This window comes from Cupressus sempervirens, chromosome 11 (assembly GCF_028749045.1).
Source record: "Cupressus sempervirens isolate cs-2001-9-10 chromosome 11, ASM2874904v1, whole genome shotgun sequence".
Taxonomy (NCBI): domain Eukaryota; kingdom Viridiplantae; phylum Streptophyta; class Pinopsida; order Cupressales; family Cupressaceae; genus Cupressus; species Cupressus sempervirens.
Genome location: NC_143128.1, coordinates 230,449,165 through 230,593,343, shown reverse-complemented (window position 1 = coordinate 230,593,343; position 144,179 = coordinate 230,449,165).

The window sequence follows — 144,179 nt, the reverse complement described above, 5'->3', positions numbered from 1 at the left end:
ATACATAGATCGATCAATGATCCAGTAGTTAGTCTGTGTGTATGAGAGGTACATCTGATCCTCCGTGTCATCCTACCACCTTTTGCTAGTGTCTACCCCCACCACTCTACCCCATCATAGGGAGCCCACTCAAACATGATGATCTCATCTATGCATCAACATCAAAACTCCACAGACTTCGTTGATGTATACTGGATAGGAGGCTGGTATCTATAGGCATATGGCTCCCCAGGCTACCTAGTCTCTTGCTGATTGATCATCCATGTGACTCTGATATGCTCCCATGACCAGACCATCAGTAGCATCAGTCCTAGTCCTACTGTGTGCTAGGTTTGATATGTACACATATAAAAATCATGATATAGCTCAACCAGGATAGTTTGTCCCCAGCAGTAGACTACTCCCTCCTCCTATAGTAGAGTGCTCAGCACTTGTGCCCACCTGATCGACCACCTGTGTCCTACGTGATCTGGCAACATCTGCCATATCAGTGAGGCTAGGTATATTGCCAGCCTCGGTAGCCTCTACTCTAGTGTACCCCTCCACAACAACCACGATCACTGGATGGGTAATCGTTGTCATCGTCTACAAAAGCACTCCCTCAAGAACAGATCTGAGCCCTCTAGTACATACTCTAGGTAGGCACCTCTGATTGATACTTGTAGGATCTGCCACACATCTAAGAGTGTGACTATAGTCTCCCCCATCGATAGATGGAAACTTCCAGTAGGCATGTGTCATCGCTCTATGATAGCCGATAGTTGCAGTGAATGGCCCCTCAAATCTAGCCACTTATAAATGTGCTCTAGCCCACATAGCCGTATGTGCTCCCGATCTACATCTATTAGCCTCTCTTGTATCATTATGGTCAGAGGATAATGCTTCCTCAACCTAAACACCACTATGTCCTCCTGCAGCATAGACATGCAAAGTGTCAATTTTGCTAGCTTGTGATGTCCCTTCAGTGGGGTATCCTCCTTTGCCTCCCCCTAATCTACCCTATTTGGCCTGGATGCTCTTTGGCATAGATGTTGATATGTATAGATGTTGATCAACAGAGACGTCAATCTTCATAGATGCTAGTCAGCAAAGATGTCAATTTGTGGAGTCGCTGATCGACGTAGATGCCAGTTCACCCTAGAAAATAATATTCTGTCATCTACAGAGATGATGACATATTCTTTATCATCTATGGAGATGACAATGTATTCTTCATCATATCTACTACCCTTTTTCATCCACAGAGATGATAGATTGAACCCTGTTGTCTTCGCGTACCTTTTCCCACTTTTGGCATCTATGTAGATGACAGGATGTATCCTGTCGTCTCTGCGGACGCCGAAGTTGTCACTTTGCCGTCTATGCAGACGACAGGGCAGAGACTATCATCTCCACCCAAAGATTTTTAAAAGTGCATTTATGACATAATATATGCGTTAGTCTAGCCTAACCTACCAAAACACGAAGAGGATCAGATGACTTACCAGTGGGCCCAACTCGACTACTCGTTGGTACTCCCAAATGCACTCACCAAGCTACAATCAATCAATGAGGTCCATAGCTGCTCTGGATGCTCTACTCGTGGTGTGACAATGACCTTCTTTGGGCCCCTCGAAGGCTTATATATGCCCCCTGTGGACACCATTTGAGCCTCGCTCTTCCCTAAGCCATATCTGTCCCCTGTTTACCCGCAAGTCATGCAAATGTTGTCATTTATTCTCATTTTCTCTTCTTTTTTTTCTTTCTTAAGAATTTTTCACAAAAAATGCCCAAAATTTTATTTTCTGTGCAATTTTCATGAGGGGGCACCCTCCTCCTTTGTCGTCACAATGAGACTCCCACTTTCTCTGGGGCAACCTATATTTTCTTTTCTTTGATATGATGTTATTTCAATATCACATCAAAGAGGGGCAACACGTAGACACCTAAAATTATCCCTAAAGACTATATTATTTTATTAATATTGCTCATGACATTGTAATTAATTATTGATTAATTAATTACATTGCTCACATTCTTTTACTTATTTAATTAAATAAGTTCATTCTCTTAAGTATTTAAAACTAATTTAAATACTCCAAGCCTTAATGTGTTAAATTAATTTAACACATGACCCTCCATATTCCTCTTTTTAAATAAATTTTATTTATTTAAATCCTCACATCCCATTAATTTCTCTAAACTCATGATTAAATTAAATTTCATTTAATTTAATCTTAAGCCTAACCTAGAGCCTAGCCTATACTCATCATTTTTATCCTCTTAAGTCTATTTCTTCTCTAATCCCACTTAATCATTCCTAATCATCTCCCTAATCCCCCTCATTAGCCTAAGAGTGTGCTCACACATGTGTGAGATGGCATGCCTACACACTCTTGTCTCCCACTCTTCTTCTCAAGTTTGCTCACACATGTGTGAGAAAACTTTGAATTCTTGACCATTTGCAAGGCTTGCATGTCACCTTATGTGGCATCTACATGGATGCCACCTCACCAAGCCCTCCCTCAAGCCTATAAATAAAGGGCTTGTCTCAAGCATTTTCATCTCCCATTATTGTATTGTTACCATGCCATTTTGAGTTTTGAGCTTTCCTACTTAGGGTTTTGCATTGTAGTTTGATTTTCATAGAGATTTCTAGGATCATACTAACAATTTGGTAGCTGATTTAGTTTACATCATGCATTGTTAACCTAGTTTCTACATGTATTTGTAGCTTCATTTTAGCTTGCATTTTTATCATAGTTTGCATATCTAGTTAGTTCTTTCATTGCATATCATCTTCATCCTTGAATGCCTTCAAGAATGGCTCTCTCCATAGCCATTTCTTGAGGTATTCTTCATCTCATTTAGTCTAGATTCATATCTTACTTGCATACTCACTTGCACTCACTCACTCAAGAGATTCATTTATTATTGTGTTTTGGAAAGCACATCAAACATACCTCCATCTTAACACACAACAAGGCCTCTGATGGGTGCCTTTGTTGAGCTATAGAGGTGGTTGAAAGGTTGGATTTGTTGGTTGCTTAGGGTTGGAAAACCCAAGCAAGCATTAGGTGATATTTATTCCTTGCATTTTGGTGAATGCTTGATGCATTTTGAAGGTTTTAAACTAGTGTTTGTTTGTTAACCTATGCTTCTTGCAGGTCTCATTTTCTAGCATACACGTGTTATGCTTACTTACATGTTTATCTTCCATATTTTGAGGTTTGCATGATCAGGTAGGAATAGATGTTAGTTGTTTAATTTTTATCCTCTTATTACATTTTTATGCAATACACCCATCCTTAAGAGTTACTCTTTGTGATATCCTATCAAATGAGGACTACAAAGTGGCCTATCTAGAGCAACTAGAACTATTAGAACATCAACATTAAACACATGAGCACCTCAAAGTGTATCAAAATAGGTTATAAGATATTACAACAAAAAGGTCAAACCCCATGTTTTTTAGATTGGTGACCTAGTCCTTTGAGAAAACCCTAAAAGTCAGGCTACTAGGGAAAAGAAAGGAAAATAAGAGGCCAATTGGATTGGTCCTTACATTTTCACAAAATATTTTGGGCTTGGTACTTACAAACTTTCAAATTCTAATGGAGAAGACCTAGTAGAGCCCATCAAAAAAATCCATCTCAAAAGGTTTTATGTCTACAAAATAAAAAAAAATTGGTACAAAAGAGATGAGAAATACCACCTTTTGTTTAAAAAGGAGCAAGAGATAACACCTTTGGACTTCCCTAAACAACACAAGTCCTTCAATACTAAAAGAAAACAAGGCATGACATAAGCAATTCTCTTTGAGACAAAGTTTTCTTGTTTGTAGCCTTCTCACAGTTGAGTTAATTTTACACATACCCAATTGAGAAATACTTGTCAGTTATAGTTCAATGTTTCTATGCATCATACATAGTTCACAACAGTAGAGATAGCTTGAAAAATAACAACAAGATTATATGAAACTTTGAAGAAACATGGAGTCTGATTATGTTCTAAGATATCACAAACATGAATTGCAAGAAAATTAGTGCACATCTCAGATATCCACCACGGCCCATAATTACCAATATCCATTTTAGCCTTCATATAATCCATTTGAAGTCCCAAAAATACTTTTTTGCCTCCATTATCTCACATATAGCTCTCCGAGCCCACTTTCACCTTTTGGCCCACTTCTAGTCTCCCTCACTTGTTGTGTGCTCCAACAAGGCTCTAGTAGATCCCTATTCCAACAAATCTCACTCACATCCTCCCTTTTCCAACCACTAGTCAAAAAAATTTCAACAATATTCAAAAATTGTCAAAAACATTCAAAAATTGTCAAAAACATTAAAAAATGGTCAAAATTTACCAAAAACATTCAAAACTAGGTAATAATTGCCAAACATAACCAAAAAATCCAAAAAAAAAAAGCCCAAAATTCAAATCACACATGGCCCACCTCAACTCAAATAGACTATTTACTTATGCATAAATTTTTTTTTAAATTTTTCAAACCAATGATCTATTGATTTCATGTCAAACTGGGGTCTGTCTATAATTGTTGCTCCTTTGGGATAGGTTTATGTACCTCGACTAATTTTATATGAAATCAATGGTGAGGCCCACTATATTGAAAAATATTTAAACATTTTATGGCATGTTTTATGGCTCTATTACCTCTAGAAAAACAATAAAGGTTACCTCAAAGGCATTAAGAAGTGGCATAGTTATGTCTTGAAATATCTTGTGGGGCTTTGGAAAATCTGGCACAATGCAAATAGCAAAAGAAGCTCTAATAGAGTCCCTTTTCTTTCCTCCAGCCAAGAAGAATGATTCTTGATGGATTATAAGTCTTATTTATGTTGTAGAGCCCATGATTAACCCAACAACCTTTCAACAAATATATCAATGCTATCCAGAAAGGCCTAGATATCTGTCAGACTCTTTCGTCATCCCCTAACAGGGGGCATAGAATAAGTAAGTGTAAGTTTGAGAGATTGTAGTGATATTCTTATCTTTTTTCAAGGCCCCCAAATGCCCTTTTAGGCTCAAAATGCCTTTTTCAAGGCTCCGTTTCACCTTTTTAGGTCCCTGAAGCACCTTTTTGGACCCTCAAGCACCTTTTTTTAGGCCCCCAAACACCTCGTTAGGCCTGAAACACCTTTTTCTAGGCCTTGTTTCACCTTTTTGGGCCCTCAAGCACCTTTTTAGGCCCAAATGCCTTTTTCAAGGCCCTATCTTGCCTTTTTAGGCCCCTAAAGTGACTTCTTAGGCCCTCGAACCCCATTTTCAGCCCCAGGCACCTTTTTCAAAGCTCAAGTGTCCTTCTTGGATCTCCAAGTACCTTTTTCAAGACCCCTTTTGGGCCTTTTTTGGCCATTAGTGCCTCCCATAAGCCCAAATGCCTTTTCACATGCCTCATGACCATCTATCTCAGTACACACCTAGAAAAAAATCCCAACTTTGGTCTTAAGCTTGTCTGTAAAGGCTATCAATATATATAGAATTGTGCCTTACAATTTGCGATTTAGCACCTCCTATTTTTCCATCTTAAACACCATGGATCTCCAAATGTTACAAAAGTTTGTACTCATCTTTCATTGAGATTCCCCACTGCTATTCAATTACCCCATATAAGTGAAGATCAATCTTCCTATGCCTACAGTGTTGCTCCCACTTTCATGAAAATTGCCAAGCTTCCAAATATTTGCAAAAAATCCAAAAACATTCAAATATTTATGAACACATCTAGAAATAGCCAAATATTTACCAAAAATTCCAAAAACATCCATATATACTCCTACAAACTTCAAAAACATCCAAATACATTCATAAAATATCAAAAATAGACACGACAATGTTTATCTGACACATTAACATCAACACCAATCTCCCTTTTTCTTGTCACAAAAATAAGCACACTTTTATTCTATTATGATGAAAACAACAAAATTACATTCAAATAATATTTGGTAGATCATTTATTCTAGCCTCCCTTGAGGAGGTGACAAGATCAGCTGTCTAATCAATGGTGTTTCTCTAGACCCAGTTCTAGAGGAAGAGGCCCCTAGTGTCAATCCTCTGTGTATCCACACCACATTCATAGGAATCAAAAATCTACCACCATGTAATTGTGTGTTCAACAATTGTGTAAATTCCCTATCACAAACTGTGTCTCCCTTCGATTCTCATTAGGGAATACTTGAATTAGGGAACATCTGATTTTAAAGTCCCATATAATAGGAATCTTCCCAAGCACCTTTTCCATCTATTACATATCTACAAACACATTCTCATCTAGCTTTTTTATTCCTAGTACAGTGATCACTCATTGGGCCACATCTCACTCTTGCTACATTTCATTAGTCGCCATTTGACAACACTCCACATCTACCTTTATCTCATTCAACTGTTGTTGCAACTATCTTACCTTTGACTTTCTCAATTCTAACTACACCTACAACTACAATGATAGGGTGTTTGATTTTGCAATTTCCTCCCTAAATGACTCAAACTATGATTTGCGGTAGCACCAACTCATTTTGTGCACTCTCTAAACCCACTTTCACCCTCTTTAGAGATTCTTGAAACCTCTATGCTCATGATCACTCTACATGCATTCCTACATCATTTCCCTCTACTCATGATTGCTCCACCCATAGTTTTGCTTCTAATGATTGTACCTGCACCCATTTCATATTCACCACTACTTGGAGCTGACTTAACTCTATTTTTCCTCCATCAACCCCAAAAAAAATGTGACTTCCTATTCTTCATTTTCTTCTTGGACTTTCTCTATAGCCAACACTCTTTGTAATTATTCCATGTCACTAGATGTTTAACCTTCACCCCTTGCTTCTAGTGGTGTCTCCTTTGCACTCATGTTGCTAGTTTCTCCTTTCATTGACCCTTGCCTTGGAATCCTAAGACTAGTCAACTGATGTGATCTACTCATCACCTCACCCACACTAACATCTTCCACCTCTCTCTAAGCTTTTCTCATAAACTTTTTAGGAGAGTCCATCACCCATACCTCCATTGTTGCTTCTGACATGTTTTTCACCACCTCAAGAAGGCTATTCTCTGCCTCCATCATTAGTTCAGTATCCAATACCACCTACAACACTTTTTGTGCTACACTCCTTCACAATATCATTAACACTAACAATGGTGTTTCTTCCACCTTACTTTTTGAACCCTCTAACTATGCTTGCACCATTCTTAAATGACTTGATTCACTTTGCTTATATACTAAGGCTTGAATTTCATACTAATACACCAGTTCCCTAGAGCTCTAGCGACTGCATTTTTCCCTTCGTCCTTGCCTCACCCATCCTCCCTAGCTAGCATTACCCTCTTGTTGAAATTGATCTCATGAGCCTGACATACTTTCACTTACACATTGCCTCAGACCTCTTAATAAACTCAACAACTACACTATGCCCTTGACCATGCTTTATTTTGTCTACATATTATCCACCTATTTATGGTTTTCACTTGCCACACCTCACACTTCACTAGTCTTTCCACACATTTTCTCTCTACATCCCACCTCACCATTACCAGTTACACCTGCTACCCAACTCTAACATTTAGACACCTTGATCCCCATCGACACATATCTTCTATCAAATTCTACTACTAAATTGCCAGTGACACATACCATGCTTTGTTACTAGACTTCTACAATAGTTGCATCTAAAAAGAATTGGACAAACTTGACACTATTACACACAACTACTAGAACTACTAGTCTGTAAATAATGATTTTTCTACTATTATGAACTTCTAGTACCTTGAAGATGTACTTGACTAGAGGTACTGAGATGAAGTCATGATATTTTATTTTCCTTTGGTTTTCCACTGTTTAGCTATAGTGATCCTCTAATTTTATGCATTATTAGTTTCCACTTATAAGTGCCTCCTCTTGTCTGGAAGGCCATGTGTACTTTGCATGATATCATAGGTGAGGTTCCTTATCTCACATGTGACTATTTGCATGCCTTTTTTCACTTACTGCTGCTATAGTTTCTATTTTTAATGGTTTTCCTATCTTTCGTGTACATTATTTTTTCTTATAATTCTTGGTGTGATATGATATTTATATCACCATAGTTGAGTTAGTGGTCACTGTACTATTTCACTTTTATTTAGAGCTCTATGATGGTAATTAATTTGTATCTCTTTAAAAAAAAAATTTAAAATTTTAAAAAGTGACAGTAAGTTGCATTCATTTAGTTTGCATTTTCATCTTGGGTTCCTTGAAAACAAATGGTTGGTACATCAATTAGGATTACACAAACAAGCCTAAACAACATCATTTAACAAATCAACAACACAAGTCAAGGCTAGTTACCAAATAAATGACAGAGTGGGCTTTTAACACTCAACTATTGTCGACTTTTTCTCAATGCATCACACTTCATTATCTCATAATATTCATTCCACCTATGGCATTGTGTGACCTTCAAATATCAAACAATTCTGGTCATTATTTCCCCTTATCACATTTCATTCCCTCACTATGCCACATCCCTCCTTTTGTCCATTGCACTATGTGACCTTTGAATCTCAAACAATTTTATTTCATTTCATCACACTGCATTTATGCATTTCAATGCATCAATATCTACAACTATCATATTAATCACACAAATGCATCTATCCATAACATTAGACATATAAAGTCCATGATACAATAAGTGCACAAGTCAAAACATCAAAAAGCCCAAATCTCTCATATATCAAGCTGTCATCAACACCAACATCAAAAAGTCAAAAGGGCATCATAAATGTTACACATGATAAGCCAATTAAAGTGTAGTACAAAATGATACACAATTCAACCTTGTCTCTCACCTCCTACATCCTCTATTTGTGCCTAATCCAGAAGTCCCTTCTCATTGGGGGCACTCATTCCCTTTGCAAAAATCTAAGAACCTGCATCTATCAAATCACCTATCAATCGGTCACCAATAATATGTCAATACTTTCCAATGGCCCCAGGTACAATCCCTAAACCATGAGCTTCCACCTACATACCTATTTTATCAATAAATTGAACAATGCCATCTATTTTTATCACAAGTGGTCATCCTACATCAATCAAATATCAACCTCTAAATATTTAGCTAATGGGTCTATTTTGAACTTGTTATCTATCCTACTTTGTATCTTGAGTTGGACATGTTGTTATCTGTACTTTGTATCTTGGGGGGCATTGTTTTCTATTTATCCAACATCACCAAATTGATTTTACACATCACTTTCTTGAAACACATTGTAGAACTAGTTATTTGTCCTACTTTGTATCCTGAGATGGACCTGTTAGTTTTCCCTACTCTGTATCTTAAAGGGGGGAACTTTTTCATTCTACTCAATGTCATCTAACTCTACTCCATTGTACCATCATTTTTTCTCATCAATATTTTCAAAAATAAAATTGGAATATCAATATTTATTTTGAACATCATTTTTTACAATTTCATTTATGAGGGGGTAGTATATCCATATCAAACTAGGGCATCAAAAATCTTCAAATATCAATTAGCAAAAATTTAATCATCAAATGAAACTAGGACATCTAATCAAGTTATCCTAAATTAAGGATTTTAAAACATCAACATTAAATCAAACATCAAATCATCAATGACCAGACATCAAGTCATCAACAATAAGAAATCATATCAATCTTGAGACATCAAAACATCATCGATCAGACACTCAATTATCAGAATTTGATTTAAAATCAGAAAATTAGATAGTCTTTGAACTAATACTATTCACATATTAGCTCAAAGAGGGGCATTTGGAGATAGCCAAAATTTGGCAAAGACCTAAACAACACAATTTTGATCAATCGATGCAAATTAAGGATTAAATAAGAGGAACACAATAGACTTTCAAATCAATCATTACATCAAGTCATTAATCAATCAATCAAGTATCAAATCAAAAGGAATTAAATCACTTTAAAAGGAGGAAAAACAATTCATAAATCATAAAATGAAATTTAAAAATAAAAATAAAAAGGAAAAGACAAAAATTTCAAAATAAATGGAACAATAAATAAATCAATTTAATCCATTCATCCCTCAAAAGTGAAAATCTTCCTTTTTACAGTTAAAAGAATTAAAAGATCTTCTTTTATCCTCACAAACTAAGTTTATTGGACTTTTTCTCTTGGTGCCTTATGAGATATTTATAGTTTCACCATTACCCCTAGTCAAAAGCGAAATCCTTATCTTTACCCCAACCCCTTCCAAAATTCTATAAATAGGAGAGAAATTCAAGAGCTAAGGGACCCAAGTTTTGGGCATCTGTGCTATAGGTACATTTAGAGTTATCACCTTTTAGCATTTTTTAGAGCAATTTCATGTCATTTTGATAGAATTTTAGCATATTTTTAGTCTATTTCATGCTAATATCATATCATTCTAGGGTTAATACTCATATAATCTACATTATCACATAGATCTTGCATACATCTTCATAGATCTCCATTCATGGCATACTCTCATTCTAGAACTATCATTGAGATGTTGGTCTAAGAGAAATCTTAGCGGTTGTAGTTAGGGAAACATGGGATGTTCATAGAGTTTCTATTTGACAATGTTTTCTTGGGTTTAGATTAATTGTTATTCTATTTGCACTATACTCTAACGTCTCATGAATACATGAATCTATCATGTGCAATACCAACAATGCCAATGTGTCAAGGGAATGTCAAATATTAATTAATAGAAAAGAGAAGCTATGTTGGTATTGCATTTATTGCATGTGAAAAAGTTGGTACAAAATTATAAGCTTTACCAATATCTTGCACAATAAGATACCATTTTGTAGAAAGGAAAATACATATTATATAGTTCATAGAGATAATAACTAAAATGTGTGAATATTTTCTTTGACCGAGAGGAGAAGACAACCTAAAAACAAACATTGAAAGACATTTATCAAAAAAATTCTATTGTGAAAAATAATTCAAGATAATTAGTGAATTCATAATTAATATACCTAGGTTAGTTGAATCTTCTAAATTAGATAGTCCAAAGTATAAGATACATATGAAGAAATTAAAAGTAAAGGATCATATGGGTGCCCTATTTTGTGTGCCTTATAGATTTTTTCATACACAAGACATAAATTTATACATATACTATAAATTAAAAAGTATTAGAACATTTTCAATCTACAATCCATTTGACAAGTTATGTAGTGAGGATAATTTGACCCTAACGGAGGAACATAAAAGAATCACCAGTAAATGTTTCAATCATTTGGTAGAATTTCCATATGAATTCAAGAAGGACCAGTTTTAGCTTTTCCTAAGTAGATTTCATAGTCAATACATATTGTTGGAACAACCTCATGAAATCATAAAGTAATTGTTCATAAGGTAACTAGTCTTAGTGTAACCAGTGAGGTACCATTTAAAAACAATACATATAAGGTAGAATTGGCAAGACTGACTAAACTAAAATGGGATGGAGATGGCATGACTATAAATGACATTGAAGATGAAATGGTTAGATCTGCTTCAATGACTATTGGATATAAGATTTTTCATTCTAGAAGCAAGGAAAAAGGTATACCAGTGGGTGCAATTCACATTTCTTATTTGATGATAACGAAAAATTATTATGGTCTAGTAGATGCATTTAGAGTACAATTGATGAAGAATATAGAAAATATGAAAAGGAACAAAAGGAAAATATTCCAATTTAGATAACTGATTATGTGTCTATTCTTATATGTTAACAATATTTTTCCTAGAACATATAATATTGGTTGGTCCAAGAATGATCCAACCTAGATTCAGATTAGGAGTTGCATAAGTGATTTGAGAAGTAATTTTACAAGTACCTTTTAGGGATACCTAAAGGAATTCCACAAGAGAATGCATGCTAGATGGAAGAACCCCAAAGATAAAACCAATGGGTTATGAAGTTGAGAGTGAGGAATTGACACTTCAAATTGAGTACCCATTATCTATGCCAAAAGAACCTAAACCACATATATTATGAAAAAATTTCAAGAGGAGGCTTATGCTAGTAACATAAGAGAAAGAAGAGAAGGATTAAAAAAAAGGTCATATGTCAAGAGATTTGCGGATTGTAGAAAAAGGGAAGGAGAAGAAAAAGGTAAAGATTGAAGGGTAAGTGCACAAAGTCATGGTACCAAGAAGATGCCACTTTTATTTCCAATCTAAGGCATAGTGAAATCATCTAATAACATGATTTCAGTATAGGAAGATCCTACTATGGGTTGGATAGCTTGAGCAACAAGCTCAGAAAATTGAAAATTTAGCATGGTTTCCCTATAGTGCATAAACACTATGAAAATTACCTAAATAAATACAATTCCTTTAAAATTCATAACTAAAGTCCAACATGCCTTGCAAGATTAATTTCAACAATGGGATCATATACATAAAATGTAACATTTAAGTAAAATTTTATATTTGAGTTACATTTTATGTATATACTTCTAGGATATTTGAGATTGGTTTTAGCTTAATCAAATTTAAGATAAAGATTCTATATTTTAAGGGTTTTAAAGAAATTTTAGACTTATTTAAATTTCAAGAATTCACACATTATTGTGAAAATGATTCCTAGTGGACTATGGATTGAAACCATAAGACCTTAACTTTTTAAAGATCATTTATCATTGTATTGATTATATTCTATTGTTAGTTTGGTAATTGACATATATGTTTAACCATGTTAAGGATTAGGAAGGGAGGGAGAGAGAGAGAGAGAGAGAGAGAGAGAGAGAGAGAGAGAGAGAGAGAGAGAGAGAGAGAGAGAGAGAGAGAGAGAGGTGGGTGGAGTGATGTGGAGGCTTGGAATGACAAAACATATTAAGTATTATACTTGAAACTAATGTTTTCTAATGTGTTGTAATATATTTAATTTTTCCTAAGGGGTTTCAATGGGTCTTAAGTGGCCATAAGAACCTTAGGACTAATTGTGAGCCTTTGGAACCCATTCATACCCATTAACACACAAAATGAACCCTTATAACACATTAATCATTATATGATACACTTTAGTGTTCTAATAAGTTTGGATCAACCCTAAATTTTCATAAGGTGATTTAGTAGCTCTTACATGATTCTAGTTACCCTTACGGTTCATTAAAACCTCCTAGGATCCATTACAACCCATTACAAAATGTGAGGACACCTTAGAGCATGTATCAATCATTATATGACACACTGTTGGGATCTTATGTTCCCTAATGATTTTGAATGTGTAATAAGGGGACATTAAGGGAAGATTAGGGACTCATTAGGATCCATTATGAAAAATTTAGTACCATTAGGAAACATTAGGAACCATTAGAGACCATTAGCACACATTAGGGCTCATTAGGACATAACATAACCCATTACGATCTCTTCCAACACATTGACCATTGTAGAACATAATAATGTGTCTTAATATCTCATAAGGAGGCATAAATGGTCCTAACTAGTTTGATGACTCTTTAGTACCTGTTAATACCCCTTAAGAAGCATTAGGAACACATTAAAACCTATTGATACAACTTAGACCACCTTCAGGGGCTTGGGACACATGAATGGGTTATAATGTGTCCTAATTGGTCGTAATGTGTCCTAAGGGGCTCAAATTTTAACTAAGTGATCCTATGACCTCTTATGGACCATTAAAACCCCTTAGGATACATTAGGAGTTATTGTGACACATAAGAACCAATTACAACCCTTTAGAACACATTAACCATCTTAAGACACACTAATTTGGCCTAAGAGGTTCTAATGTGTCCTAAATGGTTCTAATTAGTCCTAATGTTCCATATTTGGTTTTAATGGTTAGTAATGTATCATAAGGGATCATAATGGGTCATAAATGTTTAGGTGGGAATCCTTCTAACATGTTAACAATTGTAGGATACATTAATAGGATGTTGAGTGATTCCAATGTATCATAAGGGGTCATAATGGATTGTAAGTAGCCCTAGGACCTATTATGGCCCATTAAAAACACTTATGACACATTAGGATCCATTAGAACACATTATAACCAATTAATTCCCCATAGAAAATGTTAAAGGTTACATGAAACACTAGTATAAATTTATGTTTTCTAGTATATGGTAATGTGTCTAAAGGAGTTGTAAGAGGTATTAGAATACATTAATATGTTCTAGGATCCCTACTAAACCATTAGGACCCATTACCATATTTATTATGGTTATAAAAGGTCTCAAGGGGTCATAAGGTATCCTAGGGCCTATTACCATACACTAATGTATCCATTAAGGGGTCATAAGGTTTTTTAAAACACATTAATGCATCATATAGCTCTCTAATACCCCTTATAAACCATTAAAATCCTTTAGTAGATAGGAGGGGTTCCTAAGGGATATTAAGTGGTCCTACAACATAATAATGTGTTTAGAAACCCCTTATATCCCTTGAGGACCATATATCATACAATACTACATGGTAAGTGGTCTTAATCGATTGTATGTTAGATTTATTAGAATAACTTGGGGGGGTGAATCAGTTATCCTTAGGTCCATATGTACCAATTCAACTTTTAAAAACATCAAGAAAAATAGAAAACTCATAAATCCACTTGGCCAAAATAATAATTCATCAATATTCCAACTTATTCATCCAACACTTAGCTCTTTGTCTGGTATATTTTGAATAATAGAAATAAATAATAGTAAATAGCATGAATCATGAAAAAAAAATTACACAAGTATGAAACCAGTATTTAACATGGAAACCCAATTTGAGAAAAATCACCAAGTAACATACTACCAATTTTCATTCTTTTGAAGTGAGCTAGGTGAAGAGCCAACCCTAGTAAAGGTTACTAAATAGACTATTAGATGTGGCCCTACTAAAGGATTTAATAACCCTATTAGGAGTGACCTTGTTAGAGGTCATTAGATCATTCTGTTATAATGTCACCTTGATTAAAGGATTTACAATAGGATTGTTAGGTCAACCTTGATTAGAGGATTTTATTGTCACAATGGTTAGAAAGTAACAACTAGGTTGATATGATAAAACACAACTTAATTTTCAAATTAAGATCTTCATTCATCTCATTCCTAGTTCATTGACTCATTTTCCTCACATTCTCTATCTTTGATTTAGCAACTCTTCAAGCAATAACACTTCACTAACTTCTCACTTTTCTTGTACTACTTTGTTCTTCACTAGTTCCTCACAAATTCACCAATCAACAATTTTACTCACCCAAGAAATGATCATCTAGATTATTATCCCCCTTTTAGGATTTTTTCATAATTTATCTATCTCTTATTCTTGATCAAATCATCATAAATCTATTTATTCGATTATAACCTATGCTTTGACCATCTTATACTAAGTCTCTTATTTAATTCAAAGAACTTTCTCCCCTTTAATTAAATAAAAATCCCCACTTCCCACTTATCCTTAGTGTGTACACATAATGAATTATTCCTATTTTAGAAATAAAAGAAAAATCTTTATGTCTCACATGAGGTGCACACTTTCTAAGGTGGGTGGAATTTTCATTCTCCTCCACACATCTCTCACCTTTTTGAACTCAACCATTGATCTTGATTAGGTGAGATTATTGGGCACATGGATCACTCAAGATGCATTCTCCTCTCTTGATTATGCATCTTTTGCCTCTTAATCCCTACTGTCCATTTATCTTTAAAAGGAGGGCTCTCTCCTCATTCTCTCATCTTAGACTCTCATACTGACATTATGTTGTAGCTTTTCTTTGAGACTTTGGAGCATTCTTTCACTTGCACTCTTATATTTTATTTCTCATTGCTTGCATCATGGCATTTTAGCATAGTCTTTCTTTTATGCTCATAGCTTAGATCCCATAACTTAACTATGAGGATATTGTAACTCTTTTAAAGCTTGCATCTCATTTAGAACAACTTTCATTTTTATTGTATTTCATTGTGATTCTTGGATACTAGTATTCTTTCTCTCATCTTTGGATCTCTCATTCTATGGTGCACGTTGCAAGGGTTGCATAGCTTTGGTACATTTGAGAGCCATCATTTCACTTCTTTCACATTTGAACATCATAGATAGAAAGTTATAAGACACCTCTTGAGGTACTCTCTTTCATAGGTATTATAGAGAATAATTATTTATAGAAGTGTGACACATTTTTAGCACACATTTTTGGGTATTTCTTGCATTTATTTATTCTTAGTATCTTGATTTTCTTGCATTCTAGTTGCATTTCTCATTTATGGTTTTTTACATCCACTTATTGTATCTAATCAAGTGGTTTTGCAAGGTTTTCATTTTTTTTTTTAAGGCTAACCCTTGTTTAGGTTGAGTTGAAGGCCAAAACTCTAGGTTTTGAAAGATTTGATCATATCTTCCAAATGGCTTGAGCTTTGGATTTGAACATTGTTTTGCATATGTACAATGGATTAGAGATGAATCAGTCCAAAATTCAGATTTTTTGAGCTTATTTGCACAAGTTATGAATTAAAATTGACATTTTTGTAAAGGTCTAAAAATTATAATGGGGGTTTGTTCTTTTGGTTTTGAATTTTGATTTCATATTAGGGCTCAATAACTCAATTTGAAGAAAACTAGTCTATTTTGAGAAAATAAGTCTGTAGGGCACAAATTAAGAGATATCCCTAAAATTATTCTATTTTTGGAAATATATTTAATTTTCACTATAGGTATCTTCTTTTCATTTTCAATTTTGAGGTTGAAATCATGACATACAAACCTAATCTTGTTAATTAGATCAAAAGGCCAAAAATAAAAAAAAGGGTGCATTTGATGATTAGCTTGTGCTTTATTCGCACATAGTTTAATGCATGATATGAGTTGTCATTTTATATGGAATAAATTGGTTCAATATATTTCATTTTAATTTTTCATATTTTTTCATTTTTTCATGCACTTGATTGAAGCTTGTGAAGGAAACTTGAAGGTCAAAGGAGCACAAAATGGAAAGTGTGAAATCAAGGTGCACTCATTCCAAACCATTTTGTTTGAATTTTGAAAAGTGATTAGTGTCTTATTTTTCATTGTAAAATAATTTCTTTCTTTTTGTCAACTTTTTTGGTATCTTTTCCCAACATTGAAAAAGGGTGTAAATGAATTATTCATATTTGGATTTGGGCTTAAAATGAACCCCTTTGTCTTTTAATCCACAAGGTTTATTTATTTATGTTTTCTTCTTGCATCCTTGTTAAGAAGATTGATGGCAACATAACTAAGTGATCTTCCTTTTTATTTTAGGGGCCCTTTCTAAAGAAGTGATCACTCTAGGGGACAACCTCAACTCTTGTGTTCTGATGGAGTATAAATAGTGTGTCTTGAATATAAAGAAAAGCCTCTTAGAAGTAGAATATTATCAATCTTGGCTAATCCCCAAAGACCTTTATATCTTTTGGAAGTGAAGGTGGAGATTGGGTTACCTTTTCCTCTCAGTTGTTTGGCAATATTCTCTTTCATCTACAAATTTGGGCCTCACGTACCTTGTGTATATCGAGGACATCCCTTGCTTGAGCTTGTGCATCCTTGTAGAAACCTAAATACGTTGTTAGTGCATTTTATGTACTTGAATGTTTAAAACTTCCCCACTTGGAAAAAAAGGGGACACATCCATCAAACTGATCCTTAGTAATTTTTCCTTTTTGTATGCTTTCATTGTGTGTTTTCATTCAAAAAAATCCCAAAAAATATAAAACTTAAAAAATACAAAAAAAAAAACACTTTAAAAAAACATTTTTCTCCAAATCTAAACATTTTTATTAAGTTTCTTATAGGGGGAGGGGGTTCATCATTTGACTTTCCTTAGCTATGTCTCTAGTGCTTGAACTTTCTTAAAATGGCTCTTTGGCATTACCACTCTTGGACTTTTCTACCTTCCTGGTCTATGTCAGCATACTAGGACCCTCTTTTTCTAAAAGGTTACCTTGATCTCTTGACTACACTCTTTGATTGGGAGAGTTTTGTACTTGTCATCTCACTTTCTCTATCTACTTGGCTACTGGACTTCTTGCATAGCTCTTGACTTGAGTCACTAGTGTCGTAAGTTGCTTGGACACTTTTCTTGACAAGTCATTCTTTCATTTCTACCTCTCTTGGAAAGTGAACACTATAACTCTCTAGTTTGGACATCAAGCTATCTTGTGTCACCTTATTAACTTCTTCTAGTCTTCTTTATGCTCTATTTTCCATCTGCCACCATGAGCTTCAAACCTTGTGCCACCAAACCTCAACCACTTCTAGATGATCCTAAGTTGATTTCTCTCACTAGGAAATTACAATACCTATACACTCAATACAACAAATTAGAAGAGACCTATGGAATCATTTACCTTAATCTCACTAAGGACATGATAAGAACATACTCTCAATTTGAAGAAATGGTGGAAGAGAGATTGAAATTCACACATAAATATTTTTTTAAAGTAATCCTCTCTAAGGTCGTCATCTTCTTCAAGGTCTACATGTTCTACTCCAAGACATCAATTGTCCAAAGACCCTTTGAGAGAGAAAGAAAGTAATACCTCATTTGATCTATTGTGGTTCCACAATGCATGCCCCATTTCCATTAAGGAAATAAGGACCCCTACTTTTTCTAGATTCGGGCCAATTTTGAGGCCCTAAGTTCGCATTGTCAAATGGTAAAAAGTGAAAAATTGAAAAGACCAAAAAAATTTGAAAAATTGGGAAAAGTCATAGAAAGGTCAAAAAATTGAAAATTAAAAAAAAATTTAAAATTGAATTGCACACCCATGCACCCAACATGGTGCACAGGGGGTGCACCATCCTTGGTGGTGTACAGTGTGCACCTGCGCACTTGTGCAAGGGTGCACCATTGCACCCTGAGGATGGTGGGGGCTATATAAGCCTCAACCCCCTCAAACCCTTTACTATTTTTATTATTCTCCATTTGCACCATGATTCGACCTCTAGACTCTGAACTCTCACACCCTCTACATCAGAATTAGTGCTCCCTTCTACTCCACACCTCCACTAAGGTGTGAAAAGTGCATAAAACATGAATATGAAAACACCATGTGTGCAACTCACCACACTCAAACCTATACCCCACACTATGCATGCACCTAGCCATAGTCAAACTTGTACCCTACATTGTGCATGCACCATCACACTGTGTTGCATGCATCCTATGCCGCATGTACCACCATGCTACATCATGCACCATGCATGCACCACACTTCACCTTTGTACTACATGCACTTTTGAGTTGTCCATCCTTACATCACCACCTACATTGTGCATCTACATGCACAACTTGTGCCATGCATTCACTCGCACTGTGCACCTCACTGTGTTCCACATGTTGTGTTCATTACAAACCATGCACCCACATTGTGCACCACCATGCCATGCACCATGTTGCACACCATCCGCTGTTGCACTTTCTTTCACATGCTTCAAATACTTTTTTGCTGCACATACATCACCATGGTCTATGCCCACTATCATACACTCTCATCTTGCTTCCATACATTTTCATCATCATGCGCCCGTTGTCGTGCACACTGCCCTTATGCACCCGTAACCTTTGCAAAACCCCCCATAAACCCTAACTAAAATCAAACCCTCTGAAACCCATAGACTTAACCCTTAATGCAAAAACCCTTAATACACATTACAAATGCACCTTGTATGTTAAAATTCATTTTAAGGAAATATTGGGTGTTTTTTGTATATTTAACTTTTGGGGTTTTGTTTTGAGTAAGATTCACATTTTTGTAATCTTGTCACTCTAAACTAATAAACATTTTTCTTTGTGCAGATACAATGGCATCTATATCTGGCAAGAAGATGGAATCTAATCCCATGGTTTTCAAGTTCCAAGGGGTCCCATTCAAGTCAAGGTTAAAGATACTAATTTGGGAAACACCAATTTGGGAGAGTTCCTTAGAATCTGCAACAAACTCATGGAGAGATTTATTCTAGTATCCACTTTATGGTGAGCACAACTTTGCATCCAACGTCAGTGTGATCAATTGAGTTGATTATGATAATACCTCAACACTTTGTTCCTAAGGAAAGGGTGGTGAAGAGTGTGATAGGGGAAGTTGTATTGGACCTTTGACTCGACAACATTGAAAGGGTCTTCCATCTCCTGAGGGTAGATCAATTCATTTGTCTCTCTTATGAGGTAATGGAGAGGTGTTATAAGGAACACATAAAGGAGGTGACAAGTATCATTCAATCCTCCTATCTCATTGAGAAGACCCCTATGGGAAGGATAACAGAAAAAGTGGACATGACTAGGGGATACATGAAAGAGGATATTGGCTATTCTATCATTCTTCTAAGCAGATTCATGGGTCTACTAGCAACAAGAAATTTGAATGTTTTTATGGTGAACTTTAATGAAACTATCAAAATGTCAAAGATGCCATTGAATTGGGTCACCACACTAAGTGAAAACTTGTGTGAGCAATTGGGGGTAGTCAAGGACAAGAGGAAGTTCTATATGACCTCTTACATGGTATATCTATTAGCAGCAAGAGCAACAAACTACCCTAGTTTGTACAAAAGAGGCAGCATGTAGGATCCCAATACTTTTCCTTACATTGTCTATCCACAACTAGTAAGGAAGAATCTCTTGGCACAAAGCAAGGAATACAGAATCATGAATGACACATTCATTTTTGTGGTCATTTGATTCATAGATGAAGGTTATGCAAATAGGTTATCTGATTAGCAATAGCACAGATAATAGCTCTCGGGGCCTATTACATCCAATTTAAGAAATTCATGTATCTACAAGTAGTTGGTGCCTCTATCAACCCTAAGAAGCTCCCTAGGTATCCAAGTGATAAACTAGTGTTATTGGAGATTAAATGGTAGATTGAATCTATGTATGATAGGATGAGGAAACAACCCTTTTGGAAATGACACCTAGTCATAAGACCATACGAGGTGAAATAGAAACAAGATATTCTATCCTTTGAGTGGGAGTGGGAACATTTTCCCCTACATGAATACAACTCTCCCCAGCCCTATTTTGATAATATTGGGAAGGTTGAGAGTTTGGATGGCAAAGAATTCCATCATGAGGAGGCCATTGAAGACCATTGGATGAATTCAACAACCGACTATGATGTTCGTATAAGGGACTATTGTAGGATGACTTTGTATTTGGTGGGGAATGCTCTCAAAATAAACATTTTGGAGGAAATAAGGTAGAAAGATTCCAAGGAGCTACTACACCCCCTGTTCAACTCAGACAAAAGTGGAGAGAGACACATCATGAATGTCAAGGTTGACAAAGAGGAGGGTAATGACATTAATCATCAGGTGTGGCATGTTGTTAAAATGACAAAGGATTGGATTAAGAAGCCTTTTCAACTTGATCCAATACTTGATATTGTGATAATTCATGGTTAAGCCTACCCAAAGTAAGGTAGAGGGAAGAAAGTTACAGTTCCTACCTTTGCAACTAAGTCTCCCATCAAGCTAGAGACAATATACCAACTTGACCACTCAGTTGGATACTATCACCCTCTAGATAGGAAAGGAAAGAATAATAGAAAAAGGAGCTCTCCTCGAAAGGTTAATATACAAGAGGGTGAAGTGCAAGCACCTCCCTAGTAGTAGAAAGAAAGCATACAAGGGTTTAAGGATACTGGAGCTGCTCAAGTCTAGGATGACCCTCAATTGCCTCCCTTTGTGCCCAGCCAGTCAAAAGAGGGAGAGAGTTAGTAGGTTTCCATTCATCCTCCACAAGGGGAGCTAGCAATGACTTCTACCTCTACAAAACAAAAGAGGATTAAGATATGAATGAATAAGAGGCAAAGGATGAAAAAAAGAATGGTGCCTTTCCCATATGTCCCTGAAACCATTCTAGAGGGAGAAGAAGAGGAAGATGAAGAGGAACAAGTGCCACTATAGAGAAAAACCTAGCTAGCTAGAGTCGTAGAGAATGAAAGGAGAAGGAGTACTATGGTGACATCACCATCCACCCAAGGAAGACCCTTGGAAGTATCTTCTTCATAAGATGAAGTACAATAGAGGGTGGATGAGTAGAGTGAATAGGCCAATGATATTTTCAAAATGTCAAATTTTCATTTTATGCCTATGGGGATAGAGTTGGTTGGGGACAAGATCAAGGATACCCCTGCAAGTGAAATCCAACAAGAAGACTAGACACAAATGTTGCCAAATTCATAGGGTCCCATTCTTACTCCCCCATTTCCACCATAAGTCATGATAGTAGATAAAGGCTCAGTTACTCCTCTGCCTCAAAGTTTAGAAGAAGAATAGGTTTAGAAGGAACCATCACAAGAGGAGGAACTTGAACAAATGGCAATTGATGAAGTGTCAAAGGAGGGACAAATGGTATAATATTCTTGACCACCTTCCCAAGACACTAAGGTGTAAGTTGTAGGGTCAAATGAGATAGAGACCATAGAAGGGGAGCCCTCACAAAGGGAAACAACTTTGAGGAGGAGTAAGAAGGGGAAGGAGGTGGCAAAGCATACTCCTTCATCCTTGAGAGGTAGGTCTTTAGCTGAGAACATCCCAAGATGGCTCCAAAAAGAAATAATGAGTACCAAACCTCAATTCTGTGCTAATGGGGAAGACATTTTTGAGGTTGGTAAGATTTTGAACAACCTAAGTCTCTATTACATGAGACAAGACCATTTCCATTCGTCAACAATACACGAAACTAGGATTTTTTTGCTCAAGTGTCTATTCCTCCTAAAAATATAGATATAGAAAGCCTTGGTCCTCAAGATTATAAAATCAAAGAGGTTATGCTTGGGAGGCCTACATAGGATAAAACCTGATTCAAAGTGACCATGGGGATCAAGGAAGTTTTCAAGAGCATGGAGTAGGAAGAGGTCAAACTTTGAACACTTTGAAGGCACAACAAGATCTTGTAGGGATATTTTGCCAAAGTGGTTGGTCCTCTAGATCCTAAACACCCTGAGGAGACATTGAACACCATACTCAAAGAAGGGGGAGTGCTACATGTAGACCCATTTTTGAAAGCCTATCAATAGTGGTGAGAGAGTTTTGGAGGTAAGGGAATTTTGATTATCTAGGGGAACCTAAAGTTACTACATACTACACAAGAGAATGTGAATAAAATGGTAGTGATTTTGAAGCAAAACTTTAGTATTATGGATGAGGTAAGAGCTTGGAGTAAGGACTTACAAATTTTTCAAGCAATAAAGGGGCAAAGATACAAAATTTTGATAGATATTTATATAGTGGAGGAATTAGATTTAATTGATGATTGGATAGAAAAGATCGCTGATAGTAATAAAGTAATGGAAACATTACATGCAGAGATCCATAGGCTCAAAGACCAAGCCCAAGAGTGAATTTTGGAAGAAAAGAAACATTACAACGATGTTTTCTTAAGGATTTTTGAAGATGAAGAATGGGAGAAGTTGTTACCTATAGAGTTAGTAATAGAGAGTTTTTAGAAGATTTTTGAAGAAGCTGTTGCTAACAAAGATATAGAGCAAGCCTTTAGAATTGAAGAAGCCTTGTTAGAATTGGATACCAAACTCGTAGATTTTGTTGACACTTGAATTGAGGTAGAAAATTACAAGAAAAGGGTCAAGAAAAAATGTGAAGCTTTAGATTTATCAAATGCAGCTAAAATCACTAAGATTATAGATAAATTCAAGAGAAAACATCCAAATGTAGCTTTGGGATGAAGGGGAACAAAACCTAGATGCCAGAATTACAATTTTGACACTTAGTAAAATTTTAAAATTTTGGACCATTTTGAGGTGTACAACTCCATAGGTCTACAAGTATACATTTCAGAAGCTCTACTAATAGTCAACTGCCAGTTCCTAAAATAGAGCTTTCCATGCATCAGAAACACATTCTAATGGTATTTTAACTCTGAAAAATGCCAAGTGAAGGATCAGATTTCATTTTGAGTGCTTCCAGACACTTTTAATTCGACTCTAAGCTTTCTCATTCTTTCTTCTCTCATAATTCTTTTTTTTTTAACATATAAAGGCTCATGCATCAAATTAATGAATAAAAAATGGATGGAGTCCTACTTAGCACCAGTTAGATTGTTAGTTTGTATATAATTAGTTTACTTTATTAAATTAAATCCATATTATTGCATGAAGATATCTCTCACTCTCAACACAAATTGAGGAGACAATTTCTTATAAATACTCCATTGTAATATGTAATGGGGGCCACCATTATTTTGCAATAAAATTATACTTTTGGTGCTCGCATTTTGAGTGTAGTAATTCTTGCCTGAATGTGTCATTTTTTGTGAATTTACATTCATGGAATTGTGATTGAGCCAAAGGTTTATTGCTTCATTTTTGGTTGTGCAATTCATTGGTTCTAGTGTTTGTTATGGTGTTGACAAATTTTGCTACGTAACTAGCTTGAGAAGAAATCATCGAATTGTGCCTACATAACATTTCATCTCACATGAGTGAACTTTCTATGGCCTTGCAATTTGATGAAGGGTGAAACATCATATGATCATTAAGTTTCTCACTAATGATTGCATCAGTGGAATCAAGGAAGCACTACTCCTTTCATTGGTTATTTATCGATCTCCTTGAAAGCTTAATTCAAAATTGTGTCATCCTCCATAACTTATGTCCATTAGGAATTTCAATTTCATGTTATTTTCTTTTAAGTTTTTTTTTTTTTTTTTTTTAACCCCTTGTTAGAGTAGCAATTCATACTAGCTGCATTGTTAGATTGCATTCATAAAAAACATAAAAATTACATGTTTTATTTTGAACTAGTGTACAGATTCTTCACCTCATCCAAAATCAAAATGAACCAGCAAATGCCTCCTTATAAATAATAACATTTATCTTCTACTAAACAGATTCTAGTAGGTCACAAGATCAACCTGGAACCTTGGAGTTGATTCACAAAATTAGCTTTTCAAGAGAGGATTTTGCAAGAATTCCTTCTGTTTAGCATCATACATAATGACAGCTCAATAGAGTGGTGCTAGGAGGGACACACTTTTGATTCATGGAAGAGGAAGGAAAATTTTGCACTTATGCAAAATCTTGTATTTTCCACAAGTTTAGAAAATTTTCTAAGTTTTTTGGAAATTCAAATCCACAGGTCCACAGGTTTGTAGAACCATAGCTACGTAGGTGCTGAAAACTATGTGGTGCACCTAATTTGTGAGAAAGTGTACTTCTAAAGAGGTGCACTTTTTCCAAAATTGGTGCAAATTGGAGGGTTCTAATCTAGAATACTCATTTTAGTAAGCACTAAGATCTTCACCCAGGGCACACAAGTTTCTTGAGCTCACCCACTTCCATAAACCATGTAGTGATAAAGGGATTCCCTGAATTTAGCTACTTTCATTTGAAATTTCATCATCTGCTTCAACTCCATCTCCATTCCAACCACCTAGTGGACCACCACATACTCCTATAGTTCCACTTCCACAACAAACACCTTTAGGTCCACCAAATACTTCAATGGCCTTTTTCAAAAATTTTGTAGACTCACTGATAAATTTGAGAGGTGCACTCCATGACCTCCCTAAGAATCTCAAAAAGTTTTTCCCAAGGTTCATTTATAGAGAAACATGAACTGTTGAAAACCACATTAAATTATTCAAAGAAATTTGCAACCAAATGTAGATCGCCAATGAGGATGTGGTCCTACATTTATTCCCATACTCTTTGGGGGAAGTTACCTACAATTGGTATGTTAGTTTACCACCAGTGTGTATCAAAGATTGAGACACCTTCAAAAAATTGTTTCTAGAAAAATTTAAAACTTTTTTCAACCCAATAGTGATACATCAAGAATTCATATCAATTAAAAGGGATCTAGCTGAGATAGTTTCATGCTTCAATAATCACTTTCATATGGTGTATCATAGGTTGGAAACACCATACAAAATACCAGTTGAAGTGGCTATTCAGATTTATGTGAATGCTATGGACCCTCTTACTTCTATCTTTCTGAGAAGGCTTCCTCTAACAGATATTGATAGATTAGAAAAGGTCTTCATAGAAGCAATAATGTTTACTAAGCAAACCAATCCTAATAGAGGAGGATTGATGCTTCCAGCTCAATCTATTATAGAAATGCCAATATACCCAGTTGGAGCACCCTTGGTGCCTAGTCAATTCATACCTATGAACCCAATTCCACTACTATAGGCACCCACTCTATAGAATCCTCCACTAACATATCCAGGGTACAAGCCTCCTAAGACCACTTTCTTCGAAAAGAAGGCAACAGTTCCTATAGAAGTAGACAATAACTTTATTTCAAAATTTGATTAGATGAAAAAAACTATCACAAATGAACAAAAAATTGACTTGTCTTTGGTTGTCATAAGGAGAGAAAAACAATTTCCAAAGAAACAATGCTAGTCCTTACAACAACAATTATGGCCAAAATTACAACATAAACTTTAATGGAAATAACAACAATATAGGAAATAATAATGAGGGAAAAAACTTCAATCCTCCTAAATAATGGTTTTTAGAGATAAAACTAACAATGGAACACACGTCTAAACAATTGACGCATTCCTACTAACAACAACAACAACAACATTCAGTATGCAAATATCAATTAGTATGATGACGGTCACAATGCACCTAACAATTATGGCTTGTATTGTAATAGAAATCAAGAAATGAATCAAGGCTCACAAGTAAATGATAATACTCCTCCTGTGAATTCAACACTATGATGTTGGAATCTTATGACCCCATGCAAAAGCCACAAGTAGAACAATTAGCCGATGAAGAATTCTCATTTCCCTTTAACCAAGAACCTGACCTTTAGCAAGAAGAGATGTTTGCCTTTCGCAATGAAGATCGAAATACATACAACTTGAGAAGTAGAAAGGAACCTCTAATAGATGGAATTCCTCTAGCACTACAAACAACCTCTCCTAATCCAAGAGTGAGTAAAAATCTAGCACTAGTTAAACCACCATTTGGAGGACAAAAAAATCAAAATCAAGTGAATGTGCTGACAATATTGAAAAATCTTGCTTCATCTATTGAAAGATACAATGTAGTGGAGGACTTGAAATGAACAAAGGCCAATATGTCTATCTTCAACATGTTGCAAAACTACCCACAACAATGAGAGGTGCTCATAAAGACCTTGGACCATACAAAGACTTCCCACAATGCAAATACTACCCCTCAAAAGATGCTGTCACAACAAGTTAACTCTGCATAGGCATTACACACTATGTTTAATGATAAGGTAGAGCTTCCCCCATTTTTTCTTAGTATTAGAATATATGGGAAGAATCTTCACAATTTCCTTATTTATTCAAGAGCTTTGTGCAATGTCATGTCATTATCCATAGCACAAAAGTTAGGGGTCACCCCTCAACGTACCAACTGGATAGTGATACAGTTGGACAAAACAGAGGTGAGAGTCATAGGTGTATTGAATGATGTATAGATATAGTTAATAGTCGACCCCCAAATTCAAGACATCATTGATATACATGTGGTTGATATCCTAGAGACATACAGATTACTCCTCAGTAGAGAATGGATGAAGTGTCTAAGGGGATGGTTTTCCACATATTTTACTCAGCTTTGGTTACCATGGAAAGGTCTGAACAATCAAATAAAGATAGATGTGGAGCCCAAGTTAAAAAAGATGTTCACAAATTACAATGTGCCTAATGAAATAACCTTCTTCCAAACAGATTTCGGCTCCTACAAGGTGATGATTTTTTATTCAATGTCAACTAGAAAACCAAATGATCAAGATATGGACTCCATAATTTCAGCCTTGAAAGATGAGGTCATAACACAATTCATAGACCATATAATGGCTAATCAACAATGTCTAGGAGAGGAAGTTGATCCCAATATTCTCCCCCTTTAGAGATTTTGTCGATTGCATAAAGTTAGCCATTCAAGTTTGAATGTTCATCATGTCAAGAAGCAGTTGCTAAGGTGTTGACACAAATGGTCAAAGTAAAGAAAGTTGATGACCCACAAAATGGACCTATAGAAAACCAAAGTCCTACAAACACATCTAATGTTGTTGAGGACATTGAAGGGAAAACTGAAGACTTGAATGCATCATATAGTGATACCTCTTCAGATGGTGGAGGATTGTCTTCTCTTCCACCTAGAATGGTCAAAGTACAAAGAAGGATATGGGACATAAAAGGTTAGGGATGGAATTTTGTGGACGTTTTTCCTCTACCAAAAGTTGAATAAATTTAAGAATTGATAGGGGAAATTCAAGAAAAACATGCACCTCCCCTGTCAGGTATTCACAATGGAGAATCATCAAATCTACCTCCTAGAAAATTACAATGGGTTCCTAAGAAACAATCCTTTAAAGCTCAGATAAAAGAGAAATTGAGAACAAACAAGCATAAGGTTAGAAAACCCAAAGGAAGCCCAATTTGGAAGCTTTTCTTCGATAGTTCCAAATGCAAATTAGGAGTTGGTGCAGGTATTAAACTAGTTGGTCCAAAAATGTAAATCTTTCTATGCTGCATATTGATTGCAATTTAGATGCACTAACAATGTTGAATAATACGAAGCATTGATTAAATGACTTCTCTTTGCACTTGAGAAAGGAGTTACAGCTCTCATTGTCAAAGGATATTCTCAATTGGTTATTTGACAAGTAAAATCATTGTACTCTTGTAATGATAAGAGATTTCTATCCTATAGGAAAAGGATTTGGGATCTCCTAGATGATTTCAAAGCTCTAACATAAAGTCTATTCCAAAGAGGAAGAACATGGTAGTAGATGCCCTTGCTATTTTGGCAAGTGCATTGTAGCCAATTAAAGGAACAAAGTTGAAATGATTTTTAGTTGAATTGGTTGTTACTCCATCTATTCTAGACAATATCACAAACTTCTAGGTTTTTTCAAATGATCAACATATACTAGATTTTATTATGTGTAGTGGTCATTTTAAGGGACAAGAGATAGATGAAACCCTAGATGACGAACCTAAAGATACCACAATTCAAGATAAAGATGGAATCTTGAACTTGAAAACCAATACTATTCCAAAAGGAATGGTTGAATTAGAATGCATCTTTGATTGTAATGAATTAGTAATCAGTAAAAGAATTCCTAAAGAAAAGGGGACCAACAAATGCAGTTCATACAATTTAGGAATGGAAGATGATCCCAAGATGGTAAGGATTAGGAAAGCATGTAGTTTGTAGGAAAGGGAAGACATGCTCAAATTTCTCAAAGAATACAAAGATTCCATCACTTGGAGCTATGAGGATCTAAAGACATATGATCCTGAGATCATAACACATGATATTCCACTCAAATCCAACACCAAACCTTTCCAACAAAGGCAAAGACCAGTCAATCCCATCCTTGAGCCTCTGATAATGAAGGGAGTCAATAAATTGTTGGATACAAAGATTATCTTCCCTTTGCAACACTCTACATGGGTAGCTAATCTAGTTCTTGTATGAAAGAAGACTGGAGAGATTCAACTTTGCGTAGATTTTTGCAATTTGCACTTTTCTTCTTAGAAGGACAATTACCCATTGCCCTTACTAGATAAAGTCCTACAAATTGTAAATGGTTTGAAAATGATGTCCTTCTTGGATGGATATTCTAGGTACAATCAAGTAATGGTAGAAGAAGAAGAAATTCTAAAGACTACCTTTATGACCAAATGGGGGACCTTCGCATACAAGAGGATGCCATTCAGATTGATTAATGTGGGGGATAAAGAATTTAAGGGATTGATTAATAGATGTATAGTTATCTATATGGATGTCTTGACTATCTTTTCAAAGGATTGAACTACTCACATTGTTGATCTAAGATAGGTGTTCAATAGGTGTCATAAATATAGCATATCTCTCAATCCTAAGAACTATTCATTTGGGGTCACTAAAGGCAAGCTCCTAGGTGATATCATTTTTGAAGCTAGCATATCCATAGATCCTAATAGATTTGAAGCCATTTTGAAGTTATCACCCCTAAATAGTCAGAAGGAACTCAAATCTTTCTTCAAAAAGATTAATTTTTTTTGAAAATTCATAAGTAGATTTGCAAAGATTGTGCATCCTCTTAATAATTTTCTCAAGAAGGGAGGTAAAATGGAATGGGTTCTTGAAGTAAATAAGTCATTCAGGGATATTAAGGTAGCAATTTCCATGGCTCTGGTATTGGTAAGTCTTGATTACAACCTTCCCTTCAAGATATATTCCTTCACTTCAAAGAATTTGTGAGTAGGGGTCTTAACTCAGAAGAAGGAGAAGGAAGATGAAAGACCTATTGCTTTTATGAGTTGCCTACTAAGAAATGTTGAGTTGAATTATTCCAACCTCAACAAACCCTTTTGCCTTAGTTAAAGTGGTAAAGAAATTCTACCATTACATACTAAGAAGTAAGGTGTACGTCATCATACATGACCTAGCAGTGAATATGTTGATGCAAAATGAACTTGGTGAAAGGCAAGGTAAATAGATGGTGATACTTCAAGAGTTTGACCTTGAGATCCAACCCATGAAATTATTTAGAGGTCAAGGATTGTCAAGGATGATAGTGGATAACTAGATTAGTGATGAAAAGAAATTTGAGTTTGAGAGAAATTAGTGATGAAGATCAGAAGAAAATTATATCTCAAGTTGACATTGGCCAAGGTGTAGTGACAGATGTCTGGTACCAGGATATTGTTTATTATCTCCTACAAAATTGATGCCCTAGTTGGATGAATAGTTTGCAACGCAAACGACTTAAAATGAAGTGTGAGTCCTATATGTTGCAAGACAATAAGTTGTACAAAATGAACTATGAAGGGATCTACTTAAAGTGCCCAGGACACAAAGAAGTGAAGGAAGTCCTAGAGCAATTTCGCAACAAGTATGGTACAAGGCATGGTTCAATGGAGATGATGGCTCATATGATTTTGAGATCGAGTTATTTTTGGCCCATGTTATTCAAGGACACTTTTGAGCATGTGTGCTCTTGTCATGCCTATCAAACAAATGCTAACCAAGAAAGACACTTAGTGATGCCACTACAACCTGTATATTAAGTATTCCCTTTTGAAAAGTGGGGGCTAGATTTTATTGGTCCAATTAACCCACCATCATCGACCAAACACACCTACATTCTTATGGACACTAATTATTGTACAAGATGGACAAAAGAAAAACTTATAGGAATTGCACCACCAAGGTGGTGACAGACTTCTTGGAGGAAAACATTGTTACTAGATTTGGAATGCCATTCACCCTTGTGTGCGATAACAAATCTACTTTTGCATCAATATTTTTGACTCAATGGGAATTCAAGATTAAGGTTATTATCAAGTTCCCTTCAAATTACTACTTGCAAGAACTTGATCATGGTAATAAGATGATTGTTGAAGGAGAATCCTAGTGATTGGCATACACAACTAAAATATGCCCTATGGATAGATTGAGTAAGGGTCAAAAATGCTCTAGGGACTTCTCCATATTTTCTTGTCTATGGACAAGAACCAATATTTCTGCTCAACCTCAGAATTTCTATTTTGAAGTTCATGAGTCGATATGCTGAAGATGCTAGCAAAGTACAAATTAGATTGATGAATCTTTTAGAGATGGATGAAAAATGGACAACTACATTGGAAAATATGGTTAAACATCAAGCTGTCATAAAGAGGTGGTTTGACAAGAAAGCCATGATAAAATCCTTTAGGATTTCCAATCTTGTTCTACTTTAGGATAGGCAAAAGAAAAACTAGGTAGCCATACCAAGTTTCAACACTTGTGGACTGATCCTTATCAGATCATGGAAATCCTTGGAGAAAACACTTTTAGGATCAGTTCCTTATAGGGGGAATTTCTTCCCTTACCAATAAATGGGCAATTTTTGAAACATTATTTTGAGGCCTACAAATAAATTAAAAAACAAAAAAAAAAAAGAATTAGTTAGGTTTTATTTCTGAACTTAGTTAGATTTTACTTATGTAGTTAGTTAGGTTTTATTTTTATGCAAGTGTGTTTGTTTTTAGTTTTGTGTTTGTTTTCATTGGCATGTTTACTTTCTAAGTCATGTCAGTCCTAGGGGGTGAGGTTCATTTGAGATTTTATCCTAAGATATTTCGCTAACCCCTATTTGGTTCCAATTTTAGGAAGAGGTATTTCTTTGTCAAAATATTTGGATGGTTGGGTGTCTTATAAATTGAACAATGGACATTGCTTGCAAAAATAGGAAAACTTTTAGTCTTAAGTTTAGGGTTCTAAATCAACAAGCTCTCAACACTTTGCAAACTTAAGAATTGATCATCTTAGGTGTTGTCGAATTAAGGTTGAAAATAGAAAAGAATGATCTAAACCCCATTTGGTTCAAATAAAGGGGTCTTCTCAAAGGGTTGTTAAGATCATTGTTTGGCGTGAGAGTTTCTAAAAGTTCTAAAAGAGGGATGCAAGGGATGTTCACCAAAGATCAAGTCCAAGAAATGACATTAATGTCCTTGCTACATAGTCTACGTGTAGTCATGATATAGAATAAAGAAAATATATATATATAAGGAAAAGGATGGTGTTAAGACTGAAGGATTCTAGAGATCTAAAATGGTAGAAAGATATAGATACGATTTCAAATATTGCTTCATCAATATTGCTAAAATATTGCTTCATCAAGTAGTGATATTATAAGCTACATGGAGAAATTCTTCAAAATTTGCTAGAAAATTAAAAGAAGGTGGTAGTTGACTAAGAGCCCTCAAACTAATTCTCTCATCTAGTCAAGCAAGTGATCGGTAATCAACCTTTGTGAAGATTCTAAATGGATGATCCAGGTGTATATGAGCAATGTTAGTATTCTAATAGAAACCAAATTTAAATAAAGCTTCTACAAACTAAAAAAAATTCATAAACTTCAAGATAGACTAAGATGAGCTCTCAATTGAGAATATGAGCCATTAATGGACTCTCTCAATAAGAAGATCTCTTGTTGAGTAGCTTTATCTAAATGGATAGGATGTATGTTCAATATGCTTCCAAAGGCTTCAATGGATGATTGTGGATTTTTGGTGTGGATAGATGGCTTTAGTATGGATTTGGCTCTCAAAATAGCATTATAACTTTACTTCATGGATTGTGTTATTTTGCAAAGGGGAAGGATCCAATTTATAGGCAAGAGGCTTGAGGGATTGAGGGCTAAGATGCAAGGATGGGAAAAAGCTTATGGAGGGCTTAGATTGCATGAGAGGAGAGCACATGGATTGTGCTTCCTTATAGCCAATCAAGGAGTGACACATGTCACATGGTGAGAGGATGGAGGAAAGGGGAAGGATGAGTCAACAAAGGAGGCTCAAGGGATAAAATCTTCATAAAGACCCTCATAATGACTTGTAAGAGTCATAAAAGGGCTTGTAAGAGTCATTTATGACCTAGTGGACTTCATAAAGTTTTATGGTTGAGATATTTTGAGGGTGATGAGAGAAAATTTGACTTGGACTTGATTAGGAAGGTTTTAAGCTTGCTTAGGCTTGTGCAAATGATTAGAGGATGGATTAGGATGGTTTAGGATTAGCTTAGGGATAGGCAAGTGGATGGCATTTAATGAGGGTGGGTGAAGGAGGAGATATTTGTTAACTTTGGCTTGGGTTAGTAAGTTTTAACCCATGTTTAGGGAATGTGACAAGGTTAGGAGGGGATTAGGATTAGGTTTAAAGACATCTTCTAGAAGAGTCTAGACTTTGGATGAGGATAAGGACTTTCTAGAATAGTCTAGAATTTCCTAGGATGAGGATGAAGACTTTCTAGAAGAGTCTAAAACTTCTTAGGATGAGGATAAATTAGATTTTTAGGAAATAAGTAAAGCTTTATTTATTTCAAGGGTTTGGGTTGAGGAGATATTTATTAAAAAAAATTTAATAAACATGAGGATTAATATTTAATCTTAATTAAATATTTTGAATTGGGATTAGGGGTAGGAAATGATGGGATTAGCCTTTAATCAAAATTAAAGAAGGATTAGAAGATTTTGGAAGAGGTTATTGGTCATAAGGAAATTGGCCAAGTTTTGGGCAAAAAATAAATTTTTTATTTATTTTAGGATTTTTGGTCAATTTATTAATTAAATAATTAATAAATAAGGAAATAATGTTTAAATAAGATTTAAACATTTTTGGGAGGGATTCCTTAATTAAATATTTTTAATTAAGATAAAGGGATTTAATGGCATAAAAATTAATTAATTAATTAAATAATTAATTAATTAATAAATGATGATGTCATCAGGACTTTTTCAGAAAATAAAAATACTTTATTTTCTAAAGGATTTTTAGGTGTCTACATTTTGCCCCTCTTTGATGTGATGCCTCAAGTGGCATGACATCAAAGATAAGAAAATAAGATGCCCAAGGCTAGAGCAGAAGAGGAGAGAATGGACTGTGAGATGCCCCCTCAAGAAGGCAGCAGGGAGAGAAAGTGAGGCTCGATGGCTTCTTGAAATGTACAAAAATCTCGGATGAGCAAGGAAACTCAGATTGGCAAAGAGAAGGGGCTAAATTAGCTCAAACTCTCACTATGGGAGAATTATAAAGGAGAATCAGATGCACAAGAGGAAGCAAGCTTAAGACTTTAGGGAAGGTGGAGGATGAAGGAGCAGAGCGCTATAAAAAGGAATCCAGGATAGGGAGATGGATGAGGGGATTATAAAGCTGATGCAACAGGATTTCAAAGAGTCAGATTGGTGGAAGATGGGTTTCGGAGATCCCTAGGACTAGGATTGTGGATCTTGAAAGATGAGGCTTGGTGGATTGATTTGGATTGGTGGATCCCTAAGATTAGGAATTTGGATCCTTAAAGCTAAGAGTGATGAGTGATTCAAAGAGATACTGATGCATAAGCTGGGGTAGGAGAGATGGATGCTGGATATGGATGGGGGATAATGGAGATGAAGGAAAACCATTGAAGCTTTTTGAGTGAGGGGATACTTCAAAGAGAAGTACCACCATGTAGTTGAGCACTAGATTTGCTATAGGACTATTGGTTAATTGCCAAGGTTACCAAGAACATCAAGGCCTGTTCACCAACTGTCCAAAGGATTGACAAACTAACTCAAAACAAACACGCAAGGATTGCCCCAACATCACACATGAATCCTAGAGGAAGCAGCATGGAAATGACATTGGAGAACCCACAAGCAGAAAAGAAAAACAAACGAAAGACCTGATCAAGACCTTACGCTCTAATTGCCCCATTCGCAGCATACCATGATATGGAAGATCGTGGCAACCTTGAGGAGGGAACAAGGAGATTGCTTGTAAAAGATACTTCAAGACCCAAAAGGGAAGATCCCAAATCAAAAGAAAGTGAAAATCCAAAAGAGAGCCATTTGCCAACGAGATGGGTAGGACAAGGTACTAACGGACTAAGATCAGACATGAGGAAAGCTATATCCTGCAAGGACCTATCGGAGAGCACCAAAGCTGGTGGATTTGGATGAGTGATGCGTCTGGCAAGCTGAACTAAGAAAGATAACACTTTGGTGATAGGAAATCTAGCTAAAGGATGCGTTGGAATAGCTAACCAAGATGTGTGATGGGTGCAAGATGCTGATCAAGGACAAACTGACACGAACACTGGATAGATACAATGGTACTAAGCTAAAGAGGATGTACAAGTTGATAGACCAAGATATTTACAAGCGGGCTAATCAAGATATGGTACAAGTTTGTTCATGTTTTGGTTTTTGTGAGATGGAAATGTTTGTGAAGGATGGGATGTCTATAATAGGTGATAGGTGGATAGGTAGATGGTTTGCGAAAAGCTTAAGGAAAATGGAATTCTTTGGGTGCATGTGATAGGATACAAGCTAGGATACAAGATTATCTACAATTTGGAGTATGGTACAAGCTTTGGACAAGATTTGGATATACAAGGTATGGTACGAGATTTACAAGGTATAATACAAGCTTTGGTACAAGATTTTACAAGCTGTACAGGAGGTATTTACAAGCTTCATCAGATTTTGGATATTTGGTTGGAACATCAAGGGAACAAGCAAGTGTGTCTAATGGGATGGTGGGTGAATGGATGAGGGATAGGATAGTGATAGATAATGGATTAGTCTTTAGTACACAAGGTGCCTAAATTACCAAGTTTTCACCAAGGTACCTATCCAAGGCGCTTGAATTGCCAAGTTTTCACCATTGGACGCTTATTTCTCTTTACTATTTTTTTTTTTTTTTTGTATTTTTCAAAAGCTGGGTATACCAAGGATCTTCAAGCATAGAACTTCTTGAGATGAATGATGTTAGTAGGATCATTCAAGAGTTCTCCTTCTGGTGTAGATAGCTGATAAGCTCCGGAGCCAAAGGAAGCAGTGACAACATAAGGACCAAGCCATGTAGGTTCAAACTTGCCTTTCTTTTCTCGATCTGCTTGGACTTTCATGTTTTCTTTAAGGACCATGTCACCTGGCTGAAAGTTTCGTGGAAGCACCTTCTTGTTGAAATTCCTTTTGAGACGAGTTTGATAGACTGTGAGATGATCATAGGCTTGTTGTCGCTTCTCGTCTAAGAGATCTTGCTGGGTGAGTCGAGCTACTCTATATTCTTCATCTGATATTTGCCCTTGCAAAGATATGCGCAAGGAGGGAAGTTCAACCTCTATAGGTAGTACTGCTTCAGCACCATAGACTAGGGAGTATGGAGTTGTGCCTGTGGATGTACGGAAGGAAGTTTGATAGGCCCATAGGGCTGGCTTTATTTGTAGGTGCCAATCACGGCCAGAATCATTGACAACTTTCTTTAGAATTTTGAGGAGGGTTTTGTTAGTTGCCTTTGCCTGGCCGTTACTTTGTGGGAAATATGGGCTAGAAAAGCGGTGATGGATGCGGAGGGAAGTGCATAATTCTTCCATGTTGAGATTTTCAAAGTTACCTCTGTGGTCGGTGAAGATGGTGGATGGGATGCCGAAGCGGCAAACAATGTGGTACAAGATGAACTTGGAGACCTGAACTCCTGTAGCTGAGACTAGGGGGACTGCTTCCACCCATTTAGTGAAATAGTCTATAGCTATTATTATCCATTTATGTCCATCAGATGAGAGGGGTGTGATAGTTCCAACTAGATCAAGGCCCCAACAAGCGAAAGGCCAAGGTGGTGCAATAGGCTGTAGATCCTGTGCTGGAGCGTGCACAAGATTTGCATGCTGTTGACATGGGAGACACTTTTTGACAAAGTCACAGGAATCTTCTTCAATGGTAGGCCAATAGTAGCCTGCTCTAAGGATTTGTCGCGCTAGGACAATACCACTTGTGTGGGCACCGCAAAGTCCAGAGTGTACTTCCTTTAACACCATCGTGGCCTCATTTTGGTCTAAACATCGAGAGAGAGTATCATGATAACCCCAACGATATAGGGTATTGGCTATGATAACATAGCGGGATGATTTTTGAATGAGTTTCTGGCATTGGGTACGTGTGAGGTGAGGGGATATGATACCATCATTAAGGTAAGCGTGAATCTCATGGTACCAAGGGGATTGGGGACCAACCAAGATACAAACATGGTTTGAATCCTCATTCGCATAGGCAGGTGTGAGGAGCTACTCCACTAAAAACTCATACTATGTAGCTGCTTGGGGAATTTCCAAGAGTGAGCCTATAGTAGCCATAGCATCTGCTACTTTTTTCTGTATTCGAGGCACTTGTGTAAACTGAAGCTTTGTAAAATGTTGGGTTAGTTGATCAACTAGCTCTTTGTAGGGTAATAGCTTTTCATCTTTGGTTTGATATTCATTTAGGGCTTGCTTGATGATGAGCTGAGAATCGCCAAAGATTTGTAGCTCAACAATGTTCCATTCTGCAACTATCTTTAATCCTGCTATGAGGGCCTCATATTCAGCTATATTGTTGGTGCTAGGGAATTGTAGCTTGAAGGCTTTTGGAATGTAATCTCCTTGAGGTGTGACCAACAATATTCCTGCCCCTGATCCATGAGATGTGTATGAGCCATCAAAATAAAGTTTCCATGGGGGTTGTTCTTCAATTAGACAGATATGCTCATTTGGAAATTCTGTGATCAACGGATAAGCATCTATTAGAGGTGCATCAGCTAGGTGATCTGCTATAGCTTGCCCTTTGATTGCCTTTCTATCCACATACTGGATGTCAAATTCACTAAGGAGCATAACCCATTTGGCCAAACGACCTGTAAGTGCTGTTCTAGAGAGCATATACTTGAGAGGGTCAATCTTGGAGACTAGTTGGATGGTATGACTTAGCATGTAATGGCGAAGCTTTTGAGTTGAGAAGACAACTGCCAAACAAGCTTTTTCCATAGGAGTGTAATTGAGTTCATAACCAACTAGGGTTCTACTGATGTAGTAGATGGCTCTTTCTCTTTTGTAGTCATCAAGTTGTGCTAGAAGTGCCCCTAGAGTAGTAGGTGTTGCTGATATGTACAAAATTAGGGGATGACCAGGAATTGGTGGAACCAAGATAGGGGGATTGATGAGATACTGCTTGAGATGGTTGAAGCTGCGCTGACATAAAGGATCCCACTTGAAGTTCTCATCCTTCTTCAGTAAATGTGAAAATGGTGTACACTTATCTACAAGCTGGGAGATGAAGCGCCGAACAGATTGGAGCTTTCCTTGAAGAGAGCAAAGCTGTCACAGTGTCTGGGGAGGAGGCATGTCTAAGATAGCCTTGACCTTCCTGGGGTCGATCTCTATACCTCGTTTAGAAATTATGAAGCCTAGAAGCTTGCCAGATGTGACCCCAAAGACACATTTCTTGGGATTCAGCATGAGATGATATTTGGCTAACCTATCAAAGACTTTCTCCAAGTTAGCAAGATGATCCATGAAGGTATGAGACTTGACCAAGATATCATCCACATAATCCTCCAAAATGCTATGGATGAGATCATGAAAAATGGCTATCATAGCTCTTTGATAGGTAGCCCCAGCATTCTTTAGGCCAAAAGGCATCATGTTGTAGCAAAAGGTTCCCCAAGGGGTAGTGAATGCTATCTTATGCTGATCCTCTTCTGCAATCTTGATTTGATTATACCCAAAAAATCCATCCATGAGGGACAAAATTTCATGTCCAGCTGTAAGATCTACAATCATATCTATGTTGGGCAAGGGAAAATCATCTTTTGGACAAGCTTTGTTAAGATCTCTAAAATCAGTGTAGATTCTGATGTCACCGAAAAGTTTAGTGACAGGGACCATGTTGGAGATCCACTCTGAGTAGTCAATAGGTCGGATAACCTTAGCAGCTAACATTCTTTCTAATTCAGCTTTGACCAATAATGCCACCTTGGGGTGCATTTTTCTAAGCTTTTGTCTGACGGGCTTGATCTTTGGATCAACTGCAAGATGATGAACTACAAGCTTTGGATCAAGTCCTGGCATGTCCTGATATGACCATGCAAATTGGCCAATATTCTCTCTTAAGACCTCAAAGAGGAGGTCAGCTTTGTCTTGTGATAGGGATGCAGCAATGTGAAAAAGTCTGGGGATCTCTAAAGAACCAATGTTGACTTCTCAAGTATCCTCAATTAAAATAGAAGACACCTCTGGTCGATTATCTTGAGGAGGCAATGCTAAATCCTCATGTTCTTCTTGTGGCTCTGGATTTTCTTGCTGAGGGGTTCTCTTCGTTGCCTTAGCTAGTCTCAGATTCACCTTAGTTCCAGTGTTGGGTGTATCGGAGCTAGGTTGGGGATTTTCTCCAAAATACCCCTTGGGATCTAGCTTGTAGATATAGGTAGAATTTGGCTTTGTTTTCTTGTGAGGAGTTTCAGCTCCCATGAATCTTAGAAGTGCCTCCTCTGATGTGAACTCATTGATGTGTATGACACTTGGTTGGTCCCAATTTATGAGTTGTGGATGGGCGAGTGGTAGGTCAATGAGGTGGATGGATAGTTCTTGGAGAACAGAGTCTCCGAGGGAGATTTGGTCTAGGATATCGTCGTAGGCTCTCTTTTCAACTTCCTCAGGAATGTCTTCAATTTCGACAAGGTTGTGGTGAATGTTCAAAAAAGCGTGACCGTTCTCATTGGTGCCCCCAGTTGTGGGTATGCCAAAGCCAAGACCTGACTTCGATTCCCACTTGTGTGCGTCGATGGGGCACTGCATGCCTCTTTCTTCTGGTCCTAGACCACCACCTTGATAGTCCCATTTGTCAGTGATGAGCTTATGTTCTTGGGGATACTTTTGGCTGAAGTGATCAAGGCGTGCTTGATTTCTTTGAGGTGCATCCTTATGTAACCATTTGTTGATATCTGGAGTGAGCTCCTCATGAAGAGGGATTTTCGAGGATACAAAGGTTGTTGGGCCAAACTGTTTGTATCGAGGAGGTGGAATTTCCTTAGCTTTGTGATATGTCGGTCGTCCATGGGCATGTGGATCAAGTGGGAGTGCCCCGACAGCAAATGCATCTGACAGACTATACTCTCCACAACCTTTGTTATTGATCTTCACGGTAGACAGGGTAGAGGCAAGGATGGTTTCTGGGTCATTATAATTGTGGGATGAGCTGGCGATGGATTTACCGATATCAATTCTAGGGTAATGGTTTGTATATGAAGCTTCAACCGCATTGCAGTAAGCAAAGGGTTTTGGATCGGCATGGATGGTTACCTCAGTGCCTTGATGCAAAAATTTGATGCACTGATGGTAAGTGGATGGAATGGCTTTCATGGCATGAATCCATGGGCGACTGAGGAGGATGTTAAATGGTAGGTTTAGATCAATAACATGGCAGAGTGTCTCTTGGATGACTGGCCCAACCTTGATTGGCAGCAAAATAGTTCCTTCTGTGGTTCTTTCCAAGTTGTCATAAGCTTTGATGGTGATAACCTCACTGATGATATCTGCCTCAGTATACCCAGCTTGTTTTATGAATTTTAGGGTGCAAATATTCAAGGCTGATCCATTATCTATCATTACTCTTTTTATAGCAAAGTTGGATACCATGATGGCTATGAGAAGAGGAAGGGTGTGATCTGGGTCGACCACGGGTATGTCGGTGGATTTGAACGATAGGGCACATGAGGATGAGAGGTGTCCAACAAGATTACGAAAATCAGTAGCATTGATATCAGAAGGGACACGAGATTCTATGAGAGCACTGTCAAGGATGTTCTTATACACAAGACTAGTGCGAAGAAGGTCTAAAATGGAGATTTGGGCTGGCATGTTCCCAAGGTGTTCCAAGATATTGTACTGGCTTTTTGATGGAGCTGATGGTGTTGGTGTAACAGGTGGGCCTGCGATGTTAAATTTCGCTCTTCGAGTGGTGACTACACACTCATTATTTGGACCTTGGATATTGATAACATTGACAGAAGGCTCTTTCTCGGATATACAACCTATAAGGCTACCATAGTCTATATAGGATGAATTGTGGTCATTGTTCTTCCCATGTTGTTGGTTTGGCTGACGGTTGTTGGTGTTGTTGTTGTTGTTTTGGATAGGTGCTTTTCCAAGATTTTGGTTGTGGTGTGGAGGAAAAGCATTTTGATAGATCTGTAAGCCTGCATTGGGAGAGGTTTGGGCACCAACAGTGATTTCCTTCCGATCAATGAGGTCCTGCACATAGTCTTTCAGTTTCATGCATCTGAGGGTAGTGTGATCTTTTACCCTATGAAATTTGTAGTACTCATTATCTTTGTACCATGCAGCTTTAGATTGGCTTGGGTCAATTTGCTGGGTAGGAGGAAATTTGATGAGGTTTTCTTTGACTAATTTCTCAAAAATGACATCCAATGGCTCACCAAGGGGTGTATAGTTTCTAGGTGTAGGTTGGAATCTAGGCTTTTGTCCTGTAGCTACATTGATGGCATTAGCTTGATTGCTAGACCCTTGAAAGTTGGGTCTTGGAGTGTGGTTTTGATAGCTTTGGTTATTCTGTTGTTGGTAGTTGATAGCTTGTTGATTTTTTGGTTGATATGGTGGGTTGGACTGGTTGTGAGAAGGACCAACAATATTCACATGTCTGGTGTCAGTGATGCCATTTGTTGCAACGTGCTTGTTTTTGTTCCAATACCTAGACTTGTCATTGGAATGTGATTGATTTTGGTTAGCTTCCTTGTAAAGCTTGACCACACCATCTTTAATGAGTCCTTGCTCAAGGATCATTCCTTTCTCTTTGATATCTTTGTAGGTTTGCAAACAGTTCATGGTCATGTGGTGAGCCAAGCTAGGATGGGCATTATCAATAAACATTTTCACAACATGGCATTCTGGAAAGGTGCAGGATATGCGGGTGGTAAGGGTTTGCCATCTTTGTAGGTATTCGGCAAGGCTTTCTCCACCTTTTTGCTTGGTGTGGACAAGATCAACTATTGATAGCTCTGTTTCAACAAGATGGGCATATTGGGCTACAAATGCCTCAGATAATTCAGCAAAGTTTTTAATTGTACCATAGGGGATTCTATAAAACCATTCAAGAGCTGGTCCAGCTAAGCTTTTGGGAAAAAGGCGCAAGAGGAAGACATCATTGTATGCTACGTCCTGGCAGTGCATGTAAAATTCTTTGATATGTGTGACAGGGTCTCCTTTTCCTCTGAATTTGTCAAATTTGGGTACCTCAAAGTGTTTGGGAAATGGTGTCATGGTAATGCCTCTGTCAAATGGGTAAGGACACACATTCTCAAACTTGAATGTCTTCGGATCATTCCCTTCTTGGATGGCTTTCAGAGCTATCTTCATTTGCTCCCATTCTGAATTGATAGGTGATGGCTAGGGTGCCCCCAATGTAGGAGTGCCTTGAGGTAGGTATGTGCTGGATGGGTCCACTGAATATGGATGGCTATGAGGGATTTGCGGTTAGGGATTGTACATTGTTTGGGCAGCTGTATGGTGGATGACAGGTTGCTTAGGGGGAGGTGGCGCATATTGCTGCATGTGCTGCAAGGCTTGCTGTTGATATGGGATTTGAGGTTGGGATTGAGGAACATAAACTGGCTGTGGGATAAATGGATTGCTTTGTGGAGGTAAGGTATAAGATGGTTGAGAGGCTTGGGGAAAGGATCGGGGGGCTTGTGGGGTTTGACCAATATATGTGGGTTGTGCCCCCATTTGGGATGGTATCTGCAAATAATTGGTGGTTGGCTGGGGTGGTGGATTACCTCCTAGAAGTAGCATTGAAAAGTAGTTGGTAATTGGAGGTAATGGATTAGTTGGTGGTGGAGGTGGTGGGAATTGAAAGCTTGGGAATGGAACTGATGGGGTTTGATAGCTTTGTGGTTGGATTTGGAAGCTTGGTAGAGTGGTGGCAGGGGCTGGGGTCACTTGGGAGCTTGGTAGAAAATTAGTAGTAGCTTGTGGGATTTGATAGCTTTGTGGAGTGAGGGTAGTAGCTTGTAGATTTGTGGCTAATGGTATTGAGCTCCCAAGACCTAATGGAAATGATGGGATTGTGTGTTGGGCTGCAGTGAACAAGCTGGGGGTGATGAAAGGTTGATTACTTGGCCCCATGGGTGGCATCCCTGTTGTATATTGCTGAGGTTGGCCAAAGATGCTAGCACTGATTTTGGAGATGGGTGGATTTGGAAGGCTGGGTTGGAGAGCAGCAGCAGCAATAGTGAAGGGGGTGAACGGTGAGCTGTTTTGGGTAAAGGGGGTTTGGAGCGGAGAGGTATGAACCAAGGATGGAGTGGTGGTGGCTGGGTTGGCTTGCAGCATGGAGATTTCAACTTGGGTGGATGATGGTATGTTTGGGTCTGTTGGATCATATGGATTGGCTGGAGGCTCTTCTTTTGGCATATATTGAGGATAATTTGGATCATAAGAGCCTATGGGTGGTGGTAGCTGCCCAAACAATGGGTGAGATGGATCTAATAATGGAGGGGGTCTTCCAAAGTCAAAGGTTCCTACATTTTCCCTTTGAAAATTAGCCATGATTGTCTCTTTGTTCTTGTCTATAATGGCATTTACCAATACTGCATTTCCTGGTTGGTTCATGAAAGCTTCAATGTCAGTACATGATGGCATAGCTTTCTCTGGGCTGAAGGATGGTTGAGTGCTCAAGGGGGGTGAGGCTGTTCGATCCAAATGATAGGGCTCCATTGTTTCTTTCTTCTTGGCTAAGCAAGTGACGGGTGGCATGAAAAATGCTCCTAGGGATGAGATGCAATAATGCTGATGGATGCAAAAGGGGGAAGGCTTCTCTATGCAAATGATTTCCTAGGTTAAGGCAAAGCTATACGAAAAAACCTAAGGAGGATTGGGTTGGAGATTCTAACTTCAAAGATATGTTCCCAAAGCACGAAAGGTTTGCTTTCCTATGTGTAAGCTTGGTGGTGATTGTGTCAACTTAAGGATAGACTGATGATCCTTTAGGAAGAACACGAGATTGACCACTTGTGGATCCCAACCTTTAGCTCAAGGTGATGAGGGATAACAAGTGACAAAGCTGGATCACCCTAGACAAAGCTCTGTCAAAGGGATAACCTTGGTGAGATTGATGGATTTGGAAGATTTTAAAAGTGGCAAACTTTTGGCAAAAGTGACAACAATTTTTAAGGCTTGGATGTGAAGTTTTGATTGCTGGCTAGATGGTTTGATTCTAAATGAGATGGATGAGCTAATAATGCTTAAGGGGATAACCTAAGATGGCTGGCTTTTCTACAAAAATGACTCTAAAGTGAAGCTTATCCAAGAAGATGTGGAGAAACAAGGGTGTCTAATCATAGAAATGATGCCTAGTTGGTAAGGCATAAGCAAGATTAACTCTTGGATGTTGGCTAAATTTGATGGTGCGCTCTAACCAGGCCTCTTGAAGTGCTTCGTCGGTAGCTTTGTCCTCTACTTTGTAGAGTTTGGCAATTCGTGGGCTTGGTGTTATTTCTTTTCTCTTGGCTAAAAGTTCTTGGTATGCTAGAGATGGTTTGAGTTTAACTTTGTGGAACTTCTGTTTGGGTTTGGGTTGCTCTGACATCAATTTCTGAATCTTCTTGGCTTTGAGAGATCTTGGTTGTTTTGCTTCAACTCGTTCAACTTCTAGAATAGGTAGTGACTACGCTAAGTATGCCCTAAGATAGGATTGACCAAGTTTGGCAAACATTCATTCAAAAAATAAAAGATCAAGCAATAGATAGAAACAACCAGATAGAAGTTTTTGATTCTCAGAAAGTGATACTTGCGCCAAGGAGTGTGTATGTTCTACAAATGTTTCAATCAGTCACCTCAAACACATTAACATCCTAGATGGTTTTCTACAAGGTTGACAGTTGGTTTAGCTAAGGAGTCCTCAATATACCCAAGGTACGTGAGGCCCAAATCCGTAGATGAGACCAAAAAGATGTCACATAGCCGAGAGGAGCGGTAACCCACTTCTCCTCTTTCACTTCTCAAGGGTATAAAGTTCCTTGAGGTTTAGCCCGAGTGACAAAATCTTGATCCCAAGAGAGGTGTCTTTCGATTCACCTTCCGATTCTTATACTCCACCAGAACGCTGGAGTTGAGGTCATCTAAGGGGTGATGAAATCCCCAAGCAGGCCTCCTAAAAAGAAACAAGGTTTTGGATCCTAATCTTATGCACCCAAGATGGCCTCAAAAGATGACAAGGGGAGAGAAGACTTGTATGACCTTGGGCTAAAAAACACGCTTGTTCTTTTACCAACTGACGCTTAAGTTTTCTGATCTAGACTTTGCAAGCACTCATGTTTAAGATACAATGTTTATTCCAACTTGAAGTGCCAACAAAAGTAAATCGATCGAAGAATGCAAACAATAAGAAGATTTAGGGTCAACAAAAGAAAACTCGCGCGCCCAGAGGCCCTCCACGTCAAGTATCGATTAATTTTCTTTAAGGCATTCAAGATTGAGTGTGAGTTTATTTTAAGCCCAAAACAAAAGTGTGTGAGATTCGATTTCAAGCGCGCGCCCGGAGGCTCTCCACGTCAATTGTTGTTCAATTTTAGTGCCCAAACTTGAAGTGTGATCGATTTAATCTAGAGTTTTGATCATTTAAGAATTTTGATAAAGTTAAAGCAAAAATTCAAAGACCAAGTGAGTGAGTTAGATTGTGGAACATTTAACACCTTTTTCAAGTAGACCCATCCCCATAAATGGCGCTAAGATTGCAACCAATGGTTAATATTTGATGGGTGATTAGAAAAGAGGTGAGTCCAAGGAACTACTCAAATTGATTTTTGCAAATTTGTATTTTAACTTAACAAGGTTTCTTAAATGTCCAAAAATCAAACTTTACCTAGATTGCATGTGGAAAAGAGATTTGTTTTGTTCAATTTTTAGAAGCTCCAAATGAAGTGTTTGATATTGCAATAGTTAATTGATCCTTAGAATTCAAGATTGGATTTGTTGTTTTAACCATGAATTCAAAGAAAATTTGATTTTAATCCATGGCATTCAAGAGTGATTTTAGCAACATGCATTCAAAGAAAAGTGGTTAAACATTCAAGTGTTTTCTTTTGAGCATTCAAGATTGAGATTTTGTGTGTTGTTTTAAGAACTTTGAAGTGCTTTGTTTTAACCTTAGATCATTCAAGATTGTTTTGGACTCAAAAGTGAAAATGACTCTTTGGACTTTGGTTTTCATTCAAGATTTTGTGTTCTAGTTTGCATATTTTAAGCCCAAAAATGATATTCCTAGATTGTTTTGATGCATGAAAATCCTAAGAAACATTCAAGATTTTGCAATAAGACATTTGTTTGGAAAAAATAACAAAGCTTTTAGGACAATTTTTGGCAACCATTTACGACTCTTAGTTTTCATGAGATTTTTTTTAAAAGAACTTTAGTGTGCACTTAGTGTTGATTTTGAACCTTTTGAAATGGAAACTTGAAGTTCTTTTTAAATTCCCAAAAATGAAGTGTTCCTAATTTTGCATGAATGTATCTAAAACCTTGATGTTGCAAGGATGCAAATGATTAGATTGGTTTAGTTTCACTTGTTAAAAGATTTTTTCTTTTTTGCAATTTTTTAATTTTTCAATAGATTTAAGTATGATTTGGGGGTTCATTTTAAGCACTAAAAAGAAGTGTGTATGATTTTGCTTCCTTAAAAAATAAAAATGGCCAAGATCTCCCACAAGAAGAAGAAGAAGAATTAGATGGAATAAGAAGAATATAGACAAGAAGAAGAAGAAGAATTTCAAGTTCTTTGTCCACCTATAAGCTTGAAAAATCTGCAAACACTATGAGATAGATTATGAGTTCCTTTGTCTTCTTCATGCTCATGTGGACCTACAAAACCAATTTATACAATCCTACCAATCACAAAAACAAGAAAAATTAGCCAAAATCAGCAAATGACATACAAAACTTGACTAAAAAAGCTAATAAAGATGACCCATGCGGGGTCCCACCGGGCGTGCCAAAATGTATATGAGCAATGTTAGTATGCTAATAGAAACCAAATTTAAATAAAGCTTCTACAAACTAAACAAAATTCATAAACTTCAAGATAGACTAAGATGAGCTCTCAATTGAGAATATGAGCCATTAATGGAATCTCTCAATAAGAAGCTCTCTTGTTGAGTAGCTTTATCTAAATGGATAGGATGTATGTTCAATATGCTTCCAAAGGCTTCAATGGATGATTGTGGATTTTTGGTGTGGATAGATGGCTTTAGTATGGATTTGGCTCTCAAAATAGCATTATAACTTTACTTCATGGATTGTGTTATTTTGCAAAGGGGAAGGATCCAATTTATAGGCAAGAGGCTTGAGGGATTGAGGGCTAAGATGCAAGGATGGGAAAAAGTTTATGGAGGGCTTAGATTGCATGAGAGGAGAGCACATGGATTGTGCTTTCTTATAGCCAATCAAGGAGTGACACATGTCACATGGTGAGAGGATGGAAGAAATGAGAAGGATGAGTCCACAAAGGAGGCTCAAGGGATAAAATCTTCATAAAGACCCTCATAATGACTTGTAAGAGCCATAAAAGGGCTTGTAAGAGTCATTTATGACCTAGTGGACTTCATAAAGTTTTATGGTTGAGATATTTTGAGGGTGATGAGAGAAAATTCGACTTGGACTTGATTAGGAAGGTTTTAAGCTTGCTTAGGCTTGTGCAAATGATTAGAGGATGGATTAGGATGGTTTAGGATTAGCTTAGGGATAGGCAAGTGGATGGCATTTAATGAGGGTGGGTGAAAGAGGAGATATTTGTTAACTTTGGCTTGGGTTAGTAAGTTTTAACCCATGTTTAGGGAATGTGACAAGGTTAGGAGGGGATTAGGATTAGGTTTAAAGACATCTTCTAGAAGAGTCTAGACTTTGGATGAGGATAAAGACTTTCTAGAATAGTCTAGAATTTCCTAGGATGATGATGAAGACTTTCTAGAAGAGTCTAGAACTTCTTAGGATGAGGATAAATTAGATTTTTAGGAAATAAATAAAGTTTTATTTATTTCAAGGGTTTGGGTTGAGGAGATATTTATTAAAAAAAAATTTAATAAACATGAGGATTAATATTTAATCTTAATTAAATATTTTGAGTTGGGATTAGGGGTAGGAAATGATGGGATTAGCCTTTAATCAAAATTAAAGAAGGATTAGAAGATTTTGGAAGAGGTTATTGGTCATAAGGAAATTGGCCAAGTTTTGGGCAAAAAATAAATTTTTTATTTATTCTAGGATTTTTGGTCAATTTATTAATTAAATAATTAATAAATAAGGAAATAATGTTTAAATAAGATTTAAACATTTTTGGGAGGGATTCCTTAATTAAATATTTTTAATTAAGATAAAGGGATTTAATGGCATAAAAATTAATTAATTAATTAATTAATTAATTAATTAATAAATGATGATGTCATCAGGACTTTTTTAGAAAATAAAAATACTTTATTTTCTAAAGGATTTTTAGGTGTCTACACCAGGAAGGGTGGAAGATTGTTTCAAAGTTGCTGGAAAACTTTGATAGACTGCATCCTGAGATGTTGAAGGGAATGAATACATGAATCACACAATAAGCTTGAAAGGTTTTTGATCCTGGGGTCGACTACGAGGTCATTCAAACTATGCTCAAGGTGTTTGGAGTTCAGTTGGTGTTTCACACCAACAAAAGAATGTTTGCTGGTGAAGAAATGCCTTTGTCATTTCTTCCTTTTTTTGGGGCTATTTGTTTTGGTTCCACAATGCATGCCCCATACTTTTTTCAAATTTGGGCTAATTCTAAGGCCCTAATTCTGCATCATCAAATGGTAAAAAATGGAAAATAAAAAAAACTAAAAAAATCAAAAAATTGGGAAAGGTCATAGAAAGGTCAAAAAAGTTAAAACTTAATTTTTTAAAAAAAATTGAAATTAAATTGTGCACCCACACACCTAACATGGTGCATGAGGGGTGCACCATCCTTGGTGGTGCGTAATGTGCACCTGTACACTTGCACAAGGGCACACCGTCACACCCCCAGGATGGTGGGGGGCTATATAAGCCTCAACCCCCCCAAAACCTTTTACCATTTTCATTATTCTCCATTTGCACGATGATTCTGCCTCGAAACTCCAAACTCGCACACCCTCCACATTAGAATGCCAACACCCCCCTTCCACTTCGTACCTCCACTAATGTGCACAAAGTGCATAAAACATGAACATGAAAACACCATGCATGCACCTTGCTGTGCTCAAACCCGCACCCTACACCATGTGCACCACTATGCTGTGTCATGTACCACATGCGCACCTCACTTCACTTTTGCATTATACACACTTTTGAACCACGTGTCCTTACCTCACCACCTATGTTGCACATCTGCATGTGCAACTCACACTATACATTTGCTTGCATTGTGCACCCACTATGCACATTGCAAACTGTACACCCATGTTGTGCACCATGTTGCACACCACCCATTGTTGCACTCACTTCTATGTGCTTTGTGCACTTCATTACTATGTGCACATTACCATGGTCCATGCTTGCTATCGTGTACTCTCACCTTGCTACCGTACATTTTCATTTCCATGCACCTACTACACGCACACCACCCCCATGCACCCCTAACCTTCACAAAACCCCCATAAACCCTAACTAGAATCAAACCCTCTAAAATCCATACACTTACCCCTTAATGAAAAAACCCTTAAAACACATTACAAATGCACCTTATATGTTAAAATTCATTTCAAGGGAATATTGGGTGCTTGTCATATATTTAATTTTTGGGGTTTTGTTTTGAGTAAGATTTATCATTTTCATAATCTTGTATCTCTGAACTAATAAACATTTTTTCTTTGTGTAGATACAATGGCATCCACATCTGGCAAGAAGATGGCACCTAAGCCTATGGTTTTCAAGTTCCAAGGCATCCCATCCAAGTCAAGGTTCCAAGATGACTACATAGAAATTAAAGATACTAGTTTGGGACACACCGATTTGGGAGAGTTCCTCTAAATCTGCAACAAACCCATGGAGAGATCTACTCTAGTATCCACTTTGATCTTATTAGGGTTTGTAAGTACAGCTTTGTACCCAATGTTAGTGCAATCAACTAAATTGATTATAACACTAGCTCAACACTTTATTCCTAAGGAAACGGTGGTGAAGAGTGTCATAGGGGAAGTTTTATTGGACCTCAGACCTGACAACATTGAAAGGGTTTTCCATCTCCCAAGGGTAGATCAATTCATTAGTCTCTCCTATGAGGTAATGAAGAGGTGGTATAGGGAACACATAAAGGAGGCAACAAGTGTCATTCAATCCTCCAATCTCATTGAGAAGACCCCTTTAGGATGGATAATAGGAAAGGTGGACATGATTAGGTGATACATGAAGGATGATATTGGCTATTCTGTCATTCTTCGAAGCAGAGTCATTGGTCTACCAGTAGCAAGACATTTGAGTGTTTTTATGGTGAACTTTATTGAAATTATCAAGACAGTGAAGATTCCACTAGACTGGGCCACCACACTATGTGAAAACCTGTGTGAGCAATTGGGGGTAGTCAAAGACAAGAGGAAGTTCTGTATGACCTCTTACATGGTATATCTACTAGTAGAAAGAGCAAAAAACTACCCTAGTTTGCACAAAAGTGACAACATGTAGGATCTCAATGCCTGGCCTTACATTGTCTATCCTCAACTAGTAAGGAAGAAGCTCTTGGCATAGAGCACAGAATATAGAATCATGCATAATGCATTCATTTTCACAATCATCTCATTCATAGAGGGAGATTATGCAAAGAGTTTATCTGATGAAGCAATAGCATAGATAATAGCTCTTAGGGCCTATTACATCCAGTTTAAGACATTCACATATCTACGAGTAGTTGGTGCCTCTGTTAACACTAAGAAGCTCCCTAGTGTAGAACAAGAATTAGTATGCAAAGAACATTAACAAATAAAGTAAACATTCACAAACCAAAAACTAAATTCACATATATGCTTAGATAAAGGAAGAAAACAAGAAGTGCAAACCTCACAAGAAAAAGCACTCCATGCTTTCTTGATTCTGTAGATGTGTCCTTTTGCTGTGGATGTATGCTCAAGATGCTCAAAAGCTGCTTCAATGGAGATGGGTAATGGAAAATTGGTAGCTTTGTGAGCTCTCAATTTGGCATTATAAGGGTATGGTTGATGGCTTTGGTTCTCAAAATAGCATGGTAACTTTAGCTCAAAGATTGTTGATGAAATGGCTTGGGATGGGATTCAATTTATAGGCTAGGGGGTAGAGTGATGGAGGGCTTAGATGCAAGGATGGATGAAGGCTTAAGGAGGGCTAGGATGCACTCAAAGGAGAGCACATGGATTGTGCTTGTTTAGCACCAATGGGAAGGTGACACTTGTCACAAGGAGGATGAGTGTGAAAGGGTAGGGTAAAGGGTTGGTTAAAGGCATGATTAGTGGGGTTGAGTATGTAAGAGGGATATAAGAGGAATGAGTGTGGAAGAGGGAAGAGTGTGGAAGATGGGTGTAAGAGTCATGAGTGGGCTTGTAAGAGTCTTTTATGTTTTGTAAGAGCACTCATGACTTAGTGGTTGGGTTTTTTGAGGGGAGACTTTGGTTTGGATTAGGAATGTCTTAAACTTGTTTAAGGAATGTGACAACATTAGGGGGTGGATTAGGCTTGGGTTTAGGATTATATTAGGGATGTTAGAGATGTGCAAGTGGATGGAATTAATGAAGGTGGGTGAGTTAGTGGCTAAGCTTGGTTAGTATGGGTGGATGGGGTGGATTAGGCTAAATGGAGGTTTAGAGATAGGTTAGGGGTTTTTGAATTTGAGGATTTCATTTATCAAATAGATTTATTTAATAAATGGGGATTTTTGGAATTAGATAGAAGAAAAGGATTTAATTGATAAATAATAGATTATTTGATTTATCAATTAGGACTATAGATGATTAATTAAATTAATCAACTAGGGGATGACAAAAGATTAATTAAATAGAAATTTAATTAATAATGCCTTTTTAGATAACTAAATAGGATTACTAAAATAGTGTAATCAAATTTAGGTGTCTACATTTTGCCCCTCTTTGACATAGTGTTGAGACAACACTATTTCAAAGAAGTTCGAATGAAGACGACATGAAGAAGATGTTTTAGCAACAAGGTTGCCCCAGTCTCGGATAAGAAGAGGAGAGACTAGACTTAGATGATGCCCCCTCAAGAAGGTGGTGGGGAGAGAAATGAGGCTTGACGACTTCTTAAAAAGTACAAGAAATTGAGACGAGCTGAGACGCAGGTTGGCAAAGAGAAGGGGCTAAATTAGCTCAAACTCTCACTACGGGAGAATGATAAAGGGAAATCAAAGGCACAACAGTAAAGCAAGCTTAAGACTTTCCAGGATTGGAGGGGGGGGGAGATGGAGGAGCGGAGCACTATAAAAGGAATCCATGGTAGGGAGATGGATGATAGAATGATAAAGCTGATGCAACAGGATTTCAAAGAGTCAGACTGGCAGAAGATGGGTTTCAGAGATCCCTAGGACTAGGATTGTGGATCTCGAAAGATGAGGCTTGGTGGATTGATTTGATTGGTGGATCCCTAAGACTAGGATTGTGGATCCCTAAAGCTAAGTGTGAGGAGTGATTCAAAGAGATACTGATGCATAAGTTGGGGTAGGAGCGATAGATGTAGGATATGGATGGGGGATAATGGAGATGAAGGGAATCCATTAAAGCTTTTTGAGTGGGGGGATACTTCAAAGAGAAGTACCACCATGTAGTTGAGCACTAGATTTGCTATAGGACTATTGGTTAATTGCCAAGGTTACCAAGAACATCAAGGCTTTTTCACCAACCGTCCAAAGGACTGACGAACTGACTCAAAACAAACACACAAGGATTGCCCCAGTATCACACATGAATCCCAGAGGAAGCAGCATGGAAATGACACTAGGTAACCCACAAGCAGAAAAAGAAAACAAGCAAAAGACCTGATCAAGACCTTACACTCTAATTGCCCCATTCGCAGCATACCATGATATGGAAGATCGTGGAAACCTTGAGGAGGGAACAAGGAGATTGCTTGGAAAAGGTATTTCAAGACCCAAAAGGGAAGATCCCAAATCAAAAGAAAGTGAAAATCCAAAAGTGAACTGTTTGCCAATGAGATGGATAGGACAAGGTACTAACAGACCAAGATCAGACATGAGGAAAGCTATATCCTGCAAGGATCTATCAGAGAGCACCTAAGCTGATGGATCTAGATGAGTGATGCATCTGGCAAGCTAAACTAAGAAGGATAACACTTTGGTGATAGGAGATCTAGCTAAAGGATGCATTGGAATATCTAACCAAAGTGTGTGATGTGTGCAAGATGTTGACCAAGGATGAACTAACACGAAAGTCGGATAGATAAAATGATACTAAGCTAAAGAGGATGTACAAGCTAACGGACCAAGATATGTTACAATCTACAAGTTTGTTCATGTTTTGGTTTTTTGTGAGATGGAAATGTTTGTGAAGAATGGGATGTCTATAATAGTTGATAGGTGGATAGGTAGATGGTTTGTGAAAAGCTTAAGGAAAATGGGATTCTGTGTGTGCATGTGATAGGATACAGGCTAGGATACAAGATTATTTACAAGCTGGAATATGGTACAAGCTTTGGACAAGATTCTAATATATACAAGGTATGGTACAAAATTTACAAGGTATAATACAAGCTTTGGTACAAGATTTACAAGCTGCACAGGAGTTATTGACAAGCTCCATCAGATTTTGGATATTTGATTGGAACACCAAGGGAACAAGCAGGTGTTTTATGGGATGGTGGGTGGATGGATGAGGGATATGATAGTGAGAGATAATGGATCAGTCTTTAGTACACAAGGTGCCTGAATTACCAGGTTTTCACCAAGGTACTTATCCAAGGCGCTTGAATTGCCAAGTTTTCACCATTGGATGCTTATTTCTCTTTACTATTTTTTTGTATTTTTCAAAAGCTGGGTATGCCAAAGATCTTCAAGCATAGAACTTCTTGAGATGAATGATGTTAGTGGGATCATTCAAGAGTTCTCCTTCTAGTGTAGATAATTGATAGGCTCCGGAGCCAAAGGAGGTAGTAACCACATAGGGACCAAGCCATGTAGGTTCAAACTTGCCTTTCTTTTCTCAATTTTCTTGGACTTTCATATTTTCTTTGAGGACCATATCACCTGGCTGAAAGTGTCGTGGGAGCACCTTCTTGTTGAAATTCCTTTTGAGACAAGTTTGATAGACTGTGAGATGGTCATAGGCTTGTTGTCTCTTCTCATCTAAGAGATCTAGCTGGGTGAGTCGAGCTACTCTGTATTCTTCATCTGAGATTTACCCTCGCAAAGATATGCATAGTGAGGGAAGTTCAACTTCTATAGGTAATACCGCTTTGGCACCATAGACTAGGGAGTATGGAGTTGTGCCTGTGGATGTACGAAAGGAAGTTCGATAGGCCCATAGAGCCGGATTTATTTGAAGGTGCCAATCACGGTCGGAATCATTGACAACTTTCTTTAGGATTTTGAGGAGGGTTTTATTAGTCGCCTCTACCTGGCCGTTACCTTGTGGGAAATATGGGCTAGAAAAGTGGTGATGGATGTGGAGGGAAGTGCATAATTCTTCCATGTTGAGATTTTCAAAGTTACCTTTGTGGTCAGTGAAGATGGTGGATGGGATGCCGAAGCGGCAAACAATGTGTTACAAGATGAACTTGGAGACTTGAACTCCTGTAGCTGAGACTAGGGGGACTACTTCCACCCACTTAGTGAAATAGTCTGTAGCTGTTATTATCCATTTATGTCCATCAGATGAGAGAGGTGTGATAGTTCTAACTAGATCAAGGCCCCAACAAGCAAAAGGCCAAGGTGGTGCAATAGGCTGTAGATCCTGTGCTGGAGCGTGCACAAGATTTGCATGCTGGTGACATGGGAGACACTTTCTAACAAAGTCACAAGAGTCTTCTTCCATGGTAGGCCAATAGTAGCCTGCTCTAAGGATTTTTCGTGCTAGGACAATACCACTCGTGCTAGGAATGTACTTCTTTTAATGCCATTGCGGCCTCATTTTCATCTAAACATTGAGAGAGAGTATCCTGATAACCCCAATGATATAGTGTATTGGCTATGATAACATAGCGGGATGATTTTCAGATGAGGTTTTGGCATTGGGTACGTGTGAGGTGAGGGGATATGATACCATCATTAAGGTAAGCGTGAATTTCATGGTACCAAGGGGATTGGGGACCAACCAAGATACAAACACAGTTTGAATCCTCATTCGCATAGGCAGGTGTGAGGAGATGCTCAACTAAAAACTCATACTGCGTAGCTTCTTGGGGAATTTCCAAGAGCGAGCCGATAGTGGCCATGGAATCTGATGCCTTGTTCTGCATTCGAGGCACTTGTGTAAACTGAAGCTTTGTAAAATGCTGGGTCAGCTGATCAACTAGCTCTTTGTAGGGTAATAGCTTTTCATTTTTGGTTTGATATTCATTTAAGACTTGTTTGATGATGAGTTGGGAATCACCAAAGACTTGTAACTCAGTGATATTCCATTCTGCAGCTATCTTTAATCCTGCTACAAGAGCTTCATATTCTGCTATATTGTTGGTGCTAGGGAATTGTAGCTTGAAGGCTTTTGGAATGTAATCTCCTTGAGGTGTAACTAATAATATTCCTGCCCCTGATCCATGAGAGGTGTATGAGCCATCAAAATAAAGCTTCCATGGGGGTTGTTCTTCAATTAGGCAGATATGCTCATCTGGAAATTCTGTGAGCAAAGGATATGCATCTACTAGAGGTGCATCAGCTAGGTGATCTGCTATAGCTTGCCCTTTGATTGCCTTTCTGTCCACATACTGGATGTCAAACTCACTTAGTAGCATAACCCATTTGGCCAAACGGCCTGTAAGTGATGTTCTAGAGAGAATATACTTGAGAGGGTCAATCTTGGAGACTAGTTGGATGGTATGACTTAGCATGTAGTGGCGAAGCTTTTGAGTTGAGAAAACAACTGCCAAACAAGCTTTTTCCATAGGAGTGTAATTGAGTTCATAACCAACTAGGGTTCTACTAATATAGTAGATGGCTCTCTCTCTGCTAAAATCATCATGTTGTGCTAGAAGTGCCCCTAGAGCAGTAGGTGTTGCTGATATATACAAGATCAAGGGACAACCAGGAACTGATGGAACCAAGATAGGGGGATTGGTGAGGTACTGCTTGAGCTTATCGAAGCTACGCTGACATAAAAGATCCCACTTGAAGTTCTCATTCTTCTTTAGCAAGTGTGAAAATGGTGTACACTTATCTGCAAGTTGGGAGATGAAGCGTCGGATAGATTGAAGTTTTCCTTGAAGAGAGCGAAGCTGTCGCAGTGTCTGGGGAGGAGGCATGTTTAAGATAGCCTTGACCTTTTTGGGGTCGATCTCTATACCTCATTTAGAAACTATGAAGCCTAGAAGCTTGCCAGATGTGACCCCAAAGACACACTTCTTGGGATTTAGCATGAGATGATATTGGGCCAACCTATCAAAGACTTTCTCCAGGTTAGCAAGATGATCCATGAAGGTGTGAGATTTGACTAGGATATCGTCCACATAATCCTCCAAAATGCTATGGATAAGATCACAAAAAATGGCTATCATAGCTCTTTGATAGGTAGCCCTAGCATTCTTTAGGCCAAAAGGCATCATGGTGTAGCAAAAGGTTCCCCAAGGGGTAGTGAATGTTGTCTTATGCTGGTCCTCTTCTGCAATCTTGATCTGATTATACCCAAAAAATCCATCCATAAGGGACAAAATTTCATGTCCAGTTGTAAGATCTACAATCATATCTATGTTGGGCAAGGGAAAATCATCCTTTGGACAAGCTTTGTTAAGATCTCTAAAATCAGTGCAGATTCTGATGTCACCAGAAGGCTTAGTGACAGGGACCATGTTGGAGATCCATTCTGAGTAGTCGATAGGTCGGATAACCTTAGCAGCTAACATTCTTTCTAGTTCAGCTTTGACTAGTAATGCCACCTTGGGGTGCATTTTTCTAAGCTTTTGTCTGACGGGCTTGATCTTTGGATCGACTACAAGATGATGAACTACAAGCTTTGGATCAAGTCCTGGCATGTCCTGATATGACCATGCAAATCGGCCAATGTTCTCTCATAAAACCTCAAAGAGGAGGTCAGCTTGGTCTTGTGATAGGGATGCAGCAATGTGAACAATTCTAAGGATCTCTGAAGAACCAATGTTGACTTCTCTAGTATCCTCTATTAGAATAGAAGACACCTCTGGTGGATTATCTTAAGGAGGCAATACTAAATCCTAATGTTCTGCTTGTGGCTCTGGATTTTCTTGCTGAGGGGTTCTCTTCGCTGCCTTAGCTAGTCCCAGATTTACCTTAGTTCTAGTTTTGGGTGTATCGAAACTAGGTTGGGGATTTTCTCCAAAATACCCCTTGGGATCTAGCCTATAGATGTAGGCAGAATCTGGCTTTTTCTTCTTATGAGGAGTTTCGGCTCCCATGAATCTTAGAAGTGCTTCCTCTGATGCAAACTCATCAATATGTATGACACTTGGTTGGTCCCAATCTATGAGTTGTGGATGAGCGAGTGGTAGGTCAATGAGATGGATGGATAGTTCTCGGAGAATAGAGTCTCCTAGGAAGATTTGGTCTGGGATATCATTGTAGGCTATCTTTTCAACTTCCTCGAGAATGTCTTCAATTTTGACAAGGTCGCGGTGAATGTTTGAAAAAGCGTGACCATTCTCGTTGGTGCCCCCAGTTGTGGGTATGCCAAAGCCAAGACTTGACTTTGTTTCCCAATTATGTGCTTCGATGGGACATTGCATGCCCCTTTCTTCTGGTCCTAGTCCACCTCCTTGATAGTTCCATTTTTCAGTGATGAGCTTATGTTGTTGGGGATACTTCTGGCTGAAGTGATCAAGGCGTGCTTGATTTCTTGGAGGGGCATCCTGATGTAACCAATTGTTGATATCTGGAGTGAGCTCCTCATGAAGAGGCATTTTTGAGGATACAAAGGTGGTTGGGCCAAACCATTTGTATCGAGGAGGTGGAATCTCCTTAGCTTTGTGATATGTTGGCCGTCCATGGGTATGTGGATCAAGTGGGATTACTCCAACAGCAAATGCATCTGATAGACTATATTCTCCACAGCCTTTGTTATTGATCTTTACAGTAGATAGGGTGGAGGCGAGGATGGTTTCTGTGTCATTACAAGTGTGGGATGAGCTGGCGATGGCTATGCCCATGTCTATTCTAGGGCAATGGTTTGTATATGAAGCTTCAACTGCATTGCAGTAGGCAAAGGGTTCTGGATCGACGTGGATGGTTACCTCAGTGCCCTGATGCAAAAATTTGATGCACTGATGGTAGGTGGATGGAACGGCCTTCATAGCATGAATCCATGGGCGACCGAGGAGGATGTTAAATGGTAGGTTTAGATCAACAACATGGAAAACTGTCTCTTGGATGACCGGCCCAACCTTGATTGGTAGCAAAATAGTCCCTTCTGTGGTCCTTTCCAAGTTGTCATTAGCTTTGATGGTGATAACCTCACTGATCATATCTGCCTCAGTATACCCAGCTTGTTTTATAAATTTTAGGGTGCAAATGTTCAAGGCTGATCCATTATCTATCATTACTCTTTTCACGGCAAAATTGGATACCATGATGGCTATGCGAAGCGGAAGGGTGTGATCTGGCTCAACTGCAGGTATGTTGGTGGGTTTGAAAGATAGGGCACATGAGGATGAAAGGTGTCCAACAAGATTATGAAAATCAGTAGCATTGATATCATAAGGGACACAGGATTCTATGAGAGCACTGTCAAGGATATCTTTGTACACAGGACTAGTGCGGAGAAGGTCTAAAATGGATATTTGGGTTGGCATGTTCCCAAGGTGTTCCAAGATATTGTACCAGCTTTTTCATGGAGCTGATGGTGTTGATGAAACTAGTGGGCCTGCGATGTTAAATTGCGCTCTTCGAGTGGTGACCGCACACTCATTATCTGGTCCTCGGATATTGATAACATTGACAAAAGGCTCTTTCTCAGATATACAACCTATAAGGCTACCATAGTCTATATAGGATGAAGTGTGGTCATTGTTCTTCCCATGCTGTTGGTTTGGCTGGCGGTTGTTGGTGTTGTTTTGGATAGGTGCCTTTCCAAGATTTTGGTTGTTGTGTGGAGGAAAAGCATTTTGATAAATCTATAAGCCTGCATTGGGAGAGGTTTGGGCACCAACAGTGATTTCCTTCCGATCAATGAGGTTTTGCACATAGTCTTTTAGTATTATGCATCTGAGGGTGGTGTGACCGCTTACCCTATGGAACTTGCAATACTCATTGTCCTTGTACCATGCAGCTTTGGATTGGCTTGGATCAATTTGCTGGGTAGGAGAAAATTTGATGAGGTTTTCCTTAGCCAATTTCTCAAAAATAACATCCAATGGCTCACCAAGGGGTGTATAGTTTCTAGGTGCAGGTTGGAATCTGGGATTTTGCCCTACAGCTACATTGATGGCATTAGCTTGATTGTTAGACCCTTGAAAGTTGGGTCTTGTATTGTGGTTTTGATAGCTTTGGTTATTTCATTGTTGGTAATTGATAGCTTGTTGGTTGTTTGTTTGATATGGTGGGTTAGATTGGTTTTGAGAAGGACCAACGATATTCACATGTCTGGTGTCAGTAACCCCATCTGTTGCAACATGCTTGTTTTTGTTCCAATACCTAGACTTGTCATTGGAATGTGATTGATTTTGGTTGGCCTCTTTGTAAATCTTTACCACACCATCTTTGATGAGTCCTTGCTCAAGGATCATTCCTTTCTCTTTGATATCCTTATAGGTCTGTAAACAGCTCATGGTCATGTGGTGAGCCAAGCTGGGATGTGCATTATCAATAAACATTTTCACCACATGGCGTTCTGGCAAGGTGCAGGATATGCGGGTGGTAAGGGTTTGCCATCTTTGCAGGTATTCGGCAAGGCTTTCTCCACCTTTTTTCTTGGTGTGAACAAGATCAACTATTGATAGCTCTATTTCAACAAGATGGGCATATTGGGCTACAAATGCCTCAGATAATTCAGCAAAGTTTTTAATTGTGCCATAGGGGATTCTATAAAACCATTCAAGAGTTGGTCCAGCCAAGCTTTTGGGAAAAAGGTGCAAGAGGAAGACATCATTGTATGCCACGTCCTGGCAATGCATGTAAAATTCTTTGATATGTGTGACAGGGTCTCCTTTTCCTCTGAATTTGTCAAATTTAGGTACCTCAAAGTGTTAGGGAAATTGTGTCATGGTAATGGCTCTGTCAAATGGGTAAGGACACACATTCTCAAACTTGAATGTCTTTGGATCATTCCCTTCTTGGATGGCTTTCAGAGCTGTCTTCATTTGCTCCCACTCTGAATTGATAGGTGATGGTTAGGGTGCCCCCAATGTAGGAGTTCCTTGAGGTAGGTATGTGCTGGATGGGGCCACTGAATATGGATGGCTGTGAGGGATTTGCTGATAGGGATTGTACATTGTTTGGGCAGCTGCATGGTAGATGACGGGTTGTTGAGGGGGAGGTGGTGCATATTGCTGCATGTGCTGTGAGGCTTGCTGTTGATATGGGATTTGAGGTTGGGATTGAGGAACATAAGCTAGCTGTGGGATAAATGGATTGCTTTGTGGAGGTAAGGTATAAGATGGTTGTGAGGCTTGGGGAAAGGATTGGAGGGCTTGTGGGGTTTGACCAATATATGTGGGTTGTGCCCCCATTTGGGATGGTATCTGTAAATAATTGGTGGTTGGCTGGGGTGGTGGATTACCTCTTAGAAGTGGCATTGAAAAGTAGTTGGTAATTGGAGGTAATGGATTAGTTGGTGGTGGAGGTGGTGGGAATTGAAAGCTTGGGAATGGAACTGATGGGGTTTGATAGCTTTGTGGCTGGATTTGGAAGCTTGGTAGAGTGGTGGTGGGAGCTGGGGTCACTTGGGAGCTTGGTAGAATATTGGCAGTAGCTTGTGGGTTTTGATAGCTTTGTGGAGTGAAGGTAGTAGTTTGTGGATTTGTGGCTGGTGGTATTGAGCTCCCAAGACTTAATGGAAATGATGGGATTGCACTTTGGGCTGTGGTGAACAAGCTGGGGGGTGATGAAAGGTTGATTACTTGGCCCCATGGGTGGCATCCCTATTGTAAATTGCTAAGGTTGGCCAAAGATGCTAGCACTAATTTGGGAGATGGGTAGATTTGGAAGGCTAGGTGTGGGAGCAGCAGCAATAGTGGAGGGGGTGAACGGTGAGGTGTTTTGAGTAAAGGGGGTTTGGAGCGGAGAGGTATGAACCAAGGATGGAGTGGTGGTGGCTGGGTTGGCTTGCGGTATGGAGATTTCAACTTGGGTGGATGATGGTATGTTTGGGTCTGTTGGGTCATATGGATTGGCTGGAGGCTCTTCTTTTGGAATATATTGAGGATAATTTGGATCATAAGAGCCTATGGGTGGTGGCAGCTACCCAAACAATGGGTGAGATGGATCTGATAATGGAGGGGGTCTTCCAAAGTCAAAGGTTCCTACATTGTCCCTTCGAAAATTAGCCATAATTGTCTCTTTGTTTTTGTCTATAATGGCATTTACCAATACTGCATTTCCTGGTTGGTTCATGAAAGCTTCAATGTCAGTAGGTGATGGCATAGCTTGCTCTGGGCTGAAGGATGGCTGAGTGCTCAAGGGGGGTGAGGCTATTCGATCCAAATGATAGGGCTCCGTTGTTTCTTTCTTCTAGGCTAAGCGAGTGACGGGTGGCATGAAAAATGCTCCTAGGGATGAGATGCAATAATGCTGATGGATGCAAAAGGGGGAAGGCTTTTCTATGCAAATGATTTCCTAGGTTGAGGCAAAGCTATATAACAAAACCTAAGGAGGATTGGGTTGGGGATTCTAACTTCAAAGATATGTTGTCAAAGCACAAAAGGTCTGCTTTCCTATGTGCAAGCTTGGTGGTGATTGTGTCAACTTAAGGATAGACTGATGATCCTTTAGGAAGAACACGAGATTGACCACTTGCGAATCCCAACCTTTAGCTCAAGGTGATGAGGGATAACAAGTCACAAAGCTAGATTACCCTAGACAAAGCTCTATCAAAGGGATAACCTTGGTGAGATTGGTGGATTTGGAAGATTTTAGGAATGGAAAACTTTTAGCAAGGTGACAACAATTTTGAAAGCTTAGATGTGCAAATTTTTGATTACTGGCTAGATGGTATGATTCTAAATGAGATGGATGAGCTAATAATGCTTACGGGGATAACCTAAGATGGCTGGCTTTTCTACAAAGATGACTCTAGAGTGAAGCTTATCCAAGAAGATGTGGAGAAACAAGGGTGTCTAATCATAGAAATCATGCCTAGTTGGTAAGGCATAAGCAGGATTAACTCCTGGATGTTGGCTAAATTTGATGGTGCGCTCTAACCAAGCCTCTTGAAGTGCTTCGTCGGTAGCTTTGTCCTCTGCTTTGTGGAGTTTGGAAATTCGTGGGCTTGGTGTTATTTCTTTTCTCTTGGCTGAAAGTTCTTGGTATGCTAGAGATGGCTTGAGTTTGACCTTGTGAAACTTCTGTTTGGGTTTGGGTTGTTTCGACATAAATTCCTGAATTTGCTTGGCTTTGGGAAAAATCTCAGTTGTTTTGCTTCAACTTGTTCAACTTCCAAAATAGGCAGTGACTACGCTAAGTGTGCCCTAAGCTAGGATTAACCAAGTTTGGCAAACATTCATTCAACAAGTAAAATAAAAACAAGCAATAGATAGGAACACCCAGATAGAAGTTTGTGGTTCTCAGAATGTGATACTTGCACCAAGGAGTGTGTATGTTCTACAAATGTTTCGATTAGTCACTCCAAACACATTAACATCCTAGATGGTTTTTTGCAAGGCAGACAATTGGTTTAGCTAGGGAGTCCTTGATATACGCAAGGTACGTGAGGCCCAAATCTGTAGATGAGACCAAAAGGATGTCACACAGCCGAGAGGAGCGGTAACCCACTTCTCCTCTTTCACTTCTCAAGGGTATAAAGTTCCTTGAGGCTTAGCCCGAATGACAAAGTCTTGATCCCAAGAGAGGTGCCTTTTGATTCACCTCCTGATTCTTATACTCTGCCAAAACGCTGGAGTTGAGGTCGTCCAAGGGGTGATGAAATCCCCAAGCAGGCCTCCTAAAAATAAACAAGGTTTTGGATCCTAATCTTATGCACCCAAGATGGCCTCGAAAGACGACAAGGGGAGAGAAGACTCGGATGACCTTGGGCTAAAAAACACGCTTGTTCTTTTACCAACTGACTCTTATGTGTGCTAATTTAGACTTTGCAAGCACTCATGTTTAAGAGACAATGTTCAATTCCAACTTGAAGCACCAACAAAAGTAAATCAATTGAAGAATGCAAACAATAAGAAGAGTTAGGGTCAACAAAAGAAAACTCGCGCGCCCGGAGGCCCTCCACGTCAAGTATCGATTAATTTTCTTTAAGGCATTCAAGATTGAGTGTGAGTTTGTTTTAAGCCCAAAACAAAAGTGTGTGAGATTCGATTTCAAGCGCGTGCCTGGAGGCTCTCCACGTCAATTGTTGTTCAATTTTAGTGCCCAAACTTGAAGTGTGATCGATTTAATCTAGAGTTTTGGCCATTTAAGAATTTTGATAAAGTTAAAGCAAACGTTCAAAGACCAAGTGAGTGAGTTAGATTGTGGAACATTTAACACCTTTTTCAAGTAGACCCATCCCCATAAATGGCGCTGAGATTGCAACCAATGGTTAATATTTGATGGGTGATTAGAAAAGAGGTGAGTCCAAGGAACTACTCAAATTGATTTTTGTAAATTTGTATTTTAATTTAACAAAGTTTCTTAAATGTCCAAAAATCAAACTTTACCTAGATTGCATGTGAAAAAGAGATTTGTTTTGTTCAATTTTAGAAGCTCCAAATGAAGTGTTTGATATTGTAATGGTTAATTGATCCTTTGCATTCAAGATTGGATTTTTTGTTTTAAGCATGCATTCCAAGGAAAGCTGATTTTAATCCATGACATTCAAGAGTGTGTTTTGAGCAACATTCATTCAATGGAAAATGTGTTTAACCATTCAAGTTCATTTTTTTAGCAACATGCATTCAAAGACAAATGGTTAAACATTCAAGTTCATTTTTTAGCAACATGAAAACCTGCAAGAAACATGGTTAGTGGTTCCATATGTGCTCCAACCTGCAATGAGACAAAAAAAAAGCAATTTAGTTAGTTAGCCAAAATCTTCAAAAATGAGAGCTTAACTATGGGAAAAAAAATTTTAACTTTTTTTGTTGTTTTTTCTACGCGTAAAAATGCTTAAAATGGTCTAAATTGGTAGCTTTGTGAGCTCTCAATTTGGCATTATAAGGGTATGGTTGATGGCTTTGGTTCTCAAAATAGCATGGTAACTTTAGCTCAAAGATTGTTGATGAAATGGCTTGGGATGGGATTCAATTTATAGGCTAGGGGGTAGAGGGATGGAGGGCTTAGATGCAAGGATGGATGAAGGCTTAAGGAGGGCTAGGATGCACTCAAAGGAGAGCACATGGATTGTGCTTGTTTAGCACCAATGGGAAGGTGACACTTGTCACAAGGAGGATGAGTGTGAGAGGGTAGGGTAAAGGGTTGGTTAAAGGCATGATTAGTGGGGTTGAGTATGTAAGAGGGATGTAAGAGGAATGAGTGTGGAAGAGGGAAGAGTGTGGAAGATTGGTGTAAGAGTCATGAGTGGGCTTGTAAGAGTCTTTTATGTTTTGTAAGAGCACTCATGACTTAGTGGTTGGGTTTTTTGAGGGGAGACTTTGGTTTGGATTAGGAAAGTCTTAAACTTGTTTAAGGAATGTGACAACATTAGGGGGTGGATTAGGCTTGGGTTTAGGATTATATTAGGGATGTTAGAGATGTGCAAGTGGATGGCATTAATGAAGGTGGGTGAGTTAGTGGCTAAGCTTGGTTAGTATGGGTGGATGGGGTGGATTAGGCTAAATGGAGGTTTAGAGATAGGTTAGGGGTTTTTGAATTTGAGGATTTCATTTATCAAATAGATTTATTTAATAAATGGGGATTTTTGGAATTAGATAGGAGAAAAGGATTTAATTGATAAATAATAGATTATTTGATTTATCAATTAGGACTATAGATGATTAATTAAATTAATCAACTAGGGGATGACAAAGGATTAATTAAATAGAAATTTAATTAATAATTCCTTTTTAGATAACTAAATAGGATTACTGAAATAGTGTAATCAAATTTAGGTGTCTACACCTAGATATCCAAGTGATAAAGTAGTGCTATTGGAGATTGCACGAAAGACTGAATCTATGTATGATAGGGTGAGGAAATAATGTAGACCCTCTTAGACATGACCCTTGGTCATAGGACCATACCAAGTGAAACATAAAAATGATATTCTATCCTTTGAGTGGGAGTGGGAGCATTATCCCCTAGATGAATACAACTCTTCCTAGCCCTATTTTGATAATATTGGGAAGGTTGAGAGTCTGGCTGACAAAGAATTCCATCATGAGGAGGCCATTTAAGACCATTGGATGAACAAAAAAAATGACTATGATGTTCATATAAGGAACTATTGTAGGATGACTTTGTGTATGGTAGAGAAGGCTCTCAAAATAATCATTCTAGAGTAAATAAGGTAGCAATATTTTGGGGAGCTATTGGACCCCCTGTTCAACTCGAAAAAAATTGGAGAGAGACCCATCATGAATTTCGAGCTTGAAAAGTTGGAGGGCAATAATATTAATCATTGGGCAAGGTATGTTCTTAGAATGATAAAGGATTGGATCAAGAAGCCTTTTCAATTTGATCCAATACTTGATACTATGATCTTTCATGCTCAAGCCCACATGGAGAAAAGTAGAGGGAAGAAAGTTACAATTCGTACCTTTGCAGTCTAGTCTCCTATCAGGCAAAGCACTTTCCCGAAAACAAGAAGAAAGCATACAAGGGTCTGAGGATACTAGATCTAGTCAAGTCTAGGAGGACCCTCAATTACCTACCTTTGTGCCCAGCCAATTACAAGAGGGAGAGATTTAGTAGGTTTCCATTCCTCCTCCACAAGAAGAGCTAGCATCCCCTTCTGCCTCTACAAAACAAAAGAGGATTAAGATTTGAATAAAGAAGAGGCAAAGGGTGACTATAAGAATGGTTCATTTCCCATCTGTCCCTAAAACCATTCTAGAGGGAGAAGAGGAGGAAGAAGAAGAGGAAGATGAAGAGGAACAAGTGCCCCTATAGAGAAGAACTTGGCTAGATAAAGCCACAGATCAAGAAAGGAGAAAGAGTACTATGGTGACATCACCATCCACCTAATCGGGACCCTTGGAAGTCTCTTCTTCAGAAGATGAAGTACAACAGTGGGGGGATGATCAAAGTTAAGAGGGTGATGACATTTTTTAAATGTCATATTTTAATTTTATGCCCATGGTGATAGAGTTGGTTGGGGACAAGATTAGGAATACCCTTATAGATGAACCCCAAGAAGACGATTGGATGCAAATGCCACCAGATTCACAAGGTCCCAATCCTACTCTCCCATCTCCACCACAAGCCACAATGGTAGATAAAGGCTTAGTTACTCCTCCACCTTAGAGTTCAGAAGAAGAATAAGTTAAAAGAACTGTCACAAGAGGAGGAACTAGAATAAATGGTGACAGATGAAGTGTTGAAGGAGGGAAAGATAGTAGAATATTCTCAACCACCTTCCCAAGACACTAAGGTGCAAGCTATAGGGTCTACTAAGATAGAGGCCATAGAAGGAGAGCCTTCACAAAGGGAATCAACTATGAGGAGGAGCAATAAGGGAAGAAGGTGGTAGAGCATACTCCTTCATCCTTGAGTGGTAGGTCCACAGCTGAGAACATCCCAAGATGGCTCTAGAAATAAATAATGAGGAGTACCAAACCTTAATTCCATGTTCATGAGGAAGACATTTTTGAGATTTCTAAGGTTTTAAACAAACTCGAGTCTCCATTTCATGAGGCAATACCATTGGCATTTGTCAATAATACATGGAGCCAGGATTTGTTTTCTAAATTGGGTGTCCCTCCTGCAGATAAAGATGTAGAAATCCTTGGTCCTCAAGATTATCAAATCAAAGAGATTATGCTTGGGAGGCCTACATAGGATATAGCCTGACTGATGTTGACCATGGGGATGAAGGAAGTTTTTAGGAGCATGGAGCAAGAAGAGGTTGAACTCCAAACACTTCAAAGGTAGAACAAGATCCTAAAGTGATATTTAGCCAAAGTGGTTGATCCTCTAGATCTTGAGCACCCTAAGGAGAAATTGAACACCATACTCAGAGAAGGGGGAGCTGTACATGTAGACCCATTTTTGAAAGCCTATCAATAGTGGTGGGAGAGTTTTGAAGATAAGGGAATTTTGATTATCTAGGGGAACCTAAAGTTACTGCATGCTACTCAAGAGAATGTGAATAAAATGGTAGCAATTTTGAAGCGATTCTTTAGTATTATGGATGAGATAAGGGCTTGGAGTAAGGACTTACAAATTTTCTAAGAAATAAAGGGTAAAAGATGTAGAATTTTGGTAGATGTTAATACAGTGGAGGAATTAGATTTAATTGATGATTGGATAGAAAAGATCGCTAATAGTAATAGAGTAATGGAAACATCACATGTGGAGATCCATGGGCTCAAGGACCAAGCCTGAGAGTGAATTTTAGAAGTAGAGAAGCATTATAGTGATGCTTACTTAAGGATTTTTGAAGATGAAGAATAGGAGAAGTTGTTACTTGTAGAGGTAGTAATAGGGAGTTTTGAGAAGATTTTTAAGGATGCTATTAATGACAAAGAGATCTGGCAAGCTTTCAAAACTGAAGAAGACTTGTTAGAATTGGATACCAAACTCGAGGATTTTTTTGACACTCAAATTGAGGTAGATAATTATAGATAGAAGGTCAAGGAAAAATATGAGGCTTTAGATTTACCAGATGTGGCTAAAATCACTAAGATTATAGAGAAATTCAAGGGAAAACATCCAAACATAGCTTTGGGATGAAGGGGAACAAAATCCAAATGCAAGAGTTTCAATTTTGACACTTAGTAAAATTTTAAAATTTTGGACCATTTTGAGGTGTGTAGCTCTATAGGTCTATAGGTCTGCAAGTCTATAGTTGTGCATTTCAGAAGCTCTACCAATAGTTAACTGATAGTTCTAAAAATAGAGCTTTCCATGCATCAAAAACACATTTTGATGATAGTTTAACTTTGGCAAATGCCTAGTGAAGGATTAGTTTCTATTTTTAGTGCTTCCAGACACTTTTACTTTGACTCTAAGTTTTCTCATTCTTTCTTCTCTCATAATTCTTTGTTTTTTAACATGTAAAGGCTCATGCATCCAATTAATAAATAAAGAATGGATGGAGTCCTACTTAGCACTAGTTAGATTGTTAGTTTGTATATAATTAGTTTGTTTTATTAAATTAAAGTCATATTATTGCATGAAGATATCTCTCACTCTCAACACAAATTGAGGAGATGATAGCTTATAAATACTCCATTGTAATATGTAATGGGGGCCACCATTGTTTTCCAATAAAATTATGCTTTTGGTGCTTGCATTTGGAGTGTAGTAATTCTTGCCTGAATGTGTCATTGATCCAAAGGTTTATTGATTTTTTTTTGGTTGTGCAATTTATTAGTTCTAGTGTTTGTTATGGTTTTGACAAATTTTGTTACATAACTAGCTTGAGAAGAAATCATCAAATTGCAGCTGCATAACTTTTGATCTTGCATGAGAACACCTTCCATGGCCTTGAAATTTGATGAATGGTGAAACATCATATGATCATTAAGTTTCTCACTAACAATTGCATTAGTCAAATTAGGGAAGCATTGCTCCTTCTTTCATTAGTTATTTACTGATCCCTTTGAAAGCTTAATTCACAGACATGTCATTCTCCATAACTTATGTCTATTAGGAATTTCAATTTCATGTGATTTTATTTAATTTTTTGGTTATTTTCTTTGCTAACCCCTTGTTAGAGTAGCAATTCATACTAGCTGCATTGTTAGATTACATTCATAAAAAACATAAAAATACAAAAACATAGTTTTCTTGCATGTTTTATTTTGAAGCAGTGTGCAAATTCTTCATCTCATTTGAAATCAAAATGAAGTAGTAAAGGCCTCCTTGTGAGTAATCACATTCATCTTCAACTAAATGGATTCTAGTAGGTTACAAGATCAACCCCAAACCCCAAACCTTGGAGTTGATTCACATCATCTTTTCAAGAAAGGAGTTCATAAGAATTCCTGTCATTTAGCATTGTGCATAATGAAAGCTCAACATGATCATATGCCAATATTTCATGATGGACCTATCTTTGATCAAGATGAGAATGAAAAAAATGATCCTAGACATAAGAGAAATTTTACTCCCTTGGAAGATTCTTATGATGTCATCTTGCAAATACTCCTTGATAATAAGCTCATCACATTGCCTAAATTTTTCTCATATGTAGTGGCATACTTCGAACCCTACTATGTCTATCATCGATGCAATAACCATAGTACTTTAGATTATGTGGCATTGAATCATAAAATTCAAGATCTTATTGACGACAATGTAGTTGGCCTTAAAAACTCTATAGATTCATGTGATGTGGATACTTCTCTTGAGAAAGTTCATGTTGTTGAACCTTTGTCTAGTGATGGTCTTCTTGACCCCTCTACTTCTTCCAACACACATGAGCTTCCAAAAAATTAAAATCTTTGTAGCATGCCTCCATCAAAAAAAGAACCTAATGCTTTTCATATGGACTATGCATACCCTCAAGGGATACCTCTAAATGAAACTCAAGCTAATCTACACTTGGCTGAAAATCTTTCATGCTACTAAGACTAAAGATCGTCAATCTTCATGTGACGCTATGCCTATTGTGCATACTTTAACCAATCCTTTGTTACCTCTTCAATATCTTACCATGCAAACCTCACATTCTCCCTTGTCCCTAGAGTGACTCCATGTCAAGAGGACTCTCAAAAAGATGAATTTTTAAATAAAGATCAAGATCAAGCACCCTTTCATCTCCCTCAAGATGTCAGCATTCCATATCCTATGTCTTACCCACCTCCCAAGTATAATGAAGATTCCATTTCCACTATTTCCCTTCAGCTTACTAAAAATCATGAGAAAAGTTCTCTTCCTATGCTATCCAAACATACTTGTAAAGATCAAAGTATCCCCTCATCCTCTTGTTCTACTTCACCATATCCACTTCAAAATAATGGTCGAGTTTCAAATCTCCTATCAAAGGTATTTCTCCTATTAAAGATTCTCATGAGCCTATTGATGGCCTTGGTCTCATTTCTCACTCTAAAGATGTTAGTATCCCTAATCACCATCACTTTGCATCTCCCAAATCAATCCTTGGGCCTTATCCATCTAAACTAAATCCTTCAAACCTTCCATCCATATTGGGACCTTATGTTCCTCCATCTCCTACTTCCACTCCTATCTCATCTCATATCTCTCCTATATTACCTCAAGATCAAAAAAGACACTCATCCTTGACAAATCTTCATTCATATATCCATCTAAACCCTTCATATCATCCTTCTCCATCTACAAGTACCATGTCTTTTGGAAGCAATTTTGATGATCAACTTAAGAACACACACAAGAATACATCTATAAGTGATCACTATGTCCTATCTAATCAATATGTGAATGCAAATAAAGAAAAAATATTCAAGAGATCAGGAAGGTCCACTATCCAAAAAGAAAAATTAAAGAAAATATGGGTTCCTAAATCCATCATTGAAGAAATATTCTCTAAAGAATGTAAAGGAAAAGAAAACTCAAAAGCTATATGGATTTTGAAGTCTCTTTTAAAAGACTTGAATATTTAAAATAAATCAAAGTTGACATTCAAGCTTCCAAAGGCTTCCACTCCATCTTCTTCCTAAAAGCTTCCTAAAAATATTTTGAAGCCTTCCACTCCATCTTCCTCCAAAATTACTCCAAACATCTCATATATCAAAAACTCAATCTATTTTATCTATGACTACTCCATATTTCGATCACCCTTCAAGGTGTGTGTCAATGGTTATCTTTCCTAGTTTCTCACATATAATTATACAATTCTTTCAAGCCTACACTTACCTTCTATCCACACTCCTATCTTTCCAAGGTATTACAAAACTGCACTTCTTTAAATTTATCAACTACTTTTCTTCCCTTGACTTATAAAACACATTATGAATATGCATCAAATGCTCCTTCAATGTCTTACTAAAGATAAAAATATCATCTAAGTAAACAATGATAAAAAATACCTAGAAACTCCTTTAGTACCTCATTCATGAGCCTCATGAAAGTACTCAATGGATTGGTTAGCCCAAAAGGCATGACTAACTACTCGTGCAATCCTTCCCTTGTCTTGAAGGTATTTTTCCACTTGTCTCCTTCTTTGATGCAAATACAATGGTACCCACTCTTCAAATCTATCTTTTTGAAATACATAGCTCTACTAAAACAACTCATAATATTATCCATTCTTGGAAATGGAAATTTATACTTTATTGTGATCTTTTTGATAGCCCACAAATCAATGCACATCCTTTATTCTCCTTTATTCTTTGACGCTAATATTATTGGTAAAATATAGGACTCAGGCTCTCTTGAATCAACCCCTTCTACAATAACTCATGCACTTGTCTATTCAACTCCTCACTTTCTACTGGCATAATTTGATGCGCTGCCTTATTTGAAAAATTGGCTCCTAAGATCAAGTCCATCTAATGAATAATCTTCCTCACTAGGGGTAATTAATCAAGTACATTATCTAACACAATAGGAAAGTCTCCCACTAATCTGCAACTTCTATAGATACTTCCTCTACTTCTTCTTTACCATCTTTTGGGATTATAGAAAAATAGACATAATGCTTGGTAACTTTTAAAACTCCTTTCCATCAAAAAAACATATTCTGGCAGTACTACATAGCTACTCTTCTTTCTCCTTCAATAATTTCAAGTTGTGTTTCACTCCATCCCTTGTCAGAGTGTAGGTATTTTCTCACCCACCATGTACATCATGTATTTAAAACTACCATAGCCTACCCAACAATATATGACATATGTCCATAGGCAGATATCACAAAGCATCTCATCCTAGTAGCTTCCAATCCTAAACTTCACTAGGCACTACTCATTAACCATGACCTTATAATCATCCTTCAACTAAATAATATAGTATGGATGTAGGTGTTTCTGTCTCATTATATTTAACTTTGACCATATTTTTTGACACCAGATTGTCAATACTTCCACCATCAATGATCACATCAAAACACTTATCTTCACTTTTTCACCTGGTGCAAAATAAACTCCTCCTTTGATCAGGTTCATTCTCTCCACTCAACAAGACTCTCCTATTAACTTAGACTTCTCCTCTTTCAACATCTTCAAAATGAGATGATCTTTCCTCTTCATCAACATGCACAACTCTTGCCTAGCCTTCTATTATCTAACATGTCCTTCTTTGGTGCTGGGAACATTCAAATGCTCAATGCCTTTCTTCTTTGCACTGAAAGCATTTTCCATAGAAACCTCTTGTTCTAGATCCTTTCCCTCTGCCTCTTCCTCTCTAATCTCTATTTTATTGATCATGGAAATGATTTAAATGATTTCCCCTTTGGTTCTAACTACTAATTTCAGCCTCATCCTTATTCTTTGAATCATCATTTTGGTCTCCATAAGATTGTCCACCATATCTTCCACTACGACCTCTACCACTATTTTTTTTATAGAACTTTTTTCTCAACTCTTCGAGAAAACTAGTACGCCTTCTCAAAACTAGTCATTCAAACCAAACTCATCTTCTCCTAAATTATTGGTATTAACCTATTAAGATAATGATCAATTTTTTCCTTATCATCTTTTGCATGGTTAGCTCCAATGAGAACTCGATATAACTCTTCAGTATACTCTTGAATAGATCTTTCCACTTGCTTCAATCCTTTCATTTTATTTAGAAGATCAGGATCATAATACATAAGAATGAAATTTTTCTTCAATTTAGCTATCATCTAGTCCCATCTCATGATTTTTTCTTTTTCTATTCTATTTTTCTCAACTAAATCTTTTGTTGCCAAATCTTCGCATGTCCCTTTAGTTTTTCCTTCACAAACTTGACCATATCATGATCCTCAACATCTGTATACTCAAAGTATTCCTCTAATTCATATATCCAATCGATCAGCTCCTCTAGGTTAAGATTTTCCAAAAATGTGGGAACCTCGAGCTTAGGTCTTTTTCTCATCTTTGCGATGACCTCAAAAATCCTCTCTTCCTATGGGTTAAGAACTACCTCTACTTCAACATTTTCTTCTTCTTCATCCTCATCCTCACTTTCATTACTTAAGATAAGATTTATTCCCCTATAAATTTGTTCTACCAATGCTTACATCTATTTTTTGAGGGCTCTAAAACCCTCAAGTGTAACACCTATATCTCTTCCATCATGCTCTCTTTGTGGAGGCACTTTTCTACTTCTATTGAAATCCTAGAACAAATTGCCTTATAATCATCGATCTATCTACATGCTCATCCCAAACCATAGTCCTAATGTAATTGCCTCATAATTGATGATCTATTTACACATTTATGAAATCATGCTCTGATGCCACTTCATTAAGCATGCTCTCCTTAATATCACAAACACATAACAAAAATAAATAAATAACAACAATTTATGAGAACAAAATATGGGCTTCTTATTATTGCCACAAATGCAGAATTATAGAATTTTAAAATACAATATGAAAATCCATATGGGTGCCTTCCTTATAATAATTTGTAATACAAAGTTGCAAACTATCACCTGGAGCTATCTTAGACAATGTGTAGTGCCTCTCCCATTTGACTTTTGTAAGTCATCCTAATGGATGCAACCCTCTTAATCTTTTGTTGTGATGGATCATGATTGTGACCATGAGTGGTCTACACCGTTGAGGTGTTTGGATTTCTATTTCTGTATCAGTTGCTTTGATTATGTTTTTGATTGATCTATGAGACTATGATGTGATTTATAGTTCACTGAGGTTGGTGCCAGTGGTTACCAGGATCGATGTGGTATCATGAGGTTGTTTCGTGATTACCTTGAGATGTGTGCAGAGATTGCACTGTGTACTATTACCATGCTACATTGGACTAGGTTCTTGTAGCAGTGGTTAGTCATGTTTATGACTATGTTTTCTTATGTGTTTAAAGTTCCTTTTTATTGATTCTTTAAACAATCATTATTAAATGCTTAAGTAATTAGAATGGATTGTTCATGTTGGATTATTTGGTTGTGTGTTGTGGACATTTACCTTTTTTTATTTTGATCTGAGAGATATCTATTCTAATGTGATGTTTTACATTTGAGAGGACCTGAGGGTCAGATGTTCACTTTGATTTCAGTATCATAGATATTAGACTACTATGATTTTTAGTTGATCATATTGCATGACGATGCCATTTCGAGATGACAGTGTGTTTTATGATGATATCTAGTATTTGGACATACCTCTAACTATGTTAGGTGATGGATTTAATACTATGGTTATTTACTTCATTCCTGCGTTGTTATGCTTTATGCAAATGTGAGTGATATAAATAGATTATTTTAATATAATTAATTAAATGATAAAATTAGATGACTTAATGAATTTATTGCTTCGGCTATGTTATTATATGTAATTGCACTTGATCATGTTATTTAGTGTGCAGGAATTACATCCCTGGCAATAGCACATGGAGTTAGTGATTCAACCATTCATATTTTACCAATGTCGTCCTTATATGGTTGACATATCCTTTATTAAAGTGTTAAAATTAAACCTTTTGGTGATTATTGAATCCAAACTCATTTGAATTTATTTGATTAGACTAGTAAGTGTGTCTGTGCATTTAGAGGTGTACATTATCATGAAAGTCATTAAGGAGATTTATGTGTTTTTGGGTTTTCAGGCTTTTTAATTGTTTTATTTTAATTTTTGGCAGCTTTTCCATAGATGAATTCCTATTTATAGGAATAGCCTATTTTCGTTTGGGTCAATTTAGGGTTTAACTAGGTTGGTTGGTTATTTGCCCTAATCAATTATTCACTCGAAAAGTGAATAAGTATCCAAAAAGGAATTTAATTCCTCACTTCTCACTTTCGAATTGGAAAGTTGGAGAGTAAAACCCAAAATCCTCTTCATGAGGATTTACTATTTTGTTCGTTGTGGGAGCTACGAGTGTGGGATTGTCACGAGGTTGAGCTTGTTGGATCCATCTCAGGGAAACCTTGGATTGCCACAATTTTTAGCCACTTCTGCAGGCTTTTTATTTTCTGGTTCAGTTTTTCATTTTGCCCTTTTAGCTGTGAGGCTTTCCCATTTTATTGTTTCTGCTTCGTTTCTGCTCTTTTTTTTGTAGTTGTTTGTTTGGAGGCTGAGAACTAGTGTTCCCCTCCATTTTTGTATGCTAGTTCTACCTGGTTGGGCAGGTATGAACATTTCCTTATTTTTCAAAATGAGGGTTTGGATTTTTGCACCGTTATGCTAGTCATTTTTACATACGGTGTTCGATTCCATTTATTTTTGGATTTTCGGGCTTTTTGAACTGAAAAGCCAAATGGGTTTTAATTTTGGATTTTTTTCTAAAATTTGGGGTTTTTACCTCGTTTTGCATGCTACCCTATTTTCTTGGGTTTTCTTGGCATAGTGTGGGTCATGGACTTGGATGATCCATTTGGATATCAATCAGACCACTATTGCACCTTTTGTTGCATTGGGATGCATGTCACACCCGTACTCTTGACTTTGTGTTCGATTGAGTGATTTGTTACCTGTTATGGTTTCTTTTGGACCTTTTCTTTTCTTTTGTGAATGCTAGAATTCGTGTAGAATTCATACCCTTGGATTGAGGCCAGTTGAGTGAGTTCATGATGTTTGGTCTTTTTACATCATTGGGATTTGTGTAGAATCCATACTCTCGGATTGAGGCCGGTTGAGTGATTTCATGATGTATGATTTTATTGACTTTGGGATTCATGTAGAATCCATCCTTCCTGTGTTGCTTTTATTTGGGTGTTTTCTTTGCATTGTGTTCTCATTCCTATCCTTGTGTTATGATCTTCATGATGGTGGTGTGCCACACATGAGTATGTCCACATACATTTGTTGAGTAACTTGCGAGGCTCGATCTTTCATGGTACTTCTTAAAGTTATGATCATTGGGGTTGGGATGGGAGTATGCCTGCCCATGAGCACTTTTCGTAGGATGAGCATGGGTAGGGTAGGGTAGCATATGGAGGGGGCTTCTATCTCGCAGCTTGGTGACCTTAGTCCCATAGGGTTGGCAGAGGATAGGAAGTTTTAAATAAGTGATAACTAAAGAAAATGTATGACTGGTAATAAAACTTAAGATAATAAAATGTGTGTGCTAGGCCCTCCATTGAGGAGTTGAAACGCAAGATCCAAGCTTGGGCTTTTCGATGCCAAGCGACTCTCCATGATGTCAGTCCCTACTTAGTAGCCTTTTTGAGTGTCTGACCTGGACCTGTACTCCTTGCATTGTCTTAGGTTCTTGGTTGCAGCCATCATACTCTCTAGCATGAGTGTTAGCCTTGGATGTTGTGCTTTATGTGTGTTTGTGGTTGGATCTTTATCTCTATCGACATGGCAGGTGTGGACCTATGGGTGCCATGTGGTTGGGAGGTGTAGCTACCTTCACCACTACTAGGGATTGGTGTACAGAGATGATCTTTTGTCCTAGTGTGACCATTGTTGGATGTCTTCACTTGATACTTCGAGTTTTAGAGTATGCTTTCTTGTGATTTGTGCTTTCATTGGGATGCTTGTATATCATGTTTAGATGATGTTAGTTTATTTGATGCATTCCCTTATCATGATGTTTAGCATATGATTAGATGATGTTATTTGATTTAGTAGAATATATGTTGCTTACTATTGTTTAGCATGTGATAGGTGATGTTATCTATTGTAGGATCATCTTATTCATTTTCACTAGCATGTTAGATTTTCTTATGTTGTTATTGTGCATATTTTAGTAGTGATGTCCCTATTACAATGGTACCAACGATCTGGTCAGTGGCTTGGAATTTTATGTATGGGGGATGACTAGGACCCACGATGGTCTTATGATGCTATTGACAGTTGGGAGGATCTACGTACTTAGTTTGGTTGTTTTTTAATTGTGATATTATTTATGTACATTGCAATGTTTCTTTTGTTCTCTTTGATGTTTATTTCAGTATGTTCCTATCTGTTGTGGTTTTGATGGATAGATGTTCATCCTTCCTTGTTGTTAGTGCTTTCGAGTGTTCATTCCTTAATTTAAATGGATCTGGTACTCCCTGGTGTAGAGGTTCTTTGCTCTATTTTGGTTAGGTGTTGGCCTTTTGTGTTTCTTGAAGTGTTTTCATGTTCTTTAGGCAACATTTGTTCAGCATGGTGTGACATTAAAAATGGATCGCACACCAATGCAAACTGTGTCATACAATACTGTAAAGTATCTCATGCCTTGTTGAGAAATGTCGTACGACACTAGAAGAGTGTTGCATGTCTTCTTGAGAAATTTTGCATGAGATTGTAAAGTGTCGCATGCCTTCTTGAGAAATGTCGTATGACATTGGAAAAGTGTCGCATGCATTAAGGAGAAGTGTTGCCCTTGGTAAGTAAGAAGTGTCACATAGTTTCTTATAAAAACCTGTGCAGGCAGATAGCGAGCACTTTTCATCGTGTTCCAAAATTTTTGAGGGTTGATTTGGCTACCCTTTTTGGGTGTTCTTCGACCCTATGATGAAGCATTTTGAATTTTTTCAGTTTCTCTTGAAATCCAATTTTTGTGTTTCTGTTTTAGTCTCTTGGGGTTTAAAATATATCGTTTAAGTGTAAGTTGATGTATATTTAATTTCTTATACTTAAGATATATTTTAATATATGTGACGAATCTTTTGAGATAGATTTCAAACCTCTCGGAGATAAGTTATGGATTCTAGGAAATTTTAGGGCTTCAAAAATCTAGACTTACCAATTTTTAGGGCTTCAAGATTTCAGGCTTAGCCAGATTTTAGGTTTCTGCATTCTACCTCCAGCATGGTGTTTTTTTTATGAGTGGTCATTCCTTGAGCCCTCATCATATGCATTTTCATTGTTGTCTTTGTTTGTGTGTGTTATTTTGGTAGTGGCGTTTGGAGATTCGTTGGTTGCCGGGACTTTGATGAAGTCTTCCATTGTAATCTTTGTGATCCCTATATGATGTTTTCATGTGCATTCATACTTGTAAAAAAAATTCTTGGTTTGATTTGGATCCTTGTTTCCAAGGATCTCTAGGCGGGGCATTACACAATGTACAAGCATTCCTTAAATAGGAAATTTTACACCACCTAGGAAGTTTCTAGAAATCAAACCCTAACCCTTGAGATAGACTAATTCTAAAATTACATATAGAGTTGACCTGATACACCTTTGACACTTATTTTTTAAATTTGGTCAACCCAACTTTGGAAGGTCATAACTTTCAAAGCATTTCTTTGATTGGCTATTATAACCACTTTTTAGAATCTTTAGCTTCAGATCTATAGGGCCCAATTGGTGCAAGCTCTAGTTGATCCCATTTCAAAGCCCATCTAGGTACTCTAACTCTTCAAGGGTGAGCTTAAATTTTTATACCAAAATTGCACACCAAAAATCTACAATAAATCCATGAATACTCATGATATGACACTAAGCCTCAACTAGTAGGCTAATATATTGTAGATGAAAACTCAACTTTGAAATTAGGACATTCTAAGTCTGTATGACTAACTTTCTAAGCAACAATCTTTCAAAGACAACAACTCTATAATAAGACAACCCTTATTCAAGAAACAAAAAGGAAATAATTTTGGGTGATACAAGGTTTATCTTACACCTAGGATGCCCCTGCATCACTTATGAAGGTGATAAAAATTCTAAGAAGGTTAGATTAGAGAATTGGGTATGTTTGTTTCAAGAAGCTAAAATGATGGAAGATGAATCTATAAGAAGTTATTTTGGTAGAATATCAAAAATTGTTGTAGAAATTAAAGCATGTGATGGGATGAAGGATAAAGATGAAATTTTATGGAAGATCTTGAAAACTTTGACACCTATATATAAAAAGATAGTACAAATTATTGAACAAGTTATACCTTGTAGATAGAAGTTCACAAGATAAACTCTTCTTAGAAAATTGGAGGTAGAGGAAATAAGCTTGAGATAGAGTGGAGATTTTCCTAGAATTGAGACTGCATTCAACGCATTGAGTGTTTGACCTACCTTATGTAGGAGTGTGAGTACTAGTGGATATTATGCTAGCAACAGTAGAGGAATAACTAAAGAAGAAGGAATTTCCCTACTTGTGAGAAGAGAACATGAAGGTAAAAAAATCTTTAAAAGTTGGAAATGTAATGAATTTTCTCATTATGGTTCAAAGTGTCCCAAGAGAGTAAAGAAATATAAGAGGAATTTCAAGCCTAGAAAATATAAGTTCAAATCTTGTGTTGTAAATTCTAAGTGTTAGGTTTTAGATTAAGGTTCAAATTCCTGGCATACAAATTCAAGTGTCATTTCAAGGTTTAACATAGTGATGTGGTTCAAATTTAGTGATTCAAACAGAATATTTAATGGTCCAAATTTTAGGTTTGGGACAACATATGTCCATGCTCATGATCATATTATTAATAGCAATAAAGCTATAAGAGACAAGAATGTCAATCTATTTATGGTGTATAGCTTGATTAGTTGGAAATATAACTACACAAATGGTTTGAAGGATTGGCATCGGTACTAAAATTACAACTAGTATATTCTACAATAGAGGAGACTCAAAGTGTTGGGTGAAAGTTCACTTATTTCAATTCACCTTAACATTAAGACACATTTGGGTCATATTTTATGATTAAAAAGCATGAAAATTCAAATCCAAATGTGAAGTTTCAAATCCTTTTCCACTTAATACTTGAAAAGTACAAGGAGACTCTTGAAAATGAATGCGGATAATGTCATCTCAGAGTTGTTGGTATGGGCACTTTGAATCTTATTACAGAAATCAATCTTCATGCCTCCATATCATAATGTGGTGATGTGTCCATCAAATAGTGTGGGTCTAGAAAATATCAATATGAACAGGCTAAACATATGCATCAGGATATCATATCTCGAGCCTAGACTAAGTTACAAATGTGAACCTTCATTCAAAATAGTGAGCAACACTTAGATAGTTGGCACACACATTAAAAGTGTTAATAATGGAAAGGTAGGAAGGACAATGTGTATGTAGAAATTGAGATTTGTTGAAGGTGACATAGACTACTCATAATAGCTTTAGATAAGATTTTTGAAGCCTTTTCAATGATTGATAATAGTCTCATTATCAAGACATGGATATAATCATTGATCAAACTAGACATATGGGAAAACAATTATGGTTGGAGATTCAAGCTCGCAAGGCCCCATAGTAATTTGAGGGAACCATATCAACATAGTGTGGCACACCATGTTCATGGTGGAAGAATCAAGGAAGCTCATCAACCATTTGACTAAATGTCAATATGGTCATAGCTTATGGAAATAGATGCCAAGTGCTGACTATGGCACTAAAGAACTTGAAGTCACCAAAGGATATAATTTATTATGATCTTGAACAACATAGTTATGATTCCATGTTGTTGTTGTCAATGTCATGCCTTTCTTGATGATAGGAAGAGGAGTTGGCCTGTAAACAATTGTACTTAGGACTTCAACCTGCAAAAAACAAAAAAAAAGCAGGGTCAAGGTCAAAATTTATTCCTAATACTAAAAACTTGACTCTAAGGGCATTTCAACACATAGGTGGCGGCATATGTGCTATGGCATGAAGGAAGAAAAAAATAAAACTCCTTATCATGTTTGAAGAAAGAATATTTAAGGGTAAGAATATTGTATTTGAAATTCCCAATGAGATGTCCATGTTTGAGAATCCCCAAGAAAAATATTCATGATCTCTGTCAAAGGTGCTTGCAGGTGTATCTATGTGTGTGAAACATGGATCAGTTGATGATGTTTGACAAGATTCAATGAAGACATTGACTTTACCCAATAATCCATGTTCATAAAGGAATGTTGACTCAAAAAGGAGATAGGGAAAGCTGGTGACAAAGTCATGGCATCTATCACACCACAAGTAATTTCCAATGATGATCTGATGTAAATATTCTTATATGTCCAGGAACTTAAGATAGTTTCTTCCAAAGCAAGAAAAACTTGTGTCTATCATGCACCTAAATCATAACTAAAAGATGTTAGGGATATTCCAAGTTTTCCTTTTTCTTGATTGATAGTGACAATGACATGATGTTGGATCACATTGAGCTTCAAAGTCTTGAGACTTCATTACATAAAGATCTTGATGAATGAGGGAGGGGCACACATGGTATCACTTGTCATGGCATGTCAAGCATCCATCCCAGGCATGACATCAAGAACCAAAAATAGGAATCTTGGAGTAACATATTTAATTAATCCTCATATAATGGAAAAATCTCAAGGAAATCCACACGACCTTTGAAGAAATCTATGGACACATGCCTAACATATTGAAGGGGGATATAAATCCAAAGAATAAGGAAATCAGTTCTGGCAACTGAAAAGTAAGTTATCAGGAATAACCAAGTGATAAATAAGTTGACAAAAGCAAGTTGAGGGGGTTCCAATTTTTGGAGGTGGCAAGAATGTTCTTTTCCAGAGACTTTGTGCTACAAGAGGAGTTTTTCTACTTCTTTCTTTTTCTACTTATAATGTAAGGGAAGGGGGTTTTTATTTTTGTATAGTGATTATTGTACATAAACAACATAATATTGATTATTTTGTTGTATTTAGAGGGGATAAGCAATAGTATATTAAAATTTTGAGTGTAAATGATTATTTTCTCATCAATATTCAACTTGGAGTAATATTGATTTTCTTTAAATGTGTATCTATTACATTTCATTATCCTCACAATTATCCTTTTGACTTGGTGCTATAGTTTTTTGTGTATTTGGAATGAATAGTTTGTCTTTTCTCTACATTACTTCTATAATGTAATGCTTGAATAAATGGACTTTGTGTCATTTATTTTCTATCTCCTTTAGTTACATAGTTTTTCTGCATCTATATTGTGTTTATGGTTAGATGTTTGTAAACCTTTCTTGCTTTTAGTTTTAAAGCATTGTTAATCATAGTATAGTTGATTTGCTATAAATCATATATGAGGAACTATACCCAAATAAATTCAAAGAGCACTTATGCTTTTCAATAATGATGTGACCCAACTATTAGTGTTCATTTAGTCTTCCTTTCTAGGCTTATGAAGTTAATTTGCATTTATTTTGCTAAAGGACAATTCTTTCACTAACAAATTTTTGGTGACTCTGTTGGGAACTAGAAATGAAGATCAGTGTTAATATTTGTTTCCTCAATTTTTTGATTATTTCCATGTGCAGGAGATTGGTGACTCTATATAAATACCATGGTAGATATGAAAACCTCAGCCAAGGTCAAATCCTTCTCTCATGGAACTTTATCAAATGGATGATAAAGTGTTACACAAATTTGTGGACAGCTATAAAGAAAGAATTTCCCAAATTGTCAATAATAATATAAGTTTGGAAGATGATGCCACATCTTAGTTATTGTGGAGAAGCCTTTATGTCAGATTCTACAAGTTGAAAGAGTTAGAAGAAAAGAGAAAAGTGTTGCAAGTTTATCAAAAAGGGTATCATAGTTAAGTAAAGAGTTGAAGGTTGATCAAGAAGAAGCTCTAGTTATCTTAGTTTCATCCTTTTATTTCAATCACCTTGTCACGAATGACCAAGAAGTCTACCTAGATTTACTCTAGCCTCATGTTGATCCAGTTTTAAAAGATGAGAATATCTGTGACAACACTAGAGAAATGGCAAGCAATAATGATGAAAGCTTGCCTCAAGTTCCTTTTTCTCCTCATGTAGAAAGTTTCACAATTGAGGGTCATCGTGATCATCCTTTTCTTGAATATTTTTTCAAAATGTTTTCTAACCATACCCTACCAAAATATGAATCTTTAACTATAGTAGTAAATCTTATTGTTAATGTTGATGTTGAAAATGGTGCTAAAGTTTATCTTAAAGTGGATTATGTTGTAACTGAATATTTTGAAAAAGGGTTCAATATGGAAATAAAATTAGAGTAAGAGACCTTCTTGGTTAAAGAAATGTTACAACATCAAGAGGACTAGACATGGGTAAATGAGAACATTCAAGCTAAAAGTGAAAACCATGTCAGTAGTGACAACAAAGATAAAGAATGGTTGACAGCGAAAGGAGAAGAATCCCCAGTAACACAATCTTACTTCACCTCTCATAATTATGTGGTTTTTGCTAAGCATGATGGGACTCAGGGAAACATTGATGAAGGTGATCTTGAATTATTTTCATCTCCAATTTTAGAAAGCTTGAAATTTTAAATTAATGGTCATCTTTCTGTAAAAGTTCCTATTTGTAAAAAAATTGCCAATGACATGTTACCAGAATTTGAATCTTTTGTCTTTAATGAGAAGGCTAAAAGTAATTTGTCCTATTATGAAACTGGTGGTCAACCCATGGGAGAACCTTGTCCATCTAAAAATAAAAGTTTTTTTTTTGATAATGTAAAGATGTCTTTGTCTAAAGCTTCTCACCATGAAATCCTTTTTTAGAAAATAGGGTAAGAAGCTAACTTTCAACCCATTGATGACTTAGTTGGAATGCTGAAAGATATGATTGTTAATGAAGAAGAAGAAATTATAGATGTATTTTTATCATCACTCAAACAGGATCATCTCTTCAATAATGACTCAAGTATTCATTCAAATTAGATTGAAAATGAAATACTCATAGATAACTTTTCTTTGCATTCTTCTATGCGTGGCTTTGCTGATTTGGATTGTGGAAGTGGTTATACTTTAGGAAAGAGAAAGGACAACACATATTGCATGATTGATGGTAGTTTGATTCTTGAAAGGGATGAGGAGAGCATGTAATTAAGAATTTATCCTATTTTGGATGAGGCATCTCTTTGCCTGCAAGTTGATTATGATATCAAATTCCATGTACAAATGGTGAGTCTTTTTTATAGCATTTCCAGATATTGTGCATCTTTTCTTGAGGAGGTTTCTTCATTTCAAATTTTTTCAACTTGAAGTGAAACTTGGCTCGATGAATGTTGAAGATAAATTCTTGGGTGAAAAAGAGTTCTATGATGAGTTATGGATTTTTAGAAAGAGGTTTTGGGTCAACATATTCATATTTTCTTATAGCTTGAGGTTTGATATTGAAGAAGTTGTCAGTAAGAAATGGTTTGGAGCTATTCTAGTAAGGCATGGTTTTCTATTGTGAAAAGGCTCCTATTTCTCTCAACTCATAAATGGATTCATGTTATTCTTTTTCTTTCTTATGTTTCTTGTGGTAGGCTCTCTTCCTACCTTTGTATATATTTTTTAAATATGCTTTTGATGTGTAGTGTTAGTTTGAATAATGTGCAAGCTTTGTTCTTGTGAGTAGTTTAGGTTTGGTGGTTTTTCCTTACTCCCCTTTGTCCTCTCTACATGCATCTCCTAGTTTTCTCTTCTTGGTGACTCTATTTTCCCAATGGATAAAGCACTTGTCTTTTGCTAGAGATTGCTAGAGTTCTCTTCTTTTGAGTCAAAAGAAGTCCATAGTTAGATGCCCTATTGGTACCCATATACATCTAGTAATTTAAATTTTTAATTTATGGTCTTGAAATCCTTTCAATTATGGTTCAAAGTGGTTCCAAGTGGTTTGAAGAAATTCATCTTGTAGGTTTAGTACAAAGGTCTAGTGATTGAAAGGTCAAAGGTTCAAATTTTAAATCTTGTGTTGCAGATTCAAAGTGTCAAGTTTCAAATTCCAGATATACAAATTCAAGTGTCATTTCAAGCTTTGACATAGTGTTGTGGTTCAAATTCAATGATTCAAAATGCAGATTTAATGGTCCAGATTTCAGCTTTGGGACAAGATATGCCCATGCTCATGATCATATTATTAATATTAAATAAGCTATAAGAGATAGGAATTTCAACCTATTTATAGTGTATAGCCATATTAGTTGAACACATAATAGCATAAATAGTTTGAATGATTAGCATCGATATTGAGATTACAACTAGTATATTCTACAATAGAGGAGACTCAAAGTGTTGGGTGAAAGTTCATTTGTTTTAATCCACCTTCACATTACGACAGATTGGGTCATATTTTATGATTAAAAAGCATGAGAATTCAAATCCAAATGTGAAGTTCTAATTCCTTTTCCACTTAATACATGAAAATTTCAAGGAGACTCTCGACAATGAATACAGATGATGTCATACTAGAGTTATTGGTATGGGCACTTTGAATAGTATTATAGAAATCAATCTTCATGCCTCCATATCATAATATGGTGAGTGTCCATCAGACAGTGTGGGTTTGAAAAATATTAATATGAAAATGCCAAACATATGCATTAGGATATCATATGTCGAGCCTACACTAAGTTACAGATGTGGATCTTCATTTAGAATAGTGAGAAACACATAGATAATTGGCACATGCATTAAAAGTGTTAATAATGGAAAGGTAGGGAGGACAATGTGAATAAAGAAATTGACATTTGTTGAAGGTGACATAGAATACTCATGATAGCTTTCGATAAGGTTTTTGAAGCCTTTTCAATGATTGAAAATTTTCTTGTTATCAAGACATGGATATAATCATTGATCAAACCTGACATATGGGAAAGAAATTATGCTTGAAGATTCAAGCTCACATGGCCCCATAGAAATTTGAGGGAACCATATCAACGTAGCATGACATACCATGTTCATGGTGGAAGAATCAAGGAAGCTTGTGAACCATGTGACTAAATGTCAATATGGTCATATCATATGGAAATAGATAACAAGTGCTAGCGACAACATCAAAGGATATAATTTTGCATAGTCCCAAATGGCATGGTTATGATTCCATGCTATTGCCATCAATGTTGTGTCTTTCTTGATGACTAGAAGAGGAGCCAGCTTGTAAACAAGTGTGCTCAAGACTTCAACTTGTAGAAAACAAAAAAAGGGGAGGTCAAAGTCAAAATTTATTCCTCATATCAAAAAACCCTATTCTAAGGGAATTTCAACACATAGGTGGTGGCATCTATGCTATGGCATGAAGGAAGAAAAATTGAAGCTCCTTATCATGTTCAAGGAAAGAATAAAAAAGGGTAGGAACTTTGTATTTGAAACTCCCAATGAGATGTCCATGTTCAAGAATCCCCAAGGAAAAATATTCATGCTCTTTGTTAAAGGTGCTCATGGGTGTCATTGTGTGTGTGAAACATGGATCAGTTGATGATGTTTGATGAGAGTCTATAAAGACACTGACTTTACCTGAGAATCCATGTTCATAAAGGAATGTTGGCTTGAAAAGGAGATAGGAAAAGTTGGTGACAAAGTCATGGCATCTATCACACCACAGGTAATTTCCAATGATGAGCCAATGTAAATATTCTTATATGTCGAGGAACTTTAGATAGTTTCTTCTAAAGTAGGAAAAACTTGTGAATTTGATGCACCTGAGTCATAACTAAAAGATGTTAGGGATATTCCAAGCTTTCTTTTTTCTTGATTGGCAGTGATAGTGACATGATGTTGGATCACATTGAACTTCAAAGTCTTAGGCCTTCATTATATAATGATCTTGGTGAATGAGGGATGGGCACACATGGTATCAATTGTCATGGCATGTCAAGCATCCAACTTGAGCATGACATCAAGAACCAAAATTAGGAATCTTGGAGTAATAAATTTAATTAATGCTCATATAATGGATGATTCTCTAGGAGATCGACACAACCTTTGAAGAAATATATGGACATGTACCTAACATATTAAAGGGGGAAATAAATCCAAAGAATAAGGAAATCAATTCTAGCAATTGAAAAGTAAGTTATCAAGAATAACCAAGTGATAAATATGCCAACAAAAATAAGTTGAGGGGGTTCTAGTTTTTGGAGGTGGGCAGACTGTTATTTTCTAGAGACTTTGTGCCACGAGAGGAGTTTTTCAACTTTTGTTTTCTTATTGTAATGCAAGGAAAGGGATTTTTAATTTTCAAATAGCATTTATTGTATAGAAACAACATAATATTGATTTTTTTTTGTATTTAGAGGGGATAAATAGTAGTATATTAAAACTTTGAGTTTACATGCTTTTCTTTTTATCAATAGTCAATTTGGAGTGATATTGATTTTCTTTAAATGTGTATCTGTTACATTTGATCATCATCACAGATATCCTTTGGACTTGGTGCTATGGTTTTTCATGTATTTAGAATGAATAGTTTTTCTTTTCTCTGTGTTTCTACTGTAATGTAATGCTTGAATAAATGGACTTTGTGTCATTTATTTTCTATCTCCTTTTTGTTACTTATTTTTTTTGCATCTATATTGTGTTTATGAATAGATGTTTGCAAACCTTTCTTGCTTTTAGGTTAAAAGCATTATCAATAATAGTATAGTTGTTTTCTTGCAAATCATATACAGGGAGCTGTACCCGGATAAATTTAGAGGGTGCTTATGTTTTTTGATAAAAAAGTGATCCAACTATTAGTGCTTATTTAGTCTTCCTTTCTAGGCTTGTAGAGTTAATTTGCATTCATTTCTTTGGAGGATAATTTGTTCACTAATAGATTTTTGACGACTCTATTGGTGACCAAAAATGAAGGTCAGTGTTAATATTTGTTTCCTCAATAATCTAAATATCTTGGTGTGCAAGAGATTGGTGACACTATATAAAGACCATGTCGAATATGAAAACCATGAGAAAGCCAAGGCCAAATCCTTTTCTCATCGAACTTTATCAAATGGATGATAAAGTATTACATATATTTATCGACAGCTATAAAGAAAGCATTTACCAAGCTATTAGGAATAATATAAGTTTGGAAGATTATGCCATGCCCTTTGTGTCATATTCCACAAGTTAAAAGAGTTAAAAGAAAAGACCAAAGTGCAGAAAGTATATCAAAAAAGGGTATCACAGTTAAGTAAAGAGTTGAAGGTTGATGAAGAAGAAGCTCCAATTATCCTAGTTTCATCCTTTTATTTCAATCACCTTGTCATGAATGACCAAGAAGTCCAACCAGATTTACTCCAGCCTCATGCTGATCCAGCTTTAAAATATGAGAATACATGTGACAACATTAGAGAAATGGTAAGCAATAATGATGAAATCTTGCCTCAAGTTCCTTTTTCACCTAATATAGAAAGTTTCACACTTGAGGGTCATGGTGATCATCTTTTTCTTGAATATTTTGTGGAAATGTTTTCTTACCATGCCCTACTAGAATATGAATCATTAAATGTCATGGAAGATGGTGAGAATAGTGATTCTTTGTATGTGAATGCTAAAGAAGGCCCCATTCTGGAATCCTTTTACTTTGAAAATAATGTAGTAGTAGATCTTATTGTTACTGTTGATATTGAAAATAATGTTGAAGTTTATATTAAAGGGGATTATGTTGTAACTGAATATTTGACAAAAGCCTTGAATATGGAAATAAAATTGAAGCAAGAGACCTTCCTCGTTAAAGAAATGTTACAACCTCAAAAAGACTAGACATGGGTAAACGAGAATATTCAAGATGAAAGTGAAAACCATGGTAGAGTGACAACAAAGATAAAGAACAGTTGATAGTGAAAGAAGAAGAATCCCTGATAACATCATCTTACTTCACCTCTCACAATTATGTGGTTTTTGTTGAGCATGATGGGACTCAGGGAAACATTGATGAAGGTGATCTTGAATTCTTTTCTTCTCCAATTTTAGAAAGCTTGGAATTTGAAATTAATGATTGTCATCTTGCTTTAAAAGTTCCTATTTGTAAAAAATTGCCAATGACATGTTACCAAAATTTGAATCTTTTGTCTTTAATGAGAAGGCTAAAAGTAATCTGTCCTATTATGAAATTGGTCATCAACCCATGGGAGAACCTTGTCCATTTGAAGATAAAAGTGTTGTTTCTAATAAGGTAAAGATTCCTTTGGCTAAAGCTTCTCACCATGAAATCCTTTTTGAGAAAATAGGTACGAAGCTAACTTTCAATAGATTGATGGCTCAACCAGAATGCTGAAAGATACTCTTCATAATGAAGAAGAAGAAATCATTTGTGGATTTTTGTCGTCACTCAAACCAGATCATCTCTTCAATAATGACTCATGTATTCATTCAAATTAGATTGAAAATGAAATACTAATAGATAACTTTTCTCTTCATTCTTCTATGGGTGGAATTGTTGATTTGGATTGTGGAAGTGATGACACTTTGGTAAAGAGAAAGGATAGAAAATATTGCATGCTTGATGGTAGTTTGATTCTTGAAAGGGATGAGGAGAGAATGTACTCAAGAATTGACCCTATGTTAGATGAGGTGTCTCTTTGCCAACAAGTTGATCATGATATCAAATGCCATATACAAATAATGAGTCTTTGTGATAGAATTTCTAGATATTTGCATCTTTTCTTGAGGAGGTTTCTTCATTTCAATTTTTTCAGCTTGAAGTGAAACCTAGCTGGATGAATGTTGAAGATAAATTCATTGGTGAAAAAGAGTGCTATGATGAGTTATGGCTTTTCAGACATAAGTGTTGGGTCAACATATTCATATGTACTTTTAGCTTGAGGTTTGGTATTGAAGTAGTCATCAATAAGAAATGGTTTGGAGTTGTTCCATTAAGGCATGGTTTGTTGTTATGGAAAGGCTCCTACTTCTCTCAGTCGATAAATGGATTCTCATGATTATTTTTCTTTCTTTTGTTTCTTTTGGTAGGCTCTCTTCCTACCATTGTATATATTTTTTAAATATCCTTTTGGTGTGTATAGTGTTAGTTTGAATAAGGTGCAAGCTTTGTGCTTGATGGTAGTTTAGGTTGGTTAGTTTTTCCCTAATCCGCTTCATCCTCTCTAGAAGCAGCTCCCAATTTTCTCTTCTTAATGACTCTATTTTCCCAATGGATAAGACACTTGTCTTTTGCTAGAGATTGTTGGAGTTCTTTTCTTTTGAGTCAAAAGAAGTCCCATAGTTAGAGCCCCTATTGGTACCCATATACATCCAATAATTTAAAATTTTAATTTATGGTCTTGAACTCCTTTCAATAATGGTTCAAATTGGTTTGAAGTGGTTCAAAGTGGTTCTTCTTGCAAGTTCAGTACGAAGGTCTAGTAATTCGATGGTCAAAGTTCAAAGTTCAAATCTTGTGTTGTAGATTTAAAGTGTTAGGTTTCAAATTAAGGTTCAAATTCCTAGCATACTAATTCAAGTGTCATTTCAAGGTTTGATAAAGTGTTGTGGTTGAAATTCAATGATTCAAAATGCAAATTTAATTGTCTAGATTTCAAGTTTAGGACAACATATTCCCATGCTCATGATCATATTATTAATACCAATTAAGCTATAAGAGATAGGAATGTCAATATATTTATGTAGTATGGCTTGATTATTTGAACACATAATTGCACAAATAGTTTGAATGATTAGCATCAATATTGAGATTACAACTAGTATATTATGCAACAATGGAGACTCAAATTGTTGGGTGAAAAGTAAATTGTTTTAATTCACCTCCACATTAAGATACATTGGGGTCATATTTTATGATTAAAAATCATGAGAATTCAAATCCAAATGTGAAGTTCCAAATCCTTTTCCACTTAATACATGAAAAGTTAAAGGGGACTCCCGACAATGAATGAAAATGATGTGATTCCAAAGTTGTTCATATGGGCACTTTGAATCTTATTACAAAAATCAAACTTCATGCCTCCATATCGTAATATGGTGATGTGTCCATCAGATAGTGTGGGTCCAAAAAACTATCAATATGGAAAGGCCAAACATATGCATCAGAATATCATATTTTGAGCCTAGACTAAGTTACACATGTGGATCTTCATTTAGAACAGTGAGCAACACTTAGAAAATTGGCACACGCATTAAAAGTATTACTAATGGAAAGGTGGGGAGGATAATGTGCATGTAGAAATTGAGATTTATCGAAGGTGACATAAACTACTCACGATAGCTTTAGATAATATTTTTGAAGCCTTTTCAATGATTGACAATAGTCTCATTATCAAGACATTGATATAATCATTGATCAAACCCGACATATGGGAAAGAAATTATGCTCAGAGATTCAAGCTCATGGGGACATGTAACAATTTGATGGAACCATATCAACATAGTGTGGCACACCATGTTCATGGGGGAAGAATCAAGGAATCTTGTGAACCATTTGATGAAATGTTAATATGGTCATAACCGATGGAAATAGATGCCAAGTGTCGACTATGGTACCAAAGATCCTAAAGTCATTAAAGGATATAATTTTTCACATTCTTGAATGACATGCTTATGATTCCACATTGTTTCCATCAATGTTGTGCCTTTCTTGATGACATGAAGAGGAGTCAGCCTGTAAACAATTTCACTTAGGACTTCAAACTGCAAATAACAAAAAAAAGGGGGGTCAAAGTCAAAATTTGCTCCTCATACTAGAAAAAACTTGACTCTAAGGACATTTCAACACATATTTGGTGGAATCTATGCTATGGCATGAAGGAAGAGAAAAATTAAGCTCCTTATCATGTTCGAATAAAGAATATATAAGGGTAGGAACTTCATATTTGAAACTCCCAATAAGATGTTTGTGTTCAAGAATCCCCAAAGAAAAATATTCATAATCTCTATCAAAGGTGCTCGCAGGTGCCTCTGTGCATGTGAAACATGGATTGGTTGATGATGTTTGACAAGATTCAATGAAGCACCAACTTTACTCGAGAATTCATGTTCATATGGGAATGTTGGCTCAAAAAGGAGATAGGGAAAACTAGTGACAAAGTCATGGCATCTATCACACAATAAGTAATTTCGAATGATGAGCTAGTGTAAATATTCTTATATGATGGGGAACTTTAGATAGTTTCTTCCAAAGTAGGAAAAACTTGTGAATTTCTTGCACCCAAGTCATAACCGAAAGATGTTAGGGATATTCCAAGGTTTCATTTTTCTTGATTAGCAGTGATAATGACATGATGTTGGATCACATTGAACTTCAAAGTCATAGGCCTTCATTCCATAAAGATCCTGGTGAATGAGTGATGAGCACATGTATCAATTGTCATGGCATGTTGAGCATCCATCCCAAGCATGACATCAAGAACCAAAAATAGGAATCTTGAAGTAACAGATTTAATTTATCCTCATATAATGGATAATTCTTTAGGAAATCTACAAAACCTTTGAAGCAATATATGGACACGTACCTAACATATTGAAGAGGGAAATAAATCCAAAGAATAAGGAAATTATTTCTAGCAACTAAAAAGTAAGTTACGAGAATAACCAAGTGATAAATAAGTTAGAAAAAGAAAGTTGAGGGGTTCTAATTTTTGGAGGTGGGGAGACTATTCTTTTTTGGAGACTTTGTGGTATGAGAGGAGTTTTTCTACTTCTTTCTTTTTCTAATTGTAATGCAGGGGAAGAGAATTTTTATTTTCAAATAGCAATTATTTTATAGAAATAGTAGAATATTTATTTTTTGTTGTATTTAGAGGGAATAAACAATAGTATATTAAAACTCCGAGTTTAATTTTTTTTTTATGATCAATATTTAACTTGGAGTGATCTTGATTTTCTCTAAATGTGTTTTTGTTACATTTGATCATCATCATGAATATGCTTTGGACTTGGTGCTATGGTTTTTTGTGTATATGGAATGAATAGTTTGTCTTTTCTCTACATTACTTCCATAAAGTAATGCTTGAATAAATGGACTTTGTGTCATTTGTTTTCTATCTCATTTTAGTTTCTTAGTTTTTCCACATCTATATTGTGTTTACGGATAGATATTTGTAAACCTTTCTTGCTTTCAGGTTAAATTTTTTATCAATCATAGTATAGTTGATTTATTATAAATCATATACAGGGATTTGTACCTAAATAAATTTAGAGGGCACTTACGCTTTTCAATAATCAAGTAACCCAACTGTTAGTGCTGATCTAGTATTCCTTTCTAGGCATATGGAGATAATTTGCATTTATTTCTTTGGAGGATAATCTATTTACTAACACAATTAAAGAAGAAAGTCTTGAAAAGGAAGAAGTTAGAGAAGAAAATACATTAGTATCACAAGTTGAAATGAAGAAATATGATTGGATCAGTGGTTTTTCACATTATATGACTGGTGATATGAATAAATTTGTTGAGTTCAATAGTAGTGATGGAGGAATTGTCAGAGTTGGAAACAATGTCACTTGTCATATCAAGGGAATATGATCTATTACTCTTGATGGTAACACTAATATTGATGATTTTTTTTTATGGTTTACATCATAATCTTCTAATTGTTGGACATTCAATTGACAAGGGATATCAATTTCACTTCATAGAGAAGACATGTATTATCAAGGATAAGAATGGTAAGATGATTGGTCATGGCACAAGATCAAGAGGTAACATTTTTTAGCTAAATCATACAAAGATGAGATGATTGGTTTCTAAAGTTGATAGTAGTTACTTATTAAAAAAATGTTTTTTCATCCAAGTTTTGATAACATTATGAAAGTGAGTAGTATACTTGATGTTAGGTATTTGTCTAAAATAGTGAAGCCTACTAACATGGTATGTAAGGTATGTATTATGCCAAAGCAAAAGAAAAAATCTTTTCCAAGCAAGAAGTTTACAACATCAGAAAAGTTGGATATAGTGCACATAGACTTGAGTGGTCCTACAAAAACAAGAGCACTCTCTAGTGAAAGGTAATTTATGATTCTTGTTGATGATGTTACTAGGATGATGTGGGTAGCATTTCTTAGAGAGAAATCTGAAGCATTTGAAAAGTTTAAGGTGTTTAAGAACAGATTTGAAAATGAATCTAGATTAAGTATTATGTGTTTAAGTTCATATTGAGGTGGAGAGTTTACCTCAACTGAGTTTAATTGTTTGTGAAGTAATTGGTATTAAAAGACAAATTTTATCACCAAAGACACTTGAGAAGAATGGTGTAGCATAAAGGAGAAATAGATCAATGATACAAGTATCAAGAGTTATGATGTTTGAGAATAATGTCTCCAAGAAATTTTGGACAGAATAGGTTAACACAACAATATATACAATGAACATAGTACAGATTAGACAAGGTACTGGTAAGACCCCTTATGAGCTTTGGTTTGGACATGCACCATCAGTTAAATATTTTACGTTTCTTGGAAGTAAGTCTTATGTTAAGACAAAAGATGACATTGGTATCTTTAATGCAAGAATTTATGAAGGTATGTTTCTTTTTTATTCATTGAAAAGTAAAGCATACAATTGTTTTAATCAGAGAACAAAGACAATTATTGAGAGCACAAATGCTAGAATTGATAAGAAGTTTGGAATTCAAGAAAGAATACTTGATTATGACTCTGATGAAGAAACTAATCCAAAGGCCAAACAAGAGAATGTTGATTTTTTTAATGAAACTAAAACAAATTTGCAAAATAATATACAAATTGTGGAACATAGAGAGGAACCAAGGAGTGAATGTGGAGCTGAAGTAAGAGTTGAGATAGTGAAACCTATTAAAAACCTAATAAAAAATAATCTTGTTGATCATATTATTGGTAGTGAGGACTAACATGTGATGACAAGAAACAAGATAAAAAGAGAAGAATTATGTTTGATTTCTCTAGTAGATATTGTAGTGCCTCTCGTGTTTGCATTTTGTACCTTGTTATGTTTTGGTTTTGAGAGATACTTTAATACTCATGTTTGAGGACATTCGAGATGACCTGATGGTCAAATACTATATTTTGATTTACTAGTATCAAAGATTTTAAATGCTATGTTGTTTGGTTTAATCATATTTGCATGATGATTCTTATTGATGTGAAATAATTCTTTATGATGATATCTAGTTACTTTTAGACGTATACTATTTTTATGATTATACGATGAACTAATTAGATTCTAGATACTTTAATTTGATGCTATGACTATTTACTTCATTCTTACTTTGAGTTGTTTTATGATGCATCGAGTGATCTAAATAGATTATTTCAACTGTAATTAAATAAATGGTTATTAATGTGATTTAATGCATTTATCGCTTTGGCTATATTGTTATATGTAATTGCACTTGATCGTGGTGTTCAATGTACAAGATTTATATCCCCGACAGTGGTATACAGAGTTAGTGATTTAGTTGTTCTTCCCTAGCCAATATCATCCCTATATGGTTGACATATCCTAATTTATTGCTTAATTAAACCCCCTGATGATTTAATAAATCCGAACTCATTTGCATTATGTAATTAGACTAATGTGCATGTCTATGCATTTAGAGGTTCACAATTGTTTTGAAAATTATTAAGAAATATTGTGTTTTATTAGTTTACAAGAATTTTATATTTCATTTAATTATTTTAATTCCTGGTAGCTTTTCCATAGTTGAATTCCATTTGGTTGGAACTGCCCAATTTTTGTTTGGGTTGAAAAGGGTTGTTTTAGAGGGCCAGTTCATTTTCCTGATATTATTAACCACTTTTAAAAGTGAATATATATTCTCAAAGGGGATTATCTCCTCACTTCTAACTTGTGAAATAGGAATTTGGAGAGTAAATTCCAAAATCCTCTATGAAGGATTTACCATTCTATTCATTGTAGGAGCTATAGGTGTGGGATTGTCTTGAGGTGGAGCTCATTGGATCCAACTCAGGGAGACCTTCATTTGTCAAGATTTTTCAGCGGTGAACGCGGGGCAATTATTTTATTGCATGCATTCCTATTTTATTCCTTTTGGCTATGGGTAGGGTTCTCCCATTTTATTATTTTTTCCTTTTTTGGAGTCTATTTCTAGTATTAAGTTGTTTGGAGGATGAGAACTAGTGTTTCCCTTCATTTCTACATGTTATCTCTACCTGGTTGGGCAGGTACAAGCATTTGTATCTTTTTGGACTTGAGGGTTTGGGGTTTTAGGTCATTATGTTGGTTGTTTTTTCATATGAACTCTGAGCCCAAATTTTATTTGGTATTTTTGACTTTTAAACCAAATGTCATAATGGGTTTTAATTTCAAGGTTTTTGGGCATTTTTGGTTTTCACCTCAATTTGCATACCGCCCTACTTTCTTAGGTTTTCTCCATACTATAGTTGGTCATGGATCCAAACTATCTGTAGTGATATCTTTCTAATCCTTGTTGTATTTTTATTGCATTGTGATTCATTCCAAATTCATACTCCCAGATTTAGGTTAGTTGAGTGAGTTGCTATACTTGTGTTTTATTGTTTCTCATCCAGCTCTTGTTATCTATGATCATTGTGTAGTTGGTGTGCCCATATAGGAGCACATGAGTGTACACTTATTGGGGTCTTGTGAGTCTTGAACTCTTACTTTCTTGTTAGTTTAGTTATGTTCATTGGGGTTGGGTTAGGAAACTACATTGCCCATAGGCACTCATCGTGTGATGAGCATGGAATGTAGGGTAGACTAGTGGAGGAGCTTCTCTTGTAACCCTAGGTCATGTTCCCGATGAGGTATATGCCAAGAAGTTTCTAATAAGTAATAACTAAATAAATTCATGGGTAATTAATAAGATGAGAAAAAAATTCATACCTACATGGCTATTCTAAAGATGTGTACTGAATGTTCAATTATCCAAGGGTAATTACTGGCATGGCTCCTTCAGTGTATTGAGAATTATGACCTCCCAAGGGAGTGGTTCCATTGGGTGTTAGTTTGGCATACATGATGCTAAGAGATATACTCTCCACTAGAGTCCCTATATAGTAGGCCCATAGAGTATTTGACTAGGACCTGCTATACTACATTGTCTCATGATCTTGGTTTTAGTCCTCTGTACTATTTGGTGTGAGTGTTAGCCATGGACAATTATCTTATGTTTTTTTAAGGTCTTCTCTCTATCTCTATCAGCATGGTAGGAGTGGGCCTACTGCTTCCATGTGGTTGGGAGGTGTAGATACCTTTACCACTATTGGGGACCAATGTACAAAGTTGGCCTTCCTCCATGTTCAGTGCTAGAGCTAGGTGCTCATGTGATTCTATGTATATTCTAGAGTATGTTTCCATGTGATTTATGCTATTTTATTTTATAGAGATAGTTTATTTATGCACATGTATGTTCACTGCAATGTTACTTTTCTACATGATTACTAGATGCTATGGATTAGATGATTAGATGGTTGATTCATCCTTTCTAGCATACTTAGCTATTTTTCATTCATTCAAGTGTTTGAGCCTTGATATTTGTGGATTTGGTACTCCCTGGTGTGGAGGAATTATTCTATTTTGCACTTCTTCTTCTTTTTCCTTGTGTTGTTGGTGAAGCTTTCATCAAAGAGGGGATTCCTAACATGAGAAAACCCTTCTTTGGTATGGAGCATGGTGAATTCTCACACAAGATTGTACTCTCTCATGTGAGGCCAAGTATTCTTTCATGCCTTCCCATGGCTTAGTTTTTGGAGAAAATTTTGGCCAATTTAGCTTTCCTTGACTCAAGAAATTTATTCTCTCAGACAACAAAGAATTCTCTCACATGCAGCAAGGTACTTCCTTGTGTGAGGAGGTATTCTCTTACACGAACTAGAAGGGTTGTGTTTCCTTGTACATAAAATAGGGAGTATCTTTTCTTTCTTTTAGGAAACATGTTTCAGTGTTTTGTGTACCCTTTAGCGTTGTACACCTTCCTAGGCCTTGACAAATAAGAGATTTAGGTTTTGTAAATGTTAAACTTCCATAGTTGGTTTTGAACATATTGGTAAGTGGTGGCGCTTTAATATTTTTTGAAGGTCTCAATTACTCAGTTAAGTCTTCCATTGTGATCTTTTGATCAATTATATGTTGATGTTGTTTGAGTCCATGTTTATTACTTTAAAAAAAATGTATTTGCATTTATCCATCCTTGTTCCAAGGATCTTTGGGTAGGGCATTACATCTAGTATGAGAGCCTAGCTCCAACATTGGGATCTTTGTGTTATGCTCCCACTATGAGATTGTTTTGATTACATATTATGGTAACTTATTTCTACTTATGCTTGTGATACTTATGATTTCTACATATGACTCTGACCCTTGTCTTGTTGCTCCTTTAATGATGCCTCCTACATATAGACCTAGCAAGACCTCGAGTTGAGGAAAACTAATAGGACCATGGCCAGGAAGAGGGATCTCACCATGAAAACACCCACATGATAGAACATGGAGGTGGAGAAGAGCATAGGCACAAATGAGAATGTTCTTGCACACCACCTATTGGTGGGGATCACTATAGGAGAATCCATCTAAATGGACATGATGAGAGACCTTCAGAGGTCTAAACCATCACTGTTTGATGGCCTAGGAGGAGGTCTCAAGGTTGAGACATGATTAGTGGACAAGGGGAATTGCTTCTCCTTACATCTATATGAAAGCCACTTGAAGGCCTAATGTGTTGATACATAGTTGAGAGAACATGGATTCATGTGGTGGGATATGGAGAGTGACAAGCTCTAGATTAGTATAAGGCATCTCACCTGGGAGATGTTTGAGCAGAGGTTCAAGGATAAATTCTTATCTCCAAAACACTAAGAGGCTCATGCTGATGAGTGTCATGAGCTCAAATAAGGGAAAATGATAGTGGTTAGTATGAGAGGTTGTCCTTTGGGCTAATACAGTACTCCAGTTATCATTATGATGAAGCACTCCTCACACAACATTTTACTAAGGGTCTTAAAGACTCTATCATTGGGGATGTTCATCTACATTAGCCTAGGACTCTTGTACTTACCACTAAGAAGGTGAGGATTACTAAAAGAAATGTGGCTAGGGGGCTCAGTGTTAGATCAGGATTCCAAATCCACAATACATGATCCATAGGATAGAGTGTACCACCACCTTAGACATAGGTCATAGGGAAGGGTCAAGCCCAATCAATAGCCTCACAAGGTGGTCTCAGTTGTCAAGAATGATGATACCAATTTCCTTGAAAGAAGGGTGGATAGGATTTTGGTATCATTGGAGGAAAGGGGAGTGACCAAATTCAGGGTGATTGGTCCAATCATAACCATCCATCTTAGGGTAATCAACTAAACTATAGTAGAGTGTGTGCACCATAGTCTATCACTTCCTAGGGTGGACATGGATCTGGACCCTATTTTGGAGGAGCATACTTTTCATGTGATCAACTTGGCCATAAACTAGTAGAGTATCCTATAAAGAAATCTTTAGGGCTTGGCAAAGGTGTGCCCATTTCATAACCTACCATGGGTGATATAGGTAGATCCCATAGAGTTTTTTTGATGGTTAAGAACCATCAAGCTAAGCACCAACGGTGACATGTACGTTGCATGGTAATTATTTTATTGTATTAATAGATTTTGGTGCATTAGATTCTTTTATTTCACCATCCCTTGTTTAGTGATATGGGATAGTAGCTACATGATAGGTTCATAAGTGGCAAGTTGAGTTAGCTACAAGTTCCAAGGTGACTATAGAGTCCATATTTAGTGGTTGTGTGTTGGACTTTGGCACCTCACCACCACAGTTGATCTTCACATCCTATCCTTAGGGTCTTATGACATTATTTGAGTATGGATTGGTTAGCCTCCCATTAGGTGAATATAGACTACTAATGTAAGTTGGTACAATGTGAGGATGATACAAGTGGGAAGGTGGAACTTGTAGGGTTCTAGAGACCAGTCTCACTTAAGATGATCTTAGCTAAGTAGCTGAAGTAAAGTGTGCAACATGGATGCTAGATGTTTGTGGTCTTTATTAGTGACCTTGAGGAGGATGAGAGTTGTGAGATGATGCTAGATGATCACCTATTCATTCCTAAGTATGTTGATTTATTCCCTGATGAGATACCAAGAATGCCACCAAAATGTGACATTGATCTCATTCTAGGAGCAAACCCTATTTCATGAGCTTCTTATCATATGAAAACTCAGAATTTGAGTGAGATCATACTATAGTTGGAGGAATTATTGGCCAAGGGACATATTAGTCCTAGTGTATCCCCATGGGGTGCACTAATCATTTTTGTGAAGAAGAAAGATGGATCTTTGTGGTTGTGCATTGGCTACCGGCAATAGAATAAGGTGACGAGGAAGAATTAGTGTCCTTTTTTGAGAATAGATGACTTGTTTGATTAGATGAAGGGAGAAAGAGTGTTCTTTAAGATTGATCTTACATAAAATTTGGATTCATGAGGTTGACATTCATCATATAGCTTATGTTATGGACATTAAGAGTTTACAGTTGTACCCTTTAGGTTAACCAATGCACCATTGATGTTTATGAGTTTGATGAATGGAGTATCTCACATGTACCTTGATCAATGTGTACTTGTTCTCTTGGGTGAAATATTGATCTATTCTAGGAATGTTGAGGAGCATGAGATCTATTTATGCCAATTAAATATAGATTCTTCCAATCTACGGTGAAGTATTGTTGGGCATTCATTTTGCACGAGGTCAGTGGCAAGAATCCATAGTGTAATTCCTCTCTTGAAAAGAAAATCTTTTTAAAGATCTACTCAAAGGTTCAATGTTTTTCTTCCGATGTACCAAAATCCACTCAGTAGAAGATAAATGTGAGTGTTCATGAGGAGGCCTTTCCTGGTTCTAAAAACTCTCTTGTCTTGGAATTGAAGTAAAATCTATTCACTATCACAAAATATCACACCAAAAGAACAACATTTTTGTATTTTCTATTTTTTCAATGAATGCAACTCTAATAATGCAGCTACTATGAGGTCATATTCTAATAGGGTGTTAGCAAAGAAAATAACAAAACTAAAGGCAAATAAAATGAAATTAAATAACTTGAAATTGAAATTCCTAAATGGACATAAGCTATAGAACACAACATGCTGCGAGTTAAACCTTCAAAGAAATCGGTAGGAAACCAATGAAAATTGGAGCAGCACTTCCTAGAATCCACTAATGCAATCATTGGTGAGAATATTTTAACAAATTGAATGACATTTCACTCTTCATCAAATCACAAGGCCATGAAAAGTGCGCTCATGTGAGACAAAAAAGCTATGTAGACACAATTGGGTGATCTCTTCTCAAGCTCGTTACATCAACAAAATTCATATATCTATAGCAAACACCAAAACTAAAAGATCGCACAACTTGAAACAATGCAATAAACTTTTGGCTCAATCATAATCTCATGAATAAAATCCACAAAATAATGACACATTCAGGAAAGAATAACTACACTCCAAATGCTAGCAACAAAAGCATAACTTTATTGCATAATAATGGAGGCCTTTGTTACATTTTACAATGGGGTATTTATAAGAAATTGTCACCTCAATTTGTGTTGAGAGTGAGCATGTGCATGGAATATCATTGTATCTAGAATTAGATCAAGTGGAAAGGGTTTCTTGATCCAACTCTTTGCCATTATGATGACATGTCTTGCTCGATGATTAATATCATCTTTTTCCTCTCTATCAATTTCTGCATTCAGGATGGGCCTCTTGCCAACTTTGTCTATATTGAATAAGGGATCTAGTAGCTCTTGTGAGTCCTATGGCCTTATCTCATCTGGGATAGTCAAATGGAGAGCCTTTTCCACTAAATACAAAGTTATTCTACAATAGTCTTTGATACGCACAGCGTAGTCATTTGTGACATTCATCTAATGATCTTCAATGGCATCCTCATGGTAGAACTCTTTTCCTGCCAGGATTTCCACTTTACCAACATTGTTGAAGAATGTCTAGGGAAAGTTATAATTTTCAAGAGGATAATTTTCCCATTCCCTCTCGAAAGTTGACATATCTTGCTTTCTCTTTACCTAGTATGCTCCTATTACAAAAGGCCAATCCCAACAAGGCCTTCATTGTTTTTTGATCCTCTCATAAGCTAACTCAATCTGCCAGGAAATTTCCATTACAACCAACTTGTCACTTGGGTACCTTGGGAGTTTCTTTGGATGGATGGATGCACCACCAACCTAAATGTATGTGAATGTCCAGAACTGGATAAAATATGCACCGAGAGCTATGATTTGCATCTTGGCCTCATTAGACTATCTCTTCCCATAATCCCCTTTGATGAATCGAATGATGGCAAAGATGAAGGCATCATTCACAATTATGTATTCCTTGTTCTCCAGTGAAAGCTTCTTCTTCACCAGTTGAGTATAAACTATATATGGCCACGCATTAGGATCTTGCATACTGCCCTTCTTGTACAACCTAGGATAGTCGATTTCCCTAGCTGCAAGTAGATATACCACATAAGAAGTCATATAGAACTTCTTCTTGTCCTTTACTATCCGCAACTGGTCACACAAGTTTTCACTAAGTGTGGTGGCCCAATCCAGTGGCATCTTTGCATGTCTAATGGTCTCAATGAAGTTGACCATGAATCAAGCAAGATGACCTGCTGCAAGCAATCCCATAACTCTACTTAGGAGAATGATTGAATATCCAATGTCATCCTTCATGTATCCTCGAGTCATATCCACTTTGTTGATTTTATTCCTCCAAGGTGGTTTCTCAATGAACTATGAGGAATATATCATGTCAATAGCCTCCTGGTAATGATCCTTATGCTACCTCTCAGCTGCTTCATATGAAAGCCTAATGAACTGATCAGCTCTAGGTAGATGAAAAACCCTCTCAATATTATCAAGTCGTAGATCCAAGACCACTTCCCTAGTGATGCTCTTTACCACCCTTTCATCAGGGACAAAATGTCGAGATAGGGTCATAATCAATTCAACTAATTGCACGGTCCCAGGATGTGATGCTGCTTTTACTAATCTAGAATAGATTAGGGTGGATCTCAAACATGATCTTTTGGTTGGGTTGTTACAAACTCTCAAGAACTCTCCCAAGTCCGTGTGCCCAAGCTCTATGTCTTTGATCTCAGAGTATTCATCATGCAACCATGATTTCAAGGTTACGCCTTGGAACTTGTACACAATTGGTTTTTTTGTTGATCTAGATGTGGACGCCATCTGATTATATTACCTACATGTCATGGAAAAAAAACCATGATTAATTATTAGATATCGAAAAAGAAAATAAAACCATAAAAAAAAAGTCCCCCCCCTTAGGGACTTTTTTTTTTTTAAATATATTTCATTTATTTTTTATTTTTATTTTTTTTTAAAGAAAAATTGAGGGAGTGTGCGCATCACACGTGGTGGGGGGGGCATTCGTGTGTGCCTACCAAAAGGGGTAAAATGCACATGCGCACATTGCTCGCACAGTGGTGCAGGCAGCGCGCCTGTACCCTAAAAGGGGCATGGCCTACATGTACGTGTCACTTGTGCGGTGGTATTGGTAGTGCACACGCACCCCAAAGGTGCATGGCCTAGTGTGGGTGCAGCGACAGTGCCGCACACGTGCCCCAAAAGGGGTGCGATCAGGTGTAGGCACCGCGATGGCTCTACATGCGTGTACCCTAAAAGGGGTGTGTGGGTGTCGTGCCGCTCGGGTCCGATCATAGTAGCACATGATGTGCACACCCAAAAGGGTGTGGTAAGTGGTGCCACAGTAGTGCACCACTCACGCGCAAGGTGCGAGGCAGCATGCACACGCCTCATGGGAACGCAGCATTTGAAGAAAAAGGGGGGGGAGTGTTTTACCTCTCCCTCCTTGCTCCTTGGTCAAAAAATGAGTAAGGAAGAAGGGGAGAGAGGGTTTTAATAACCCTCTCTCCCTTTTGCAAGCGTGTCATGCCTCAATGCACCTGTGCTAGATGAATTTTTTATTTTTTATTTTTTTTTACTTTGAAATTCCTAATTAAAATTTCTTCTCCTGACTCCCAAACTATGAGTCTAGGAGTCAAAAAAATTAGGGGCTCCCCATTCCTATTTAGGACTGGAGCATGTGTTGTGGCCACCACAACAAATAGCCCCAAAAAAAGGAAGAAATGATCAAGGCATTTCTTTATCAGCAAACATTCTTCTACTATGTGTCAAACACCAACTGAACTTTGAACACCTCAAGCATATTTTAGATGACTTTGCAACCATAATCTCTAAAGTCAAAACCTTCAAACTCAGTGTGTGCATTGGGTATTCATTCTCTTTGATGTATCAAAATGCAATCAATAAAATTTCTCTATCAACTCAAAAAAATCTTCTACTCCTCCCAGCTCATTCATTCAGAATTTCCACAAAGGCTCTTTGTCAATCAATTGCTTGACCAAATGAGAGAATCAGTTCGAGGGCTCTTGGCGGGATGCCACATTCTTTTAATTTTTGGCCTTTTGCATAATTTTTCCATGTCATTTAACATGTTACTTTTGATGAAACAATACTTTTGAATATAAGACACTTTTTTTTGTAACATATCTTTAGCTATTTCAGATCTCTAGAATCCTTCAGACTTAACACTGTCTTTTTCTGTATCCTAACTATGCTTAGACTTTGTAGCCAGAACATCAGTGTCATTTTTTGGATTCGATCTCTTATGAACATCCCTTATGTTCCTCTTTTAGAACTTTTAGGAAACTCTCATGAAAACAATGATCTTAGTAACCTTTCGAGGAGATCCCTCTTACTTGAACCAATTGAAGTTTGGATCATTCCACATTGTCTTTGACTTTAATTCAACAGCAGCCAAAATGATCAAATTTTAAAAATTTCAAAGTGTTGAGAGCTTTTTGGTCTAGGATTTTGATTTCTAGACTGGAAGTCCCCTAATTCCACAAGAAATGTCAATTGCTTGATTGGTATGAGACACACAATCATCCACATGTTTTGACAAAGAAATAACTCCTCCTGAAATTGGGACCAAAGAGTGGTTAGTAAAATCTTGAGAAAGATCCCAAGTACACCTTACCCCCTAAGACTGACATAACTTTTAAAATTAACACACAATTGAAAGAAAATAGACAACTTGAAAAGAAACACACTTGCAAAAATAAACACGCTTGCAGAAATGAAAATCTAATCTAGATGCAAAAATGAAATCTAACTTTCTTTCTTTTTTTCTTAGGCTTCAAAATAATATTTTAGAAATTTCCCATTTACGGGCAAAGGTAGAAATTCCCCCTATAAGGAACTTAGCCTAAAAGTGTTTTCTCTGAGAATTTCTACAATTTGATATGGGCCTATCCATAAGCATTGAAACTTGGTATGGCTTTTTGGCTTTTCTTTCACCTTATCCCAAAGTAGGATGAGGTCAAAAATCCTAAAGGATTTTATTGTGGCCCTCTTTTCGAACCATTTCTTAACAACAGCTTGATGTTTAGCCATGTGCTCTAATGCAGTTGTTCATTTCTCATCCATTTCTAGAAGATTCATCAATCAAATTTGTACTTTGTTAGTGTCATCAGCATGCCCACTCATGAATTTTAACACAAGAATCTTAAGATTGAGTGGGAATATTGGTTCTTACCCATAAACAAGTAGATATGGAGAAGTCCCCAAGGCCCTTTTAACTCTAACTTGATCCATCCACAAGGCATATTTCAGTTGTGTATGCCAATCCCTAGGGTTCTCCTTTAACAATCATTTTATCAGAATGATTAAGTTCTTGTTTGTAGACTCTACTACCCCATTTCCTTGTGGGTATTAATTTGAGGAGAATTTGATAATGACTTTGTTTTCAAATTCCCATTGTGTCAAGAATGCAGATACAAATACAGATCCATTGTCACATACAAGAGCGAATGACATTCTAAATCTAGTAACAATATGTTCTTCCAAAAAATTAGTCACCACCTTAGTAGTGCAATTTCTAAAAGTCTCTACCTCCATCCATTGTGTGCAATAATCCGTAGCTATAAGAATGAATGCATGTCCAATTGATGATGGTGGGTTTACTAGACCAATGAAATCCAGTCCCCATTTTATGAAAAGGTGCACCTTGTATACTGGTTGTAGAGGCATTTTTGGGTGCCTTTCTTTGTTAGCATCAGTTTGGCATATATGACAAGAATGCACATGTTCAAAAGTATCCTTGAATATCGAAGGCCAAAAATAACCCAATCTTGAAATCATGTGAGCTACTGCTTCTGTTGAACCATGTCCTATACCATACTTGTCATGAAAATGTTCCAAGAAATCCTTAGCTTCTTCACATCCTAAACATTTCAAATAAATCCCTTCATAGTTCCTTTTATATAGCTTGTTATCAAGTAACTTGTAAGACTCACATTTCATCTTAAGTCCCCTACATTGTGAGTTATTCATTTATTTGGGGCATTGATCTTGTAAGAGATAATAGACAATATCCTAGTACCACACATCTATCATCACACCTTGATTGATATCAACTTGTGATATAACCATCTTCTTTTGATCATCTTCATCTATTTCATCATCAAATTTGAATTCCTTTTGATTTCCTTCCTAGTTGTCAGTGATCATTTTGGACAATCCTTGGCCTCTGACTAATCTCATAGATTGAATTTCAAGATCAAGTTCTTGAAGTATTGCAATCCACTTTCCCCTTCTTTCACCAAGTTCATTCTGCATCAAAAGCATCTTTACTACTGGGTCAAGTACAATTGCATACAACTCTTTGAGTATGTAGTGACGAAACTTCTTTATTGCCTTGATTAACACAAAGGACTATTTATCAAGATTTGAATATTTCAACTCAGCATTCTTTAGAGGAAAACTCATAAAAGAAATTGGTTGCTCATCTTCCTTCTCTTTTTTGTGTCAAGATCCCTGCACAAGAATGTTCAGAAGCAAAGGAATAGATCTTGAATGGTAACTCATAATCTGGACTTAGTAAACTAGGGCTATGGAAATGGAAACCTTAATATCTTGGAATGATTTCTTTATCTCTAGTACCCATTCTATTTTAGCTCCCTTTTTGAGTAAATCATTGAGGGGGCAAACTATCTCTGTGAAACCACTTATGAATTTGCGTACAAATTTTATCTTTCCAAAGAAAGATTTCAATTCCTTCTAACTGTGTGGAGGTGCTAACTTCAAAATAGACTCAAATTTATCTAGATCAATGGAAATTTTGACTTCAGAAATGACGTGTCCCAGGAGCTTCCCTTTAGTAACATCGAACGAACATTTCTTGGGATTGAGCAATATGTCATACCTACAACATCTATTGAATACCTGCCTTAGATCTGCAATATGAGTAATTCAATCTTTTGAAAAGATAGTCAAGTCATCCATGTAGATGACTATACACCTGTTTATCAATCCTTTGAAAGCTTCATCCATTGCTCGTTGAAATGTAGCTCCTACATTAATCAATCCAAAAGGCATCCTTCTATAAGAAAACATTCCCCACTTGGTTGTGAAGGTAGTCTTTAGCCTATCTTCTTCATCGACCATCACCTGGTTATATCCTGAGTAACCATCCAAGAATGACATCATCTTTGAACCATTAATGATTTGTAATACATCATCTAGTGAGGGTAGAGGGTAGTTCTCCTTCTGAGATGCTAAATTCAAGTTGCAAAAGTCAACACAAAGATAAATTTCTTTGATCTTCTTCTATATAGGAACCAAATTTTTCACCCATGTGGAATGATAGATAGGAAATATGATCTTAGCATCCAAAAGTTTCTTAACTTCTTTCATAATTAGTGGTTGATTATCAGATTTACTGGTTGGTGTCTTTGTCAGAAAGGTTTAGCGTCTAGTTTCAACAAGATGTCATGTGTGATAATCTCAAGATCATAAGTTTTTAACTCTTCATACCTCCATGAAATAACATTTTTATACTTGATGAGCAGTGTGAGCATGTCATCCCTTTCTTTTTAATTGTATGCTTTTCCTATTTGCACCATTTTTGGTTCTTCATCAATACCCAAATTGTACAAATCACATTCTTTGATTCCTTTCTCTTGAGTTTCCCTTCTATTGAGTGCGTATTCATCACGGTCAAAGATGCATTCAAGTTCAACCATTCCTTTTGGAATGCTATTGGTTTTCAAATTAAGGATTTCATCATCATCCTCAAGCTCTTCATCTTTAGTCTTGTCCTCAGGTCTATCATCAATCTCTTGTCCTTGAAAATGGCAATTGCACATAATAAACTCAAGTATATGTTCATCATCCTAAAAGACCTACAAGTTCACGATATTGTCAGGGATGGAAGGAACGGCAACTAATTCAACTGAGAATCATTTTAACTTCATCTTTTCAATTGGTTGCAAAGTGCTAGCTAAGATAGCAAGGGTGTCTGCTACCACATTCTTTCTTCTTAGAATGGATTTGATGTCTAGAGCTCCAAAGTCATCAATTATATCGCATACCCTTTTCCTATAAGCGATTAACCTTTTGTCATTGAATGAGTATATGGATTTTACTTATCATATCACCAGTTGAGAATCCCCTTCGATTATAAGAGCGGTGACTCCTTTTTCCAATGCAAAGAGAAGTCTTTGAATCAAAGCTTTGTATTCTACACCATTGTTAGTACATCTAAACTACAATCGATATGTGACATAGAAAGACCTACCTTTTGGCTTGATTAGTTCAATACCTACACCAACTCTTGATTTGCATCCAAAATCATCAAAGCAGAGTATCCAAACTGCATTTTCCTTGGGTAATCTGACTTTGTGCTTATTCATCCTTAACTTTTCTTTTACTTGAGTCTTGAACGACTATTTCTTAGGAACCCATTGTAACTTTTCTCATGTAGGGCTTGATGAATCTCCTTCATATCCTATGGATAGAGGAAAAGTGTGTTTTTCTTGCTTCTCCTAAATTTCCCCTATTAGCTCACTGATTTGTTCAACTTTAGATTCAGGATGAATGACTACTTAAGTCCATCCTTTACCTTTGATATATCATCTTCTTCTTTGAACTTTAATCATCCCGAGAGGAGGAGAAGATAAACCTCCACCATCTGAAGAGGTATCACTGTATGATACATTTAAATCTTCACTTTTTTCTTTAGTCTGCTCAATAAGGTTGGATGAATTCATTGAATCTTGACTTTTAGTAATTTCATCTTTTGAGGTCTTTGTACTCTTTTTTTCCATCATTTGTGTCAACACCTTTGCCACTACTTCTTGGCATACTGACCATTTAAACTCTGAATGACTAAGTTTGTGTAACTAGCAAAATCTTGGAAGGAGGAGGATACTAGGGTTAGCTTCCTCTCCTAAACAATGTAAATTAGTCACCATACTATCTATGAATTGGGTCATGGTCTCACTTTTGGGTACTGACACCTTAGGTTCTTCATTTCAATCTTGAGATGTATTATTTGGAATTGTTGGTGTAAATACGTACTTTACTATTTACACTTACTTAAGTTTACTTAGGTTAATGCATTATTTAATTATTTTGCATTATTTTATTATTTTTATTTGTGAGACACTTAGGAGTTTTCACACCTTGTGAGTTGTCATGTTGACAACACAGGAGTATGCAACTTTATTTGAGCACATGGCGTCTACAACACTGTTTTGCATGTCCCACCCTTGTAGGCTTATCCTCTCATCATCGCACTTACTTCCGTACTTAATGGAGGATAATCCATATTTGGTGGACATGTGCTTGGTTGTATGACACTTCATGGTGCTAACTTCTATGCATTCTAGAAGCTCTCTTGAGGCCTTTATATTTAGGCACTCCTAGTGTACTCTTGTATCAAGTTATTGAATACATTGTTATTCTGATCATACTCTCTCCATTTTTGGTCTACAATTGTTCTCATGTTTGAGTTCTTAGTTCTTGGGTGAATTTTTCCCTTAGGCAAATTCTTACATGGTATCAGAGCTTGGAGACTTTCTCTTCACAAGTCGTTTGAGACCTCTTGTTTGCTTCATCACCTCAGCCTGAATTCGGAGTGCTACAGAAATTAGGAGTGTCCAGCACCAGATCTGACCTCTCCATTGTGTCTAGAATGCTGAATCAGTGAAAATCGACTATAAGCACGCCTATCTTGGCCCATAGTCAACCGTGAGGCAAAAAAATTTTGCAAATCGGAACTCGGAGGCCTGATTTATGGTATGGGTATGGTCATTTTTGTAGATTTATGAATTTATTTTCGTATCTGAATTTCTCTTAATTTTTAGAATATTTTTTCTTCATTATTTCAAAAAAATTTTAAAGCCCTTCAGGTTGGTAGCAAAAAAATTTAGGCGGTGATGGGCTATGATCTCCAGGCTTGCACAGCGAATATTTTATTTAATTGTTCGCAAGAGTGAGTTGTACCGCACAAATTCCACAGACCAACAAGCTATACATATTTTTAGCTACACAGATACTAGCCAAAACCCCACCCACTGATGGCCACATATCACAAGCCTTGGTGAGATCTTTGTTTAGCGTCCACAGCTTTTCCATTTTAAACAGGTCAAAGCCCGATACAACATGCATGTGGGATTATATTCGATAATCTCAATAGACATCTAAAAGTCCCACCCATGAACATTTCTCTGGTAGAACTTTCAACTCTCTCCCGCATTGGCTTAAGCTATTTTGGCGTTGCAAACCCACGTCTTCGGCTCTGTGTTTGCATTCTTCTAGCTATTGATTTGAAACCTCGATGACCGTAGTGGTTTTTTCGATTCCGACGTCGACTGTTCTCACTGTGCTACAAATCCTAATTTTTTCCTGTCTATAAACTTCCATATCCCTAGCAGCAGCATCAATCTCTCCGATTGTAAAGCTTGTTTCTAGCGACGGTATCCATCGACGATAAACTTTGGCGTGAGTTTGCAAATTTCTGGCCCCGTTTTGCGTTTGACCGTAGATTTTTTTGCTGTGAAAACTTCCTACCTACAATGCAACGATCCTCCCGCCTGCACAGCAATCTTGCTCAATTTCCCAGCAGTCACAGATTGGAAGCTCCAGTGATGTCTACATATCTCCAAGCCCCTATTGCATTGAGGAATTCGACAGCCTATTCACAAATTTTGACAAGTTCATTTTGCTCATCTAACAGCGAGATCCCGATGTAATATGCCTTCAAGTGGTGGCACTTTTGAGTTTTTTGGCAGCGGTTGCCAAAGTCCCACCCGCGGTCTTTCCCACCTGTACACGTCTGCATGCCATGGTGGATAGCCCTGTCAGCCTACAAACACACGCTGACCATTTTGACTTCTTGCCACATCGACAGGAAACCACATAATCATCCTAGACTGCCATGTCACCCATGGAATGGGAAATTTGACACGTTAGAAAATCCATATGTTTTGTACCATACAGACACAACAGTTTAGCCTGCCATGTCAGCAGAGAGCATTTTTCTTGCTGGCATCATCATTTCAATAGCCTAAATTCTATGCCCATGTAGACATCATTCTAGGGCTTTTTTTAACTGTGTTGATGGCCGTTTGATCACCAAATTTAAGTTCTTAGTTTCTCCTCCAAACCCCTTTCCAAATTGCTTTTAAGTTTGGCAACCTAACTTTGTGCGCTCGTAACTTGGACATCTGAACTCTGTTTCAGATACAATTTTTTTTGAAATCAAGTAGAATTTCCTGAATTTTCTATTGGTAGTGTTGTTTTTTTGTTTTGGTGCACAAATTTTGCATAATTTTCATTTTTTGGTGACTATACCTACATAATCCTACCTTTTGCAACTTCAGAAGCTCCGTACAGGCACATCTGGTCACCTTTTTAGGTTTTGTTTTTTTTTGAAAGTGCACTTTTTTTGTCTACTTTCTAGATCTGAAGTCAGATTCTAGGATTGTGTTGAAAAATTTCTCACTTTTAGAATTAGGCCTTCTTTGGCATTGCAAGCTTTCATTCTTTTTCAAAATTTTTGTAAATCTGAGCTACAATGCTTAAGTGATAGATTTAAGCCTCATAATGCTATTGATAAAGCCAAATCAGAAAGTCCACTTTGTTCATTTTGACAAGTGGCCCATTGTAAACGCACTACTTATAAAGTGCCAAAACATATCTTTTGGGGGGGTCTTTTGATTGAGTGAAAAGGGGGGTGTGTACTATGTTTTTGTGTCTCTATTTTGTGCTCTTTCATTTCTGCATCATGGGTTTTAAATGTCCTCCTTTAACTTCACGCAACTATTCTACTTGGAAAGATATTGCATGGAGTAGATTAATGGAAAAAGGATATAGTTTATATGTTGACGGTACTATTACCAAACCTACTAATGCTAAAGAATTCATTGATTGACAAGTCAAGACCGACAAGCTTTAGGTGTAATTAGGAGTTGTGTACATGGGGATCTTCTCTTTCACATTAAAAATTGTTCAGAATCTAAGGAAGCTTGGGACAAACTTGAACAGTTGTATGGTAAAGTGGATGAAGAAAAGGGATTTCAGATTGAGGATGATCTACTTCTCTTGGATCCTAAGAATTATGACACAATTCAGGATTATATCATCAAAGTCAATGAGTATAGGGCACTTCTAAAAGATTGTGTAAATCCCATTAAGGATGATAGGTTGATACATCACATCCTAAAGAAGCTACCTTCTAAGTACGCTAACTTTGTTTTGAGTTTTAATACTCACAAGTTGACCATGGGATCTACTTACCAGAAGCCTTCCTTTGATGGATTTGCAAAAATATTGATTGTTGAACAATCTCACTTGGTGGATTTTGGCCTTCTCAAGTCATCTAAGACCAAAGCCTTAGTAGCTCATGATGATCAAAAATCTAGTCAAGGGGGAAAAAGCAACAACAAGAAGAAGCAGTGGAAGTATAAAACATAATCTAAGACACAACATGACTCCTCTCAACAAGGAAATTCTTCTTCAAACAATAAGGGAAGTAATGAAAAGAAGGACAAACTCTTTTGTGCATACTACAAAAAGCCAAATCATGACGAGCATCATTGCAAGACAAAAAGAATCGATGAGATAGAAAATCTACTCAAAAAGAATAAAATTCAAGTGTTAGGTACTTCCAAGGATTCAACTCCTACCTCTTCAAAAGGTAAAGATCAAGCACTTATGAGAAACTCAAGTTCTTCTTTGGAATGGATACTTGACTCAGGTGCCTCTTACCACATGGGTTCTTCAAGGGAAGACTTTTCTTCATTGAAGCAGTTAAAGGTACCACACATCTTCATGGGAGATGATGCTAAGATGGAAGTTGAAGGAAAAGGACATGTAGAAATGGAAGATGGGGAATTCAAATATGTACTCTATGTTCCAAATCTAAGCTCCAATCTCCTATCAGTTTAACAAATCACTCACCTTGGAGATGGTCATAAGGTTGAGTTCCTTCTTGATTCAATCATCGTGCAAAGTCTAAAAGATGATTCATTGGTAGCACTGGGGAAAATCAATGATGATAGGAGGCTTTATTCCTTCTCCCACTTTGTGTCTAAGAGTTCTTCTCAAGCCTTGTTAACTCACTCTACTACTTCAAAAAACTTATGGCATGAGCAGTTTGGTCACCTTGACTTTTGTTCTCTTTAGCAACTTTGCTCAAAACACATGGTCAAAGGTCTACCTAACATCAACTTTTCTAAGGGGGAGTTTTCATCTTGTTTAGTGGATATCCATCTCAAGGAGAAGTATGATAAAGGGAAGTCTTCTGGAGCTCCAGTTGTTCTTCAGCTAGTTCACATGGTATTAGCAGGACCATTTGCAGTGACTTCAGTCAGCTAAGGCCACTACATACTCACATTTGTTGATGACTTTTCAAGATTCACTTGGGTCTTCTTCCTTCATCACAAGAATGAAGTAGTTCACAAGCTTCAAGCCTTCAAGGCTCATGTTGAACACAAGTCAAGGAAAGCCATCAAAGTATTAAGAGTGGACAATGAGAACAGATATGTAGATAGAAGACTTAAGAACTTTTGCAAAATTGAGGGGATTGATCTTTAGAACTCACCAGCATTCATTCCACACAAGACAGATGTTGCAGCAATGAGAATTAGGACTCTCAAGACCATGGCAAGTTGCATGATAAAGGCCAAGTATCTGGATCCTACACTTGAAGTTGAAGCCATTAGCAGTGCTACTCACATACTTAACAGGTCTCCTCATCCAACCTTAGATGGAAAGACTCCTTTTGAGGCATGGTGCAGTAGAAAACCAGTTGTAGGTCACCTTAGAGTCTTTGGTTGTCTAGCATGGGCAAACCTTTCGTCCAAAAGTTGCAAGGCACTGACACCTAGGCCTTGTACCTTTATTGGTTATGAAGACAATGTGAAGGCTTATAGGCTAATGGATCCAAAGACTCATGAGATTTTTTGGAGAAGGATGTTCACTTTGAGGAAAGTTCTCTAAGCTTGTCCTCTACTCCTCTCCACACTTCATACACAGTGGAAACTGATAGAGACACCAGCGATAGTGCTTCAATAGGTTTAGACATGTGGGGTTCTGTCGATAGTTGCAATGAGAGGTCACATCAGTCCAGTCCACATGCTTACATTGCCATAGTGAAAGGTCCAACACAGCATGGTACATCTTGTCTTCTAGCTCCAGCTTCACTTAACTTGGGATATAGACTTGAGGACTTACATCTTCTCATTGATGATGATTCTTCTATAGTTGTTGCAAGGGCTCACTCTAACCCTTATGCCCATTCTCTACATGATCAATCTGCATAGGTTGGCATGATTGTGGATCCTTATGAACAACAATTAGTGGAGGACTCTTTGTCAGTTGAGGAGACAAATGGTTCAGTGAAACAGGTTCAGCAGACATCCTTGACAGATCTGCATTCATTCTTTTTAGCACAGTTGGAAGGGGTGAACTTCAGCATTAGTACATGGATACTTGAGCATGTTTTAGGGCCAGCACACATCTTCAGGATAGTACCTTGTGCATTGTTTCATCCTAAGGGGAGGAACACCATTCTGCATTCTTGGACCAGCTTCTTCATCGAATGAGTTTTCACTTGTTGCCATTCTTCTTTTGGGGGGGGAGCCTCTTCTATCTCTCTTCCTTCTCTCATTCTCTTATGTATATACTGGATGTATGTTGTAATGGGGGGGTCTTGATTACTCCATCCATCGATGCATCCTTCTTTATCTCTCTTTTTGGGGGAGGGTTTTTCCCATGAGGGTTTCCCTCTTTCCTCGCTTTATGGGAGATTGCATTTTCATTATGTACATGGGTACCTAACATGGCCTAGTAGCCAGGACCAATTATGCATCTTCATCCTAGTTCATAAGCTTAAGGGCATTCCCCTAACTTGCACTTAAGGGGGGGTGTTGGTGTAAATACTTACTTTACTATTTACACTTACTTAAGTTTACTTAGGTTAATGCATTATTTAATTATTTTGCATTATTTTATTATTTTTATTTGTGAGACACTTAGGAGTTTGCACACCTTGTGAGTTGTCATGTCGACAACACAGGAGTATGCAACTTTATTTGAGCACATGGTGTCTACAACACTATTTTGCGTGTCCCACCCTTGTAGGCTTATCCTCTCATCACCGCACTTACTTTTGTGCTTAATGGAGGATAATCCATATTTGGTGGACATGTGCTTGGTTGTATGACACTTCATGGTGCTAACTTCTATGCATTCTAGAAGCTCTCCTGAGGCCTTTATATTCAGGCACTCCTAGTGTACTCTTGTATCAAGTTATTGAATACATTGTTACTCTGATCATACTCTCTCCATTTTTGGTCTACAATTGTGCTTGTATTTGAGTTCTTAGTTATTGGGTGAATTTTTCTCTTAGAAAAATTCTTACAAGAACCATGTTCAATACCATCACTTTGTATGAAACCAAATTCGATTGTAGGAATGCTATCTCATTCGGGGCATTGTAATCTGTGATCATTGTTTTTAGTGGGCTCAACATCTATCTTGATTTGATTGTTCAATCCTTTCCATGGCAACCATAATTGAGTGAAGTCTATAGAGAACCATCCTCTAAGACGTTTTTTTCACTCTCTTCTCAGGAGTAATCCATATGTCTCTGGGATATCAACCACATGTATGTCAATAATATCCTGGATCCAAGGATCAACTGTTAACTTTATCCACACATCTTTCAATACTCCAATGACTTTTACCTCTATTTTATCCAATTGTATTACCACTCGATTAGAGGGTTGAGGATTAACTCCTAGCCTTTGAGCTATTGATAATGGCATCACATTACATAAAGCTCTTGAATCAATAAGACAATTGTGAAGATTATTTCCATATATCCTTTATGCTTAGCAAAAATGGGGGTACCTCAACTTTGTCCTTGAACATAGTGGGCATTGCTTCTGCAGCATTTCCTTGTTGTGGCACTATCTTTTGAGGGACATTGTTCATATTATGGGAAACCTTTGTATTAACCTATGTCTTCATGATTACTTCTCTTTGTTGTGGACAATTCTACAATGTGTCAAACATGGACATATTGGCTTTCATTTTCTTCAGATCTTTAACCGTATTATACTTTTCAGTAGACAAAGCAGGGTTCTTTAGAATTGTTGGTATGTTCACTTGATTCTGATACTATTGTCCTCCTTGGGCTAGCCTTACCGGTGGTGGATTGTTGTTTGCTCTAGGATTAGGTGGAGTTGGATGCAAACTGAGAGGAATTCCATTGATCAAGGGATCCTTTTTTTTTTGAGATTATATGTATTTCGATTGTCATTTCAAAAGGAAAACATCTCATCAGGTTGAGGATCAGCTTCTTGACTAAAAGGGAATGAGAATTCCTCACTTGCTTGTTGTTCCACTTGTACATTTTGTGTAGAATCATAAGATTCTAATAACATTGCATTGAATTGAACAGGAGGAGGATTATCATTCGCTTGTGAGTTTCGATTGACCTCCTGATTACCATTATAGTATGCACCATCATTGCTAGGCATATTTTGGCCATCATTATACTAATTAATATCAGCATACTAAATGTTGTTGTTATCAGTAGGAATGCTTCCATTATTTGGTCGAGTATTTCATTATTAGTTTTGTCTCTAGAAGCCATTTTTGTGATTAGGAGGATTGAAGTTGTTTACTCCATTTTTTCCTGCATTCTTGTTACTGTTGTTGTTAAAGTTCCTGTTGTAATTCTGACCAAAATTGTTGTTGTAGGGGCCAACATTATTTCTTTGGAAGTTGTTATTTTTTCCTTGTGACAATCTAAGATGTGTCAACTCATTGTTCATTTGTGACATGGTCTTCCTCATTTGACCAACTTCTAAAAGGAGATTGTTATCTACTTCCACAAGAACTATTGCTTTTTGTTCAAAGAAAGCTATTTTCAAGGGCTCGTACCCTGGATATGTTATCGCTTGAGTTCGTGGAGTGGTGCCTACTGCAATGGAACTAGGTTCATAGGTATGAACTGACTAAGCATGGTAGGTACTCCCATGGGAATCATTGACATTGTAGTGATTGTTTATGTAAGAAGCATCATTCCTCCCCCATTAGGATTAGCTTGCTTTGTGAATGTGATCGCTTATATAAAGACTTTGTCCGATGTGTCAATATTTGTTGTAGGAAGTCTTCTCAGAAAGATCACAGTAAGAGGGCCCATAGCATTGAAATAAACTTGGATGGGCTTCAACCAATATTGTGTATGGTGCTTCCAACTTGAGATAGGCCAGATGAAAGCGATGGTTGAAGCGTGAAACTGTCTCAGCTAGGTCCCTTTTTATTGATATGAATTGATGATGTATCACTGCCGAATTGATGAATGTTTTGAATTATTCCAAGAACAATTTTTTTAAAGTGTCCCAGTCTCCAATACATGTTGGTGGTAGGTTCACGTACCAATTGAAGGCAATTTCCCCCAAAAGAGTAGGGAAATAAATGAAGAACCACATCTTCATTAGCAATTTTCTTTGAGTTGCAAATCTCCTTAAAAACCTTGACATGATCTTTGGCAGTTCTTGTTTCTCTATAAATGAACCTTGGACAAAATTTCTTAGGATTCTTAGGTAGGTCATGGAGGGAACCTCTCAAGTTAATGGGCGAATCAACTGCATTTGCGAAAAAGGCCATTAGAGGATTTTGTGGACCTAAAGGTGGCTAGGATTGTTATGGGAGTGTTATAATATGTGGAGGTACACCTGGTGGTTGAATGGGTGGTGGAGTAGAAGAAGATCACAAAATGTCAAATGGAAGTAGTTCAATTCGAGGTACTCCTCTATCACTACATGGCTTACAAAAATGAGTAAGCTCTAGAAATTCTTGGGTACTTGGTGAAGATCTTAATGCTCGCTAGAATGGGGATCTTGGATCAATATCTTCCAGCTTGTATCAATTTTGGAAAAAGTGCACCTCTATAGAAGTACACTTCCTCACTTCTTCTAAATTTTGTGCACCAAAGAGTTCTACAGACCTGCAGATCTACAGAGTTATAGACCTGTGGATCTGTGGACCTACAAACCTATGCACCTGCAAACTTGCGTACCTATAGACTTGCGAATCTGTGGAGTTGCGGACCTGAATTTCTAAAAAAATTAGAAGTGATTTCTGAACTTTTACGGAGTGCAAATCATTACAAGGGTGCAAGAATTTTGAAACTTTATCAAATATTCCTTGTTTCTAATAGTAGGTTATTTATTTTCAGGCCCTCCTTCTAGTGCCACTTTTGTTGGACGTTCATTTTGCATGAGGTCAATGACAAGAATCCATAGTGTAATTCCTCTCTTGAAAAGAAAATCTTTTTAAGGATCCACTCCAAGGTTCAGTGTTTGTCTTGTGACATATCAAAATTTGGTCAGTAGAAGATAAATGTGAGTGTTCACAAGGAGGCCTTTGCTGGTTCTAAAAACTTTCTTGTCTTGGAATTGAAGTAAAATATGTTTTCTATCTCAAAATATCACACCAAAAGAACAATATTTTTTTATTTTCTATTTTTTCAATGAATGCAACTCTAATAATGTAGCTACTATGAGGTCCTATTCTAACAAGGGATTAGCAAAGCAAATAACAAAACTGAAAGCAAATAACATGAAATCAAATAACTTGAAATTGAAATTCCTAAGTAGACATAAGCTACAAAACACAACACGTTGCAAGTTAAACCTTTGAAGAAATTGGTAGGAAACCAATGAAAATAGGACCAGCGCTTCCTAGAATCCACTGATGCAATCATCGGTGAGAATCTTTTAACAAATCGAATGATGTTTCACTCTTCATCAAATCACAAGGCCACAGAAAGCGCACTCATGAAAGATAAAAAAGCTATGTAGACACAATTGGGTGATCTCTTCTCAAGCTCGTTACGTCAACGGAATTCATATATCTATAGTAAACACCAAAATTAAAAGATCACATAACCAGAAATATTGCAATAAACTTTTGGCTCAATCACAATCTCATGAATAAATTCCACAAAACAATGACACATTCAAGTAAGAATAACTACACTCCAAATGCTAGCACCAAAAGAATAACTTTATTGCATAATAATGGAAGACTTTATTGTATTTTACAATGGGGTATTTATAAGAAATCGTCTCCTCAATTTGTGTTGAGAGTGAGAGATATCTTAATGCAATAAAATGTTTTTAAAACATTTAAACAAACTAAATATATACAAACTAATAATCTAATTGGTGATTAGAGGGACTCCATCCATATTTTATTCATTAATTAGATGCATGAGCCCTTTACATGTCAAAAACAATGAAAGCATGAGAGAGAATGTAGGAATAGGCCATCAGTCAAAGTAGAAGTGCATGGAGACACCAAAAATAGAAACTGCTCCTTCACTAGGCATGTGTTAGAGTTAAACTATCATCAGAATGCATTCTCGATGCATGAAAAGTGTTACTTTTGGAATTGGCAGTCAACTATCAGCTATATTGCAAAGTTGCAGACCTATGGAGCTACGGACCTCGACTTGGTCAAAAATCTCAAAATTTTAACAAGTGTCAAAATTGAAATTCTAGCATCTGGGTTTTGCTCATCTTTATCCTAAAGTTATGTTTGGATGTTTACCCTTGAATTTATATATAATCTCAGTAATATTAGTAGAATTCAGAAGATCCAAAGCCTCATACTTGTCTTTGACCTTTTATCTATAGTTGTCCACCTCAATTCAAGTTTTTACAAAATCTTCAAGTTTAGTGTCCAACTCTAATAGTGCTTCCTCTATCCTAAAGGCTTGTCTGATGTCTTCATCATTGGATGCTTCCTCTAAATTCTTTCTAAAATTCTCCACAACTACCTCAACTGGTAAAAGCTTCTCTCATTCTTCATCTTCAAAAATATCCAAGCATGCATCACTGTACAACTTTTCTACTTCCAAAATTTTCTCTCGGGCTTGGTCCTTGAGCCTATGTACCTCATCATGCAATGTTTCCATCACTTTATCTCCATCTGCAATCTTTTCTATCCAATCATCTATCATGTCTAACTCTTCTCCAATATATACATCAATCAGAATGTGGTACCTTTTTCCTTTTATGGCTTGTAGAGTTTGTAAATCCTTGCTCCATACCTGTACCTCATCCATAATGCTAAAGTCCTGCCTCAAAATTGCCATGATCTTATCAACATTCTCTTGTGTTGCATGCAATAACTTCAAACTTCCTCTGATTATAGTGATACCCTTATCCTCAAAGCTATCTCGCCAATCTTGACAAGCTCTCAAAAATGGACTGAGTCATACACCTTCCCCTTCTCTAAGAATGGTATTCAAAGTCTCCGTAGGGCATTTAGAATAAAGAGGACCAATAACTTTAGCTAAATATCCTTTTAAGATCTCAACTTGCCTTTGAAGTGTTCTAATTTCAATCTCATCCTGTTCCATATGGCTGAGAACCTCCTTGACTCCCATAGTCATCATCTCTTAGGAAGTATCCTATCTAGGCTTTGCTAACATAATATCTTTCACTTCATAGTCCTAAAGGCTAATAGCTTCTTCATCTGTACCTTACTGAAGGGTGAGCCACTTGTGCAAATAAGTCTTGGTTTCGTGTAGTAGTAATGAATGCCAATGGCATTGCATCATGTAATGGAGAGTTAGGCTTGTTCAAAATCTCTGCAATGTCAGAATATCATCCTCTAAAGCAAGGAATTGATGTTTAGCACTTCTCATTATTTCTTTTTGGAACAATCTTGTGATATGTCTTTCTATAACCTTGGCTCTAGATGATGAAGTGATTTTTTCAACTACCTCCTTCTCTCTATTTCTCTTTCTTGGAGTCTCCTATTCTAAGGGTTCTTCTTCTGTAGTCTTAGTTTTTGTAGATCCTGTAGTTTGATCCTCAACTTCCTGAGAAGGTTGTTGTATACATTCTACTACCCGTGCCTCTTTTGATGGCTCATCAGTAACCCTTGGTTCTGGTTCTCCTTGTAATGATGATTCCTTCTGAACATGTTCTTCTCAACTTAGAGGTGGAGGTGTCACTAAAACCTTATCTACCATCATAACCTGAGGTGAAGATGGGGGAGTGAGATGAGGACCTTGTGTCTTGAGTGGCATCTGCATCCAATCTTTTTGTTGAAGTTCACCTGTAGGAGTATCTATAATCTTATCTCCAACCAATTATGTACCCACTAGCATGAAATAAAAATTTGAGATGGAGAGAACATCATCACCTAGTTCCCTTTGCTCATTCACCCATCATTGTACTTCATCTTTCGAAGAAGAGATTTCTACCATTTTAGCTTGGGTGGGTGGTGGGGTATTTGTGACACTCTTCCTTCTTTCCAATTTTGTGGCTTTGGCCAATCAAGTTCTCCTTTGTAGAGGCACTTGCTCCTCCTCTTCATTTGACTTTGTTTCCCCTTCATTTGATTCTTCCTCAAGAATGGTTTCAGGAATAGAGGGATTAGGCACTAATCTTTTACGAACTCTTTGCCTCTTGTTCATTCTAACCTTGATCCGCTTCTGCTTTTGTGGAACCATAGGAGAAATGGGCTCTTCATGCACTAAATAAATGGATGTCTTTTGAATTTCTCCCTCTTCTTGTTGACTTGAAAAAATAGGAGGTAATGGAAAATCAACCTAGATATGAGAAATTCCAGAGTCTTGGGGCTCCTAGGGAGTAGATTCCTATCGCTGCAAAGGGGCCTGTTCTTCAACATGCTCTTCCTAAATCCTCTGAGGAGAGGCTCTCTTCCTTTTTTCCTTCTTCTTCTCTAAAGGATGGTAGTATCCCACTAGATGATCAAGCTGGTAGACTGTTTCTGTCCAGATAGGAGACTGGAGCGCGAAGATAGGAACTATGACTTTCTTCCCCTTTACCCTTTCTGGGTGAGCATGTGCATGGAATATCACTATATCTAGAATTGGATCAAGTGGAAAGGGTTTCTTGATCCAACTCTTTGTCACTCTAATGACATGTCTTGCTTGATGATTAATATCATCTCCTTCCTCTCTATCAATTTCTACGTTCAGGATGGGCCTCTCGCCAACTTTGTATATATTGAATAAGGGATCCAGTAGCTCTTGTGAGTCCTATAGCCTTATCTCATCTAGGATGGTCAAATGGAGAGCCTTTTCCACTAAATACAAAGTCATTCTACAATAGTCTCTAACATGCACATCATAGTCATGTGTGGTAGTCATCCAATGATCTTCAATGGCATCCTCATGGTAGAACTCTTTTCCTGCCAAGTTTTCCACTTTATCAACATTGTTGAAGAATGGCTAGGGAGAGTTATATTCTTCAAGAGGATAATTCTCCCATTACCACTCAAAAGTCAAGATATCCTACTTTCTCTTTACCTAGTATGCTCCTATTACAAAAGGCCAATCCCAACAAGGCCTTTGTTGTTTTTAATCCTCTTATAAGTTGACTCAATCTGCCAAGAAATTTTCATTAGAACTAACTTGTCACTTGGGTACCTTGGGAGTTTCTTTGGATGGATGGATGCACCACCAACCCAAATTTATGTGAATGTCCAAAACTAGATGAGATATGCACCAAGAGCTATGATCTATGTCTTGGCCTCATCAAACAATCTCTTCCCATAATCCCCTTCGATGAATCGAATGATGGCAAAGATTAAGGCATCATTCACAATTATGTATTCCTTGCTCTTCGATGAGAGCTTCTTCTTCACTAGGTGAGGATAGACTATATATGGCCATGCATTAGGATCCTACATATTGCCCTTCTTGTACAACCTAGGATAGTTGGTTGCCCTAGCTACAAGTAGATATACCACATAAGAAGTCATATAGAACTTCTTCTTGTCCTTTACTATCTACAAGTAGTCACACAAGTTTTCACTAAGTGTGGTGGCCCAATCTAGTGACATCTTTGCATGTCTAATGGTCTCAATGAAATTGACCATGAATGGAGTGAGATGACCTACTGCAGGCAATCCCATAACTCTGCTCAGGAGAATGATTGAATATCCAATGTCATCCTTCATGTATCCTCAAGTGATATCCACTTTGCTAATTATCTTCCCTTGAGGTGGTCTCTCAATGAAGTATGAGGAATATATGATGTCGATAGCCTCCTAGTAATGATCTGTATGCCACCTCTCAGCTGCTTCATATGAAAGCCTAATGAACTAATCATCTCTAGGTAGATGAAAAACCCTCTTGATATTATTAGGTCGTAGATCCAAGACCACTTCCCCAGTGATGCTCTTTACCACCCTTTCATCAGGGATAAAATGTTGAGATAGGGTCATAATCAATTCAACTGACTGCATGGTCCCAGGATGTGATGCTACATTTACTAATTCAAAACGAATTAGGGTGGATCTCAAAGATGATCTTTCGGTTGGGTTGTTACAAACTCTCAAGAACTCTCCCAAGTTTGTGTGTCCATGCTCTATGTCTTTGATCTTAGAGTATTCATCATGCAACCATGATTTCGGGGTTACGCCTTAGAACTTGTACACAACTAGTTTTGCTATTGATCTAGATGTGGATGCCATTTGATTATATTACCTGTGTGTCATAAAAAAAGACCATGATTAATTATTAGATACCGAAAAAGAAAATAAAAATGGAAAAAAAAATGTCCTCCTCTAAGGGACCTTTTTTTTATAATTATATTTCTTTTATTTTTATTTTTTATTTTTTAAAAAGAAAAATTGAGGGAGTGTGCGTGCCGCTTGCACGATGGCACAGGCAATGCGCACATGCCCCAAAAGGGGCACGACCTACATGCACGCACCACTTGCATGGTGGCATAGGAACTGCAATGATTTGACTAGGCATGGGCATAATGATGTTGCCATGCACACGCACATCAAAAGGGTTGCATGGGTGTCATGCCACTCTAGCACGATCACAGCAATGCACCAATCACGTGCAGGGCATGAGGTAGCGTGTGTGCACCTTATGGGCACGTGGTGTTTGAAGAAAAAGGGGGTGGGGGAGGAGTTTTTTACCTCTCCTTCCTTGCTCCTTGGTCAAAAAATGAGTAAGGAAGAAGGGGAGGGAGGGTTTTTATAACCCTCTCTCCCTTTTGCAAGCATGTCGTGCCTCGATGTGTGCACTAGATGATTTTTTTAATTTATTTTTCACTCTAAAATTTCTTCTCCTGACTCTCGAAATATGAATCTGGGAGTTGAAAAAATTAGGGGGTCCCCATTCCTATTGAGGAATGGGGCATGTGTTGTGGACACCACAACAAGTATTTGGGGCATATCTTCATAGGTGATGGTATTGCAGTGGACTTGGAGAAAATCTAAGCTATCATGGATTGGTTGGCACCCACTAATGTTTCAAAGGTTTGTAGTTTCATGGGATGGGTAGGTTACTACCATTGATTCATGAAGGAATTCTCATGAGTGGCTCATCATGTCACTTCTCTTCAAAGGAAGGGGAAGAAGTATGTTTGTTTAGACTAGTGTGAGTCAGCATTTGAGGCTCTAAAGGAGCATTTGACCAGTGCACCAGTCCTCATAGTACCTAATCTTGTAGGTGATTTTATGGTTTGCACATATGTGTTGTTGGAGGATGTGGGTGCAATGTTGATGTAAAATGGTCTTTTGATAGCACAAGTCTAGAAAAATCAAGGACCATGAGCTCAACTACCCCACTCCTAATTTGGAACTTGCAATAGTCATGCATGTGCTTGTGCATTAGAGACATTTCCTTTTGTGACATAGGTTTGAATTGCATAGAGACCATCATAGCTTGTAGTATATCTTTACTCAGCCAAACATTAATGCATGACATTGTCATTGGATGGAATTCCTATGTGAATATGATTTTGATGTTCACTACACCAAAGGGAAAGAGAATGTCATTATGAATGCCTTGAGTAGGAGGTAACATGAGATATTAGTTTTTTCATTGGGAGTAGATTTGCAAGGTCATATCTTGGATACTTTGCCTAGTGACACATGGTATTAGGAGGTGAGGGAAAAGATTGAGTCTGGACATACCCTTGAGGGGAGGTTTTCAAGTTATTTTTGAGAGTGTGATGGACTACTATGACACTTACGGCACATTTATGTGCTAGTATCTTATGATCTTTGAACCTTGATTTTTTTGGAAGCACATCATGCACCATATTGCATACATCCTGGCATCAAGAATATGCATTCTAACCTTAGATAGATGTACTTCTAGGTAGGGATGAGGCATAATATTTCTAATTTTGTTGCTTGATGTCTTGAGTGCCAGAGAGTGAAGCCATAGAATCAACATCTGACAGGTCTTTTGGAGCCATAGACCATTCCAGAGTGGAAGTGGGATACTATATCCATTTATTATATCACAGGGTTTCCTATGTCATCATGATGACATGATTGTATCATAGTGAAGGTGGACAAGTTGTATAAGGTAGCACATTTTTCACCCATGAGAGCATCCTACATAGCTTCTTCTGTAGCAGATATTTTCATGGAAGACATTGTTTTTTTGTATGGAATCCCTTGCTAGATCATATCATATAGAGATCCAATGTTTACTTCATCACTATGGACATCTCTCCAACATGCTTTGGGCATGCAACTCAATTTTAGTTCAGCTTACCACTAGAGACCGATGGTCAGATAGAGAGAGTGAACCAGGTTCTGGAAGACATGCTTTGCATGTCTGTGATGGATAGGTAGGTGAAGTGGGAGGACTACTTGTACCTTGTTGAGTTTTTTTATAGTAATGGGTACCATAGTTCTCTTGGCATGTCACCTTTTCATGCCTTGTATGGTAGACCATGTCATACCCCTTTGAATTGGGATTGTTTAGAGGGCCAAGTGATTTTAGGTCCAAACAAGCTTTAGGATATGAAGTAGTAGGTTGTTCGTATTAGAAAGAATTTTGTTATTGCTTAGGATAGGCATAAGAAGTATGTAGATGCCCATAGGTTGGATTGTCACTTTTCAATTGGTGACATGGTGGTTTCAAGAATGCGTCTAAGGAAGAGCCCCATCCATTATGGGAAAGGCCCTAAGTTGGTGCCACATTTTGTCAAATAGTTTGAGATCCTTGAGAGGATCAATCTTGTTTCTTATCAACTAGCATTATCAACTAGCCTATTGCACATCCATGATGTTTTTCATGTTTTTGTTTTGAGTCAGTGTATTCTCTATGTGACCCATGTACTTGATTGGGATGCTTTACAAGTGGAGGATGGAAAACTGTCTTTGGATCCCATCTATATCCTTCAACATCAAACACTAACTCTCAGACATCAGAACATAGAGTAGGTAGGGGTCTAGTGGGACCCAAGTGACAAGACTTCTATGACTTGCAAAGATGCTATATGGTTGAGAGATTTTTATCTTTTTGCAAGCTTCCAGGAGTAAGCCTATGCCTAGTGGGGGAGGATGTAGTGCCTCCTATGTTTGCATTTTATACCTTGTTATGTTTTGGTTTTGAGGAATACTTTGATACTCATGTTTGAGGACATTTGAGATGACCTGATGGTCAGATACTATATTTTGATTTATTAGTATCATAGATGTTAGATGCTATGTTGTTCATTTTGATCATATTTGCATGATGATGCTTATTGATGTAACATGATGCTTTATGATGGCATCTAGTAATTTTGTATTTGGATATATACTCTGTTTATGATAATATGATGGACTTATTAGATTCTAGATACTTTAATTTGATGCTATAGCTATTTACTTCATTCTTACTTTGAAATGTTTTATGATGCAGTGAGTGATCTAAATAGATTATTTTAATATGATTAAATAAATGTTATTAATGTGATTTAATGCATTTATCACTTAAGCTGATCATGTTTTTTAGTGTGCAAGATTTTTATCCCTAGTAGTGGCACATGGAGTTAGTGATTTGGTTGTTCTTCCCTAGCCAATGTCATCCCAGGATGGTTGACGTATCCTAATTAATTAATTAATTAAACCTTGTGATGATTTAATAAATGTAGACTCATTTGCATTATGTGATTAGACCAATGAGTATGTTTGTGTATGTAGAGGTTTACAGTTATCCTAAAAGTTATTAAGAAAAGTTATTAAGAAATATTATGATTTATTAGTTTACAAGAATTTAGTATTTCATTTAATTATTCTTAGGTTTTTTGTAGTTGAATTCCATTTAATTGGAATTGCTCAATTTTTTTGTAGGTTGAAAAGGATTGTTTTAGAGGGGTAACTAATTTTCCTACTATTATGTTCCACTTTTAAAAGTGAATATATATCCCCAAAGGGGATTATTTCCTCACTTATGACTTGCAAAATAGGAATTTGGAGAGAAAATTCCAAAATCCTCTCTAAAGGATTTACCATTATGTTCACTGTAGGAGCTACATGTGTGGGATCATTGCAAGGTTGAGCTTATTAGATCTAGCTCAGGGAGACCTCTATTTGTCAAGATTTTTGGTAGTGTTTTGAGGTGATTATTTTATTGCACACATTCCTATTTTAGCCCTTTTGGCTGCAAGGTATGACTCTCCCATTTTATTGTTTTTTCTCTTTTTTGGAGTTTTTTTTTGGTAGTAAGTTGGTTGGAGGCTAAGAAATTGTGTTCCCCTCCATTTGTGCATGCTAGCTCTACTTGGTTGGGTGAGTATGAATGTTTGTATCTTTTTAGACTTGAGGGCTTGGGGTTTTAGGCTGTTATGTTGGTCATTTTTGCATACAGACTCCAAACCCAAATTTTATTTGATATTTGTGACTTTTTCACCATATGTCATGACAAGTTTTAATTTCAAGGTTTTTGGGCATTTTGGGTTTTTGCCTCAATTTGTGTGTTACCCTACTTTCTTGGGCTTTTAATGGAACTTTACTTGGTCATGGATCCATATTATCCCTAGGGATATATTTCTTACTCTTGATATATTTTTATTGCATTGGGATTCATGTTGAATCCATACTCCTAGATATAGGTTGGTTGAGTGAGTTTTTATACTTGTGTTTTATCATTTCTCATCCAAACCTTATTGTCTATGATCATTGTGTAGTTGGTGTGCCCACATGCAAGAACATGAGTGTGCATGTCTTGCAAGTCCTAAGATCTCGATTGCTTATTGATTGAGTTATGTTCATTGGAGTTGGATTGGGAAATTGTATTTCCTATGGACACTCATCATGTGATGAGCATGAGTATGTAGGGTAGACCAATGGAGGGGCTTCTCTTGTAACCTTGGGTCATGTTCCTAATGAGGTATACATGAAGAAGTTTCTAATAAGTGATAACTAAATAAATTCTTAGGTAATTAATAATATTAGAAAACATTGCATACATATACAACTATTCAAAATGTGTGTACTACCTATTTGGTTATCTGAGGGCAATTACTTACATGGCTCCTCTAGTGTATTGAGCATTATGGCCTCTCAAGGGAGTGGTTCCATTGGGTGTTAGCTTGGGCTCTGCAATGCCAAGTGATCTACTCTCCACCAAATTCCCTATATAGTAGACCCATAGAGTGTCTGACTAGGACCTATTGTATTGCATTGTCTCATGATCTTGGTTTTAGTCCTTTGTACTATTGTGTATGAGTGTTAGCCATGGATGATTGTCTTATGTGTGTTTGAGGTTGGATAACTATCTCCATTAGTATGGTGGGAGTGGGCCTATAGGTTTTGCATGGTTGGGAGGTGTAGCTACCTTTACCACTACTGGAGACTGGTGTATAAAGTTGGCTTTCTTCCATGTTCAGTGTCAAAGTTGGGTGCTCATATGGTTCTCTGTATCTTCCAAAGTATGTTTCCATGTGATTTTTATTATTTCAATTTATAGAGATAGTTGATTTATGTAGATGTATGTTCATTGCGATGTTATGTATTAGATGATTAGATGGTTGATTCATCCTTTCTATCATGCTTAGTTTTTTTGCATTCATTCGATTCTTTGAGCCTCAATATTTGTGGATCTAATACTCCCTAGTGTGGAGGAATTATTCCATTTTGTACTTTTTATTTTGCTTTTTTCTTATGTTGCAAAAAACCTCACTTTAGAGAGGGGATCCCTCGCACAACAAAACCCTTCTCTTACTTAGAGTCCATTGAATGCTCACACAAGATTATATTCTCTCATGTGGGGCTAGGTATTCTCTCATGCGAGCCTGTGGCTTGGTTCCCAGAGAAAATGCTAGCCAATTTAGCATTTTCTTGCATAGGAAATGTGTTCTCTCATGTGAGAAAGAATTCTCTCATGCACAATGAGGTAATTCCTTATGTGAGGAGGTATTCTCTCACACAAACATCTAGGGTTGTGTTTCCTCATGCAAAAAATAGGGAGTATTTCTTCTTTCTTTTAGGTAACATATTTTGGTGTTTTGAGTACCCGTTAGGGTTGCACACCTTCCTAGGCTTTAATAGATCAAAGATTCTAGGTTTTGTAACTCTTAAACTTTCATAGTTTCTTTTGGATGTTTTGGTAAGTAGTGATGTTTGGAGATTCATTGGAGATATGGATTTCTTGGTAAAGTCTTCCACTGTGATCTTTTGATCAATTACATGTTGATTTTGTTTGAATTCATTCTTATTACTTTAAAAAATATATATTGGATTTTATCCATCCTTGTTCCAAGTATCTCTGGATGGGGCATTACAAATCCTAAAATTACATATGACTCTAGTAAATATGACTTTGGGATTCAAGCTATGAGAGAGGAATTAGATCAGATTGAGAAGAATGACAAATGAGAATTAGTTCCTAGACCTAAGGATAAGAATATTATAGGAGATAAATGGATTTTCAAAAATAAGATGAATGAAGAGGGTGAGGTTGTGAAAAATAAAGCAAGACTAGTATGTAAAGGATATTTATAGCAATAAGGTATTGATTATGAGGAAACATTTGTAATAATTGCTAGAATAGAAGAAGTTATAATGTTTTTGGCTTATGCATATAACAAGAAATTCAAAGTGTATCAAATAGATGTGAAGTCAACATTTCTAAATGGAGAACTTGGAGAAGATGTTTAGATTGAGTAGCCTGGAGGATTTCCTTTAACAAAAGAAGGAGATATGGTTTGAAACAAGCACCCAAAGCATGGTATGTAAGGTTGGAAAAATATTTGGCAAAATTTGGATTTGCTAAAGGTGCTACAGATAATATCTTGTATTTGAAGGATATTGAGAATAGTTTATTGATTCTTGAAGTATTTGTGGATGATATAATCTTCTAAGAGATGATGAAAAAAGTTAAGCATTTTCTAATTAAATAAAGGAGTTTGAGATGAGCATGATTGGTAAGATAAATTATTTCTTAGGTTTGCATATTATGCAAAATAATGAAAGTATTTTCTTATCATAAACTAAGTATTTGAAGGACTCATTGAAAATATTTAGTTTGGAAATTTGTAAACTTATTGGTACAGCTATGGTAACTAGTCATAAGTTATGAATTAGTAATTTACAAACAATAATCGCCAACTAGATATTAGTTATTACTTTGAACCATACATAAGAAAGTAAAAAAACAATGGTGAATAGTAACAATAATCATGCACAAACATAACTCATAACACCATATTTTGTTAACTAGGGAAACCTTGGCCAAGGAAAAACCTGGTGGGGATGATACCCACTAAATAATATACTAATATATATGTTCCTTGTTAGAGAATGGACCCTATTAGGAGTCAATGAGAAAATTATTTTACTTGTAAGTGTGCATGTAAGAAAGGTATTGAAGAAAGAAAGTGCATATTAAGTGCAAATTGCATGTGAGTAACTGATCTAAGGGATTTGTGTGATTAGATTTTGTGGATCAGGTATTAAAATCTAAGAAGTATTTTGTGTAATAGAGGCACAATGAATGAGAAAAGTGATTATATTTTCCAAAGAGTGCTAGTGGATTGTTAATCATTTGGTATTGTTCTAAAAGGAATAATACAGAGGGTAGTTGGATAGTGAGTTCAGTGGTTTTTCCCCTAAAGTTGTTTGGATAGTGGGTCCTTCTACCTTCCACAACTCCTAACAAGGTTGGAATCTCCTCACAGGGATTCAAACTCTCATTACAAGGATTGATACGTATTGAATATACTTCATTGACTATAACAGGGTCCATCCTCTTACAAGGAACTTATATATTAGTAAATTATTTTGTGGGTACTACCCCCATTGGGGTTTTCCCTCTAATCAAGGGTTTCCCTAGTTAAAAAATATAATGTTATCATGTGTGGTTTCTTCTTGTGGTTATTTCAAATTTAATAAGGATAACAAAAGTTGTTTGATTGCATAATTGATTCAACCCCCCCCTCTGCCCCCTAGTTATCTTAGTGGAATCTACATTCTAATAGGAATAAATTGATGCACCAACATAAAAAAAACTACAAAAAGGGTCAAAATTAAAGGGTGGGATAAGTCACCCCCCATAAACCAAAGGCTACATCTATACCAAGAAGGAAACACTCACAGTTTGCATTTCACATTACATAAGTGGATTGGTGTTCTAAAGAACATACAAACCCAAGCACAAAGCCCAACTAAGGACCAAGTAGATCATGGAGGAATAATAACTCATCCTTTAAGAAATAACATGAATATTTAAACTTCTCAAATGGCTATAATTCTATTTTTTCATGATTGAATTGGCCTCTACTCAATAAAGGTTATTTGGAACATCAACTTGCACCTTCTAGAAGTGCAAAAAAGTGCATGTTGTTCCCAAAATGACACTTTTCATTACAAAAGTATCACATGAGTTTTCCCACATGTACAAGAAAGATAATTTATTCCCCAAGTGATAAAATGCATAACAACTTCTTTACTCACATGAGATTTCAAATTAGCACAAAATTGCCTTCACTCTAGAGGCCATAACTTTTGCGTCTAGGCTCTAATTGGCTCTATTCAAAATGTGTCAGAAAGCTATTGATAAGAAAAAAAATGGTGGATCTTAGAGATTCTTAAGACCTAATAGTTTGAGTCACAACTCAAAAGAACACAACCTATCCAAAAGCAGACAGTCCTGGTTACCAAAACAAGCAACATAGAAAACTTCTTGAACAACCAAAGAGGAGACATGCCCAGATCAACAAAAGACATGAAATGAAAGATAATTCACACATTATAAAATAATATTACTTCACTTCTATTATTTCATTAATTCAACCATATTATGATCATCTATGAACAATGAAACTTAAAGATTTTTGAGACAAGGGATCAAGAGTTAATTACCATAAAACAAGTAAATATCTTTTCAAATTCCCTTCAAGGATAGCATTGCATTTAATCATCATTTAAACATGTAAATTTTCAGTAAAACATTTACATATGTTAAAAATACACTACTAAGTCCTCTATGGCATTATCCCTTGTACATACTAACAAATGTTCAAAGTGCACATGATAAAGTCTCAACACAAGACTAGCCAATAGTAGAAAACATGTGGAATAGTTATCGTGAAACAAAATCAAAATCCCAAATGGGGTAATTTTCAATTCCAATAGTAAATCACCAAAAGATATCATTTCAATAATAATTCAAGTGTGGCAATTGTCACAAAGAGAGAGATAGAGGAATTTATGACTAGTCTAAGCAAGGAAAATACTAAAAACCAATGTTAGCCCAAACAACATGTGGAAAGATCCACCAGCCAAATTAAACAAGACATCAATAAAGTCAAGTTACATGTGATGATTAGGAACAATCACACAAGAGGGATAAATCACCACATGATTTAAAGGAATGTATCATCCTAACTTTGTTAGAGAATGCACTCACACACATCAAGCAATATACCATTGATGACCTCATGCATAAGCATAGTTAAATATTATTATTAATGCAAGAGTGTGATTTATAAATTACTATTTTCCTAAGATTAAGAAAAAATCCATTTAGGGATGTCAATAATTGACCCAAATTATCTAATGCAACAAATTACTCCTTTTACAATTATTTGACAATATCCTCTCATTTCTCAATGAAAGGAAATATTACACTACTACAATGACATAACACTGAATTAAAAATAAGAATCTTTTATTTAATTTCAAGAGGAGAACATAAGGAAAAATGTGCATCATACTCCACAAGTCACAACATAAGAGATGCTCAAGGCAAAAAAATAGACCACAAAAGGATTACCATCTACTCAAATCCATGAGAAACAACTTGAATCATGGTATAATATACTCGAATGAGATGCACATAAAGTGGTATAATCTATCCCTGAAAGGTGCAAGAACTCAAAGATTCACTTCCTTCTCCTCAAATTACTCAAGTCACATCTACCAAATCAGAAAGTTCATCCCAAGTAGATACCCCAAGCATTAAGATATCATGAGTTCACAAAGAGACACTCACATTCCTACAACAACAATAACAATCATATGAGCAACATATACATAGAGATCCAAATTTTTTAATATGGGCTTTGATACTAGATGTAATGCCTCACCTAGAGATCCTTGGAAAACACGGATAAATAAAGACAAGCATATTTTATTTTAAGATAAAGTATAGATACATGTAACAAAAAACATAACAGAGATTGTGACTAAAGACTTAACTAACCATCCAATCAAAGGTCCCCAAGAATTCATGACTTACTAACAAACATGTATTCCATCAACATGAATTAATCATATAATGTTAATCTCAAGATGTAATTTAATATTATAAATAAGGTTCATTTTAAAGCCCAAATCCAAAGTTCCTAATTAATTAATCCATACAAGTTCATTTACCAAGCTAAAACACCATAACAAGGAGACATCACCACATTAACATCCAAAACATTCAATAAGAAAACTATCAAGGTCTAGGGAGTGAGAAATCTCAAAAGGGTATCTAAAAGTTTTAATCAAAGAACAAAGACAATTGTTGAGAGTGAAAATGCTAGAATTGATAAGAAGTTTGGAATTCAAGAAAGAATGCTTGATTATGACTCTGATGAAGAAACTAATCCAAAGGCTAACCAAGAGAATGTTGAGTTGTTTTATGAAACTAACACAAATTTGCAAAATAATATACAAATTGTGGAACATAGAGAGGAACCAAGGAATGAACTTGGAGTTGAAGTAAGAGTTAAGATAGTTACACCTATTAAGAACCTCATAAAAATCAATCTTGTTGATCATAGTATTGGTAGTGAGGACTAATGTTTGATGACAAGAAACAAGGTACAAAGAGAAGAATTGTGTTTGATTTCTCTAGTAGATCTTGTAGTGTCTCTCATGTTTGCATTTTGTAGCTTGTTATATGTTGGTTTTGAGAGATACTTTAATACTCATGTTTGAGGACATTTGAGATGACCTAATGGTCAAATACTATATTTTAATTTACTAGTATCAAAGATGTTAGATGTTATGTTGTTTGGTTTGATCATATTTGCATGATTATTCTTATTGATGTGACATAATTCTTTATGATGATATTCAGTTATTTTCAGACATATACTAGGTTTATGATTATATGATGAACTAATTGGATTCTAGATACTTCAATTTGATGTTATGACTGTTTACTTCATTCTTGCTTTGAGTTGTTTTATGATGCATCGAGTGATCTAAATAGATTATTTTAACTATGATTAAATAAATGGTTATTAATGTGATTTAATGCATTTATCACTTTGGCTATATTGTTATATGCAATTGCACTTGATCATGGTGTTCAATGTGCAAGATTTATATCCCCGATAGTGGCACGCGGAGTTAGTGATTCAGTTGTTCTTCCCTAGCCAATATCATCCTTATATGGTCAGCATATCCTAATTAATTAATTAATTAAACCCTCTGATGATTTAATAAATCCAGACTCATTTGCATTATGTAATTAGACTAGTGAATGTGTTTGTGCATTTAGAGGTTCACAATTTTCATGAAAATTATTAAGAAATATTATGATTTATTAGTTTACGAGAATTTTATATTTCATTTAATTGTTTTAACTCCTAGTAGCTTTGCCATAGTTGAATTCCATTTGATTAGAATTGCCCAATTTTTGTCTAGGTTGAAAAGGGTTGTTTTAGAGGGCTAGTTCATTTTCCTAATATTATTATCCACTTTTAAAAGTGAATATATATCCTCAAAGGGGATTATTTCCTCACTTCTAACTTGTGAAATAGGAATTTGAAGAGTAAATTCCAAAATCCTCTATGAAGGATTTACCATTCTATTCATTGTAGGAGCTACAAGTGTGGGAATTTCTTGAGGTTGAGCTCGTTGGATCCAACTCAGGGAGACCTTCGTTTGTCAATATTTTCAACACTAACCATAGGATGATTATTTTATTGCATGCATTCCTATTTTAGTTCTTTTGGCTATAGGTAGTATTCTCCCATTTTATTTTTATTTTTTTTTGGAGTATGTTTCTAGTAGTAAGTTGTTTGGAGGATGAGAACTAGTGTTTCCCTTCATTTTTGCATGCTAGCTCTACCCGGTTGGGGGGGTATGAGTGTTTGTATCTTTTTGGACTTGAGGGTTTGGGGTTTTGATTCATTATGTTGGTTGTTTTTGCATACCGACTCTGAGCCAAAATTATATTTGATATTTTTGACTTTTAAACCGAATGACATAATGTGTTTTAATTTCAAGGTTTTTGGGTATTTTTGGTTTTCACCTCAATTTGCATACCTAGTATAGAAGGAATCCCTCGGCGAACCATCACACTATGCCCTCGCAACAACTTCTACAAAAGATTTCAAAATTTACAAACACCACACATCCTCACACTAGATCATCAAAGAAAGTTTAGGTGGGCCCTTATCTTATTTATGTTTTATTACCCTTTAGTTAATTTAGTTATCACTTAATTTAAACCTCTTTACAATACCTTGTTGGCCCTAGTCTAGAGTAACAAGAGAAGTCACTCCACCACCTACCCTACATACCAATGTTCATCACATGATGAGTGCCCAAAGGCAATACAAATTCCCAACCAAACCCCCAAATGAAAAATTCCTCAATTGACCTATATTTGGGAGTTTGGGTCTTGTAAGATCTCATCATATGCACGTGCGCATACTTGTGTGTGGGAAACACCAACTTCACAAATATTATCGTAGATATTTGAAGATAGTATAAGCACAATTAGACAAATTCATGCATAGGTGAAATTATAAGATATACATCCAATTTTCTTAGCACAAAATGATGTTACTTATATACTCTAAAATTGCTAATCAAATAGGTACTTATGTTATTATATTTTTAGAAACATTTATATACTTATCATATACATCCCTTCTTTCTTATTATGTTAGATTTTTTTTGCATGCTCCATGTAATAGTTTTCACACTATAGATGCAGTCTTATTATAGAAGAATGAGGAAGGATATGAGTAGCCTATTGCATTCTTTAGCAAATCCTTGCAACCTGTTGAATTGCAATATGAAATAAATGAGAAATAAGCTTATGCCTTGGTGAAAGCTATTAAGGCTTTTTGATACTATTTGGTAGGTTCCATTGTTATTGCATTTGTACCTAGTGCAACTATCAAGGACATATTTTCTCAGTAGGAGGTATTAGATAGGAGGTGTAGATGGATCAATAGGATCCACAAATTTAATGTTCAAATTTAGATTACAAAATTGGTGAGGGGTCAAGGGTTAGCTAAACTTATGGCTCAATCCAACTTGGATGCTAATCAAATAAATTTGGTAATAGATGACCTAAGATCAGATCTATGTGATATGAATCATTGTGAATAGTATACTAATGTTATTCATTATTTACAACATATGGAAGCTCCTTCCCATTTGACTGAAAATGAGAAAAGAAGTAGAAAGTTACAAGCCATCGTTGTTGAGAATAATTTATGGTGGAGAAACATTGAAGGAGTGCTACTAAAATGTGTTGATCAAGAGAAATCAAAAGAGGTATTGAACGAAATGCATGCTAGAGTCATTGGTGGACATTATATGGTCAAGATCACTACACACAAAGTAATGAGAGCTAGATTCTAGTGGCCCTCCCTTTTCAAATATGCTCAAGCAATCATCAGAAAGTGTGATGTCTATCAAAGATTTGTAGGTAAATTAAAATTTTCAAGTAACACTTCATTGAAGCCAATGGAAGTTCAAGCACCATTCCAGCAATGGGGAATGGATTTTATAGGTGAAATCTCCCCTAAGTCTAGCACTAGTTACTCATGGATCTTGGTTGCTACTAATTACTTTACAAAGTGGGTGGAGGCAATTCCAACAAGAAATGCAACTAGAAAAGTTGTTAATAATTTTTTTCTAAATAATATCATTTCAAGATTTGGTTGTCCTCAGAGGATTGTGACAGATAATGCAATGTGCTTTAGATCTGAGGAGTTTATAAATTTTTGTGATAAATATGGGATAACAAGATTAACATCTTCTCATTATCATCCACAAGGGAATGGACAAGTTGAATCCAGAAATAAAAGCTTGTTGAAAGTAATAAAAATAACCTTCGATGATAACAAGAAGGCCTGGGATTCCAAGTTGTAGCTAGCAATATGGGCTGATAGGGTGACTGTGAAAAAGACCATAGGTGTAGCACCTTTTGACATTGTATATGGGATCTAGGCAAGGATACCTCAGAATAACCTAGTGGATTTATATAACTGCATTCAAATGTATGATGAAGACATCATTGATGATATGCAAGAAAGGTTGGATGAGTTAGTTGGGCTAACTAAGACTTGGAAAGAAGCATCTCTCAGAAATCAAAAATTACAGTTGCAGGTCAAAGCACTATATGATAGAAAAATAGTAAATAATAAATTTGAAATTGAAGATTTGGTCCTCATGTGGAATACCAGGATTGGGGATAAGGGAAAACATGGAAAATTTGATCCAATATGGTTATGCCCCTATCTAATTGAAGATACATGGGGAGAGGACTCTTATATTCTGAAAGATCTATCAGGAAATATTCTTGAACTTCCAGTTCATGGATAGTTCTTGAAGAGGCATTTTTGTTAAAAATACTTGTTTCTTCCATGAACATTAGTTTAGGGATTTTCTACATTCTATGAATCCATTTTGTCTCTTGTATAGCCCTTGTATATATTTTCTTTCTAGGTCATCTTTTTCTCTCAAAAGTTGTCAAAAAGAAAGATGCTCAAGTTTGTGGTCTGCTTCTCCTAGAGATTCTGAGCCCTCGTATGAATTTTTACTTATTCATTGTCCCCAAACAGAGCCACTATTGGCCTAGTTTTTCACCCCTTGTAATGTGTTGTGTCTCACAATGAAAAAACTATAGGGTTATAGTCCAAAATTGGTGAGTTTCTATTGAAACCCTAGTTAATTTCCTAAAGTCTCATAGACCCTTGATGTTGTGCCCTAGCCCTCAAAAGTGATTAAAATATAATTTCCAAATTTAAATTGTGTGGGGCATGCTTATCCTAAGTTTTCTTTTTCACAAATATTACTTTATTACTTTCCATGAAATAAACCTTTTTTATTATTAAGGTTTCCCTAATTGCGGTTATCTTTCTTAAGCATTTTATGAAGCATCTTAACTCTAATGGTTTGTTTTGTTTGATCATCAACCTCTTTAAGATCGATAGCGAGCTCATGCTCACAATGTGAAGATGCATGGTTTTTAAGTGAAGGAAGCAAGCACCTTTGCACCATGTAGCACTTGTTGATGGTGGGTCTTGACTACCTTGCAAAGACTAAAGCTCATCAGAGCTTGTCAATACTTTATTAGATCTTTTTCAGAGTCATCAATACCTCTTAGTACATGTTCTATTTTCTTGCAATATTATTGGTTAAGCCAAATGTTGAGGTTTCTTTTTATTGTCATATCATTGAGCTATTGATCTTCAAAAGATCAATGGTGGGCATATTACCACTTTGAGCAGATGCAAGGATTTTAACCAAAGTGGGCAAGCACCTTGGTGACACCTGTATTTGATGACATCACAAAGGGTATTTTGTGTAGTTCAAAAGATACATGTTGTATATTGTTGATCTTTTCAAGATTAATGGGCAGTGCATTACCGCTATATAAAAGTGCTCAACATTTAAGTAATGCGGGCAAGCACCAACAAGACATGTGGCATATGATGATGTCATGGACCCACTTCTTTGAAAAGAAATAACACAATCTATACTATGGCAGTTAGTCTAGTTGATTGGATTTTACAAAGGCATGTTTCGTAACACTGTTGATCTTGGTAAGATCAATAGGAAGTGCTTACCCACATTATCAACTTGATTGAACTTTAAGCAAAGTGGAGAAGTGCTCACACACCATATGACAAGGTGGGACCTATTGGAAAAAGGATTGTCAAGTCAGGGTAGGATGGAAAAGATAATGAGGTGGAACAAAGTAATCGGTTGGATAATACAAATTCTTGCCAAGTTGGAAATGAGTATGCCAGTGGGGTCACATTTTAAAAGGCTTATTTGCAAGGTTTTAATGATTTTTTCGTGACTGTCAATCTTTGGCAGATCAACAACCAGCACTTCACTGCATTCTAAAAGTGCTCAAAGTTTAAGTAATGTGTGAATGTACCTATTCGACACATGGCATGTTTTATAAGGTTTTATTGTAGCTATTTTATTTTCAAAGGAGGTCATCTGATGATCAAGAATAAATGGTCAAAATTCAAATTTTATAGTATGGCACAAATTTGACTTGTACATCACTAACCATGATCAATGTTACCTCATGCAACCTTAATGCTACAATACAATTGGAAAATTCACCATTACTGAGTTGCACAATTGCAAAATTCTCAAAGTGCAAGGGTTTGCAGAGCTAGGGCACAAAATTTTCCAGGGTTTTCAATGATTTTAAGAGTGATTCACATAGAAAACTAGTAAGAAAGAGTGGGTAAGTTATCTAAAAAATCCTAAGAATTGATAAATTGCAATAGTGCTAGGTTGAATTGAGAAAATGCCACCTCGTAAGGAATTTTCTAGTGAAAAGGATTATTTAAAAAGATCAGTTCATGATAATTTTCTTGAGAAATTGCCTCCATCTATAAATGAATTGACAAAGGGTAGAGAGTTCATCCCTAAAAACCCTAGATTGGTCATTAGTGAGGGTTTTTATGACAAGACCAATTATTTAAGAGATGCACAAGTTTTAGTGGGGGGTTCGAAACTATTCAAAAAATGCTTTGTAGAACATAACTTGGACACCCCACTGAGCAATGTGTGAGAGTTTGACATTGGGAAATTGGTTGTTCCTGGGGTATTTTTTGATAGTTATCTATTAATTGAAATGGCTAAGAAATATGACCCCATTACCAAAATTGTGAAAAATCATGTTGGGGATAATCTCTTTAAGGTTTCTCCCGAATTGATCAAAGAAGTGTTCAAGCTCAACCCCAACCATATCATCCATGAAAAAATTGACACGAAAGAACTCCAAGATAGGTATGATGTGAAAAGGGTATACTTAAGGGGAGAACTATTGCAACAACATTTTGTCAAGATTGGATCATTGCCTTTGGTTACATTGAACACCCCAGAGCCCTTGATGGAGAAATATTTTAATCCTAGGGCATAGGCCTTATATTTTTTCTTTATGAAAAATATTTGGAATGGATGAACAATACTATATGCAAGGCTCTATTGTCCTTATCATAGCTCAAACCCTGCAATTTGGAATGAGCTCAATTCTTGATTTCGCCACCTACCTTGCTAAGAAAATTCACAACGATTTGATTGGGATAGCTCAAGGTAAGTTAAATAGGCCTTTCTTTTAGTATTATCTTTTGATGTATATATGTCTATGTAAGGGAGTAACTTTCTTCTCCAAGGAGATGAAGTTAGAATTAAAGAGGGATGGAGAGAAACTCCCAATTTAGTTATGGAATGTTGACATGACTTGGGAAGTCACAGATGCCAGTTATATCAAATTTGATAGCCATTTCACTTCAAGACTTAGATTACTTTTAAAAGGTGACAATCTTAGAATACCAAAGCCTTTGTTAGAACTAATAAGACCAAAGGATCATGCCAAAGGATTGTTGGTCAGTCATAATTGGGGGGATATCATCCCATAGCCTATTTCCACTATGATTAGAGCTTATGGCTTTATGGGAAAACCCCATGTACTACCCTACCATGTGCCTTTAAAGATAAGAATTGTAGAGTTATTATGGTAGATCAAACTAGTTGAGGAAAGGGATATGCTTGGAAAAGGTAAAGGCACACTTTTCCCCATTTTCACTGTGGTGCATGATTTATTTTTTGTTGAGAAAGGATGGAGCAATTTGGGCATATTTTTGGATAAGTATCAAATGGCCCAGTCACATGCCTACTACATCGATCTAGAAGGATTTTATGACCTCCTTAGGGAAAGGAATAAAGCTAAAGCTCATACACAAAGTATGTACTTCCTAGAGGATGCCATTAGAATTATATTTTCATTACAAGAGTAGGAAATTAGAAAAGAAAAATGGATAGCATATAGCAAGGTTTTGGATTTCATAAAAAAAATTGAGTCCAATTATAACCCTTTAGCAAACAAGAAATATTGGGGGGGCAAGATGAATATATTGATGAACAATTTTCCTGGAATAATGAAAACTTTAAATAAGAAGATGGAAATCTTGGAAAAGGCACATATAGATAGAGCTACTATGGTGGAAAGGAGAATAAATAGAAAAATGGTTGTGACTCTAGGCCAATATACACTGCAGAGAAGGGTTGGATATGTGGTAGCTCAAAACATACATAACATTCCCCCTTACAAAAGGACGAGATCAGAGAGCCCATCTAACATTAGTGTTCCTAAGAAACAAAGGTTAGAGCAAGGTTCATCCTCTCAAGCAGGAGAGTACTCACCATCCCAAACTCCCCTCAGAATTGTTGATGAGGTATCTCTGAGAGAACAACTAAGAAAAATTGGAGGGGGGGAGAAATAGTTGTTACAACTACTAATATTGAAGGGGAAGTGCCTGAGGAGCCTCCCATGCCATCCTTTGATCTCACTGTTGCTGATTATAGAGGTAAGGAAATAGATCCAATAATTGCACAAGCATCCCAAAAGTTTATAGATGATGAAAATTTTGTAAAATCTAGAGCTTTTGCACAATTTTTATGGAGGAAAAACATTGGCAATTTTGAGGCAAAATGTAAAACAATGAAAGTAGAGTAACCATATAAATTGGACTCTAAAATTGAGGAGGAGGTTAAAAGTAAAATTTTGGAGGACTTTGCCCAATTAACACCTGAGGTCAGTAGATAGCTAGTTAAAGAGTCGGGAGTTTTGGTTCTACCTGAGTGGGACATAGCTAATGCTATGATCTTTGATTCTATCAAAAAGGAAAAGGATGTGCAATATAAAATTGAGGAAGAAATATTGCAAGCACATAGAGTAATGAAGTTCAACAATGATCACCAAGCTCTTATGATCTAGTCTATGAAAAAAGAGACAAGACCAAAATACAAGAGATCTCAAGTGTTGAGCAGACTAGTACTCTTACAGTATACAGAGCTAATGAAGTGGATAGTGAAGAAGCCACCAAGATGACTAAAGAAGTGGTAGATTTTAACTTAGTAGTTGTTGGGAAAGAAAAGCATAAATTCCTAGAATTCAATGCAAAATTTGAAGAAGTATTAAAATCATATGTGGAAAGAGGAAATAGGATACATCTACTAGAGAATCAAATATCCCAGTTGGATAAGTAGCTAGGAAAGAGGAAGGTGGGAGAATCAAGCAAGCCTCGAGTTACATATCCTCATCCCCCTATTGAGTCATTAAAGTCTACTCCAATTATTGAGTTGCCTGATACCCTAGGAAGAAGATCAAGTAAATGACACCTCATTAGAAGAAGGCAAAATAGAACAATCACCCTCAGGAATATAAATAGAACAACCAACCATAACTACTAGCTTGGGGGACTAAATTGATGATGTGGTAGAAAAGGACTCAAAAATAACTATTATTTTAGTAGTTCATTGATGATGAAATTGCAAAGCCTCAAGTTGAAATGACCTTCTAGAAATCAGAGCTAGACACATCATTGACACACTTGATGGCCACATATTCTAAGGATTTAGAATAATAAAAGTCCAATCATGGAATTTTTGATATTTTAAAAGTGTAACAAAAAAGGGCCCACCAAAAGAATATTATGATGTAAAAAAATTTCTGTTTCATAAAATTTTGTCTCATATGACAGTGAAAATTGTAAAAAATCTTTTTTCTAAAGGATAGTTATCAGTTCTCTATGCTTGAAGCTTGTTGCATCTCACACTATATAAGTGAGATTCTAGGGCTAGAGAAAGGGTCTGAATTGTTGTATAATTTAAATCTTTACTAAGTTTTTTGGTCCAATTTTCTTGGTGTAAACTTTAGGATGTTTTCTCTACAAGTATCTGAGAATACATTAATTTGGCAGGATCTTAATATTTTATCTAGAATCATTTTGAGTTTTCATTTCAATTGTACACAATTTTCAAAGGAAAATAATACAAAGATGAGTTGTCCCCATATCTGTTCTTGCTAAGTCTTGTCTCCATTTTTATTACCTGGTCATTTTGAAGTTGTTTGAGAAAAGTTTGTCCAATTAAATGCAATTGAATCAAGTTTTATGTCAATTCACTATTTCTTTTAGTTCAAATGATTAAGTAAATGCTTCAGTGAGATTGATAGGGTTTCCATGGTAATAGGAAGGATATC